At 36.7% G+C, this 118,568-nt stretch overlaps 1 protein-coding gene, 1 non-coding gene and 1 pseudogene across 2 annotated transcripts; 2 read left to right on the top strand and 1 right to left on the bottom strand.

Moving 5' to 3' along the window:
* Window positions 1-26,531: 26,531 nt before the first annotated feature.
* On the bottom strand, window positions 26,532-112,134 carry NPEPPS (aminopeptidase puromycin sensitive). Its single transcript, XM_063111404.1, has 23 exons — window positions 111,757-112,134; window positions 101,283-101,367; window positions 67,038-67,115; window positions 58,704-58,825; window positions 55,472-55,579; window positions 53,991-54,191; window positions 53,437-53,533; window positions 53,296-53,329; window positions 52,340-52,454; window positions 49,892-50,056; window positions 48,951-49,055; window positions 48,512-48,572; window positions 45,842-45,951; window positions 42,674-42,737; window positions 41,222-41,361; window positions 39,347-39,481; window positions 37,867-38,086; window positions 34,790-34,932; window positions 34,297-34,353; window positions 31,499-31,606; window positions 30,787-30,942; window positions 30,498-30,545; window positions 26,532-28,011 (listed from the first exon to the last, which is right to left on the bottom strand). The coding sequence occupies exons 1-23, from the start codon at window positions 112,012-112,014 to the stop codon at window positions 27,859-27,861; spliced, it is 2,763 nt and encodes a 920-aa protein (XP_062967474.1). The 5' UTR covers window positions 112,015-112,134; the 3' UTR covers window positions 26,532-27,858.
* Window positions 75,941-77,311, top strand: LOC134388238 (akirin-1-like; annotated as a pseudogene).
* On the top strand, window positions 104,106-104,179 carry TRNAI-GAU (transfer RNA isoleucine (anticodon GAU)). Its single transcript has one exon. It is a non-coding gene; the product is annotated as a tRNA-Ile (tRNA).
* Window positions 112,135-118,568: the final 6,434 nt, after the last annotated feature.

Genomic DNA, 118,568 nt, shown 5'->3' with positions numbered 1-118,568 from the left:
CTAACTTATTTAAGGGTGGGCTAAGGGATTCCTCTTAGACCCGCTTCCAAAGCTACCAGGTACTTGATAGAGTAGAAATGTTTCGCCCTCCAAGGGTGCTCATATAAAGGCGCAACCTCGAATGTGTTTACAGGCATAAAGGATCGTGGTTCTTGGCCGTTTTTAGTCCTGAGACCTGGAAGAAATTCATTAAAGCGTTTTCATTTTCACCTTATTGATCTAGGGTTGATTGGATGTAGCTGGCTTAGTGAGCTTAGGAAATAATTGCCCTACAATAGCCACACTGGGAAAACGCAGGAGGAAGTCTCTCCTTGCCGAAGTCACTGAAGAATTAAGAAAGTTTGGCCAGTTATCTTTGATTTTTAAGAGGAGGAAGCGGTCTTTCTGCTATAGTTCTGAAGTTAGAAGTGTAGGGATACCATTCCTCACACCATACTATGACTAGTTGACGGCTTAGCAGTCTCCTAACCCTTGTCTTTTGCTTCATCTATTAACTGTGGAAGAACTGCCCTGTGTGTGTAACTTTGTTAGAAATCAACGAAGGTTAAGTGAGATGACATTCGGGAAAATCCTTCAACTGTCCTTATGTGAATTACTCCCACTGCAAATGATCCACAATTTGTTTCACTCACTGCAAGCCAACTTTCTCCTGCTGTCCACCAGTTTGCTGGGCCACCTTCTCTGCCTCAACGTGAGTCACGATGACACCAGGGAGGGCAAATGAGTTTTTAAAGTAGCTGAGATAAAGTGCTGGGAAGATAAAAGCTTTGCAGCAAAGTTCCAGTCAAACATAAGATCCTTACCAAAACCAAGATGACATTTTTTAGTTGAACTAAGGTTACTGATGGTGCTGTTTACTCACTATCAAAAGTACTCACACTAGACTGCGTTCATCAGATGCTGGTGAGGCACCAGAGCTTGAGTTGAGCACAGACTCCAGAAACACCCTGCGTAAGCTCATATCCCAGCTCCCACTTCTTAGCTTGTGTGACTTTCTTTCCTCATATGTAAAATGGGGCTAATAATTGTACCTACCTCACAGGGCTTTTGGGAGGTCCTAAGTCAGTGCTGGGAACACTGCCTAGCATGTTATATATGCATATAGTCTAATAGTTTATTCAGCAGCCCCTTGGTATCTGCTGGGGATTGGTTACAGGCCCCACAGATACCAAAATCCACAGATGCTCAAGTCCCTGATATATAATAACGTAGTACTAGACTCTAGGACAATGGCAGAAAGAAAAAAAAAATGGCATAATATTTGCATATAACCTACACATATCCTCCTGTATACTTTAAATCATCTCTAGATTACCTATAATACCTAATACAATGTAAATGCTATGTATGTAAATAGTTGTTATACTGTGTTGTTTTTAAATCTATTTTATTGTTGTATTGATATTTTTTATTTTTTTATTTCATTTTTTAAAATATTTTCCATTCACAGTTGATTGAATTTGTGGATGCAGAACTCTTGAATACAGAGGGCCGACTGAAGTTTGTGCTAAGCAAGTGGTTCTTGGTCCTTGGCCTATTAGAGAAGAAATTCTTTAATTAGTTAATCTCATAAACAGATGTAAAGTTGTAAAGGTGATACATGCTGCTGTTAACACCAAGATCAAGTGTTCAGATCCTGATATGGGCCAGCTGCCCCAAAAAAAGGCAACAATGCCAAGGAATGACCCACAGGGAGCTCAGGGAAAGCTTACCTGAGAAAGGGAAAAGTTATTTAGGTGAAGGAGAAAGGAATAGCATGTGCAAAGGATCTGTAGTGGGAAGCAACCTGGGGATTACAAGGAACTGCAAGAAGGCCAGTGTCCTCAAAACACAACACCAGGCATTGAGATTGAGCTAGAATGTTGAGTAGGGGCATGACCATACATGACCTTGCATGCCATGCAAGCATTTTGTCTAATCGTAAGAGCAAGGGGACCCTATTGAAAGGTTCTAAGGATGGTAGTTGCAGCGTGGAGATTAGATGGAAAGGAGGAAGAGGAGATGCAGGGAGACTAGTTATGAGGTCATTGCAATAATCCAGGTAAGAGATGATACTTGTGAAAAGAGAAGGGTGGTTAGTAATGGTGGAAACAGAGAAATAGTAAAAATTGAACTTGGTGATTGGAAGGAGATGTCACTGGTGCCTACCAGATTTTTGGCTTGCACTGTGGAATGGATAGTGATGCCACTTTGTGGCATTTCCCTAGTGGAAGGAATTGGAGGCCACATGGTTTAGTAGAATGGAGAGGGTACACAGGGGGCTTCAAGTTGCATTTCTTGAGCTATGTATGGATTACGCAGTTTTGATATGTTATTCTCTATAACTTTTTGTATGTCAGAAATATTCATGACCAAAATATATTCATAATTTTAAAAGTGCACAAATTCTAAATTTAAGAGAAAAGAACAGGTTTCAGTCTTACTTGGCCACTTCTGCTGTTTGATCTCGAACAAGCTACTCAGCCTTTGGATCTGTGAAATGGGGAGAATCTCTGCCTTCATTGGAATGCCTGAGACTAAACGGGAGCCTCTGTGAAGGTGCTCAGTGCTCCCCAGTGTCTGTTAAGAGGGTGAATTCTTGAGTGGGTGAGATGGGTTATAGTTTCTCCACCCAGTCTCCCTCATTACCCACAGTGCACACGTGTCAGATGAGTGGCTGCCCAGGGAGGAGCAGTCAGGCTGGAACCCTGTGCTAGGCTGACTTGACCTGGTTAAACCTTGACCTCACTCGTGTTGAGAAAGAATGGAGGTGAATATGGTGTCCAGAAGACTAGGTGCCCACCTGCTTAGTAATGGGGCAAACCGCATTGCCATCTTCCTGCCTTTTTACACAACACTTCTTCAGCTCTCAGAAGCATAGAGACTACAACCTTAAAACACTTCTGTTGCCTCCCTCTCTTTCCTTTGCTCACCACGGTGTGGCCTTTCTGTTCCTTGAACATACCATGATTTGTGTGTCATAGGACCTTGGCATTTGCTTACTGCTCCTTCTGCCTGGAAACTATTCCCCTGATTGCCACCCAGCTAGTTCCTTCTCCTTATTCCTAACTCAGTCCAGATGTCATTTCTTCAGAGAGGTCGTTCCTGACCACCCATCTAAGGTAGTTCCCCCAGACACTCTTTGACAAGACTCTGTTTTGTTGGCTTCAGAACATCTCTCACTGCGTGAAATCTTTTTTTACTGTCTTTGCTCATGGAATGCGAGTTCCATGAGAGCAAGGGTCTTTTATATCTCATTTATTACTTAAAATGATGCCTGGCACATTGTAAGTGCTCAAATATTTGTTAAATGGATGAAGCACGCATAACTAAACACACAACATGTCCTTATGGCTGTGAGCAGTGGTTCTAGCTTTGTTAAAGAAGCTTTGTAACTTAGCTCCACTCTCCAGTGTTGTCCACATTAGCCCCCACGTGACTCCATCTCACTGTGTCCTACAGGAGAACTTGACGCTATCCTGGGCCTATCCCCTTCCTGGAATCCTCTCCTTACCCCTCTCTGTCTTCAAGCTTATTTATTTGCTCAACTAAATTAATTAGATGTGGCTGGCCAGTTAGCTCAGTTGGTTAGAGCATGGTGTTGATAACACCAAGGTCAGGTTTGAACACCCATACTGGCTAGCCATCAAAAAAATAAAAATTGGGTGTCTCCCCACTTCCCAGGGCATTTCAAATATAACATTGAAATGTGGTAAGAAAGGTACAAACCAACTGCTGTCATGGAGATAAAATGTCAAGAGGAGGGAGAGAGATTTTTTCCCCTTAGCTTACTTATGAGAAGACTTAGTAGACAAGGGAGGATTTGAGCTGTACCCTGAAGGATTGGAGAGCTTTGTAAATATAGATATTGCAGTGAAGCCTTCAACTAAGGCATGCACGTTGATATCTCCACTTACCAACTGTGTGATCTTGGGCATGCATATTTAATCCCTCTATCTCAGTTTCCTCATCTGCAAGATGGGGATAATGGTGTTAGCCTTTATGGCTTCATGGGTGTGAGACCTGCACAGTAACAGAGGTGCTTAGAACGGCCAGCCCCTTGCTTGGTTCAATGCTCTGCAGTCAGCATACTGAAATTCTTAATTTTTCAACAAGGGCTGCTGAGAATTATGTAAGTAGTCTTGATCTTGTCTGCAAGGTTATTGTGAAGTCTTTTCTTAGAACAATATGAGAGTTCACAGATCCCCATACTAGCCAGCCAACAAAACAAAACAAAACAAAAAATGATGCGGGTTCAATTAGTGCTAGCCTTTATTATCATTATTATTCTCTGAACTCATAACAGTATAATTAACACCACCTTATAGTTTAGTATTTAAACAACCAACAATTTTTTTGAGTTGCCTGCTCTGTAAAGATACCAGATGGGTTACAAAGATAATTTTGACAGTACTTCCTATCCTGGTTGAAGAAATAAAGCATGTTTAGTTGTTAAAATACTAATTGGTAAAAAGAAATAATGTATGTTAAATGAAGGCTATAGGAATTTTTTTTTTTAAAATATAAACTCTTGAGCCACCTTCCGAGAGTTTTAGTAACTCTGGTGTGAGGCGTCCAGATCAGTTCCCCAGGTGATTTTAATGAATGGTCAGGCTTTGGAAGCACTAGCATTAACTCTAGGCATGTCATGTGGAATAGAGGCACAAAGCTTGGCACTGGAGTCAGACCAGGTTCAAGTCCTAGTTTTGCCATTTACTAGCTCCGTTACTTTGCATAAGATATTTAGCCTCTCAGTCTGCTCATCTGTTGTCATAAAAACAATAACTTAAAGGACTGGGGAGATTAAATTTTAAGATGCTTGGAAAAATTGAGCACATAATGGACCCTTAATTATGGGTTACCTCCTTGAAGGGGAAGATGGTATCCAAGGATGGGGTAGTAACAGAGGCCTTCTTGGGGGAGAGGGTAATCCACCCCTATTATGAAATATTCAGTATGTTTTAAATAGAAGAAAGTCTTCTGATTACACAGTCTAGCAACAGTGAAGATGTTAGGTGATGATATTAGAGGAACATCAGATCACAAAAGAATTGATGGGATTTAGTGGCTGGTTAGATATAGAGGAGAGGGAAGAATGAAAGGTGAGTCCTAGGTCTCCAGATTGCATAGTTGGAAGAGTGGGTCATTTTAAAAGCAAGGTCAGGTATAGGACCTGAGATGATGCAGGAAAGTGGGGTAGAGTTTGGAGGAGGGGTGTTAAGTCCAGTTTTAGAAACATTTAGTATTTAAGGTCATAGGGGGGATGTATTAGTCCATTTCTGTTGCTTATAACAAAATATCTGAAACTGGGTAATTTGTAAAGAAATAGAATTTATTCCTTACAGTTTCAGAGGCTGAGAAGTATAAAGTCCAGAGAACACATCTGGTGAGGGCCTTTATTGGTGGATGGTGGCTCTTCACAGCAACACAGGGAGTCTCACTGTGAAATGGCAGAAGCAAGAGAGCTAAGCTTCTCAGCTGCTCTCCTTTTAAAGCCACCAGAACCACACCCATTATTCCATGAATGGATCAATCCATTCACAAGGGATAGTCCTCACAATCTAATCACCTCTTCAAAGCCCTGCCTTTCAATTACCATAATAGGATTTCCCAAGCTCTTAATACTGTGACAATGGGGGCTAAGTTTCAATATGAGCTTTGGGGGGACAAACATATCCAAACTATCAAGGGACATCCATTCAGGATTGGGATTTGGGAGAAAGGTTGGTGCTTAGGAAATAAAAATTTAAAAATAAATAGATCAGATGTGACCATTGAAATCCTAAGAATAAATTATAGACAGAATAAAGAGAGAAAAAAAGAATTATACAAAGAAAGATAAGCAAAAGATAAGGGAATGAAAATGATAATCCAAACTAGTGGGTAATAAGAGTAAGAGGGAGAAGAGAAGGAACAGCAAGAGGTAGAGAAAGAAACAGAGTGGACTGTTTATAGTTACGGTAGTCTGAATAATGGCTCCCCCCAAAGATGTCCGGGTGGCAATCTCTGGAACCTGAGAATAGGTTACCTTACATGACAAAAGGAGCGTTGAGGGTGTGATGAATTTAAGGATTTTGAGGTGGGGAGGTTATCCTGGATTATCAGATGAGTTTAATTTATTCACAAAGTTCCTTACAAGAGGGTGAAAGAGAAGGCCATGTGATGACAGATGTAAAAATCAGAATGATGGGCCATGAGTCAAGGAATGTGGGTGGTCTCTAGAAGCTGGAAAAGGTAAGGAACAGATTCTCCCCTAGCCCATCCAGAAGGAACACAGCCCTGCTGACCTATTTTAGACTTCTAACTTCCAGAACTGTAAGAGAATAAATGTGTGTTGCTTTAAGCCACTAAGGTTGTGGCAATTTGTTACAGTAGCAATAGGAAACTAATACAGTACTAAGAATTAGAAACCTAAATATCTAACAACGGTGAATTGGTTAAATAAGGCATATTTGTGTGATGGACTGTTATAATTCTACTTATCCGTTACAAATTATGCAGTCAAGCTGGCTGGTTTGGTTGGTTTCTGAAAACACCAAGGTCCAGGGTTCAATCCCTATACTGGCCAGATAAAAATTATTCTGTCCAAGATCATCTAGTCTTGTAGAAAATATTCACAATAAATTGATAAGTACAACAAAGCAAGTTATAATATTGTAGGAACATATATGAAAAATCCATCAAGTCTGGTCAGTTAGCTCAGTTGTAACACCAAGGTCAAAGGTTCAGATCCCTGTACCTGCCAGCTGCAAAAAAAAAAAGGAAAAAATCCATCAAGCTATACTATATGCTTAAGATTAGTGCATTTTATGCACTGGACTGTAGGTATGATATACCTTAATAAAAAAGTTTTGCAGGTTGCATGTATAGTGTCCTATTTTGTTCAAAGAAAAGAAGCGTGTTATATATGAGTATCTATGAATATGAAAAAGACTGGGAACGTCTAAAACAAATGTTAGTAATGACTATCTCTAGATGGTAGGATTACAGGTGATTTTTATTTTATTTTTTTGTTGGCTGGCCAGTATCTGGATCCAAACCTTTGACCTTGGTCTTATCAGCACCATGCTCTAACCAAGTCAGCTAACTAGCCAGCCCTACAGATGATTTATATATATATATATTTTTTTTTTAATTTATTCTATTGTATGTATTTCAACTTTTTTCAATGAACAGGTATTACTTTTTTGATCAGAAAAAATATTTTTAAATTTAGGGGTTTTTGTTGTGGTAGTTTTTTTTCTTTTGCAGCTGGCCAGTACTGGATAAAATTCATTTTTAAAAATCAAAGGAAAGGGGTAGGCAGAAAATCTGAAGAAGGATTTGTAAATTCAAGAGCGAGGACCCTGTAGCACCTAGCACAACCAATCTTCTATAGTCAGTTTTCTAAGAATAAGTGATATATATACATATTTTTTTTATTGTATCTACCCCCCACTGCCCAAAGCAGGAAGGGACTCAATCTTGGGGAGATAGAAACAAAACAAAAAGGTAAAAGGTTCCTGACTAGGAGGGCCTTTGAGAGATTCCCTCCTCTTCTCTGACCCTGACCCCTCCCTTTAAATTAGCAAAGTAATATATGCTCCTCACTAAAAATTTTGAAAAGTATCAAGAGTTAAGAAGCAGAAATCACCTGTAATCCAAAATTATATCCACCATTAAAATATTGCCATATTTTTCCCAAAATAATTCAGTTTTAAATGAAAACTAAAGAGTTCCTGTGTACTATTTCTTGTTACCTCCCAAAAATGTACTTTTAGGAATTTTAGGGCTGGCTGGTTAGCTGACTTGGTTAGAGCTCGATGCTGATAATACCAAGCACCAAGGTCAAGGGTTCAGATCCCTGTATCGGCCAGCCACTCCCCCGCCCAAAAAAAGGTTAAAAGTTTTAAATCAGCTAAACTCTTTATCAGGTTGTATTAAAATAATATGAATTAAACACATTTGAACTGGCTCCGGATGCATTTTCACACCGGTAGTACAATGCAGAAGTGAAGACTTTTAGCTTTGACTTAAGCCTTTTTAAAAGTACCAATAGAGTAAACCAGAGATTGAAAATCGTTGAAGTATGTCCTCTGGGTCACAAAACCAGAAACTCACTGAGGCCTCTCTTCTGGGCCAGGTGTTACAGGGAATCCTGTATTCTGGGCCAGGGCTCTTCTAATCTTTTTCTGTCCTTTTTTTTTTTTTTTAAATCGAGTGCCTCTTGAGTTTTGATTATCTATTTTGAACAGTGCCCAGTTAGACTATAACTCAGGGTTTTTCAACCTTAGCACTATTGATACTTTGAACCAGACAGTTCTTTATTATACTTAGGGGGAGAGCTGTCCTGTGCTTTACAGGATGTTTAACAGTATCCCAGCCTCTACCCACTAGGTGCCAGTAGCAGTCATCCCCCCGTCATGACAATAAAAAAAGTCTCCAGATGTTGCAAAATGTCCCCTGGGAGGGGAGTGAATTGCTCCCCCAACCTTCCCCAAGGTTGAGAACCACTGTTATAGTTCCTTGAGGTCATAGGTCTTTAAAATGCTTGTATTCCCTTTATAGCATATAGTAAGAATTTTTATTGCCCAAACAATATCATTGCCTTGCGAAAATAATAGATAATATTTATAAAGCACTTACATTTTGTATTGTTCTGAGCTCTACATATATTAACTCAATTTGATTCTCACAACTCCATGAGATAGGTACTATTATTCTGCCTTTTTTCAAGAAACTAAGTCCCAAAGAGATTGGTTGCTCAAGGTCACCAGCTGGGAAGTGGCACCTGCAATTTGAATTCTAACCCAAGCGGTCCAGCTGCAAATTCTGTGCTTGCAACCGTTTTGTTGTATACTGCTTCTAAATACAAAGAAAAAGATGAACTCATGACACTGCTTTGAAAAAAACCAGACATTATCCATCTGCCTACAAAATTTGCATAGGCAAACGTGTGGTAAAAATAAAATTTCCTATTCTGCGTTTTTCACAAAACATGAGGCTGGCCAGTTAGTTGGTTAGAGCACATGTTGGTATCACCAAAGTCAAGGGTTCAAATCCCCTTACCAGCCAGCCACCAAAAAAATAAAAAGGAAGTCTGACTTAAAAACCAAGGTCAAGGGTTCAGAACCCCATACTAGCCAGCTGACAAACAGAAACATGGTATAGCAAGGCATTTTGCCATGTTGCTAAATCTAAATTGTTGGGATGGCTGCATTATATTCTTTCATGAGGACAGAGAATATACTAACATAACCAGTCCCTTATTACTGGGCATTTTGGTTGTTGCTCATATTTCACTTTAGACAATCAACTTTTTTTAAAATATAATTTACATGCAACAAAGTACACCCATTTTAAGGGTGCAGTTTGGCAAGTTTTGACAAAGGTGTAAACCTATGCTACCACTAACACAATCAAGATATAGAACATTTTCATCACCTTTGTTCCTTTGTCCCTTTCTGTGGTGATGTGGTGGAGCTTACTAGGACCACTCAGGAGAGCCAAATACATACATCTCCTCCCATGACTAACTTAGCTCATTACGTTAGTAGCTCATTGTTCGCCATGGTGGGAGTATATACATCACAGAAATTGGTAAGTGCCACAAACCAGGGCTGCTTTTTTTTTTTTTTTTGAGAACCAGTTTACCAGCACCACAACTTACACTCCTTTGCAGTGAATCACCCTCCATCCTACAGCCACAGTCCACTTTTGACATTATTTTATGTTTTTTAGAATTTACATAAAATTAGGCATTGTGTACTCTTGTGTTTGACTTCTTTTGCTCAGTATATTTTGGGGATTCATCTCATTGTTGCATGTATCAATAATTTATTCCTTTTAATTGTATTCCATCGCACGGATTTTCCATCCATTTATTCATTCATCTGGTGATGGACACTTGGACTGTTTCCATTTTGGGACTTATGAATAAGGTTGTCATGAAGAGTCATATTCCAGTCTTTGAACGGGCAAAAGTTTAATTCTTGGATAAACAGTGAGGAGTAGAATTGCTCATATGGTGAGTTTAAAATTTTATATAAGGAGCTGTCACCTGTTTTCCAATGTGTTTGCACCATTATACATTCCCACCAGCAGTGGATGAGAATTCCAGTTGTTCTAATCCTCATCAACACTTAATATTGTCTTTTTTTTTTTTTTTTTTTTTGACCAGTAAGGGGATCGCAACTCTTGGCTTGGTGTCGTCTGCACCATGCTCAACCAGTGAGCGCACCGGCCATCCCTATATAGGATCCGAACCCGCGGCCTCGGCGCTACCAGTGCTGCACTCTCCCAAGTGAGCCACGGGGCTGGCCCTTAATATTGTCTTTTTAATTTTAGCTGTTCTAACAGATATGTATTCAGTGGTATTATGGGTTTTTTTTAATTACCTCATTGTGGTATAATTTATATTCAATAAAATGTACATTTTGTTGATTTTTATTGTAATAATTTATTTAACCTAATAGATCCGAACTATTATCGTTTTGATCTGTGATCAATATAAAATTATTAATGAAGTCTTTTTATTGGTACTAAATCTTTGAAACCCATTCTGTATTTTATGCTTCCAGTACATCTCAGTTTAGACCAGCCACATTCCAGTGCTAGTAGCCACACTTGGCCACATTGGCTGCTACATTGCAAGTGCACCTCTGAGGGCTCTGGCTACCCTGACATCAGGGAGGTGAAGGGCCTGAATCTTACTCTTCTGCCAGAAGCAAGGGAACATCCCTGCCAACGTCTCTCCTCAGTCCCAAGGGTGGGAGAGACAGTACCCAGAGAGAGAGCAGGGCACTGCAAACAAGAAATGTCCAAAGGTAGACCACTGCTTCCCACCTGCTGTTTCTCACCAGTCCAGAGATCAGACAATGAATGAACAAAGCACGATGGGACCCCAAGAGGAGAATACTTTTATGTCTTCAGATCCTTCCACAGCTTTGACCTCCAGAGTTATGATGTGAAGGGAATAGATTAAAGGCAAATTTATTTTGCAATTTAGCCTTTGCCTATGGCCGGGCTATAGTTGTCTGTTTCCTCCTGTGGTGTGGGGTACCGTGTGAGTTTAAGCACCCATCACATGCATACATGGTTATGTGCGTTTCTGTACATTATCTAACAAGAGCTCCAACTTTAAATAAGGGGAAAAGGAAATCACCTATAGGGTGTCTACTGTTTGCCAGGTAACTTGTAATCACCATGTCATTTAATACTGGCATCCTTTCTGCACTGGGCATGTGTACTAATTAGATATCACTGCATAATAAATCACCCCAAAACTTATTTGCTAATGATTGAGCTGGTCAGCAAATTAGACTGGTCTCAGTTGGGCTTCTTCAGGCATATGTGGTCAGCTGCTGGTTGACTAGGCAGCTCTACTTCCGGGGGTGAGCTGGCTGTCGAATGGAGGACGTTATTTCTTCTCTCTGTGGAATCTCATCCTCCGTCAGGCTAACATGGGCTTGTTCTCATGGAGTTGGCAGGGTTCATTTCCCAGTGGCCTGGGTGTTCCAGCATCCTCCTTACGGATCTCCCAGTACCTGCAGGTCACAAGGCGACAAAGGCCACAGCGGAGCCACTTGGGCCTCCAAGAGCAGAGGATATGGAGCTGTGCAGACAGGCCATTTTGATGATTTTTGACAAACATACACCAACCTAATCACCACCACAATCAAGATAGAGAACATGTTCATCACCCCAAGAATTCCTGTGTCTCCTCCCAATGATTCTCTTCCTCCACTTCCATCCTCAAGAAACCACCAGTCTGTCTTCTGTCATTATAGATGAGATTTGTTTTTTCTAGACTTTTGTATAAATAGAATCATACAGCATGTACTATTTTGTGTCTGTCACCTTTTTTTTTTTTTCTTGGCAGCTGGCTGGTAGAGGAATCTGAACCCTTGACCGAGCTCTAACCAACTGAGCTAACCAGCCAGCCTGTGTCTGTCATCTTTGTTTAATGTAATTTTCTTGAAATTCATCCATGTTGTTCCATATGTCAGTAGTTTGTTCCTTTCACTGCTGAGGAATATTCTGTATGAATGTGCCACAATTTGTTTGGCCATTCTTCTCTTTATAGACATTTGGACTGCATCCAGTTTGGGGCTAATATGAATTGAAGCTATTTTGAACATTTGTGTGGAAGTCTTTGTGTGGACATGTACTTTTATCTATCTTATTTCCACCTAGGGTTGGAAATGCTGGGTTATACAGTATGTATATGTTTACCTTTATAAAAAATCTGCCGAACTCTTTTCCAAAGTTTCTATATTATTTTACATTCTTGCCAGAAATGTTTGAGAGTTCTAGTTGATCTGTATCCTCACAAACACATGGTATTGTTAGTCTTTTTAATTTTAGCCATTCTAATCATGGTATCTTTTTTTTTTTTTTTTTTTTTTTTGTCCTGCTGGTACAGGGATCTGAGCGCTATCATTTTTTTAAAGATATGCACAATATGCAATTGTACTGATGTGCCTTAATTTATTTAATCAGTCCCCTACAGATGGATATTTAAGTTGTTTCCAGTCTGTTGCTATACCAATAGTACTGCACTGTATAACCTGGTCCAGACATCATTTTGCAATGATGTGCAGATATCTCTAGGAGGAGGTCTTAGAAGGGGAATTGCTGGGTCAAAGGGTATGTGCATTTGTAATTTTGATAGATACTGGAAATTCCATACAGATTATATTAGTTATTTATCGTTTAACAATGTACTGCCTCTGGCCAGTTAGCTTAGTTGGTTAGAGCAAGGTGTAATAAGTCAACGGTTCAGAACCCCGTATCTGCCAAAGAAAAAAAATTGTATCGCATAACTTAGTAGTTTAAACAACAAACATTTATTATCTCACAGGTTCTATGGGTCAGGAATTTGGGAGTTATTGTGTGGTTCTGGTGCAGGGTCTATCGTGGGGTTGTACTCAGAAGGCAAGGGCTGTGGTCATCTGAAGGGTTTATTTTTTATTCTATTTATTTATTTTGGAGGTGAGGAAATCCGAACCCTTGACCTTGGTGTTATCAGCAGCAGGCTCTACCAAGTAAGCTAAGCAGCCAGCTCTAGTTTTTATTTTTTATTTTTTTTTAAGACAGGGTCTGCTACGTTGCCCAGGCTGGAGTGCAGTGGCTATTCATAGGCGCGATCCTACTACTGACCAGCACAGGAGCTTTGACCCGCTACCTTTCTGACCTGGATCGGTTCACCCCTCCTTAGGCAACCTAGTGGCCCCTCACTCCTGGCAGGTCACCATATTGATGATGAACTTAGTGCTGACACCCGATCGGCAAAGCGCACTGCAGCGCGGAACTCCTGGGCTCAAGCTATCCTGCAGCCTTAGCCTCCAGGATAGCTGGGACTACAGGTTCGTGTCACCACTTGGGGCCAAAGGGTTTAGATGAGGCTGGAGGTTCTGCTCCCACTATGTGGGCCTGTCCATAGGCTGCTTGAGTCACCTGCCATGGCAGCTGGCTTAACCTAGTCTCCAAAGTGCATACCATCACTTCTGTTTTACCTTATTCATTAGGTGTGAGTCTCTAATTCAAGGTGAGGGAAGTTGGGTGCCTCCTCTTTAAAGGAGGAGTATCAGGAACTTACAGAAATATTTTGAAACTACCGCATGGATTTTTCCAAGTCCCCACTAGCAGCACAGTGCTCTGGCATAGGGAGTGCCAAGCACCTCTGAAAGAGAGGATACAAATAGCACAGAAACCAGAGGGGTTGGATGAAATTTAACAGTAGGACACAAAAAGTATGAAGCATAAAAGAAAAAATTACTAAATTGGACTTCATCAAAATGAAAAACATCTGTTATAAGACGTGGCTCAGTTGGCCTTCCAGACCCTCCTCTTCATTCTGGTACAGCCTGCGGGTTGTCCCTTTCCAATCTGGCAAAATTTCCTTTCTGTTTTTTGTTTTTTTTTTTTTTTTTTTGTCGTTTTTTCGTGACCGGCACTCAGCCAGTGAGTACACCGGTCAGTCCTATATAGGATCCGAACCCGCGGCGGGAGCGTCGCCGCGCTGCCAGCGCAGCACTCTACCAAGTGCACCACGGGCTCGGCCCTCCTTTCTGTTTTAAAACGTAGGTTTTTAAAATTATTAAGGTATGATGAGGCCAACAGATCGGGAGACAACTGCCATTGAAAAGGGAGGTTGTTACTCACAGTTCCCAAGAGAAGGGGACATGATGCCACACAGGGCCATACAGGTAAGTGCCAGGGTCAGTTAGAGGGTGGGGGTGAGGGGTGGGGGACATGGGCCAGAGCCTTCATTGTGGTTTCCACAAGAAGGAACAGGTGTGGCAGGGTAAGCAGGCTTAGGATCGGCCAGTCTGAATAATTTCAGTGAGCTCTGAGGCACAGGGGCTTTCCCTAGTTGTCTGGTACCTGACTGTGGCGTGATTAGGGCAGGGGAGTAGTGACCCAAATGTGAGAACTCTGTGAGAGCCTGATAAGGAGGTGCTTGGTGGTACTGGGAACATGAAGGTCATGGGTTCAGCTCCCCATACCAGCCAGCTGCCTGCCTGAAAAAACAAAATGAAAAGGAGGTGGTTTGGATATGGGGCTTTGGATTGGTTCGTTTGCATATAAACGGTGCACAGGTATATTGTATTCTTGAAAATTGCTAAGAGTAGATTTTGAGCATTTTCTCCACAAAAAATGATATGTATATAAGGTAATGCATATGTTAATTAGCTTAATTTAGCCATTCCACAATGTAAACATATTTCAAAACATCATGTTTTTGGTTTTTCTTGGCAGCTGGCCGGTACAGGGATCCAAACCCTTGACCTTAGTGTTATCAGCACTATGCTCTACCAAGTCAGCTAACTGGCCAGCCCCTTGTTTTTGTTTGCTTGAGTGTTCTTTGGTGGCTGGCTGGTACTGGTATATCAATCAAAACATCATATTTTACACGATAAATTTATACAATTTTTATTTGCCAATCTAAAAATTAATTAATTTTTTTAAAAAGATACACTGGAAAGAGAATAGTTTACTATCTTTAAGAATTGGCTAGCCATGGGAGGGGCAGGCTCTCCATGGTCAGCAAGACCCCAAGATGTCAAAGCATCAGGAAATATAGAGCATTTAAAAAACATGATTAATACACCTTCTTGATAGATCAATCCAGAAAATTTCTGATTTCTGGGACACAAAGTATAGCTGAGACAAGATACTGTACTCTATTGAAAAACAGGGAATTAGGTAAAAAGATGACATACCAATGGTGAGACCTCCTGGCCCCTTCTCACACTTACCCGTGTTTCCTCTGGAGGTTCTAGGGGGCATTCCTTTCATGGCCTCTTTCAGCTTTTAGTGACTATTAACAGTTTGTTGGCATGTAGCCAAATCACTCCAATCTGCCTCCATCTTCACATAATTTCCCCCTCTATGTGTTTTTTATAGGGACACGTTACTGTATTTAGGGCCCACCCAGATCACCCAGCCCAGTCTCATCTCAAGATCCTTAACTTAATTACATCTGCAAAGAGGCTTTTCCCAAATTGGGTCACTTTCATAGGTTATGGGGATTAGGATGTGGACATATCTTTTGAGGGGCTATCATTCAACGTACTACAGATACTAAGAGCTGAGAGGCCCCAGAGAGAGTCAACTCGCTACAGTAATGCCCAACTGAGAAAGCTTGTTTCATGAATACAAAGCTTCAAGACAATTTTTGTGCCCCAGTCTTAACCATGAATGAACAATCAAGGATCACCAGGTAGTTGAAGGATCACCAGTTAACATGAAGAACAGTGACCAAACAAACAAGAAAAAAACAAACTTTGAGAAAACAGAAATAGTGCAGAGAACAGAACAAAATAAAATCTAAACTTTATTGTACTTTTGATCATCCCTAATCTGAAACAAAATCTAAACTGTAAAAAAAGATAAGTGCCGGACAGTTAGTTCAGTTGGTTAGTGTGGTGTCGGTAACACTAAGCTCAAGGGTTTGGATCCCTGTACCGGCCAGCTGCCAAAAAAATAAAAATAAATAATAATTAAAAAGATAATAAATATTCTCAGATATGGAGATGTTGCATTCATGAAACAAGAACAGGAAGTTATAAAAAAGGAACATTAGGGGGAAAAGTTAATCTTAAAAATAAGATAACCGTGAACTTCAATCAAAGGGTTAAATAAGATAAAATTGAGGAAATATGCTTTAAAAAAACTAAAAACCTGGGAAGTAGGCATGAAAAGACTTTTAAATCTAGTGGTGGCCCACTAATACTAACATTCAATTAAAAAGAGTTACATGGTTAGAGTGTGGCCTCATAACACCAAGGTGAGGAGTTTGGTTCCCCATATAGGCCAGCCACCAAAACCCAAAAAGTTACAGAAAGATAAAACAGACAAAAATGGAGGGACAGCGACCATCAAGGGAATAATTGAAGAAATCATCTCAGAACCAAATGGCCTAGATTTCCAGAATGAAAGGCCCACTGAGTATACAACATAATGGATGAAAAAGATCCATACAAAGAAGCATCGTCATTAAATTTTGGATCAATCAGTAGATAGAGGATCCTAAAACCCTGTAGCAAGAAAAAGTAGATCACATTCAAAGGAACAAGCATCATAATGGCACCATGCTTCTCATCAGCCATGCTGAAAGACAGTGGAGGAATTTATGGCCTATAATTTTAAAAAATAGCTGAATTATGAATTCAGTATATAGGAAGCACATTTTCAGATGTGTAAAATCTTAAAATTTTGTACTTCCTATCCATGTACCTTCTCTCAGGAAATTACTGAAGGATGTGGGGCACCAAAACGAGAATAAACCAAGAAACAGGGAGACAAGAGGATATTGAGCATAGGTGAGAAATGAAGAAAATCTCCAAGATGATGATGAAGGGAAATCCCAGAGTGACAGCTTGCCTGGCAGCAGGCCTGGAGAGCAGTCAGTTGAGACTGGGGCAAGAGCACAGAAGCCTCCACCGGGGATGTACCAAGAAATAAGATGAAATGAATAGAGGAAAAATGTATACTTTTAGTGAACGGTGAAGAAGTTCATTATAGGGATATAGAAAACTAAGCAAATAAAACCCACTTTCATTTTTATTTATAATTAACTCCAGGAAAAAAAATATTTTTTTAACTAGAACAGAAGCAAAGCGTAATCATAGTAGACTAAATTGCATAGCTGTGCATATTTACAGAGGCATAATGGTGTACACAGGGTTTACCGATTTCCCCCAACCCTGGCATACATGGGCTTTCCCCCTGTAGTCCAAGATGGCTACTTTGCCTCCAACCATCCCAACTGCATTCCAGCCAGCAGGAGTTCTCTTTGTTCCAGCTATCCTAGGTTTCTTTTGGTTAGATAAGAATTGAATGAATAAAATTCAATTAGTAAATTAATACATTAAATAAATATATTAAATGAATTAAAATATTAATAAGAAAATCAGGCTAAGCAAATGGCTATGGACAAAAGCACACACACACACACACATATATATATTTAGAAAGACTAAACTCCTGGAAAGGATTGTCTGAAGTTTTAAACTTGTGTTCCTCTGAAATGATAGGTTTTTATTTGCCCACACAGCATATCATAGTCTATACCCAGATTTCGTACCATTATAGGGAAGTTTAGTTGTGTATATTTGAATCCAGCATATGTGAAACTGATCCTTAATACATTATATTGTTTGTTTGTTTTTCTAGTTCTGTTTATTCCCACCCCCAGGCTGTGAGCAATTTGTTCTTTCATCTGTAAGGTACTGAACACAGAGGTTGGCTTTTCTTTTCTTTTTTTATGCTTTTAGTCTAAGATTTATTGAGTCATCACAAAAACTAAAGTTTGAGATGATGAGCACACCTAATACCTGCATAACATCAATTGCCTGCATAGCACTGTCACATCCATCTGCCCTGCACTGAGATTGGTGTTTTTGTTATCATCCCTTCTAACCTCCCATTTTGCAGAAAAGGACCCAAGTTCCAGAGAGGACTTGCTCAAGGTCACACAAATCAGCATTGGAGCCCCTATCAGAACCCCAGTCTCCTTAACACATGATGATGCATTTTTTACTTTCATTTTTTGTTTGCTTTTTGGCAGCTGGATCCCAACCCTTGATCTTGGTGTTACAAGGCAGCACTCTAACCAACTGAGCTAACTGGTCAGCCCTACTTTCATTTTTAATTGTGGTAAAAAACACATAAAATTTACCATCTCAACCTTTTTTTTTTTGGCTGCTGGCCAGTATGGGGACATCTTAACTATTTTTAAGTGTAGAGTTCAGTAGTATTACGTGTATTCATTGTTGTGCAATAGATCTCCAGATCCTCTTTGTCTTGCAAAACTGAAACTCTATACCCATTGAACCACAGACTCCTCATTTCTCCCTCCCCAAACCCCTGGCAACCACCATTCTACTTTGTTTCTATGAGTCTGACTATTTTAGATACTTCATGTAAGTAGAATCGTACAATATTTGTCTTTTTTGTGACTGACTTATTTCACTTAGCATAATGTCCTCAAAGTCTATTCCTGTAGTATGTGACAGGATTTCTTTTATTTTTTTTAAGGCTGAATAATATTTCCTTGTATGTATATACCACATTTTATTTTTCAGGTCATCCATTGGTGGACATCTGGGTTTCTTCCACCTCTTGAATATTGTGAATAATGCTGAAATAAACATAAGTGTCTAAATACCTTCTCAAGATTTTGCTTTCAATTCTTTTGGATATAAGCCTTAAAGTGAGATTCCAGTGATGCGTGTTTTTAGTTCCTCATCTCATTCCAAAAATGATTTGAGGCCACTGTGCCAGCACCTTCCTAAGTATTTTGTAAAAATGTTCTGAACTATTGAATGAATGAATGAATGAATGAATGGGGCCAGGATGGGAAAAAATAAAGGGGCCAGGATGGAAAAGAGGAGACAACAGAAAGGAGTGACCTCACAGGAGTCTTTGATGGAATAAAGCTCTTCACCTTTACCCTCAGGAAGTAGCTGCAAATAATTAAGATCCATCAAAGATGGACTCAGTGGCCAAACCTTGCTTTCTCATCTACGCAAGGGTCTCCAAAACATTCCCAAAGTTACTTTTGAACAGAGTAAGTCCTATATATATTCAAAGGTCATAAAGGACTTGGTCTCTATGGGGAGGGGAGAGTAGATACAAACTCAGATATTCTGGGTCTGTTATGGACCCTCACTAAAGGCTCTAGGTAATATGGTACATATGCTGGTCATAAAACTACTCAGCTCTAGACATTAATGCCAGATCTTCTGATCTTTCAAGAAAAGCTGGAAATGAAATGACAACTTTTATGTGAACTATCTTGATTTTTAAAAGCTGGCATTTGAATTTTCACAAAGACATTAAAAGCATTTATAGGTCTAAGAAATATACAAGTTTGCAACCTCTGGTGTATGGTATTATGGAGCATTTATGGTAGTCAGTGACCTCTCTAAGGAAGAACTGTGTCTGCTTTGTTCTACCCAGAGCTAGGAAGAGGATTGTGGTAATGGGGGCTAAATCAAATGCCTACATCTGCAAAATCTCCACCCTGCCCTGTGCTTGGGTAATGTTTAATATTTTGCAGGTAGAGAGGAAATAGCCCAAGATGAACCCTTAAGTTCTCAATGGTAGCATGTCAAGCCAGTCAGATTGGAAAGGTAAAACCCCAGGTTACTCATTCATTTTGTGGGATTTGACTACCGGTTGTGCCTACTTCTCAGAACCATCGTAAGTATAAAACATCACTGATTTGGGAAACTGTTGAATTTTTTCTAAAATATAATGCAAGTGCTAATTGGGATAATTATTTTGCCACAAGCAACTCAGAGGAGAATAACATTTTTGGAATGATGATATCTACAAAAGCTGAACTAGGAGATGCTGGGCCCAAGCTCTGGTTGGAAGAAATCAAGAGGAAAGAAAGTTTTAGTGGTTCTGCCCTGGTGAGTCTGAGGAGGCACAATACTGATCTTTTCTGGAAGTGGTGTTGGGAAGTCAGTGTGGAGTTGAGAAATACACATCGCCATAAATGGTGTGATCCTGCTCCAAACAGCTGAGCTCACCCCTGGGCTTCTTGAGCCTCACACTGGAAGTTTCAACTGAAATAAACTTCTGACCTTTACATCAGTTCTCTGGAGTAGGTCAGGATTTTACAGAGTATTTCATATTCCATTAGGAGGAGATTTGAACTGTTGGGTTCTATTACTTAAGAAGGCAGCACAGCTCTTTATTTCTACTAATAATATAATATCAGTAGTATACCTATAATGCTTTATAATTTACAAAGACCTTTCACTTGTATTCTTCTCATTTTGTTCTGTGGTAACTCTATGAGATAACTATTATTATTCCCACTTTTTTTTTTTTTTTTTTTGTGACCGGCCACACCACGCGCACTGGCCATCCCTATATAGGATCCGAACCCGCGGCGGGAGTGCTGCAGCACTCCCAGCGCCGCACTCTCCCGAGTGCGCCACGGGGTCGGCCCTATTATTCCCACTTTACAGATGAGGTATTTGATGTTTTCCCATTGCCCCTTAATTAAAGTTCGAAATCTTTAACATGGCCTAAGTCCCTCCCTAGTCTGGCTCTTGCCTCTCTCTCAAGACCTCCCTTGCTCCATTTTCCCCAGAGCATTCTTTGTTCCAGCTGTCCTGTATTTCTTTTGCCTCCTTAAATAGGTCTGCTTCTTTCTAGCTACAGGCCCACTGCACACACTATTTCTTTTGCTTAGAACACTTTTCCCTCTCCTGTGCCTGGCTGGCAACTACTTATCTTTCAGGTCTCAGTTTAACATTAATTCTTCAAGGGAGCCTTTTCTAAGCATTCAGGCTACTTGTACTCCCTGGTAATACCCTCTCATAGCACCCTGCACTTCCCATTCCAGAGACTCATCACACTGAAAACTACTCATTCGATATCTCTTGTCTTTTCTAGATCATAAGCTCCATGAGGGCAGACACCAAGTCTGTCTTATTTGATACTGTAGCTTCAGTGCCTAGTACAATATCTTTTTGCCCTGAAAGCTGTTGTAACCACTGTCTGCTGTCTGGATCCCATAGCCGTGGAACTAATGTATCAGAACCTTGCCTTGAATAGTGCCCTCAGGTTCAATGCTGTGGGCTTTGACAAGATTCTTAGGGTATTTCAATAACCAAGACCCTTTGATCAGTGACCAAAATGCACACCTACCACATCAAATAGCAGGTTGTGAGGCTCGAGCACATTGCCACTATATTATCTGATAACGACCGGAGAAGACTGGTGCTCTCCTCACCAGCCTTTGTTTGTGTGATGTTCACATACCAATGAGAACCTTTGCCCAGCATCCTACTGGGGACGGTCAAGGGTGGACCGTAGATGACAAGGACATTTAAATCTACCCAGACTATTCCTATCTTAGGTCCTTCCTGAGTTTAGTGCCGACTTGGGTCATTTATAGATGGATGGCACATTTGTTTTATTTGTTGGAAGCAGTGAGATATAGTCACTAAATTAATGGGGCAAGCATAAGGGTGGAAGCAACACAGTTGCTCAGGCTGGCATGGCGGGCACTCAGCAGGTAAGCGAGCCCCAGGGGAAGGAACTCACGGCCTCATTTCGACAACTTCAGCAACTGAAGTCCCGGCAGGTTGGGAATCTATGAGAATGGCTTTTTTTCTTCTTTTTTTAAAGCCAGCTACGTCTCTGCTCACCAACGTCTTTGTGAAATTCATCATCACATGATTTCCTAAATCTAGTTAATGGTGATATTAATCAAAATTATTGCTGAACACCAAGGCAACTGTGTATAGGATTGCAAGTGTTAGTTCCAAATATAGCGTGGTTCACATCTCCAGTGAGGAAAGAACATTGAGTGAATTAATTACATGAGCCACTTAAACTAACTGAGCCAGGGGCTTTAAGTCACGTTCCCTAAATGTGTGCACACCACAAAAGTGGCATTTAACATCAGGAAGTCAGCCTGGAAAACATTCATGAACCAATGAATCTAAACAAGGAAGAAACACTTCTCAAGGTGTGCACTTGCCAACTGTTACTTCTAAGTGGTCTTTGATGAGTGTCTTCATGACGTAGAGCATGGCATCAGGGTGGCAGGTCTGAGCCCTGGCATACCTAGTTTCATAAGGCAAAGACTGAAAACGTATGTAGTGGTCACACAAAGCAAAAGGGGCACAGCCTATCTTCATTACTATAAATACTCAAAATGAATAAACTTGAGTATAAAAACATAGCTGGAAGAATATGCTCCAAACTTACGTGAATCATGAATGTCTCTGCGAAGTGGGTTTGTAAGAAGTGACAATCACTTTCTGTTTTTTTGTTTTCCTTCAAAATTTGGAAAATGAGTATGTATTATATTCGTGAACAGAAAATTTTCAATAATAGGCGTTAGTGATACAGTGTTCTTAGATGAATAGCAAATTGTTACACTGAGGTTGGTAAAGAAAACCACACATAATTTTTTTTTAATCATACACAAAAAATACACCTTGGTAAATTAGGTGTAGAACAGGAAGGTCCAGTAGAACTTTCTTAAGTGATGGATATGTTCTGTATCTGTGCTGTCCAATAGAGTAGCCACTAGCCATATCTGGCTACTGAGCACTTGAGATGTGGCAACTGAGCTTTTTATTTAATTTAATTAATTGAAATAGCTGCATATGGCTAGAAGCTACTATATTGGACACAGGTATAGAATCTTCCATTTACTGGGAATAAGAAATAAGAATGTTGGTCTGGCCGGTTAGCTCAGTTGGTTAGAGTGTGGTGCTGATAAGACTAAGGTCCAGGGTTCAAACCCTGCACCAGCCAGCTGCCAAAAACAAGAAGAAAAAAAAAAAAAAAGAGGGGGGGGGGGGGGACAGAGAGAGAAATAAGTGTCAGCAGGTGCAGAGAGGCCCAGATTTGGTACCCAAGAGACCTTATGTAAATCATGTACTGTTTTGTTGTCCATCCAAGAGATGCCAAGACATGGTCTATCTACTCAATCAGTGTTACAAGAGTGGAAACGAGATAAGGCACTTTTTTTACACTTGTAAAAGCCACAGCATCAACTTCATTCTACCACATCCCTTTACATTCTCCTTTCAATGCTCCTGATAGAACTGACCTATTAGAAAAGCAACAATCTCATCCATCCTTATTCATCTCAAATATTTTAAGTGTGTTGCACTTTTTCTCACAAATTGTTTCTGTCCATCTCTCCCCCATTATTTTGTATTCTGTTATCGCCTTGAGACTTTTCTCATTAACCTACTTGCCATTCAGTGTACCGATTTTTTCTTTTCCTTAACTTCTTCAGAAGTGCAAACTAACAAACACGGAGAAGAGAAAATCCAGAAGATTAATACATATAGTGCAATGTGATCAGTGCCCTAGCAGATTAAGAGTGGACTGAAGTTGTAGTGTAATGTAATACATCTGCACAATTTGTCAGATTGACAATAAAGGTTAAGGTGGGGTGAGCGGGTGTCTCAGAGGACCAAACTGATAACGGTTAGCCAAACCATGGCAAGATTTAATTATTTTTTTCTTCCTGGTCATCATCTTTATTGGTGTATAGAGTATCTGCTGTCAGCTGCTGGCAAACTCTCCCAGAAAGCACAGATTATGATAGTAAACGACGTTCCATCTCTGCTGCTATTTTCACCTCAGTGTTGGAAACGCAAGTTCACAGTGAAAGCTACAGCTGCTAGATACCAGCAACAGAATCACAGGAGCAATCAGGGTTTTCTGTAAACAGCAGTCATCGACTCTCCTTGGTCTGACATTGCCATCCGTCACATTTGCCATCAAACTCACTGCTAAAACTCCTCTGATTTGGTTTCCTAGGGAAAGCAGTTGTTTGGCCCAATGTTTGTTAATATCAGGATCTCCTGTCTCTTACTATTGCATTTGAAACCAAACACTTCAATCATTTTGCTTGCACTAGGATTGGTACAAGAAGACATGGTCCTTCTTGGGTGGGTATTATTTTTTATTATCATAAAAGATGAGAGACATATTTTTTAAAAAAACACTGAAATTCTAAAACTAGTATGTTGTAAAAGGAGATTCAGTTCTCATCAGGTAATTAATTATTCAGTCAAAAATGATACTGCTTTTAAGTGTAGATTCAGCACTATATATTACCAGCGCTTGCTTTTATTCTCTTGCTTAAAAAAAAAAAAATCACTAGCCCTCAAATATGGCTCCATCGAGACTTTCCAATAACATTCTAAAATCTTTTTGGATTATAGAATTTGAATATCTATTGAAACCTATAGCTCTCCTCTCATACTCCCAAACTACATACAACAGAGATACATTTTTTTTACAAGTAACTTCAAGAGGTTTCTTGCTCCCTGTGATTCACCCTTAGAAATTCCAAGTTAAGAATTCGCCCACCACCACCCACTGTTCCAAAAGGCTTTACTGCTTCTTATTAATCAAAAATAATGTTAGGGCCGAGCCCGTGGCACAGATTGGCGCTGGGAGCGCGGCGATGCTCCTGCCGCGGGTTCGGATCCTATATAGGAATGGCCGGTGCACTCACTGGCTGAGTACCGGTCACCAAAAGGACAAAAAATAATAATAATAATAATGTTAGCTGGCCGCTTAGCTCAGTTGGTTAGAGAATGGTGCTGACAATACCAAGATCTGCAGTTCAATTTCTGTACCAGCCAACAAAAAAAGTAAAGCTCCCTATAGGAAGCATTAACATTTTTATTCCAAACCTTCTGATTTCCACTAAAATGTTTAACCAAAAAGTATTAGGAAAAAAGAAAAATCATTAATTATCTTTAAAGCTAGGGCCGGCCGGTGGCTCACTCTGGAGAATGTGGTGCTGATAACACCAAGGCCACAGGTTTGGATCCTTATATAGGGATGGCTGTTAGCTCACTTGGGAGAGTATGGTGCTGACAACATCAAGCCAAGGGTTAAGATCCCCTTACTGGTCATCTTTAAAAAAAAAAACACAAAAAAAACTATTGCCTGGCCCACTCTGACCATATGGTCTTCTAATTGTGGAGATACAACAATTAGGTGGAAAAACACAGATTTTGTGGACTGGCAAGCCTGGGTTGATTGCTGGTTCTTAGAGTTATTTGCCATATAACTAAATAATCTTTTTAACTTTTCTGATCCTGCTTTCTTATCTGTAAAATGGGTATATTACTTATGACAGGGAGCTATCTGGAAGACAAACAATAACTTATCCAAACATCTGACACAGATAAGACTGGATTGACCTTTGGAGACCCAAAGCATTAGGGCTATCGTGCCCAGATCAGTCAAGGTGTTAGTAGAAAACAGAACACACTCAAATTGAGGAATGTTTAAAAAAGGGACTACTTACAAAGACACAGGCAGAGTTCAAGGAACCAGAAAGGAATAATGTAGTAATCCAGAGCTAGTAAAGGAGTAGTCCTTTCTATTCCTAGCTTTGAAGAGGCAAAGAGAAGGATCTAGAAGCTAGAGAGGGCTGCTTGATAGGAGCAGTCTTTGGTGGAGGGACACAGACAATCCATGTGATGTGGCAAAGAGAAAGCCAGGGGAATAAATCCTTTCCTCATGCCTTTTGATGTTCTTCGGATATTACCAAGTGGATAAACACAACCTGAAGTCAGAGGGCAAGGGAGCCTGTTAATCCAGTCCCTGTAGGTCAACACCACCTCGGGCCTAGAGCAGGATGGAGGGTGTTTCTGAAGGGAAATGGAAGATATCCAGGACAACCTTTTACCCACATGGTTCAAACTATAATACACAAAATTTCCATGCATGCTGAAACTAAAATAACTTCCTTCCAAAATTTTTTTTTTTTTTGGCGCTTATTGGTATAGGGAACCAAACCCTTAACCGTGGTGTTACAAGGCTGCCCTCTAACCAACTAAGCTAACTGGCCAGCCCCTTCCAGAATTTCTGATGGCAAAATTCTGTGAGTTCTTCAATTAAAGCTGCATTTTTCTTTCTTTTTGGTGCCCCTGCTTTGCCTTAACCACACGCCTAGACAGCCTACAGGACAGCCCTGAGCAGGGTGCCTGGACAAGGACACCGCAAAATATGGGAATAAGTAAGTCTCAAGTTAACTCCTGAATGCGGACTGTAAGGGTCTCTGAAAGAGTTTTGAGAATCTAGAACTTATTCAGAAGGAATGTCAGGAGTTTTCGGTTTAGGTTCTATTTATTAGGAGTTCAGGAACTGGCAACCTTGTAACGCTAAGGTCAAGGGTTCAGAGCCCTGTACCAGCCAGCCACCAAAAGAAAAAGGAATTCAGGAACTGGATTTTCATAAACTCAAAAAATCTTGTGATAGTTAAACTTCTTTAAAAAAAAAAAAAACAGTAAGGGGATCTTAACCCTTGACTTGGTGTTGTCAGCACCACGCTCTCCCAAGTGAGCGAACCGGCCATCCCTATATAGGGATCCGAACCCGTGGCCTTGGTGTTATCAGCACCGCACTCTCCCAAGTGAGCCATGGGCCGGCCCTTAGTTAAACTTCTTATAATCCTAGTGAATGATAAAAAAGTTTTTAAGTTTCTTATCAGAGAATAAAGAAATCAGGACATCAATTTCACATTGACATTTTTATTAACGCCAACTGTTTTTTAATTATTATTTTTTTAAAACAATAGCACAAAATGTTTCAAGGAAGCAATCTCACAATCTGATGACCTTCTGAAATACAGTTAAGCCACACCAAATATGAATTTCTGTTAATAACACAAAAAAAATTTTTAAAGGAAAAAGAAAAGAAAAAAAGGTAGGGAAAATGGAAGGGAATGAGATTTAGAGTTAAAACTCACTGGATTAGATAGGTGAGGCTTGTTAGTAGGATATACTGTTGAAGCAAAGAGTGGCACACGCAGGCTTACAGTTTTTGTTTTTTAAATCAGTTACCACTAACATATAGGCCCTGCAGCAGTTACCACTGACTTCTCATACGCACAAAATGAACCAGGAGAAGCCAGTGTTGATACTGTTATGAAGAGGTTCAATAGTTGGCTTGTCAGACAACTATGACCATTTTTATAGCAGAATAATTCTTTCAGAAAGGCCTGGTTGAAAATCTTTTTAATTCTATTGTCTCACCTATATGCATTTCAGGGTTCTTAAAAGTTATCTTTACAAAGAAAGAAAAAATAATGTTTCTCTTATTTAATGTGGCTATGAAAGATGTTTCCTTATTATTTTTTTTTTATCTCTACGAAGAACACCAAGGGGTGGGGGTTGGGGGTGAAACTAAAGGGAGGAAAAAACCCAGAACAGGGTAGGTTTTTTTGTGTTTTTGTGTTTTTTTATTTACTTTTTTTTTTGGCCAAGGGGTCACACAGAAGGGGGGCAAGGAGGAAAACTACAATCCTTGGTTCAGATTGAGTTATGCAGGAAAATATATCTTCCCGATCAGTCTCCATGCCAAAAAAAGAAAAAGAATAACCACTTGGAATTATGCACAGACTCCAACTATGTTATACCAGCTATCAGCCTTTCATGTTTAACCACTCCCATGAATGGACACTGCCCTTGGCTTGTAGGCTGCTTGCAGAACCCATTTCACAAAAATCATCTTCACCCAGAAGCCTCTAGTTTCCTTTTGGTAGGTTATAAAAACAGAAAATCTGTCATTAACAGGAGAGTGTTAAATACTTTTAACCACTGACAAGGCTTCAGGAAGTTTCACAGTTTCGTTATGCTCTATTTTATTACTATCATATTTACATTTTTATTTTTTTATTTTTTGCTGAATTGCTGATTTTCCTTTTTCAATAGAATTTAATTCTGGAGTGTGAGCAGGAACCAGTTAACTACATTCATTGTCCAACCCCCACTGGTTTGAAAGAAGACTCCACATTCTTGGCATATGAATCAGCTGTCCGGAAGCTCCACCTTATCTCTGCAGTGAAGCAGCAGAACCACAGAGGCGGCATAGCATTCACACTGTAGGTGGTGAGGCCTTTCGCTGAAGGAGGTACTGGTGGATGCTCTCAGCATCTCGCTTTAGCCACGCAGCATTCAGCAGGATATTTTCACAACACTGCTGGATGGTACGCTCAGCTGAAGGAGCTGGGTGACTCTCGAAGAAAGCCTGGTATAAAACAACCCAAATATACGACTTTACTAGCAATAGTAAGAAGCTAATATCACAGGTTATGAAAACATACCCACTGGTCTGTATATAGGACTCGTAAGACTCAGTTATGAGAATATACCACTCACTACCAACCTCAGGCTAAAAGAAAACAAGCAACTGCTTGGACCTGCATATAGGAATTCTCCCCCAAATATCACATGCCTAATCAAAAGTTAATAGTAAAGAGACAGAACCTATTGCCTTTCTTTTAAGCTAGTTGTCTAAGGGTTAATCTAGCCTTTGAACTCAGACTTGAGTCTTGAATCTAGGCTTAGTAATGTAATAGCCTGTGACTTTGAGTAAATGAAATTATCTGCTCTAACTCTTCAGTTTTCTCATCTATAAGAAACTGTTTACTCCAGAAGATTAAAGAGAAACCCCATATAAGCATTTAGCAAAATACCTGGCACAGAGTACTCAACACATTTTGGCTGCTCAAATAAAGATTAATTTGTAAAGGATGATAAAACTAAGGACTTTAAATTGCTGCTATACCCTTAATTTAATTAAACATTCCATAATCTCATATTTTTCACAGGATAAAACTATTTCTGAGTTTCTTATAATTTATCATGATGCTTATTGATTAAAAGTTAAATGAACAGGGCTAGCCAGTTAGCTCAGTTGGTTAGAGCAGAGCCGTTTAACACCAAGGTCACGGGTTTGGATCCCCATGCCAGCCAACTGCCAAAAAAAAAAGTTGAATACACTATTTTCTAATGAAGTACACCTGGTTTTATAGAAAACAAAGCAACTCTTAAATACCAACAAGCAGAATGATGGGGGCCTTTCCTTTGAAATAGTCATCACAGGTATAAAAGAGAATGAATAATTCATCAGATTAAGTTTAGAACTTTTAGAAATCAATAACCTTATTGACCTACATGACAATAGCTCCTGCTCCAAGGCTCCGAATCATGGTTGGGTTCTGAGGGCCTCAGCTATATAGAAGTCTTCCTCCAGTTCAATCTCAACAAATAGCACCAACATTTACATACCAAAAACCTGGGAATTATCCTTGACTTTTTTCTTCCTCTCCCAGATATGTTAACACAGAAAAGCCACTCAGCAAATATTGTTGAATTAAATATGAACAAAATCAAGCCCCTGAATTTCTTTTATTGCTCTCTCTCCTCCACTACCACCACTACCCTGCTCTAAGTTCCTGTATCATTCTTGCTTGGAGAGTTAGCTTCCCATTTTCTCTTCCTTATTCCAGACTATTCCCCAGATTGCAGCCAGATTGAAAATTTTACAACGCAAATCAGATGGACTCTCTTATTTATAAATCATTCAAGGACTTCCCATTCGTAGGAAATTCTCAGTATGCCTATATGGCCCTGCATGGTCTGGCTCCTACCTACTGCCTCAGCTTGGCCACTACCCTCCCCCCAAAACCCAATATGTGTTTCTCTTTCATAACAGTTATTACCTTTACCAGAAAATAATTGTTTATACAATACAATACACAGTATAAACTAAATGGAGGCAGAGACACTAAGTCTTTCACTGTTTGCTCAAGAAGATTTGAAATAAAACTTATTCCTAACAATGGTCCATAGAATGAACCATACTACATTGTAGCTCTCAGAACTTCCAAACTCATTCTCAATAACCTCCTTGCCCTCAAAAAGATGAAGGCAAAGTGACATTCTAAAAATACTTAGCAGTTAATGCAATGGAAGGCTTAAAGTTAAGGTTTTCCTAGTCCATGTAGATTTGTCCCCCAAATGCTGAACTTCACCAGGTCCAAGTCGATACTAAATTAACTATGTCTATCAACCTTTATAAGGGCTAAGAGGAGAGTCTCTACATAATCATCTAGTCTCATTGTGCATAAAACAGACCTATGAAGGTCATTAGAAAGGGAAAAAGAGCTAATATCAAGAACCTACTCTGTTCCAGTACTACCATGTTTATGTTGCCTATCTAAATAACAATCTTATCATCACCTCATTTTACAGATGGGGAAACAGATTCACGGGGGTTTAAAAACTTGCTCAGAGACACACAGCTAAAATGGGACAGAGCACAGATATCCACCCAGGTCAACCGACTCCAGGTTTCACATTTTTTCAACCATATTTCTATTTTTTTTTTTTTTTTTTGGTCTTTTTCGTGACCAGCACTCAGCCAGTGAGCGCACTGGCCATTCCTATATGGGATCCGAACCCGCGGCGGGAGAGTCGCCGCGCTCCCAGTGCAGCACTCTACCAAGTGCGCCACGGGCTCGGCCCCTCAACCATATTTCAATTCCCTCAAAGATGATCCCAACTCTAAATTCTTTCAAATATTAAAGATACAATCTAAGATGTCTTTCTCCAAGCAAAAACAAGGAGACACTAAAGTACATTATCCTAACACTCTGTGATTACAAGTGGATTATTTAGTGTTTTTACTTACTAGATTGAAAAGTGAAAAGTAAACAATACTTTCCTTACCTTAACCTCTCCAGCCATTTTATCAACTGCAAATCCCTCAACTGATAACTGAAAAAACAATGGTTTGAAATAGTAAGTGAAACTAATAGAGGCTGGGACAAACTTCCTTTAACCCCAAAGACAAATCATTCCATTCTTTCCCAACTTCAGGGAGAAGCCCTTAAACAAAGCCAATAACTATTTTTGGGAACTCTGAAAGAGCAAACACCATGATCTATGGGTCTAGTGAATCATGGATGTCACTCAATAACATCCATGATTAGCAAGCCACTCAAAAAGTTTCACATACCTTTATTAGTCTGGATATTAAGAATCCTCCCTGGTATCGATTATAAAGTTCTTCCCAGTTGTCCTTTATGAACTTCCAAGCAGCTTTTCTCCCATGCTTGCTGCCTCCAGCTACTCCACCAATTACCGAAACAGTGTCCTGTGGACGTACCTCTTCCTGAAGAGAAAGAGAACGAAAAGTCTAGATCCAAAACATCATCTGGTGCCAGAAAGTGCAACATACTATTGAGATACCCAAGTATCCACATTAAAGACACTCATTCCTTGGTTCAGGAATAACTGGCACTAGAAGCTTCCAGCAAAGAGGAGAATGTTTAACCTAAAGATCAGCCAAATTGAGAATGAGGCACTGGGACAGGTACAAACAAACAGGCTGCTCAACAGATACTTGCCTGAGATCCTATAGGATAAAAAAAAAGAAACAGACACAAAGCAGGTAAAGAGGCAAGTTAGCTTCCAAGTTAAGAGTCCCTGTCCTCACAGTTCCCATTCTGGAGAATTTGTTTCCTCTCTCTGCTATTCTGATTCTCACCACTAGTAGGAGATAACAGAAGTCAGTAAGTAACAAAAGCTCAGGCCAGTTTTCCCAGAAGAGGAAGCCTTCCTCTAGGGTTAAGGAAGATCAAGAGGATACTGAATCAAAGACACGAAGACACTTGCCACAGATCAATGGGCAACAATACCTTCTAAAAGCAGTTTTCACTGTAACTTACTGAAAGTGCAAACGTGAGGACTTTTTGAATCAGGTCAGGCAAAAGAGTAGCCCCAAGGACTCTTTCAATTCGGTTTTTCTCTTCTTGCATATCTGCTTGTTTGTGAAGCTATAGGGAAAAAATACAGGGAGAGTTAATTCTCCCTTGAAAGTTCTTCATATGCTTATATGAGTTTCTTCCCCAATAAGGTAAAACTTCTGTTCTACATTCTCACTGGGTAAGATTGGCAGGGTATTGAATTAACAAAAGACAATACTTTCCAAGATGCTTGGGCACTAAATTTGTCATATGCTATTACAGTAAGTTATTATTACAGTAAATATTATAACACTAGATGTAAGTGCTCATTAGATAAATAGCCTGTCATCAATTGTGTGCAGTTTAACAAGACTGAAGGGCTAAATCTGTCATGGCCAAATTCTTTACATTAATGATATCTGGCTAAGGCTCGTTAGTAATCTTATACCATTAAAGGTCATCAATTTATAATAATAAAAAATTAAAAATAATCTAAATATCCAACAGTTGAATACTGTAATTATTTACTTATTAAAAAAATGCATAATTGAAAGTTATATTTTAAGAATATTTCATGACATAAACATGTTCTTGATATTTAAGTGAAAAAATGAGACAAAACAAAATGATGTTAAATTTAAAAAAATCTATTGTGAAGGGGAAAAAACATCAAAATGTTTAATATTAACTAATGACAGTCTCTGATAAGTGGGATTATGCATCTTTACATTTTTTAACTGCAAAAGCAGCACATACTGAATGCAGAATATTAGAAAGATAGAGACGCATAAAGAAAAAATAAAATTGCTACTATATATACATTACCAAACCTGGATTGAGATATTACGCAAGCTATTTTTGTGATGTGTTTTTTTTTTTTAAATAACAGGTAAGTTTTATCTTCTTTTTTATACTTTTCTAGTCTCTAAAACTTCCATAGTGAATATACAAAATATTTTTCTTGTAATAACAAAATATTATATTTTAAAACATTAAAACTACAAATGTATGAGATACCTCTTCAAGACAACTTAATTTACAGACTCTCTTGACCTTTTCTCCTCAAGATTTAACACTGACCAGTGTCTGCAGACCCCATCACAGCTCCCAGTTTCCTCTTCCTTTCCTTTGGACTCTTTTGAGCGGCAGTGTGGTAAAATAGATAGGAAGTCGGGAGACCTGGGTTCTAGTCCCAGTTTTGCCTCTAACTAGCTGTGTGATCTTGACTAAGTCCTTAACCTCTCCGGGTCTCAGTTTCCCCATCTGTAAAATGAGGGGGGTGGAAAGATGATTTCTAAGGTCCTTTTCAGCTCCAATATTCAAGGTCTGAATTCTGACTTTCAAGCAGCATTTTTTCCCCCAAAGAGAATTTGTTATAGTAGTCCTCTAGATGGCACTCTAACACCACATTCCAAATATACTATGAACTACAGTTAAGAGCCCTTGTGTCAAATAAATTAAACATAAAGACTCGTGTAAATTCTTAAGTGTCATGACACAAAAATGTCAAGTTATCTGCCATAAAATTTTCAGAGTCACTATTGTTTCCCATGCCTTTATGGAATAGACTAAAAAAAATACAAAATATCCCATTTCATACACATTTCATACACACACGATTTATGGTACACGGGTTCACAGAACACTAAAACTGAGAAGAAACCTTAATATCAGGCTGAAAGGCAAACCCAAAACACAACTTTTATATTATTAGAAAGGCAACTCATGTACAACATGGGCAAAGAGGTACATTTTGAGGTAGAGTTTCTTAAACAAAGTTTGAATTTTTCGAGAGAGAGAGAGAGAGGTGTGTGTGTGTGTGTGTCTCTCTCTCTCTCTCTCTCTCTCCCCCTCCCCCCAGTACAGGGATGGAATCCCGGACCTTGGTGTTATCAGCACCACACTCTAACCAACTGAGCCAACCGGCCAGCCCCCATCCTAATCATTTTCAACACAATTTGTTTAAAACTAAAATACTAGAATTTAGATTTACAATCCACTTGGAATCAGAAAAGTGTTCTTAATCTATGAAAGGTAGAAGTAGTAAAGCACATTCCTCTCTTGTCCTAAGTGTGTATCTTTTAATGAATGGGTTTTATAGGTTTGATGGATGATTTGGATATTTAGGCACATTTTATGTGATGGTAACAAGTAGATTTGACTCCCTGCCCTTCTAATGCAACCAGTATAGTCAAGTCATTTCCTTATAGACTGGTAACAGCATGGATGGGGACTGGAGATTGCACTTGTTCCACAGGATTACTATTGATTCAAACTTGCAAACAGATTGCTGCCATTATAAGGACATGGAAAGTTTTGTCCACATTTTATCTCAGCCAGAGTTTAATTATATGCCAGTTACCCTGGGAAAACCAGAGAGGCTATGAAGGCAGGTGAGTTAATTTCCTATTCGTTCATAAGGGACCCTTACATAGCTTAAACCCTTGAGACACCTGATCATCTATCTATCCCTTTTCTAAACACAGAAAAAAAAAAACCTTTCGCTTAGAATGGGAAGAACATCAAGTAAATTTATATTGAAGATAAAAATTTAAAGAACTTGGCTTGTTAATCAAAATGAACACTGCAGTGTTAAGATTTAAGATGCATAAAGTAGTGAGCAAAAAAGCAATGGAAAAAAAAACAAGCTGACTTTTGGCATCATATTGTTAGTATACATGGATAGACATTATTTATTTCTCCCATAGTTTAATATTTGCATGTCTACAGTATGCATATATTTCTTTTGCTGGGACTTTTTTTTTTTCAAATATACTCACCTTTAGCATAATGTCTAAAGTAGTACCATCACCATGCTTCAAAACAGTCAGATAGACCTATAAGAGAATGTAAGAACAAAAAAGATGTCATTGGACTAAATATATCTTATTTCAAATATTCTACTGTTAAGACAGAAAGCAAGTCAAGAAAATTATAACGTCATGTGTAGATATTACATACAAAGTGTGGTAAGGAGTTAATAACTCCATGAACAACCACAAAGGTAGATGGCATGTCCTAACAGTAAAGCACACCAGCTATCTCAAAGGAATGTGCATGGCTAATCACCTTTCAGCACTGCAGTGCTGACTGAGAAACTAAACAAATGAGAATCTGGCTACAAACCATCTAAATGGTACATAATAAAACAGAGTCAGACATGGTTTGTGAAGTCAGTTCTTAGGTCAGTTCTGGTTATTAGTAAAGAAGTTTCATGCTTCACACAATGATGCAGTCACCCAAAAATCAAGGGAATTTATTATGAAAACCTACAGGACTCCTCAGATCAGCAGAGAGAATCTGTTTTCCTTCCACATGGTCTTTAAACCGACGACGAGCTTCTTCTAATGTTGCCTTATGTCCTGCTTTTCCTAGTTTGCCCAGAACCAAGCCCCTCAGGAGTGCATCTAGATGACCTGATTGAGAAGTAAAAGAGACAGGAATACTTAAAAAGCCTGTTTTTACAAGTTTGCCACCTGGATATCTTATAATTGTATTATACCAAGTCCATGGCCCTGAACAAACATAAACAATTACCATCATACTTGAGAGAAGACTTGACTTAAATTTACTAAATCCTAAGAGTGGTGATAAACAAACTAGATAAGCAAATAAATTTCCTAACTTTGTCTATAGTCACAAATGCCAACTATCTGAATTTACTAAGTGTTCACCTCATTCTAGTTAATCACACTGCTAAGGATTACGTATGAAAAGAACAGACTTTGATCATGCAGTTTTGACCCAAGGTTCAGAGAAAGATGACATATGGAACTAATATGCTCTGTGTACAATAAACCAAAATCTTAGATTTTTAAAATCAAAATCTGGTGGATCCATTCACCCAGATATATGGAAACAGCCAATAAGCACATAAAAACATGTTCAACATCACCAGTCATTAGGGAAATACAAATCAAAACCACAATGATATACCACTTCATACCCACTACAACAGCTATAATCAAAGATAGACAATAACAAGTATTGGCAAGGATGTGAAGAAATTGGAACCCTCAAACATTGCTGGTGGGAATGTAAAATGATACAGCCACTTAGAAAAATGTTTTAGCAATTCCTCAAAAGGTTAAACACAGAGTAATCATATAACCTAGCAATTTTACTCTTAGGTGTATATCCCAGAGAAATCAAAGCATATGCCTACACAAAAACTTGTACACAAATGTTCACAGCAGAATTAATTCATTATAGCCAAAAAGTGGAATCAACTGTCTATCAACTGATGAATAAACAAAACATGGTATATCCACACAATGGAATATTATTCAGCCATAAAAAAAGGAATAAAGTACTGATATATGCTACAACATTGATGAACCATGAAAACATTATGCTACCAGGCACAAAAGACCACATATTGTATAATTCCAGAAAAAGCAAACCATGAACTAGAAAGTAGATTAATGGTTGCCAGTGAATGGGAAGTGACTGCCAATGGGTACAGGGTTTATTTTTGGGATGAAGAAATTGTTCTGGAATTAGATGATCGCACAACCTTGTGAACATACTAAAAAAACAATGAATTGTATACTTTAAGAGGGTGAATTTTATGGAATGTGAATTATATCTCAAAAAAAAGTTAGCATTAGCACACAAACCTGATAGTTCACAACAGTACAATGCACAAATAAAAGTACATTTATACAATGAAATACTACTCAACAAAAAGGAATGAACAACCTGGATCTATCTCAAAAACACTGAGTGAGAGAAGCTAGCTACAAGAACAAAACACATATTATATTATTCTATTTATAAAATGTAGAAGAGAATATTAATTTAGGATGAAAGTCAAAATAGTATTTGTGTGGGGAAGGTAAGGGAGTCTCATGTGTCAGGGACTGATTGAAAAGGGGCCTGAGGCAACATTCTGGGTGATGGAAATCTTGTATGAATTTACCAAAAGTCATCAAACAGTAATATTTAAAATATTCCAATTAAATTAAAAATTTGCTATATTTAAATTACAACTCAATAAAAAATAAAGAAAACTATAGGAGATTAATAGATGACAAAACTACACACTGTCATGACAGTTCTAAGAAGCAATTTATAATTCTGGTTCTGGTACTGACTTGCTGTGTGATGCAAGGCAATGTTTTATTATTTTGCTATATTTGATTCTCCCATCTGTACAGGTAGGAAACTAAAGGCATCTCCCTACATATAATAAAGGTGTTTTTGATGTCCTCACAGCTCTCTCCTTCAGATCTCTGCTTATACTCAAATATCACCTTAGCAGTGATGGTTTCCCAAACCACTTTCTATAAAATAGAGATAGAGCCTGGCATAGGAAAAAATATAAATTAACCTAGTCTTCAAATAAAACAAAACAAAAAACATAAGCATGCATTTTTGGCCTAGTACTCCTTACCTATCTTACCAGACTTTATGTTTCCTAATGATACTTGCTGCCACCTAGAACATTATATATTTAATTGCTTGCTGTGTCTCCTGCTAGACATGTAAGCCGCAAAGGGCAATGTTTTGTTTACTGCTGTATCACCAGCTCCCATAATAGTAGTCAGCATTTACTAGCTGTATAAATACTTGTTGAATCAATGAAGAAAACACATAGAGTTCTACATATTGCTGCTATTGTTCTTATTTCAAAAGACTCCCAGATCAAGACTGGTCAGAAGGTCTTCTTCATTTGTATAGTGGAGAGTAAAAAAAAAAAAAGAAAGACTGGTCAAGAGGAAATACCATCGTTAGTTATTAGCAGATGGTAGAAAATAATTATATTTAAAGCCTTCAAATCACCATTTCCAACATTGATACATTCCCAACATTAACAATGAGTAAGCAATGACAGCAAAAAGAGTCAATATATGATTACAAAAATAATCATGAAGGAGAGAACCTACGTAGAAGACAAATAACTTACTTAATTCAAAAAGCTGACCCCATGTGTCTCAGCACCTTTGTAACTTGTACATAAGGTGTCTGGTATTTATGGTAATAATAAATAAAATAAACCAAAATTCCCTTTAGCTTTTCTTGACTGTAAAAGGGCTTTTGGAACTCTGTAGAAGATTTTTATTTCCATCACTGTGACTATAAATGGGCCTTTGGAACTGTGTAAAAGATTTTTATTTCCACCATTGTGCACACATCATATGTAGCAATGAATACATATAACCACTACTGTTTCTATGTTTGTGATCGATGTAACTTTACCAGTAGGCTTAAAAGATTTAAGTCTTAATTTCTGACCAGCTGAATATATAGTAACAACCAGTAGATACATATGATGCTAATAATATTAACCACAGGTGAATAAAAAAGTACCAATCTCTGATTCTTTCTCCATTCTGTACATCCATTACCTTCTCCAGGTTTGGGGTCCCAGCCTAGTCTCTCCCCTATAGGTGAAAAGACATCTTTCACAAACTCCTGGATTTCCTCATAGAAGTCTGTGTGGGACAAGAGAGTTGAGAGAATCCCCAGGTTACAGCTCAGGTCGCTCCATACAGTATAATTGGGCTCATTCACAAAAGCCTCCATGACTTTTAGAACCTCTACAGTGCTAATGATTCCAGCTCGAGCCTGGGATAGGAAAAAACACAAATTAACCTAGTCTTCAAATAAAACAAAACAAAAAAACAAAAGCATGCATTTTTGGCATTATCTACTGCTAATAATTTCTTGGGTTTAAGGAAATGAGTCTATATAAACTCAGAAGAACACTGTTAGAATAACAATCCTATTCTGACAACAGTCCTTATTTGTTATTTATAAAAGAACTATTAAAAAAAAATTACACTAAAATCCCACTAATTTTGGAATAACAACAACAAATCCAGTTAACTTCCTATTTCTACTCAGTTTCTGGGGCACTGGCTTTGTTTCTGTTTTGAAAACTCTCATATTTTCAGAAAAGTTTCAAAAATAGTTGGGACTTGGGTTTTTGACAGAGGTTCTTTCAAAGTTGTACCTACAAACTGTGTCAACTTAAGCCTCCTCTTTACTCATTTCTAAAAGAACACAAACTGGAAGGCACTGCAAATTCAGAGTCCTTTCAGAACTAACTAATAGAGTTAGGAAAAAGAACTTCTGTTACAGCAGCCAACTGCACAAACAGCCCACTCTCCTGGGACAGGTCTCTCAGCAATAAGATCAGCAGATGTGAGGTTTTGTACATCAATGCTAATCTGTGTTTATACAAAGAAGGAATCCAAACCAGTGACTGCAGAAGGGAGGAAAAATTTCAAATTCAATTTAAAGGAACACTAGGAGGAAAATGACAATTTTGTCATAGTCAAAGACATCTAAAATTACCTAACCTATGTTGAAGTCATAAAAAATAATAATACTAATTGCTGTTTTAAGTCCCTTCTGGAACAAAGCCAAATATAATTATTCTAAAGCTATAATTTCAGTAATAATGGAATGTTTAAAAATTCTACCTTTCCCAGTAAAGTACAACCACTATTTTAGAAAAACATAAAATCACTCTGAATTAATTATTAAAAAAAATGTATCAGTAGGGAAATTTCTTCAAGGCTCATAGAAATAGTTATTTCTACTGAAAAGAAAAGACTTTCTGCCTTAAAAAGGACAGTTTAACTAAAGATAGTTGCAAAAAACTGGTTTAGGAATAGTGAAATGGGATTTTCTTCTGGTAAATTATATAGGTTCAATCTTGTCATGTTAATTAACAATTGGTCATTTCCTCTAGTCCCAAAGAGTTCTAGTTTAACTTTCAGGAAGACACATTCTTCTAATTATGTTTCAGACACTTCATAAAAAACAAAATCCTTTAATCAACAAAATCCATCAATTACTTAAATAAGAGATGCTCCTCACCAAAGAGAAGAGGTCATTCTGTAATCCAAGTCGATCCACAGGGGGCAGAGAAAGGTCACGAATGCCTGGTAATAAACTTTCCAGCATGGCAGAGCTGTATTGGGTCCGATAAAATCCAACTGTTCCCAGGTTTAACTGAAAAGATATCCAGTAGGTACTATTAAACAGTTCCATTTATTTTTTATATCAACGTTTTGTATGTGTAAAAGGAGTTTTGATTTTAGATATATCTGAATAAATAACAACAAAGACCATATATGCTAACAGACAAGGATTAAACAAAACAACACATAAAGACAGAAATAGTTTGTCAAAAACTAATACAGAGGCAAAAAAGAAAACAGAAACTTGAAATAGTGGAAGCTAAAGTGAGGGACAATAAGAGCACGGCAGGGGTTGGAGAAAATAATGTGGATAAGTCTCTATTTCTAAACTCTGTGGATGGTTTTAGGTTTACAGAAAATATTTACTATATAGAAAACACTTGTACAGCGAAATCTCTGAGAAAGACTAAATCTTTAATAATATTGATCTATTAGGACCGGCCGTGGCTCACTTGGGAGAGAGTGGTGCTGACAACACCAAGGCCATGGGTTTGGATCCCTATATAGTGATGGCCAGTTAGCTCACTTGGGAGAGTGTGGTGCTGACAACACCAGTCAAGGGTTAAGATCCCCTTACCGGTCATGTTTTAGGAAAAAAAAAAAAATATATATATATATATATTGATCTATTAAGCCCACAGCATCAACAGAATAACAACTTTCAGATCTTGAATTTCAAGGAATTACAGTGCAATCTCATATGATTATAGTTTAATGGTAGAATAATAAGGTAAAAATATTTTACTCTTTACATATAAATATTTTTAAAATCACCCCACAATTCTAAGGCAACTATTATTTTATTGCTTCTCTTTATCTTTTACTGTAGAAATAACACCTGAATTTATCTAATTATAATTATAGTGTACATGTGAGTTTTCCCCGTCTATGACATTTTTCATATTGCTACATAATCTTTCATATTATAATTTCAAATGATAATATTCCACTAAGTATGTTTTATTTTATTATTTTTTAATTTAATTTATTTATTTATTTGTCTTTTTCGTGACCGGTACTCAGCCAGTGAGTGCACCGGCCATTCCTACATAGGATCCAAACCCGCGGCGGGAGCGTCACTGCGCTCCCAGAGCCGCACTCTCCCGAGTGCACCACGGGCTCGGCCCACTAAGTATGTTTTAAAAATTCAATCAGAGAGAAAAATTACTCTTTTTTAAAAAGCATAGTAGTCTGAGACAATTCCTATTAGGAATATACAATTATGAGAAGAGTCTGTAGTATATACTTCCATAATGAAAAGTACAGAGTACAGAATAATGAAAAATAATACTTACCCACTGGTATTTTTGTGAAATGATTTTAAAATGCCAGCTAAAGGAATTTCAAGCATTTCAGCAACACAAACTGATTATTATATGTCTGATCCCACTTGATTATAGCTGTACACACATAATGACAACACATCATTGAAGTTAACATGCCATTACAACGACAGGGCAGTATGAAGTTGAGACTACGAATGTTTTGGTTAATGTGACTTTATACACAGTCTACTGTTTTTTTTTTCCTCTTTAGTCCTATCCTTTTTCATCTGCTTATCTACCACTCCCTTACCTAACATAAGGGCAAATGTCTGAACAATACTGTTAGAAAACTGGCCTTCAATTTCACAAAGGAAAGTTTAGAAATGTTTTTTCTTTGAAAGTCCTTGTCAAAACTGAGTAGAATTTAGAGCCAGACATAAAATGCATAAAGAAAGAAAGAAATCAATTTAGGTAAGATAAAAATGCTATGCAATTTCTGAACTCACCTTCACCCACTGGTCTGGTCTGACATTTTTCAAAACCACATTCATCTCTGGCTTGTCCATTAGAATTTTGAGTTTGGCCTGGTTTGGATCTTCACTACTAGAGATTGTGATAGGAACCATCCACTGGGGACAGTCTTCTCCTAAGCAAGAGAAGGACAAATAGAAAACTTGAAAAATAATTTTGTACTGGAAGAAATGAAAGGTAAGGTGTTGTCCTAATGAAGGGCTTGAATCTGTTATGTCAGTAGCTTCATTCTTAGTGGCACAGGAACTCTTCCAGGTAACCTGAATAATATTAATGCAAAGGAAGAGATAACGTACTAACAAAATCACAATAGTCTAAAAAAAGAGAACAGTTAACTCATTTATAGAATCACAAATACAACGATTTTACTTAATTGTTTTTCCTTTACAAAGCAATAGAGACAACAATGATTTCATTGTTAAAATAAATTTTGAATAGGTAAAAGCTCTTGCATAGCACTTGAAAACAAATTCTAAGGTGTAGTCCTTAATGGGTACACACACTGCTGAAAGTGTTGATTTTTTTTGTTGTTTTTTTTGGCAGCTGGCTGGTATGGGAATCTGAAGCCTTGACCTTGGTGTTATAACACCGCACTCTAACCAACTGATAAAAGTATTGATTTTTATTGTTGTAATAGGATACATCCTGTGAGCTGTTGCATTCCATCACTGAGAAGTCATTATCTAAAAGTCAAAGCTTTTGTAAGGCAGAAACACTGTCTTAGATATCAGACAGCAAAACAGTCTGCATTAAAATGCCAAACAAAAGAAAGTCCTTGCCCAGTCCATTAATGAAGCTATTTTAATAAGTTACATGGCTTTATGCTATCAGGGTAAACCCACTAACACTGGGATATTTCAGGTTTTATTGTTGCCTATATTGGCCACAGAGCATTAGAAAAACCTAGAAAAGGTTGGTTGGTTAGCTCAGTTGGTTAGAACACAGTGTTATTACACCAAGGTCAAGGGTTTGGATCCCCATAGAAAAACCTGCAAAATCTGTCAGTACTACAATGCAGAATACAGGTATGAGGCAGAAAATGGCAACTGTGACACTTAGGGATTTACTTAGAGAATAATTCTGTCACCTGACTTGTCAAGCATTTATTAAAAGAGTAATTCTAAATGCTAAGGAAGGTTAATGGCAGAAGGCCACTTCTTAACCCTAATAGAACATATCAGATTTTGGTGGGTGGAACGTGACAAGGCATTGTGATTCTGAAATATATGTCCCCCTGTTGAGAACTACTGTTTTAAAGGAAGAAAGGTACAAAGAAACACTTTCCTAATTTCATTTTTATTCTATTACCATCTCCTTGTTTATATTTAATTCTATTAAAACTATGAAAATGGATAACTATTTCCTATTAGTTGGACTATTACTGGTATGGCATCCAAATTCACTGATCATCACAGCCATTTGCTTACCAACATATGGTCCACTGGCACAGAACTTCTTTTGGGACAACCTCAGTAATCTGTCATCTTCTACCTAAAGAAGCAAAACAAAGGCTATAATAGTATCAACACTTTCAGGGGAGGGGGAGTGATATCCTGTGACAAAGATGGAGGAACCAGTACAAACAAATGTCTCATGAGTACACAAAATGCAATGGTGATGAAGACGATGGTACTACAGAATGGGAACAAAAGTCACTATTCTTTATTTATGTCTCAAAATAACAATATTCTAATAAATAAAAGGCTGAGTTCCAATGTATATGGCCCCTCGGAAGAGATATATATACCCAGATAATAGGTTTCTAAAAGTTTTAAAGAATTAAAGTTTTCAATGGTATACAAACAACAGACACTTAAGCTAGGTATATTAATCTTTTAGAGAAAGGTTATGTCTTGGTCTTTCCCACTTCTAAGAAGTAGCAACATTATTTTATTTATTTATTTTTTTTGGTGGCTGGCAAGTATAGAATAGCAACATTAGATTAGCATGTGGATTCAATATTCAGAACTCAAATTTTAGGGTGCTTGATAAACATAAAAGAAGCACACACCTCATTTCAAAGGAAGAGTACTGCAATGAAACACAAAAGGAGGGGGAATGGCAAATAACTAAAAAGCCAGAAGCAACATATGTTTAAAAAATACTTCAACAATATGCAGTCATTTGTTCATTTATCATTAGTTACTACACCCTAGAAGATTTCAAATAACATAAGATATAACAGATTTAAGATCAGCTAAATCAAATGTAAAATTGGGCCAATGACCTTCATGGGTAAACTGACTGGAGAGTAGAACTGAAAAACTAAGAAAAAATTTGAGTGAGAAAGCAATGGCCACTTTGATGCCAAAAAGAAACTATTAATGAACTTCAACACTACAACACTGATTAGTTACATATCACATAGATTTCCTTGAAAAAGATGAAAGCTTGCTTTAAAATTAAATTTAACAGTTAATTAATTGATGAGGAATTAAAGCAAAAGTATTTAAATTTAAGGAATGCAAAGTGAGAAATATATCATAATCAAGATATTATATGTTTCAGAGCTCTCCTATTCTTAAAAGAATTAAGAGTCATAGACAGGCTTTTTACTGAAATGTAAAATGGAGGATAAATTTGGCTGTGCTTTGTAACACAGACCTAAGAGACTAAAATGATTCGAAGTGAGCTTGGGAGCAGAGCAGGTCTCTGGAGTCCCTATTCCATGCACCATCCATATAGATCACCTATGTAGGCATTACTTAAGTTATGAAAATACATCCAAAATTCAAAGTGTGACTTTAATATTGCAATTTGAAAAAAAAAAAAAAATACAGCTGTGCACAACTCTTGGAATAACTCACCAAAATAAATAGCATTTAAATATGAAAAAAAAAGAAAAAAAGTCTGTCTGTGACTGTAGACAAAAAATAACAAAACAAAGAAAGCAAGACTTTGAAAAAGTAGCTAGATGGAAAAGTTAACTGAGTTTCGATAACACCAAAAAGAAATGGGGTAAGGCCGAGCCGTGGCGCACTCGGGAGAGTGCGGTGCTGGGAGCGCAGCGACACTCCCGCCGCGGGTTCAGATCCTATATAGGAATGGCCGGTGCATTCACTGGCTGAGTGCCAGTCACGAAAAAGACCAAAAAAAAAAAAAAGAAATGGGGTATTAGTGTCCTTTGTTCTGATAAACTATTATGATCCTAAAAATGTGCACCACTTGAAGGAAAAAAATTATGGCCTAATTGTCCATTTTTATGTGTAATCATTAGTTGAATAGTTTTGAGGGTATGAAATCCCCAGAGGTGAAAAGAACAATCATCTTTGTATGTTAATATTCTTAGAAGAGTCGGGTAAAGAGAAAACTACTCGTCAGTCCATATGCAGTGTCAATGTCAAGTTCCACCAATCAGCTCCTATAATAGACTAGTCCAAAGTGGACACAGAAGACTAGAAAGAAAGAGAATGGTCACAATGTTAGGTCACTGAACTTACAGGTATTCATTTCCACCAAACATGATCAATGACATTCCCTAAATTACCTTTTCAAATTCTTGCAGCCAATCTAACCAAGAGATCCTTTTCCTCAGTGACTTTGCCCCCCACATCATTAAAATTATACATGCTTAAGGTAGAGAACACAATGTTGACTACTCATACTGTCCCCGGGGATATTATTATAAAATCCAATCATGTTTAAAGTTAAGATGTGGCTCTGGAAGGGTAACTTGCAAGCTTCAACATTAAAACATTCTGTGTAAATCTGGGTGCATTTTGAGAGTACGAGGGCTGGTTTAAATGTCACCTAGTACAGAAAAGCAAATTTACTAACTTAGATTGCCACACTGAGAAATTCTTTGCAAAACATACTTAGCTTTATGGACAATGCAGCACCACAAGAAAAAACTTGTACAAAAAAAGAACTTTGTATCCTGCTCCCTAAAAATGAATAGCAATTAATTCACTATACAGCTCACAAAATCATGGCAAAGAAATTTAAGAGAACAATTCCATAATTTCACATAATAAAACTGAGTTAGGATAAACTTTTTGGTAGGCATAAAGGTTGATGTGTAATTCTCACTCCTGTTGGAGAATAACTCATTCTGAAGTGCTTCTCTCTCAGTTCAGGTAACAGTTCAACTAATGAGTGCAACTCTAATCAAAATCATACTGCCATCCAATCAATATTAAAAACCAGTTTTAATGTTATAAATGGGTGCTGAATTTTACCAAGATTTATCTGCATCTAATCATCTAATGGGTTCTTCTACTTGATTCAGTTATGTAGTGCTTAAGAAACAATACACCGATTTTTAAAAAATGTTAAACCAACCTCACATTCCTAGAATAAACCTCACTCAGTGATTTTAAAATTATAGCAACAAACTGTTTTCCCTGGAGACATTACTTTGTTTTATACCTTAAGTGTGTATAACATTAATGACGTCGGGGGACAAAGTCACTGAGAAAAAGAGTATAAGGGCTGGTTTAAATGTCATTAGAAAGGCTGGCCAGTTAGCACACTTGGTTAGAGCTGGTGCTGATAACACCAAGGTCCAAGGTTTCGATGACTGTAACACTGAATTGAATTTTATTTAAAACAATATCACACAAATGGAAGGACTTTAAAAAAAAAAAAAAGTTTACCTGTTCAGCTTCTACATAGATCAGGGGAAATCCCATTTGTTTGGTCCAGGTATTCATGACAGCTGCTATAGGTTTACCACTAGCATTCTCTAAACTTTCCCAGAGGTCCTCTAGAAGATAAACACAAACAACGATAATCTAAAATGTTTACATTTTTATTTCCCTAAACAAACCAGAAATTTTTATTTAACTCGACACTACATCATTGACCAATATGCTGGTTCTTTCAGGTTCAGAAAACAAGCAGTGGGCCAAATTAGTGTTACCCTTGCCACCTCTCTTGCCCTGCTAAGTAAATTCTGTTATAAAAACTGGTCTTTTAGGGCCGAGCCCGTGGCGCAGTTGGTAGAGTGCTGCGCTGGCAGCGCGGCGACGCTCCCGCCGCGGGTTCGGATCCTATATAGGACTGACCGGTGCACTCACTGGCTGAGTGCCGGTCACGAAAAAACGACAAAAAAAAAAAAAAAAAAAAAAAAAAAAAAAAAAAAACTGGTCTTTTAGGGCTGAGCCCGTGGCGCACTCAGGAGAATGCGGCGCTGGGAGCGCAGCGATGCTCCTGCCACGGGTTCGGATCCTATATAGGAATGGCTGGTGCGCTCACTGGCTGAGTGCCAGTCACGAAAAAGACAAAAAAAACAAAAACAAAAAAAAATGGTCTTTTATTCTAAAATGTACCTAATTGTTCCAATTTATAAGAAAAATTGCAAATTATAATAAACAAAAGACAAACAGATGAGTTCAAACAAGAAGAAATACAAACATCGAAATAGAAACATGTTCAAGATCACTATTAAACACTCACAAACTGAAAACCAATATATCTATCCAATTAACTGAAGTTAAAAAAAACATTCAATGCTGATGAAACTGAAGTAAAATTTATACGGTCAAACATCACGGGTGGTAGGGAAAGCAAAATGGCAATACAATGTGATATGTACTATAATGGTGGCATGCGCAGAGGTAAGGCACTTAAAGAAAAATCCAAAGAAAACAAAGGCTTCACAATAGGTGATTTTTGGCCTACATCCTGAAGATGAGCTGTTCATCAAACAAGGTTAAAAAAGACATTCCAGGTAGACAGAATAAATGGTCTATGTACAAACAGGAAAGTATAAGACAAGACAGCAACAAGAGCTGTATGTTCAGCTAAAGAACAGAGGGTACATGAGTGGGAATAATAAGAGATGAGGCTAAAAAAGTAGGCAGGGGCTGAACTGATCAAGACTGTACAATTTACAAAGCAGTATAGACTTTATGGTGAAGGCAATGTAGTGTCTTAAATTGGGTGATACAATTAGGTATTCTCTTTAGAAAGGTAACTCTAGCCTTAGTGTAAAAGATGAAACTGAAGGGAATGGGGCACAGCAAGAAGCAGTTAGTCAGTAGGCAACTGCAGAATTCCAGTGGAGAGACCACAAAGGCATGAGTTAAGAGAAGGGCAGTGAAGACAGAGGGCACTAGAACTTCTACAAGAGGATGAAGACCATAGATGGTAACTGAAATACATTTGAACTGCCAACTGTCTTTCATAAATAACAAAAATGTTAAATGGTAGGCCCTGATATTCAAAGTGTGAATTATGAACTACTAGTACTAGATTCACCTGGGAGCTTGTTAGAAATGCAGAATCTCAGGTTCCACCCCAGACCTACCGAATTAGAAACATTTTAACAGACCACAGGTGACTGTATAAACATTACAGTTTAAGAAGCACAAGTTTCTTTCCTCAAATATATACATAATGTGTGTGTTTGTACATATATGCAAAAGAATCATAAAACTTGCAAGAATACATTTTTCACTAGGCCTGCTTTAAGGAACAGAGTGTCTTTCCATTTTACAAACTAAGACGGAAATTTACAAGGACTGGTGGTTGTAGTTAAGGTTAACATCATGGCCTGAACAGAGAGGCAGATACATATTTTGAATTCAAATGCTATAAACCTCAAGAACAGCCCACACCTCTCTGAACTTTTATCATTCTATTAGACACTAATGACATTACCATAAACCTTCTTGTGTTTTAAACTATTTTTCTTCACGAAAGAAATCAAAACTCCTACTCTGGCTCTTTTTCATATTCAAGCTACTCTTATACTTTTATTCTTCCTTTTGACTCCAACACCCAATAATTTATAGCCCATCAAACACTAAAAATCTTAAAACTCTACTTCATTCAAACTCTGCAGTTACACATGTTCACTCTAAAAACAGTTAATCTGAACCTATTTTAATGGCCAATTATCAATATAGAGCAGCAAAACCAACCAATCATTGAAAAGAATAAGCTCCGGAAAGGTAAACAGAACACTTTAGACTCTTTAGAGTAGCAAAACACTGAGCTACAAAAAGCAGAACACCAGAGGATGACCAAAGAGATATTGGGTCCTGATTCATGTCGATCCAATAACCTACCATGGCTTCAAATTAAGTCAACTTTACGTCCTATCTTTTACATGGCAAATTAAGCATTTAGAACAAAAATAATGGGATGGCAGGTTAGCTCATGTGGTTATAGTGTGGTGTTATAACACCAAGATCAAGGAAGGGTTCAGATCCCCAAACAGCCGCCAATAAATAAATAAATAAAACAAAAATAAAATGTCCTACCCTGGACAGAATGACAACACTTTCTCTCCATTTCTATCTCAAGCTATTAATGATTACCTGTGGCTGCATTCTTTTGTTGGAATTTGGTTAAATACATGTTCATTCCTTTCTTAAAGTCCTGAGAAAACACAATTTTTAAAATCCAGGAGAGTCAGATCTCAGAATTTATAGTATATTTGCATATTAGTATCAAAAAGCAAATTTACTCAAGTATCAGTTATAATAAAAAACATATATCCCTCTGATGCCTGTAATTTAAGAATGCATACTTTTTGCCTTCTACTCTTCCTTGTTTTATACCAGCCTCCCGCCCCCCCACTAAACATATTTGCATATAATTAATCTAAGAGACCACAATAGCCAATATAAAAAGAAATGAAAACAAGCCCAAAATTATCTAGGAACTTAATTCAAATAAAATCAGACACTTTTTCCATGCAAAACTTTTATGATTTTACCATAAAAGAATGAAAGATTTTAATAATTGCCTTTTTACCTTATCCCCAATGTAGTCATGTAGCATTCGGATCACAGATGCACCTTTGCTATATGATATAGCGTCAAATATCTCATCAACCTCAGATGGATGGCCCACACTGACCTGGCAGACAGTGTGATTCAGGGTTATGACAGGAAGCAGACAGCCTGTAATACTGAATTACATAAAAAGCTTTCTAGGAAAACCCTTCTAACTCATATTATTCTGCCTTTAAATCATTCATAATGTAGAATGACGATCTTCAAAAGAGTGTAACTAATCTTACTAAAGTGGGATATATAACGTGATCCCCATCATCTCTTACAGCCTGGGTTCCAGTCCTGACTCTCTACTATGAGGCAAATCACTATGACTCTGTTTATTCTTTGGGGATGGGGTAGGGAAGGAATGGAGAGATGAAAAACATTTGATTTCTTGCACTAATTGTAACGGTGTACAATTATATGGGACCCTAGTTAAATATGTCAAAGTAGGATTATAACTTTAGTTCTTTGGGTGAAAAATGTACACATATAAACTAATCAAAGTAAGGATAGGCTAAGTCAAGAGAATTAAAATATTCACAAAAACAGACAATGAGAATAATAAAATAACACGTCCAGAATTTTCCTCGAAAAAAGCAATGGAATTATACTGTTACTCAACAGGTATGGTTTCTTCCATACTATTCAATAAAAATGTATTTAGTGAATGCGTATAGGTACATAACACCTGCCTCTACAAAGACCAAATTTTTATACTGCCCACTTAAAAAGAAACATTAATTAGAACTTAGTCTTGTTAGATTTCCAAGACTGGAAATATGAACTATAAAAACAAGTGAAATTACCCATGCAATTTTCTCTTCTTTTCAGAGTCCTAAGTATCTCTATAACAAATTACTTATTTCCTTAAAAATGAGAGCAATCATAGGCCAAAGGTTAAAAAGTGTGACTCACTTCAATAGGATGGCTGTTATCTAAGGCATCAAGCTCCTGGGCACGGGTGTAATCAGCAGAAACAAATTGAGTCCAGATATCATACTCTGGGAAGCAGTGGTCTACACACAGATATTCAATCCAGGATGCAAAGCCTTCATTTAGCCAAAGATGAGTCCACCATTCCTTAAAAAAAAAAAAAGGAAACAGGTATTTAAAAAAAAAAAAAAAAAGACTGTCATTCCACTAATTTGAAAACTCTTATGTCCCTTCCACTATACTCCAAAACGTACAACTTAAGGAACTAAAATTCAATTAAAAACACTTAGCAAAGAACTCACATTGATGAAAAGAAGAGAAGCCTAAAAGAAATGCTAAGAAAGGCTAACTAGTGATATTAGAATTATGGCTGAGGGAGATTTTTAAAACATTGCTAAGCAACTTTTTACTACCGAAGCTAGAAAAGCAGGGCGGGTGGTGGTGGTGAGGAAACAAACCTATGTATTGGAAAAGGAAAAGAGAACAGATAAACGTAGGCAAGAGCAAGGATGAAAAATATCACTATATAAAATGCAATTTAGTAAAGGATTTCTCTTTAAATAAGTAGTACTACTTTTTCATTTATTTAGAAAGTTCAACTCATCAGTCAGTGGTTTTTCCTGGTCATTGTGGAAATAGTTTCCAGTTTTTCTTGTTTGGTGCAGATAGCTTTCTGGCTTTTTTATTTTGTTTCGTTTTAAAGAGAAGATTACGTGAAATTAACAGAAATGTTATGGAAGGAAGTAGTTCAGTAATGAATGGTGTTTAAGCATTTATGGAATATAAAATTCTCACCTATTAATAATGCAGAATGAGTGGAATGGACAAAGAACATAATGGGTGACAGATAATATCAATTTTTTAAAAAATCAACTTCAAAAAGAGATCTCAATCTAATTTTCATTAAAGTTGATTAAATCTCTTAGTAAAAGAAAATAATACAAGTGCAAGATAGAGGCCAAAGGACTCCAATGGTGAAAAACAAAAGAGGTTTTTGGAATCCCAAAAAGACCTAACTTTTTTTTTTTTTTTTAAGATGACTGGTAAGGGGGTCTTAACCTTTGACTTGGTGTTGTCAGCACCACACTCTCCCAAGTGAGCCATGGGCTGGCCCAAAGACTTAACATTTTTAATATTAACTGATAAGTGGCTATTTGTCTAAGTAATTTGTGCTATTTAACTAGTAGCCTGCGCTAAGCTAAGCTGGTACAAAGCTAAAATTATTCTCCAGTTTATCTCTAAGCCCTTAGAATTTCAGTTCATAAAATAATTAATATTTAATAATTAGAATGGTTACATAAATCCAGTAAAAAGTTGTTTAAAAACAATGAGAATAAACGCATTTCCTCTACTAAAATTTATTTGTGGTAGTTTCAAAATAAAATCATAAAAATAAAGCTCTCTCTATGATGAGCAAAAAAAATATGGTAGGAAGTGGCAAACCTACTGCATTAAAAGACTATTTCTGCACATATTTGAATACAGGCACTAACACACATAATTCCACATGAAATTACATTTCAAAAACATTTTTTTCACCCATATATAAAATTTTAAACATCCAAAGCAAAAATAAAGGGTTTATTTCAAGGACTGACTTTAGAAACTCTCTCACACATGTAATAGTCGCTAGATGTCTTACTTTCTTGCTTATTTCTGTGACATATTGACTCATCCAACATCCAAGTCAGGTTCTGCTCTTTGGCAGCCTAAAATGCTGACAGGGAATTCAACTGGCTCCAGGATCTCCAATTCTCTCATCACATAGGTACTTCTAGTTCACTTATTAAACCCTTTATTCCCAAGCTCTAACATGGTTGGCTTCCATCAGTAGTATTTATTTAGAGTGAGAATGAAAGGTCAGGACTAAAGGACAGACATCATTCACTGCAAACATTATAAATAAATGAGAATTTCAATGGAACACTTGGAATTTTAACACACATTATGCAGTTTCTTTACTTTTATTTCAACAAATTTCAGCTTAACACTTTAGGCAATGAACAAACTGACCTCTAAAAACATCAGTTTGTTATTATTTATTAGGTTACTTTTCAGCTAGTGAACTACACAACAAATGACTCAAGAAACTACAGTTAGCCTGAAATCTCCCTGCATGATTCACTCATCTTTACCGAAGGGGAATTTTTCTCTCTAACCCAAATTAGTATCTTGACTTTCCCATTTGCGGAGAAATTCTAGAACAGTTTAGGAAATGTTTTCTGTTGAATAAAGATTGTCCATATGCTCTTGATAATCACAGAGATTCTGATGAACGCTTTTCAAAGTGGATCTTTTAAAATAAAATTTTTCTATCACTCAATTATTTTTTGGTACAATGTTACAACCAAGCCTGAAACACTATGTAGCCAAAATAATGTGCAACAGGATGAAAATAAATATATTTGAGCACTTAAAAATATTAAATACCATAGTAACAAGATTTCCAAACCATTGATGGGCGAGTTCATGTCCCACAACCAGAGCAACCCACTGGCGTGATGAAGAACAGGAGTTTTTTGGATCAATAAGCAATGCAGTCTCCCTGTGTTTAAAAAAAAAAAAAAATTAAATAATAAAAGTACTGCAATAAAAGCAGGCATGCACAAGTGGGGGAAATTCAGATGGTAAATGAGATGGGTCAAGTTAGGCTTTAGAGATACTGAGAAAACATTTCCTCTGCATACACAGGAAAGAAAAAATTCAAGGAAGATTAAAGACTACTCCAACAGAATTCATACAATAGAAGATCAAAGATGCAACACAAATTTAATGATCAGTTTGTTGACAGGACAGCTGCCTGAAATTTTGGAAAAATTTTGTCTAAGGGATTAGGGATTACTGCGCTAGAGAGCGAGAGAACACAGTCCTTCCATTAAATGAGGGGAGTGGCAGGGGAGACACATTCCGCAATCCCAAGAAGAACACTGAGCTCATCTAAGAAGGCAATTGAAAAGAAAAAGCAAAAACTTGTTTACATACTCTGCTTTAAAATTATACAACCCACATGTTTGTGTTGTGGTGACAGACATGTAAAAACTTGGCTAGGAGATACGAAATCAGGGAAGGTTCTTCAAGCTGGATAAATAACTATGAAACTACTGGAAGGAAGGGAAGGTACTGAAATGAGAAACTCAGCCAAGAATATACCTAAAAATGCTACTAATGCCAGATGCTCTCTTTAAAATCTCACAACCTCCAAATAATAACACCAGGAGGGGAGGGGATGTCCATCTGCATTCTTGAAATGTACACGAAAGTAGGAGGCGTAGGAAAACTTATACCAGTTCCTAAAGCAGAAGTTACTCAACTGTGATTAGGAGTGAAGCCTTTATAAAACCAGTGATTGAAAAAGATAAGGCAGGGTAAATGCATCAACAACATACCTGTAAGTAACAAGGCCCCAGTTCTCCATGGCACCTTCATAAAATAAATATAAACATTTATTGATGTATATACATTCTTCTTCAAAACCACAAAATTCAAAAAGTTAATACAATTCAGCAATAAAATGAAATTTACTTTACCAGCTGCAAAGTCTGCAATAGCAATGAGATCAATTTTAGGTAGAGGATAAGGAACATTGAAGTAGTCCTTATAAAAAGGCAAGGTTTTAGCAGCAACCTATAAAAGTGCAAACAAAAGAACCACCTGATAAATATTTAATTATAGTTCACACAGAAATCCACAAAGGAATCCTGTTGCAAACCAAAGTATCTCAAGTAATTAGAAACCAATCCTGGGAAACCCTACCTCCAAAGACTGCCTTAGCCTTAAGCTTTGTATATGGTGGCCAAACTTTAATCCATTTATAACTTGGTATGAAAAATATAACTACATATTTTCCCATCCATTCCCTAGATAAATAAATTCCACTCTCATGTTCTCTTAATCATTATTTTATAAAATGTTAATGCAACACCACGGTTGTTATTTCCAAAATTCTACTAACAATAAAACCAAAGTAGCACGACAACTTTCAGATTGAATTATAAATAAATGTACTAATAATTATCAGAAATGTAAATTCCCCAACCTGGAGTTACGGACTGTTGGAACAATCCTCTTCAAGTACATTTACCTCTAACGCAAATTTTCCTTGCTCTGCTTTGCCAACAGGGGTGTAAACACGGACACATACACCATCTTTTGACCTTGTTTCTACAAAGTCATATTCACCCACAACAAATGCCACCAGATATGTAGACATAACAGGTGTGCGAGCAAACTTCACTTCCACTAAATTTTCATCATCAGGGTATGGTTTCCGGTCAATTACATTCTTTAAAAAAAAAAAAAAAAAAGGAAAATTTAAACAGATTTACATCAACACCTTAGAGCAAACACTAGCCAAAAACTGTAGGCTTTATTGCCTCTCCTTCCCCCTTTCAGCACAGCTTACTCATCCCAACTCATCCAGTGCTTTTATGATGTCAAAAACTCCTGAGATGGAAAATGTTCTGATAAAGCACTCATACTAAGAAATTGGGGGCCAGGGATGTTTTAAGACCACAATTCCTTTCAAGTGAAATAATGATAGGAGAAAATGATTATCAATAAAAATAAAATTTAATAGTAGAATCTCCCATTACAAAGGATACAGAATTCTAGATATAGAGCACTCTCTATACCACAGCTGGCTCTAAGCAAAAAAAAAAAAATTGTTTTTTTTAGGTGAGTCAAGTGAAGCAGTGGGAGTGGAGAAGATTCAACTAGTTGTAAACACCACTGCACTTAGACCCACCTCTGAACAAATTGGTGAAGAAATTTACACTTTTGCTTTGGAATCCCTAATTTCTCTTTGATGTTCTCCCTTTTTTTCCTATTCAGGCTCTCAGTTTCTTCGAGCTCTATCTATTCTTTCTTCCAAGGAAGACTTATTCAAGAATAGCCCTGATAAATTCATTCACACTAAAATGTAAATGAATATTTCGGTTTAATATATTAGCCTCCTGAGAATATTTGAGAAGAGAATGACATTCTATATACGAAATTTTCTCCACCAATAAGTACACAAAAGCCAGTTATTTCAAGGTACAGAAGGCTTTTCCAAGTTCCCCAGAGTCATACAGGCTACAGGCTGCTCTATGTCTTAAACAAGGCAGTCCTAGACAATACATTTCCAGTAGTGAATGCTTACTCTTATTTACTCATGAGATCACTGACATCAGTGAAGACAGCATATTCCAAGAATACAATCAGCCAAAAACTAAAATACACTTCATTATGCAGCTTTATCTTTTGGCATTTAATAAGAAAGTCAAGACCTTTTTCTTTAAGGTAATAGCTATTAAACTTGTCACTTATTTACACATACAAATTAAAAGAAGTATATAATCTTGTTAATGTATTTAACAAGGAATTTGTTCCATGAGGGGAAAAACCTTTCAAAAATAAGGCAATTTTTAAAAAGGGGGTCATTGGAAATAAAGAAAATTAATATTTGTGTTCCTATTATGAACCAAGCACTGAGCTAGGTGGTTTCATGTTATCCCATCTAATCAGACAACTAAATATGATAGACTACTAAAAGTGTAAATAGACTTATAAACACATACATACCATGTTTGATAAAGCTACTCTGTCTTTAGGAACAACCAATGAGATATCAAAAGTTGCTTTGATGGCAGGCTCATCCCAGCAAGGAAAAGCCCTCCGGGCATCAGTAGCCTTTAAAAAAAACATAAAATATAAATACCACTGAATTAACCTAATAGGGAATTTCATGAAGCAACTGCCATTTCTATATTCATTCATTCATCCGTTTAAGTATTTATTTTCTACTAGGTGCCAGGGAATGAGCAAAGTGTTGACCACAAAGACAACACAATGCTTGCTACCACTGCCATGCTACTAGCAATTATCCAAGAACTACGTCTGTTACAGATTTTAACAATATATTAGAATCATTTACAATTATACTATTGTTTTTAATAAAACATTTCAACCTTTGAAATTTAATGCAAATGGATTAATCAATAATGTTAACATAACACAGCACAGAACAGTCAACAGTATGCTGTTAAGGACTCTGAGTTGGGAAAATATAATAGGTTGCCTCTCTGACTTTCAATCTTTGATGTGCTTTGTTCTCTATCTGGAATGGCTGCAATGGGAATAAAGACAGATGTTCTATCAATTCAAAACACGTCATTTGTTTAATGACATTTCCATATACAACATATAAGACCATTGTCACTTGACCTACTTAAAGATATCTAATTCTTTCTTTAAAAATAAAAAATGAACAAACATTAAAGCAAAGTAAAATTTAGTAGTTCTGTAGGATATCAGTTACAAAAGAAAGAAACAGTACAAATGACAAGATTCTGTATCATGAAAAGAAATAAAATATGCAGAATTATAGGAAGTACATTACTTCTGAAAAAAGGTTTCTCTAAGGAAAAAATGTTAGATGGCTGATTGCATTCTCAGAGAAGTTAAATAAATCATGAATTCTATCAACGAATAAATAAGACATTTGAAAAGAAAATAGTGTAAGAAAAGAAATGGTAGCCCAGAGAATTTTAAATTAGAAGCACCAACAGTAGAGAAGTGAATTTATAACAAAGTAAATTAAATAATGACACGCACAACAAGATTTAAAAGTTTCTAAGATATCCAAAGGACAATGCAATGAAAGCAATCAACACATCTGAGGGCTAGATTCTAGAGCTAAACCTATTATTAACTGACGTTCCTGAAGAAGAGATCAGAGCAGATACCACAATGAAGACGTAACAGAGGAAAATTTTGCTACACTGAAAAAAGATATGAATCTGAAAATCAATAGGGTTCACCAAGAACTATGCAAAATTAATGAGAAGTGAACACATGGTAAAAAATTTTAATTTTCCTGATCAAGAAATAATTTAACAAGCAAATAAGAAGAAAATAAAGCAAAACAAACAACACATAACCCACAAAGGCAGAAGAAATATTCTAGTCTGTGACTCCTCTTGACAAAATGAGATGAGGAAGGCTTTGGTACAATATTTATAGACTTCTGAAAGGGAAAAATTGTAAACCAATTATGCTACTCTTATAGTTGAACAAGCTGGGCTTATTACTCATTGTTGAAAGGGAGAACTAACATCATAGAGAACCATGGGGTGTCTCAGTAAGAGTGTAAGAAAGAACCTATTATTACATGACTTGGGATTTTGTTGGGTGATATGGGGAAGGGTCTAAGGAAGCAGGGATTCACTCTAGATCAGATGCTGTCAGAAAGGGTGGACAATTCTATGAGTGGGTATCTCAGTAAATATTATCCATATGGAGGGCAGACTAGAGCAAGTCTAAAATGGTAATTGATAAAGAAGCACTAGTCACTCATTTTAAACAAGATGGAGATATCTGGTATTTTGTGGGTAGCACAGTGACCTTATTCTTCTCTGTGCTCAGATGAAATTACTAAGTGCCCTTGTTCTGTCTCACTTTATCATGGTCTCAGAGTAACCTTGTCTGAGGTTGGTATTCTGTGATATTATTTATGTCCAATAGGAGAACAACATGAGCTAGCTGTGAGTGCCAGGACAGCCTATGGATGTCAGGAGTTGCTCTTTTCCCACCAACAATTCTATATACTCAGTAAAACTGGTCAGGTATAAAAGCAAATGAAAGAGCTTCAGATACACAAAGGCTCAGGAATTATATTACCCACATACCCTCTCTTAAAAAAATTGTTTGGAGACATACTTAAGCCGAGCATTTCAGGATGAAGTGTTCAAAAGGGCTAGAGACAGGCAATGGAATCATTCAAACATAGAATTAAACCTGAATTATCTTTGGCAAATATTATTTTTAAATAAAAAGCAACATAAAGTTCTTAAAAGAGATTTATCAGACAAGACAAATAGTAATAAACCGGATCCGAAATTTCAGGTTATACAAAACAAAAACTATACCGGATTATGGGCGTAAACATAAGAATGACTATTATCAATTGTTTCATTATCCATAATAAAACGTACAGAAACAAACTTACTTAGATTTTACACTTAAACGTGCCACTAGCAGATTATTCGAAACAATTTACATAACTTGCAAATACTTGAGGAATAAAAATCAAAGAAAGCACAGATGCTACAGGTTGAGTATCCCTCATCTGAAATGCTTGGGACCATAACTCTTTTTGGATTTCGGATTTTTTCAGATTTTGGAATATCTGCAAAATACATAATGGTTGAGCATATCTACTTTGAAAATCAGACATCTAAAATGCTCCAATGAGCATTTCCTTTGAGCATCATGTCTGTACTCAAAAGTTGTGGATTTGGGAGCATTTTGGATTTCAGATTTTTGGATTAGTGATGTTCATCCCATATAGTAAGATAAAGAAAGGAAATGTCAAAAAAGCAAAGAAATGCTATAAAACAGCTAATAATGCTGTAGGAAAAGACAAAGGTATAAAATACTAAGAGGACGATTTTAATTAACAAGGGCACACAGTATAAAAGCAATTCAGGTATTGAAATTTTGTGTGTGTGTATGTGTGTTGTATATATGTATGTATATGTGTATGTGTATGCAGGAATGTTTTAATCATTCCCCACAAGCACCCTTAATTTCCTTCTTTCTATAGATAGAAACAATGGCTGAATATAAAATAAAAATTCTAAAATCGCAAATACAATTATAGCCAAAGGCACACAGCCTCAAATAATCAATCCAAATAATAGAATAGAGCTTTGTTAGAATGCCTAATTTAAAAATCATAATTTTTTTTTCCATGGCTGGTTCGTAAAGGGATCTAAGCTAGAATGATAATATTTTAGAAAAGAATAACCCATACCTCAAACTGTGTTACAGCAGCATAGCGCACCTCTCCAGAAGGGGTAGTATATTTACTCCTATAGAAACCTTTCATTTTATCATTCAGTTCTCCAACAAAATCTATCTTTAAGGTTCCTGTACCTGTGATCGAAGATAAATAAAAACCACTTTTATGAAGATGTTAAGTACATTTATCAAAAATATATCCTCAAGACATTATATTCAGTCAGCTATTTACAATGTTCAAATCATTCCTTGCTTTCTCAAATATTCCTTCTGGCACTGGAGAGAATACAGTATTTACTAAAGTAAATGGCAGATTAATCCTAAAATAACTCTTAAAGGCATGTTTAGGGTAAAAGTTACTTAGAAAGTTCTTTAACTTTGTTAACTCAGTCTCAAGTTACTAACACATGAAGATAAGAACAGGAAAGAAAATGAACATTTATTATTAAATGCCTGACACATGCTATTGTGCATGGTGCTTTTAAAATATTTATAACTATTTATAAACTTAGAAGTAGATATTGCCCCCATTTTTTTTAGTTGAGAAAACTGAGGCTGAAAAGTTAAATAACTTGCCCAAGATCATACAATTAGTAAGTAGCAGGAATAGAGGAATGGGATAAAATGTTTTAATCCAAAATTCATGCTCTCTGCCTATTACACCATGTGAATGGGTCCTCTTAGACAACTTCATGTACAGGAAAAGAAAGGTAGCCAATTAAGCTATCATTAAGACAAGACACTATCTGTTCAATCCAAATGGAATACTGATTGCACACCTTTGTAAAGAGCAAATCATTGGGAAGACCAATGATTTGATCAGCAAAAAGACATAAAACAAACTCTTACAGTAACCTCAATCATTTGAAATCTGATATTAAAGAAATATATTTAATCAATAAATTATTAAATACAAATAAAAGTACAACCTAAATATGAATTCTATTGTTGTATAAGAGCAAAACCAACCTAGCGAAAATGTGAGTTTTTGTGAGTATATATACTTTCTTTTATAACAGAAAGAAGATTATAATTATTATCTAATAGTCATCTGCTAAATTCAGATGCATGGCAAAATAATCCCATTGGACATTTTACAAATCAAGTCACCAAAAAACCAGGAAAATGTTAACTTTATAACTGATCCTTTCAAAGTGTCTATTTGTAACAAAATCTAGAGCATGGGAGTCTAACAAATCAAAGATATGGAATGACTATAAAGTAATTAGCCAATCATACCAAACTTATATCCTAATGTTTTAATCTGTCATTTTGGAATACTGTAGAGAAATGACATTTGGCACTGTTCAATATGTTCCTGACGCTCTCTCTTTCTCTCTCTGACATATTCTTTTGGATGATCTCAAAGTCAAATCTTCATCTTCTAAAACTGAATTTGCTTTCTGGAAAGGTCCAAAAGTGATGAGGAGTGCAAGTCTTTGAATAAATGAATGATAACTGCAAATGTTTCTAGATCAAACAAAATGGGTCTATAAGTAATAAAACTGATTTTCTTATGTTCCTCAAACTAGTCCTGAAAGTAATTTAAGTGGGAATTTCAGACCTCTGCAACAAAATCACCACTAAAGAAAGTACCACATTCTTAAATTATGCTGGGGGGGAGAAAAACCTCAATCGAAGCTCAACTGAACAAACGTTTGTGATGGTTATTTTTTAAAAGTCAGACATCTGTGAATATCTGAAGGGGACCATGAATACTTTTTTCTTAAAGAGAGTGACAGATTAATAGCACAGTAAATACAAATACATTAAAAGAATCTTAAGAATTCCAAATGATTGATACTAAAGAATTAAACTATAAGTAATAAAAAAATTTAGGGCTGGCCAGTTAGCTCAGTTGGTTAGAGCAACAGTGTCACAACACCAAGGTAAAGGGTTTGGATTCCCATACCAGCCAGCTGCCAAAAATAAATTTTTTTAAAAGGAACTTAGGAATTCCTAAATATTTGATTTTTTTTTTTAGGAGTCCACTTAAATTTTTTCTTAAAAACTGGATGCATTTACATTAATACAGTTTGCAAGGAAGATATAATAAATTATAATAACCCACTACCTTTAACGGGAGTTGTCTGATGGAATTTTGTTACAATTCCGTAAGTGGAATTGGCCAGTCTGTTTTCACTAAGTCAATTGTTAAGACGTTTTTAAATATAACTCATATTTCATGATAAATCTACTTTCAACTTTTCCTATTTGGAACAAAAGTGTATTTAAAACTTGTAACTAAATAAGAAAGGCTGCTTACACTTTTACTTGGTTTTAAATCTCCAAGGCCATCAAACCATAACAAGATATTGACAGTGACCACTTCCAAAAAGTGGCGTACTAAACAAAATACAAAGTATTGGAAAGTGTTATTACCTGAAATTCAAACAAAACACAAGTTAAAGTTTTTAAAAATCATTAATAAATTTAGTAAGTGTTACATTATACGAAACTAATTACAAAGTATTTACTAGTAATATAGCAGAATTTTAGGATGAGTAGGAGAAAAATAACCTTTTGATAAATTTCTCTTATCAAATTTACACCGTATTAATGAACTGATTGCTAGATTGTCTAATTTTATACCTATTCACATACACAATTTACATTGCTTCCTCAAATTAGATACTTTATTTCAATTCCAGTGTATGCAATATTTATCTGTTTGGAGTAGTAAAACTTTTAAAACATAAACTCATTTATAAATTAAACAACTAAAAAATTGGGACTTCCACCAAAAACTTTAAATGCAAAACCTTTTGTAGATCTTGAAATATGTTAATAATAAGAAATTATTCAGCCTACTAAATGCTTTAAAATTAACGACATTAATTCATATAAAAAGGAAGTAAAGGTCTTTGCCTTTCTGTTATCACTTATTAACCTGTTTGTCACTCTTCAAAATGCTAGGAACTACTAGTGTTTCTTGATATAAATACCACTCTACAGGACCCTTAACCACTGATTCTGAGGTTGTTAGATCTGACAATGATTATGGTAACTCAACCACTATGCTAGACTGGTGTCAACTTCAGAAAAGATGTTTTACTTAGCATATAATAGTTGGCAAGATTGTTAAGTTTGTTGAGGTTAAACACAAGGTTACTAATGTCCTCCTAAGATATGTTCAATATTTACTCCATTATTAGATAGACCACTTATGCAATTTGTTAAAATTTGAAAAGATAAGAAGCTCTTTTTTTATTTATTTTTTTACTGGTTAAGGGGATCGCAACCCTTGGCTCGGTGTTGTCTGTGAGCCAGTGAGCGCACCGGCCATCCCTATATAGGATCCAAACCCACGGCCTCGGCGCTATCAACACCGCACTCTCCCGAGTGAGCCACAGGGCCGGCTCAGAAGTTCATTCTTAAAGGAAAGAATGACTGGGTAACTTCAACCCAGAAAACCTCACGAAAATGTGAAAGCCAATGATTTTCAAACAGATATTAATAGATATTCAATAATTCAACATAATCACACTTGATAAATTTCTTATTTTAATACTTATATCAGTTATTTGTTGTATTAGCTAAAAATTGTTATATGCTAAAAATTTCAAAAACTATGTTGATTTACAGTATATCTTCTCAGACTTGTTCTATTATGGCTTCACTATTTAGCACATCCTGCTGTAAATAGGACATGGTGCAGCTCTTACATACTGATAATAAATGACCTCCAACGGATATACAATTAAGGGAAAAAGAAGAAAGGTGCAGAAAATTATGTATAGCATGATAACTTCTGTGTTTTTAAAGAGTATATACATATATGCTTACAAAAGCATGGTATAGTTTTAAAAGGATACACAGCAAACTGGTTGCTTCTGATGAGTAGTGCTGACAGGAAAACAGGATAGAAGGGCAAACAAAATTTCACTACAAAATGTTTGAATTTCAAACTATATACATTTGTTATGTTTTTGAAATATTTAATTTAAAAAGTAAAAGAACAGCATAATGTCATGTTTTAGAAGTGCAGACTTTTGAGTTAAACTGCTTGGCTTTAAATCACAACTTATTAGCTATGTGACCTTAGACAGTTATTTAATTAAACCATTTTTGTGCCTTAGTTTCTTTATCTATAATGTAGAGATAATAGAATCTATCTCATAAGACTTTTGAAAAGATTAAATAAATTAATATTTTTGATGCACCTAAAACGGAACCTGGCACAGATTAAGCATTCAATATGCATGTGTATGTATAACATATACGAGGTTACTTCAAAAAGTTTACGCAAGGGCCAACCCTGTGGCTCACTCAGGAGAGTGCGGTGCTGGGAGCGCAGCTATGCTGGGAGCGCCTGGGCCGCGGGTTCGGATCCTATATAGGGATGGCCGGTGCGCTGAGCGCGGTGCAGGGGACACCAAGCCAAGGGTTGCAATCCCCTTACCGGTCACAAAAAAAAAAAAAAAAAAAAAGAAAGGTCTACACAAAATAGAAGTAAAAGATAATATGGCAGAGATGGTTTGTCTCCACTGATACCCAGGAAGCTGGAATCAGTAATCCTAGGGACAAAGATATCAGAGCTCTCTTTTCACCCAATGAGCCACCCAACGTCACTGCCAGTGAAAGTGGTTTCACTGCTTTTAGTTCTGAACATAAGAACTAAAATACAAACCCAGTACTCTCACTTGACAAAAATAAAGATGGGGAAACGTTTAAAAAAAAAAAAAAGGTAGGCCATGCAGAGGCTACCATTTTATATCAGGGACTTGAGCATCTGAAAATTTTGTTATCCGCAGGGGGGTTCTGTAACCAATCTACCACAGACACCAAGGGACAACTATACTGTGCTTGAGCATTTACAGCTTGAAGAGCATTTGTTATTATAAATTAATTGCCTTCTAGTTCTTCTTCATATGACAGTGCGTACACTATACACAATACTGATTTTTCTTAAATAATGTTTGTGGGTTGGCTTACCAAAAAAAAGATAATACCAGTCTTTCCCTGAACGTTTTTTTTTTTTTTTGGTGGCTGGCTAGTACAGGGATCTGACCCCTTGACCTTGCTATAACACTGAGCTCTTATTTCCATGAACTTTTTGAAGATCACTCATCTCTTCTATTGTGTTAGGAGTTTTTGTCTACTCTTGCCTGGTGAACTTTATTTGTTTGTTTATTTATTCATTTATTTATTGTGGCCAGTATGGGGATCCATAATATGTCTTTCTTTGACTATATTTATTTATTGCAGCAGATATGGGGATCTGAACCCCTGACCTTGGTGTTATCACCACCGAACTCTTACCAACTTAGTTAACCAGCCAGCCCTTTCATTAACTATTCAGAAGTATAATTTTTGCAAATATATAAGAAGGGATTTTTTTTTTGTTTCTCTTTTGCTATTGACTTCTAATCTTTTCACAGTGTGAACACAGAATATAGCCTGTAATGATACAGATTTAAAACTTTTTAAGGGCTGGCCCATGGCTCACTTGGGAGAGTGTGGTGCTGACAACACCAAGTCAAAGGTTAAGATCCCCTTACCAGTCATCTTTTAAAAAAAACAAAACAAAACTTTTTAAACATTTTATTTCTATCAAGGTAACAGTTCAGTTTAAAAGTCACATAGCCCTGCCCAACACTACCCTACTCACCGTACCCTGCCTCTAGAAGCAACCATTTTCAACTATGATTTCTAAATACTTTGTTTATATAACTATTTCTTCATTTTTAATTTTAGACATATTTTCTCCTTACCATAGACAATGAAGATTTTTTTTTTTGTCTTTTTCGTGACCGGCACTCAGCCAGTGAGCGCACCAGCCATTCCTATATAGGATCCGAACCCGTGGCGGGAGCGTCGCTGCGCTCCCAGCACCGCACTCTCCCGAGTGCGCCACGGGATCGGCCCGACAGTGAAGTTTTAGCTAAACCATCCCTCATCCCATATCTTTTGTAAAGAATTAAATTTTCTCTGACCTTGCAAATCTGAAAATACCTTTATTTCACTCACACTTAAATTTATAGTTTGGCTAAGAATAGAGTTCTAGGTTGAAAATCAGATTCGTTTAGTATTTTGAAGAAATGATTTCATTAGAGTATAGTTTCCATTGTTCCTACAATAAGTCTACTGCTATTCTGATTCCTGAACTTTGAAGGTAATATGCTAGCTGCCTTCCCTCCTGAGATAGGAATTCTTTGAGAGCCATACTTTATCCCAAAAGTTGTAAAATTGGCTTTGGTGTGGGACTTCTTACATTTATTGAGTTAATCTTTCCCAATTGTGTACCTTTTCAAATTGGAGGCTTCCACCCCATCAGTTCAAAGAATTTTTCTTGTTTTATGTCTTTACTAAAGTCCTCTTCCTATTTTCTCTGTTGTCTCTTTCACTAGAGGAATGCTGGCTCTGCTGGATTTGTCCTCTAATATTCTTTTTTCTGTTTTCCATATCTTGTTTTTCCTACTGTTTGGAAGATTCCTCAATTTCATCTTCCAAAACTTCTATTGTTTTTTTTTTTTAATATCCAGAAGTTATCTTACTCTAATTCTTACTATTTGATCTGTCCTTGTTTAATGAATGCAATATCTTCCCTTAACTCTCTAAGGATATTGATTAGTTTTAAGATTTTTTGGAAACCTTCTTTTGAGTAGTTTTTGCCACTTCCAACTTCCTATATTTGTTGCTTTTCTCAAATATCTGGTAATTGCTATCCACACTTTGCCAAGTGTGGGAACAGCATGCTGCAGACAGTGACTGCTCACTATAGATCCTGAAATAAGACTTGTGAACTCAATAAAGTTGATAATATGACTGCAGATGCTCAGCAATCCTCATAGTCCATGTGTAAGCAAGAAATATTTGTTGTAAGCCACTGAGATGTGTGATCCTATTTGTGGGTTAAAATGTACACATTCATTTTATACATACATAGAATATTTCTGAAAGGATTGCCAGACAATGCAAGTGAAAAGGGGTCAAAGAGAGAGAATCTCAATTTTCACATTATATTCTTCCGCATGTTTTAAAACGTGTTCATGGCAAAAAACTTATTTTTATAATAATCATACATTAAAAAAGCGCTGAAATAAAAAACAAAATTTCTCCAGTTGAAATTTTTTCTAAAAATCCTTTTATATTACAGCAATAGATTCTCAGTATAAAAATTTTGGAAACCAGACAAAAGGTATAAATAAGAATAAAAATCACCAATTATGTCAACACCCAGACATAATCCAGACATCATTTTATTTGTACCATTTTAGAGATATGATTCCCTGAATATGTAATTATATACTCTGCTTTATAATTTTATATTATAATAAGAACCTTCCAGTGTTATTAAGAATTCACAAACCTCACTTTTAATTGCTAAGTATATTTCACTATATAGATGTCATAATTAACAATTCCCTTAGTGTTGGACAAATATATTAATTCTAATTTTTTACTACCATAAGTAATGTCTCAATTGACACTTCTGGACATAAGCATTTTCTGTATTTATGATTTTTTCCATAACATATATTTCTACTAGCAAAATTGCTGGGTCAAAAGACATGAACATATTTAGGCTCATGATACACACTGCCAGACTACATTTTTAAAAAATACATGGATTTATATTCCCACAGTAATATCAAAGGTAGACACATCATCAGGAATCCTTTTTTTTACTTCAGTTTATGTAAAAGGCAAAAACTGGTATATCAGTAGCTGTTGTTTTGATATCTCCCATTACTAGGAGGTCAAATATCTTTTCATGTGTTTATTAGTCATCTGCATTTTCATCCTTATGAATTAGTCTGTTCCTTTTCATTTGCTCATTTATTCTTAGTGCTCTACCAATTTATTTGTATATAATTTCTTCTACTATATTAAGGTCAGAAAGTCTTCTATTTTCTTTGTGTTTTTATACCTAACAATGCAACATATCAACAAATCTTTCCTTCTATGCCTTCACTAACATAATACCTATCTAATCTCTGGTTGTACATCAAAGTCATTTGTGGGGCACTCTCCCCAGGGATCTGATTCAATCTATAAAAGAAGATGGAGCTAGGTAAAATGCATTTTTAACAAGCTGAAACTGAAAAACAATGCATTGAATTCTAGAGTAGAATGTTCCTTAGTTTTTGGTCTGTTTTTTTTTGTTGTTGTTTGTTTAAATGAATACAGAGTGACAGGAGGTGGAAGTCTTTCTAAAGAAGCCCAGCTTCCTTAGAAGAAAATTCTGGTGGCCCAAAAGTTGCAATGAATCTCTCTTTCAAAAGCTCTTTCTTGATACTTAATCTGCTAACAACGATTTTAAAAATGGCACACAATAAATTTCTTTGGAAGAAGTAAGATATCACTATTTATCACAATATTTTACAAAAGCCTCAGCTCTTACCTGTTTGGAGAGTACTAGGAAAAGACAAGGTGACTTTTTCATCTTCATTCTGATAGTTAAATCCTGTAGCATGTATTTCTGGAAAGGGAAAAAAAATTACTTCACAAATCTGACTGGACCGATAAGAACAAATCCAGACTGCTGCAATTAACATTTTCAAAAGCAAAATCTGTATTAAAACTAAATATTCTTAATTTAGTAAATTAACTTCCTATTAAAAAGAGTTTTGCTTCAAATTAACCTACTTTAGGCTACCGACCTCAGTTAAATATGTTCCTTAAAAATAATTACACATTCTTTATAAATTCACAAAATTTTGGTGACGTAAGGGAAATAGGGCTATTATAAATGTGATAAGATTTTCTATCAGATTCCCAGACATGTTTCATTCTCATCCTTCTGTGACTATGATATTGCTTCTATGTTTCAGTCTTACTTGTGAACATTTGAAAGATTTAGCAAATTGCCAAGATTTCAGTGTTAAAGATAACAATGAAAATTCTGCTAACCAAAAGATAAGTAACAATTCAAACTAAGATATAAACCATACCCACTTCTGGTAAAATTCCTTGTTGTTAAATTTTACAGAAATAAAAAAGATGAAAACAGGTGTTTACAGATTAAATTAAGGCTTGTATTAACTCTCTACCAGGAGTAAGAGACTACTTGTTTGACTGATTCTTTATTAAGATGCTTATTTGACACACAGAACCAAATAAACCTACTTCCAACCACATCCCAACTCATCCCAAATGAAAAGCCTTAATAAGCACATGAAAAAATGCTCAGCATTATTAACCATCGGGGAAACACAAACCAAAACAAGATACTACTTCACACCCAGCAGGATGACTATAATCAAAATGACAAATAATAGCAGTGCTCTCATACATTGCTTATAGGAACGTAACCACACTGAACCACTGGTAGTTCCTCAGGTTAAATACAGAGTTAACCATATGACCCAGCAATCCCATTCCTAGGTATATACCCAAGAGAAATGAAAACAGATATCCACACAAAAACTTATACACAAAGTTCATAAGAGCATTATTTATAATTGTCCAGAAGTAGAAAAAATCCAAATGCCCATCAACTGATGAAAGGATAAAATGCAAGTATATCCATACAATTTAATATTATTCAATAATAAAAAGAAATGAAGTGCTGATACATGCTACAATGTGAATGAACTTTGAAAACATTACACTAAGTTAAAGAAACCAGACACTAATGGTCATATATATATGTGAAATGTCCGAAATAGGTAAATCTACAGAGACAGAAAGTAGATTAGTGGTTGCCTGGGGGGCTTGGAGGAAAATGGGCAGTGACAGCTAATGAGTACTTTCTTTTTGGAGTTATGAAAGTGTTCTAAAATTGATTCTGAGCATGGCTGGAAAATTTTGTGAATATACTAAAAACCACCGTACTGTATGCTTTATTTATTTTATTTTTTTCCTGATGGCTAGTCAGTACAAGGATCCAAACCTGTGACCTTGGTGTTATAAGGCTGCATTCTTACCAACTGAACTAACCGGCCAGCCCTGTATGCTTTAAATGCATGAATTATATTGTATGTGAAATATATCCTAATAAAGCTGTGGGGAGAGGGAGGGCAGAAAAAAAGAGAGAGAACCTTATTAGTCACAGGCTTAAGTCTGATATGGGTAGCAATGATTCAGATTAAATAACACTCTATAGGCCAGGCAAGATGCCCACATTCTTCCTTTCTTTTATGAATCACCCAAAGATAGGATTTCAAATGTTTCTAATATCACTGTGGTTCACATGTCTCCATAAAGTCAAAATCTTTACAAAACCAATAAGAAACTATAATTTCAGATTCAAAAAAAGAAATCTAATCAATCCTCTAATCAAAACTTCCTCATTTTATAGTTCAGGAAAATAAGGTGTGTAAGTTAATGATTTGCCTAAGGTTACATAGCTAGACTAGAACTCAGTTCCCTTCCTATTCCTATTGCCATAATATTTTCTACTATCAAAAGCCAGCCTCTAAATGTGAACAGAAATCCAAGATTTGGAAAAGATAGAATACTAATGAAATCTCTAGAACAATAATGGCTTTTACTGGCAAAAACTCAAGATATGCTCTAACCTGATTCTCAAGAACAGAATCATACTTAGCCTAAAGGGAAAGCAAGAATTACCTTAATGCTTAAGAATGTTCCTTACTAAGATATAAGATGGCATTGTGGCAGCTCTGAGGTACTATGATCGAAGACTGTCTCCAACAAAGCATAATAAAGCCAATTTGTTTTCATAAATTCACAAAAAAGCTTCAAACTGACAAGAAATGTAGAAAAATGCAAAAGAATAGCAGTTAAAATAGACACAATCAAGTGTTGTATTGCTAGATTCCATTCTATAGCATATGCTTCCAAATGTACATGTCAACCAACTATACTACATGTGTACAAAAAAGAACAAAATTTCCTCCAAAAGTCTCTCTCAGAAAAGAGGAAACAGCCATATAATTGAATTTTTAAAAAGTCTCTTGTATTATGGGAACTCTTCCAATTACTTTATATTGAACATAGCCTTTGAAACAACCTTGGTCAATCATAGTTTTGGATATTCTGCAAATGGTACCACCACTTATCCAGTTGCTCAAGCCAAAAATACAGAATCATCCCATCTCCCTCCATGTCTGTTTGTCTCTCATACCACACATCCAATAAACAAATTCCATGGCCTACAACCTTTAACCCCAGACCACTTTTCAATGCTTCCACCACTACAGCTCCAGTCTAATGTATCATTATCCTTCTCCTAGACCACTACAATATCCTCTTAACTGGTCTGTTTCTATCTTGCTGCCTTATAGTCCATTTATCACATAGCAGTGAGAGGTCAAAGCCTACAATAAAGTCCCAAGATATTCAGAATGAAAAGCTAAATATGCTTGGGGCAGGCAAATATATAGAGAGAACAACAAAAAAAGTAATAACCATAAAAGAAAAAATTTGATACATCAGGTATCATCAATAGTTAAATCCTTTTGATTATCAAAGATACTGTTAAAAAATGAACAGGCAAACCACAGACTGGAAGAAAATATATATACATATGAAACAAAGAACTTCTATCCAGAAAATACATAAAAATTTCTACAACTCAATAATAAAAAGACAACCCAATTTTAAAATGGGGAGAAGATCTCAACAGACAACTTCACAAAGGAAAGTAAATGGCCAATAAAGCAAATGGAAAGTGTTCAACGTCATTAGTCATCAGGAAAATGCAAATTAAAACCACAATGACAGATCACTATACATCCATTAGAATGGCCAACTTTTAAAAATTCTGACAATGAAAACGTTGTCAAGTACACAGTGCAATAACTAGAACTCATATGTTGCTGGTGGTGTCTCTTTGGTGTTCCTCAAAGACTGCAAGCCTTCTCTAACCCCAGGGTATATGCGTTTGCTTGGAAAGTTCTTTCTTCAGAAGCTAAACACTTTGTTATTCACGTCTCTGCTCACATCACTTTTTTAGAGCTCTGTTCCATCACCTTAAAGAACAATCCTCATTCTACATCCTCTTGTGATTTTTCCACACTTATCACTACTTTACATTACATATTTGCTTGTTGCCTACCTTCTCAAATAGGATATCATGTATCAGGAATGTTGAGACTTGATTTTGTTCACCACTCTACCTCCAATGCTAGCACAGTTTCTGGCACATAGTGGGTGTTCAATAAAGATTTTTAGAATGAATGAATCACTTTAAGAAGCAATAGACTAAGTGATTATGTTATGGAGATCTTATCAATGCTACCCATACATGATGTATTAAGGATAAACCATATTTATTAATATTGTATGAATGGGGACTTATGGGACTTAGGGATAAAATTTCCAGTTACAACATAATATACTACTCTGGAACTGTAAAATGATGCAAAGAATGGAAAGCCATTAAGACTAAAGATGCATAGGAAAAGTCTAAATAAATATGCTTCATTGAAGCAGAGAAGACAAAGCAGTATTTCTAAATTTAATGTTTATATTAATACTAATATAGTAACATAATAAATTAACATTATACTAATAGCTAACATAGTTTATATTAATATATTCATATCTTTAAATGTCTATATGTAAATCAAGCATGTAAGCAGATACTTTACTTCATATCATGTATAAATACATCTTTAAAATGACCAAAAACATTAGGGGGTCGGGGAGCAGCTGGCCAGGTGCAAGATCGAATACTGGACCTTGGTGTTATCAGCACCACACTCTAACCAACTGAGTTAATCGGCAAACCTTGATCAAAAACTTAAAAAAATATATTTAAAGGGAGGAAAAGGATAATCAGGCATACATGATTATTCAACTCTCTGAGCCTCTGTATTTCCACATCTATAAAATTAAAATTATATCATTATTTACTTAGTTATTTGAAAATATAATATTCTCTATGCAAAATGCTTAGCAGGGTACCTAGCTATGATCATTAAGAAATACTCTTTTCTAGATCATAACATATCTAACACAGTTCTTTATTAATTCAACTATATCTAATCTACTATATATGTTTAAATAATGGCTCTTGCTAAAACTACTTATCATGGAGTGCTACATTTAAGAAAAAGATTCTTTTAAATATAACTGGTATTTAAAAATCTATGGATATAAATATATATATTTGGGCAGAAGCATGCACGAGTGAGCGTGTATATTAGTAGTCTATTAGATAGAGGTAAAATTTGATTATAATTATAGCCTGTATAAAACCATGACAACAGAAATCTTATACTCAAAATGATTACAATAGATTCACTTTTGACTAAAAGTTTACTCACAACAGCATAGACCTGCAGCTTTCATATAACAAGACACACCTATAAATTGATTTTTAAATATCTCACTTAAAAAAGTAATAAAGATATAATTTGACTATAAGTAAAAAACAATGTTCAGAAACATGTACACAATATGCTATCATTCATGAGCACAAACTATATATACATATGCTTTCATATATATGTTGGTAAATGCACAGAAACTCAGAAAGGATATGTAACAAAATGATAGCTCAATCACCACAGAGTTGGGAGGTGGGGGAAGGGAAAGGCAGACTTACTTTGTAATGTATATAATTTTTACCTTTTGAATTTGGTATCATGTGTATATTAACTATAAAATGTTTTTAAGGGCCAGCCTGTGGCTCACTTGGGAGAGTGTGGTGCTGATAACAACAAGGCCATGGATTTGGATCCCTATGTAGGGATGGCCAGTTAGCTCACTTGAGAGAGCATGGTGCTGACAACACCAAATCAAGGGTTAGGATCTCCTTACCAGTCATCTTTTTTTCTTTCTTTTTTTTTTTTTCCTCTTACCGGTCATCTTTAAACAAACAAACAAACAAACAAACAAATAAATAAAATGTTTTTAAATGTTTAAAAATCTTTTTAAAGATGATCCTTGATCCTGGCCAAAATTCCACAGCTGGCCCATTTAACAAATAAATTTAGATAATATGTGTTCCTATTCTGGGTTTCCAAGTATGGTTTATTGATAAAGGGGCTCTCCTCCCTAAGTCTTTAGGATTTAGGCCAACCATAATTTAAAAACTATACTCATCCTTAGAGAACACAGAAGGTGAAGTGGCTCATCTTGTTTGTACAATCAGCCAGTCTTTCCAGAAAAATAACAGCCCTTGACATTGAAAGATATTCTAACTAAGAATGCAAGCACTCTTAGTTATTGTTCTACTTAGCTTCTGCCAAAATTTCAGAACCTCTCTCATGTGAGTTCTTCCAGAATACAGTTAGTTTTCTGTTCAACATCTGTGCAAACATGCTATTTGGTCCAGTATGCTTCCTTTAAATATTCCTGCTCACTTCCGCAAGGAATATCAGGAGAATTATGAAATAAATGCTTTAGCTTCCTTAGTCTTTTCCATAAATTTACCCTACTTTATTCATTGTAATTATCATCCTCTCTGCTGGCCTTTCCTGCTCTGTCACTTAATTGTCAATTCTTTTTTTTTTTTTTTTTGCCTTTTTCGTGACCGGCACTCAGCCAGTGAGTGCACCGGCCATTCCTATATAGGATCTGAACCCGCGGCGGGAGCGTCGCTGCGCTGCTAGCGCAGCACGCTACCGAGTGCGCCACGGGCTCGGCCCTTAATTGTCAATTCTGATCTCCCCTTCTGACACAACAGGCCTCAAGAGGGATAAAATGCCTTTTCTTTGGCAAGCACACAGTCATGAGGGACCCCACAGTTATTGTTAAAGCCAATTTGTATGATCAATAAATAACACAATCAGTAATTATAAGACAACTCCTGCTTTCTTATTAAATAAAATCTAGATCACTGTTTTTCCTAAATAAAAATTTTCCAAGTATGTCAATGTACCCTTATGATCTTATATTTCAATCTGACATTTTATTCAATCATTACTATGCTACATAAAGCAATGAATATAAGGAAGAAAGAATAAATAAACAACAGTTTCCTTCTTGTAGGTCTCAAAAATTCTCCAATCTTTTGCATTAACAATGCAAGCAAAGAAACATTATCTAGACACTGAAGGTCACACTTTTCTCAAAATTTAAATACTACTGGTATTCATAAAAATCAAAGCTATTTTCTTTTTCTCTCCCTTCTTCTTCACACTGCTCCAAATCTATTTTAAAGTACTACTAAACTCATAATAAGTTGACTAAAAACCATAATTTTCTTAATCAACAGATATTAAAAGTATCATTACTACTATGCGAAATACCAAAGGGAGTACTGTAGGTCAGTGGGGAAAGATAATGTTTTTAATAAATGCTACAGGGAACAACAGAATTCCCACTGAGGGGGAGAAAAAGCTGGGCTTGGACCTACCATATCTAAGAAGTAGGTAATGAAAGTCAAAACAATAAAGCTTTTAGAAGATAATACAGGAAGACATTTTCATGATGTTGGGGTAGAGAAAAAAAAAAAATCTAAGACATAAAAAGCAAAAAACATGAAGGATAAAAATGATAAATCTGACCCCATGAAAATTAAGAACTTCTATAGGAGGCACTATTAGGAGAGTAAGGCTGCAGAAGATATTTGTAACATATACATGGCAGAGTTTATATCCAGAAGATAAATTTCTAAAATTCCTTTAAATCATAGGAAAAAGACTTAGAAACCAGTAGAAAACTGGATAAAAAACATCACGTTATAGCAAACACATACATCCTACATTAGTATATATACACATACAGTAAACATATATACATCTAAAAGTAATGTACCTCATTAAAATCAGGAAATAAAAAAATTAAAACCTCAACAATATATCACTACATACCCACGAGATTAGCTAACAGCAAAAAGTCTGAAGATACCAAGTGGTTCTAGCTGGAACTCACACCCCTGGTGGTAAGGCAATTGGTATAATCTGAAGATACATCTATTAACTCAGCAACTCAACTTCTAGATATACGCTTTATGGAAATGTGTGCTTATATGCACCAGGTTGTACAGCAAGAGAACACACAGCAGCACTGTTCATAATGGCCACAAACTGAAACAACCCAGATGTCCGTCCATCAATATCTATCAATGGGAGAAAGAAAAATACATTTTTGGTATATTCCAATAACAGAATGAAGGAAAGTGACAAAAAAAAAGAATAAACTCCAACTTCACAAACATCATGGATGAATCTTAAAAACTTAATACTGAGTGAAAGAAATCACACCATGTTTACTATGTGAATATATATAGTACAAAAACAGGCAAATTAAGCTATATTGTTCACGGATACACACTTACATTGTCACACTATAAAGCAAAGCAAGAAAAGTATTACTTCAAAAGTCATAGTAAGGTTACCTCTGGGGAGGGAAAGGGGCATTTGAGAGGTCTTTAGGGTTGCATTGCAGTACTTATTAAGCTGTACAACTGCTATATGCACTTTTTTTATATACATGATATTTTTCAAAATAAGAAGGTTAAAAAATTTTAAGGAGAGGGGAGCACACTAAAAACAGATGGATACTGGGCCGAGCCCGTGGCGCACTTGGGAGAGTGCAGCGCTGGGAGCGCGGAGTCGCTCCCGCCGCGGGTTCGGATCCTATATAGGAATGGCTGGTGCACTCACTGGCTGAGTGCTGGTCATGAAAAAGACAAAAAAAAAAAAAAAAAAAAAAAAAGATGGATACTAACACGAAAAGATTTTTTTATAGTTGTTTTAAAAACAATTAAGCTGGCTGGCCGATTAGCTCAATTGGTTATAAGGCAGCATTACAGCCCCAAGGTCATGCGTTCAGATCCCGGACTGGCCGGCCACCAAAAAAAAAACAAAAAACAAAAAACAATTAAGCTAATTCAGCATAACAGATTAAAGTTCAGTGCTTGCAAGTTATAAGACTATTTGCCAGGAAAATTCAAGAAAATCAATTGAAAAACTATTACAAATGATAAAAAAAATTCAGTAAGGTAGCAGGACACAAAATTAATACAGAGAAATTAAGTTCCATACATCCTCATAACTAGAAGATAAGACTCCATTCAATTCAAACTACCGACACAAAGTATAAAACACCTTGGAATATATTTAATAAGAATTGTGTAAAATGAAGAAAATCTTAAAACACAAAAGACAAACAATGAGAAGGTAAACATTATTATTAATTAGGAATACAACTTAGAGTTGTTAGTTCTCTAAGTTAAATATCTTATGATCCGAATAAAAATACCAACAAGATTTTTAAAAAATATAATTGGACAGTCTGACTATAATATTCAAATAGGAAAACTAAATAAAATAAATAAGGAGAATTCTAAAGAAGACATGTAATGAGAGAGCTTGCTCCATCAGATTTTAAATCATTAGACTACAAAGTTACAATAATCATAAAAATGGAACTAAACTCAGGAATATGACGCCGTTCAATAGAATAGATTCAAAAAGTAAGAAGCAGAATCAAATACATGTATAATTTTGGGTATGATAAAAGTGACATTTTGGATGTGGGAAAAAAATGGATTATTCCACAAATGGAGCAAAAATTTAAATTGGATCCAAACCTTATACCTAATATCAAAACAAATTCTCGAAGGAACAAAGATGCATATGTAAAAAATAGAACTGTAACGATATTGCTTCTTAAAAATAATCTCTGTCTGGGAAACCCTTCTTAAACATGTGTTAAGACCCAGAAGTCATAAAAAATACAAATAGATTTAATGCAAAAAAACCCCACAGCATTATAAGATGACCATAAACAAAATCAAAAGACGATTGACAAACTGTGGGAAAACCACTGCAATTCTTATGATGGAAAAAAGGTTAATTTCCCTTACATATAAAGACTTCATTAAAAAAAAAAAAATCTGTTAAAAAAAGGCAACAATAGGATTCGGCTTGTGAGCCCCGCTAAGGAGCCGGAGGTTGAGCCGGAGGTTAAGCCGCAGTTACCGCCACGTCCGCTCCTGGTCCCTGGCCCCTCGGCGGCTTGGCGTGCGGGGAGACTCTGAAGTGGCCCGTGGGTTTTGAGGCAGTGCTGCTGAGCCCGGGTTCCCCAAGTGGCGGCGCAGTGCGCCTTTTGCCCAGCCCCATTCCGGGCCTCAGGCCCGCCAAGCCGCTACGCCGCTGTCACTTCAGACGCAGACCCTATACAAGCAGCCCACTCTGCCTGGAAGCAAGCAGTGCCTTCCAACTCCGGAGCAAAACTTCCAAAACAAAAAACAGGAATACAGTCCTTATCAGAGGCGTAGACATTTAGAAGTTGGTCTTAATTAGAGTGAAGCTTGTGCTTCAGAAAGTCAGCGTCATTCCTCAGCACTCACAGCATCTAGTTCTCCAGGTTCCTCCTGGACCTTCCAAGAAGGACCAGCCCACCTTTACCCTCGGACAAGTTGGAATAGGGGAGCATCTTTTAAAAGACTATGAAGATAAAATTCGGGAGAAGTATAAGCAAATCCTCAATGAGAAACTAGCAGAACAATATGAATCCTTTGTAAAATTCACATATGATCAGATTATACAATCAGGGCTGGCCAATTAGAGGTGTTGATAACACCAAGGGCAAGGGTTCTGATCCCCCTGCTGGCCAGCCACACAACAACAACAACAAAAAGATTATGGGACGATATGACGATATGGGACAAGGCCAACAAACATGTATCCTGAAGCTTTTCTTCATATATGGGTACCTGGTTTGACCTTAACAGATAGCTGCTGCACACTTTTTGCAACTAGTCTAATATCACACATTTCAGCTCCAACTTTGCATCCTGAGAACACTTAAAGGTGTCTGTAGGCCCTTTTATATAACTTGAAAGACCTTACAACTTTCTGGTTGCCACAAGCATCTTTCTTTTCTGCTCTTCCAGTAAACAGCTGTGATAGATTTTCTAGATAAAAACCTAAAGCAGTTTAGCAAACTATGCTTTCAGCGGCACTCAGCAAATGGAGTTTTGCCCAAGAACAGTTCTGTTAAGATATGTGTGAGTGTATGTGTATATGCATGCACGTGTATTTTAAGTTATTATCTGTACTGTGCAATTTTTTCTGATCTTGGAGATTCTGGCTGTGAATGTGATATATGACAATTATGGTTAAAAACATCTGCTTGGTCTACAGAAGATCACTAATGTTTTGTGACCATATAAGTTTTAACAGTGAATTTTTTTTTATATGTATGTATTATTGTTAAGTACAGAGTCTGTTTCCTGGCACAGAACATGAATCATAAGTTAGGATGGACATTAAATATGATTTAAGATGGTATCACAAAGGTCTGCAGTCCTAGATCTACAAATGTGTGGTGAGAAAGTAGAACAAAATGGAAATGGACCACTGACACAAAAAATACTTTGACTCCAAGCCTTAAAATATCCACATGGAGTTGGTGCTCACCTGTTTCATACAATCAAAGAGATGCCTGGACACCTCTAAAGGGAAAAGGTCTTCTCTGGAGCAGGAGAATCAGGGTTTGCTTGGGAGCATAACATAAGTGAGAACACGGCTGGGCCAGACCCTGGCAGCACTGCTACCTGGAAGGAGCCACTTCACCTTTGTATCAGTTATTAAAAATAGAATTTGGATCCCTGGGTCAGGTTCCCCAAATTCTTTTGAGGTGTCCATGTTCAACTGCTTGAGCTTTGTTCTAGCAATCCCCTGCCTGAAGTTGCTTATAGGCTGTTCTTCATCTTATTTTCAATTCCAAGGCTAAGGAACAGAAAGTAGCCTCTGTTTTGAGGAGGTGAAAGTTAAGTATACATTCATTTTTTAATGTGACTTACGCAGAACCACATTTATAACATGCCTTGTTTCCTTTATTATTGTTTCTGGAAAAAACGTTCTAATAATATTGATTCAGTTTGAATATAGAATAGTTTTTTTAATAAGGGCTTATTTTGGAAAATTCTGAGTTTAACTCAAATATATGCCAATAACTTCTCAAGTCAGGTAATATTCAGAGACAGTTTGGATCAGATGGCTTAGAGAAATTTTTGGAATATTCACATTCAAAGATCCTTATTAAGAATGTCTTTGAATTTAATCTAACCAAAAACTGCAACATAATTCTGTTACATTTTCAGTATATAGTTTTAACAAGCTTAGTTGCAAACAAAATATGTAAGCTATTAAAAAAAAGAGCAACAATCCAATTTAAAAATAGACAAATAATACAAATAGACATTATAGAAAGGAAAATACAGTTTTGAAAATAAACGAGAATATTCTTAATCTTGTGATTTGAAGAAGTAAAGGTACTACAATAACTATTTTTTACCTATCAGATTAACAAAAATAAAAAAATCTGAGAAGATATGGTGCTGACTACGGTGTTTGGTTAAAAAGCGGGTGGATACTGGTATGATCTCTATGAAGTGCAATTTGACGATATCAATCAAAATTACAAATATACATACTCTCTGACCCAGCATTTCCATTTCCTGGAATTTATCTTTCAGATACCTTCACATATGTACAAAATGATGTGAGGTATGTACAAGGTTGTTCATTGCAGCATGGAATTCCATTTAAATATCCACCATCAGTAGAGGACTGACAATATGATAACTTTATTCCATGAAATATTATTTAACTACAAAAAATGAGAAAGCCCTTTATGAACTGATTTATAACAGGTTGCAATATAAAGTACAGAACAGTTTCTCATGGGCCAAACCCGTGGCTCACTCGCGAGAGTGCGGCGCGCTAGGAGCGCAGTAGCGCTGGGAGCGTCTAGGCCACGGGTTCGGATCCTATCGGTGCGGGTTCGGATCCTATATAGGGATGGCTGGTGCGCTCACTGGCTGAGCGCGGTGCAGGCGACCCCAAGCCAAGGGTTACGATCCCCTTCCCGGTCACACACACACAAAAAAGAACAGTTTCTCATAAGATTCCCATTCCCATTTATATTAAAAAGGAAGTTTACAATTAACTAAAGTTGGTATTTCACCAGGATAAAGCAGATGAAATAGGTTTTAAATTTAGAACAGCAATCCTTCTTCCTCACTTTAACTTTTTAATGTTAGCCTTCTACACACACACACACACACACACACACACACACACACGCACGCACGCACGCACGCACGCGCGCGCGCACTCTCCACATTAGAAAAGTCTTCCACACCAAGATCAAGGGTTCAGATCCCCACGCTGGCCAGCGACCAAAAAAAAAAAAGTCTTCCTATATTAAAATTTGAGCATGATAACCTTGTATTGAAAGATAAATCATTAGCTAAGTCATGAAACACTTTTTCCCCCCTTATAAATGACCAAATTTCATCACAGATAAGGAATAGGGAAAGTACAAGATTGTATACCCAAGGAGACCACATTTAAAAAATGTTGGGGCTAGCCGATTAGCTCAGTTGGTTAGAGCGCAGTGTTATAACACCAAGGTCAAGGGTTCAGATCCCCTAACCAGCCAGATGTAAAAAAGAAAAAAAAAAAACGTCTGCTTAAGCCGGCCCGTGGCTCACTCGGTAGAGTGCGGTGCTGATAACACCAAGGCCACGGGTTCGGATCCTATATAGGGATGGCCGGTTTGCTCACTGGCTGAGCGTGGTGCTGACAACACCAAGCCAAGGGTTGAGATCCCCTTACCGGTCATCTTTAAAAAACAAACAAACAAACAAACAAAAAAAACGTCTGCCGAAATTGTTACTGCTTATGCCACCTATACAAACCTCTAATAGACTCTGCCCTGGCATTATACTGGGATACAGATATAAAACCTTCTAAAAATTCCAATATCTGAAGTACCAATTCAACCATACTTCCTTTTTAATATAAAAGTAGTATCTTATGAGAAACTATTCTGTACTTTATCTTGCAACCTGTTATAAATCAGTTCATAAAAGGCTTTCTCATTTTTTATGGTTAAATAATATTCCATGGAATAAAGTTATCATATCACCAGTCCTCTACTGATGGACATTTAAATGGAATTCCATGCTGCAATGAACAACCCTGTATATATATCTCACATCGTTTTGTACCTATGTGAAGGAATCTGAAAGATAAATTCCAGGAAATGGAAATGCTGGGCCAGAGAGTATGTATATTTGTAATTTTTACTGATATTGTCAAATTGCACTTCATAGAGATCTCAGTTTCTTCATCTGTAGAACAATTATGAACTCTACTTCAGGTAATGATGGAGTATATAATCCAAACAAATTCCCCCTCTCACTTACCCCAAAAGGGCAACAAGATAAGGAGGTCAAGATGAAGAACAGAATAGAATCCCAGAAAGAGGAAGCTTTGCATTCTAGGCCACTTTTGCTCTGGGGTCAATTGCTGATCTACCAGAGATGTCTTAGAGGCTGAGTCTGCTAGGCCCCAGGAACAAAAGCTGCAATACAGGGCCTATAAAAACTAAAGGCTTTAATAAACCACTTCCTGCTTTGGGCTTAAAACCAAAAAATGATATCCTCATGGTAAAGGTCAACAAGAAGAAAAGTAGTCCACACATGGAATGCAATTAAGTTTCAGAAAATGTGAAGCCATGGGGCTGGCCTGTGGCTCACTCGGGAGAGTGTGGTGCTGATAACACCAAGGCCATGGGTTCGGATCCCATATAGGGATGGCCGGTTAGCTCACTGGGTGAGCATGGTGCTGACAACACCAAGTCAAGGGTTAAGATCCCCTTACCAGTCTTTTTAAAAAAAAAAAAAGAAAGAAAGAAAAAGAAAAGAAAAGAAAATGTGAAGCCATAATACAGGGAAAATATGATCCCTGAGTACTAGTGAACATAAGATGAAGCAAACAAAAATCTTCTCCAGATAAAGATAATGCCTTCCTATTTTGACCACATAATTTTCCTAATCCAACATCCAGCATTCAATTAAACAAAACCTGGCACATCAGCGGAAAACACAAATTGAGTAAAAGAGCTAAAACAATAAGGAAAAAAAATAAAACAGGACCTCCTAGACTTTAGTAAACTATTTATACACCTGTTTACTACATTCAAGAAGATAAAACCCCAAGCTTAAAAAATGTGGCAGGGAATGTAATGCTACTTTTTATTAAAAAAAAAAAAAAAAAAAAAAAAAACCCAAACAAAAACAAACAAAACTGTAGCAAATTTGGAAAAATAAATTCTAGAACTAAATATGTAATAACAAAAAAATGAAACAATCAGAAACATACCTTCATAGACAATCTTAAAAGTAAATCAGATACAGGTGGAGAGAGAATTAGTGTGTTGTAAAATATACAAGAATATAAGATCCAAAACAAAGCACATAGTAACAAAAAAAATTTTTTAATTACAGAGGAGGAAAAGAAAAATGGAAGACATTGTAAGAAAGCCAAATATACATTTAATTGTCATCCTAGGAGGGGAGATGAGAGGGCAGAATAGGGCAGAAGCAATTTCAGAAGAGAAAATGACTGTGACCTTTCTAAAACCAAGAACGATGTTAAGCCATAGATTCACCAACCCCTTTAAATCCTATGCAGGCTACATAAAGAGAAATCCAACTATATACAGTATAGTTAAACTGCAGAAAGTCAAAGACAGAGAGAACATAAAAAAAGCAGCTGAGGTAGGGAAGGTTGGGGAAGACAGCTGACTTCTCAAGGGCGACAATGGAGGGAGAAAGACAGTGGATAAAATAGTCCATGTGTTGAAAGAAAATAACTGCCAATCTAGAATTTTATAGTCACAAAAATAATTGTTAAAAATGAACTAACATCGGGCCGGCCCATGGCTCACTCAGGAGAGTGCAGTGCTGATAACACCAAGGCCCGAGTTCGGATCCCATATATGGATGGCCGGTTTGCTCACTGGCTGAGCGTGGTGCTGACAACACCAAGTCAAGGGTTAAGATCCCCTTACCGGTCATCTTTAAAAAAAAAAAAAAAAAAAAAATGAACTAACATTGGTGCAAATATCTGTCAGAACTCATTGAACTGGAAAATGGACACTAACACAATACATTTTATTGTATGTAAATTATACTTCAATAAAGTTGGAATTTAAAGTGAATGTTAAAAAATAAGGTAAAGCAAAGATATGCTTGCTCAAAGATACAAAAATAGATTCTGCCATAAACAGACCCATACTAAACAACATTACAAACAATGGTCTTGAAGCAAAAAAGAGAGTGATTCTAGAAGGAATGCTGGAATAACGAACAATAAAAACAGTAAATATTTGGGTAAATATAAATGAATATTATACTGTGTAAAACAATAGTATGTTACAGCTTTAAAAAAAACAAAAATGCACTTATAAGAGAATTAAGCTACATCACAACAATATAGTATGTAAGTCAGAAGGGACATTAGTGAAATTAAATATTCTAAGATTCTTGTATTGTCTAGGAGATGGGTAAAATAATCAGTTAATACCCTCAAATTTCAAATTAATAGAATATGAGAAAGCACATAATAAAATGGTAGATTTAAAGCCAAATTAACAGTAATTATATTAAATGTGAATGGATTGACTGATTTATTTAAAAGACAAAAATTTTCACATTGGATCTAAGGCGGGGGAACTACCATTTGCATGAGGTATATCTAAAACATAAGGGGGCTGGCTGGTTAGCTCAGATGGTTAGAGCATGGTGTTATAACACCAAGATCAAGGATTCAGATTCCTGTACTAGCCAACCACCCCTCTCCCAAAAAAGAAATAAAAATTGGGAATAAATATTTTTTAAAAATTGACAAACTTGACTTAATAGGACATATGTAAAACATTACACTCAGCAATTACAGAACCACTGTAACACAAGCATTTTAAAACTGACCATATCTTGGGCCATAAGGCAAGTCTTAAAGTCCAAAGGAATGTTTACTGACCATAACACAATTAAATAAGAAATCAAAAAGAAAAAGAAAACTACTAGATGCCAGTAGTATTAAAAAAAAAGAAAAAGAAAATTAGAAAATCACCAGGTACTTCTAAACATTCCATGGGCCGGAAAACAAAAAAATATTTAGAATTGAAAGATAAAAATACTATAATCAAAAAATGTGGAAGCAGATCAGTGGTTGCTTGTGGATGGGGTTGGGGGGAAGGGGAAGAATGAGAAAGGGGCATGAGAAAATGGGGTGATGGATATGTCCATTATCCTGGTTGTATTTATGTTGAAACTTATCAAATTATACATTTTAATATGTGCATTTATTGTATGTCAACATTGCATGGAGGAGGGGGAGGGAGGAGGAGAAGGAAGAACAGGAAAAGGAGCAGAAGCAGCAGCAAGCAGCAATAGCCATAGCCAATGCCTGGAGAATTCCCCCCCCCCCAAAAAAAACACAAAAAAGTGTGGGATGAAACTGAAAGCACTACATTTTTAAGATGAAAATTTATAGATTTAAATGAAGAGACTAGAAAGAAGTATGACAATTAAGAAGCCAAACATCCATCTCAAGAAGTTTTAAAACTTGCAATATAAACCCAAAGAGTGGCAGTCCGGTTAGTTCAGTTGATTAGAGTGTGGTGCTGGTAACACCAAGGTCCAGGATTTGATCCCTATACCGACCAGCCGCCTAAATAAATAAATAAATAAATAAATAACCTAAAGAAAGTAGAAGGAAGTAAAAAAGGTAAGAGCAGAAGTTAAGGAAATAGAATTAAACATTCAATTGTGTTCTTTAAAGCAAAAGTAGTTCTTTGAAAAAAGTAATAAAATTTACAAAGACCTGGAGATCAAGACAACAGTAAAAGATACACCAAGGTCCAAGGTTCGATCCCTGTACTGGCCAGCCACACAAAAAATAAATAAATAAATAATTTTTTTAAAAAGGTAAAAGAAAAGGCACAAATATGTAAAATAAGCACTGACTGGTAGCTAAGCTTCCTTATAATTCTATTAACTTGAATCTATTTACAGAAGAGCTCTCCAGTGTTCTGTGGCAGTTCCAAATATGGACTACAAGTCTGCCAAAATACTGATTCCCCTCGCCCTTGGGTCAACTATGTAGGGCCTTGAGCAGTGAGAGACCTCGGATACTCTCCTATTGTGGGCCTCTTCTTCCCAGTGTACCAGGAAAACATTATCATTTTCTACTAATGCGTTAAAAAAAAAAAAAGTTAGGAAGCACTGATTTGGAGAACTAACTCTTCCAGCTTAGCATTTAAAAACAGCATACACCACAATATTATATAACATTATGAAATCAGTTTTTCCTTTCCATTTAATCCAAAATGGGAAATATGGACATGGAGGGGGGGGAACGACTTACTCTCCAAAGTTGTCATTAAATTATTTATAGATCTCAAAGCACTTTGAGGTACTGGCCTGTTAGCTCAGCTGGTTAGAGCGCAATGTTATAATACCAAGGTCAAGGGTTCAGATCCCCGCACTGACCAGGAGCCAAAAAGAAAAAAAAAAGAAAAAACAGGCATCCTAAGACAAGACCTATAAAAACAGTACACTTATAACAAGAAACTGACGCAGACTTCTGTAATAAAACCCAATAGCCTCCTGATGTGTAGTTGGCATAATTCCAGAAATCTAAACTACTAGCAAGTTTGCTTATACCTAGTATGGATCAATATTATTATATATAATATATATATAAACTAAAGCGATGAGAAAGAAACCCTTAATTTCTCATTGAAATGATCTGTCTCATCTTTCCAAAGAAGACAAATAATATTCAAGACATGGTTAGTATAAAATCTATTAAGGATTACTTTATAGCAAGTTCTACTATTTTTGGAATAAGTCCCAAGATCACTCAGCAACCAAACTGTCACAGAATGTTAATTAGAAACTCTAATTTGTAGACCTCTAGCACTAAACACTGAATCAAGAACAGAAACTCTTAAAAATCAAGGAAGACACCACAAAAGAGAACTCAAACTCAAGATGCAAAACATCCTTTCAGTAAGTCAAAGACTAACCATGAAAGTAGAAAGCTAATTTAAAATTCCATCAGCTGGGGTTGGCTGGTTACCTCAGTTGGTTACAACACAGTGTTATAAAACCAAGGCCAAAGGTTCAGATCCCTGTATTGGTCAACCACACACACCCAAAAATAATAAATAAATAATAACAATAAATTTTTTTCTTAAATTCACTCAACTGTCAGATTTGAATAGTATGGCAAAAGATGCCATAAACAAAGTTAAAAGACAAAATCTGATGAAATATTTGCAATATATATAACAAAGGGTTGCCTACAAGATATAAAATGTATGTTCAAAGCTATACAAATATAGGCAAAAAGATTACAAATGCACAACTGATAGAAAATAATTAGAAGTCCAATACATATATGAAAAGATATTCAATTCATTTATAAAAGGTTCAATTAAAAACAATTCATTTTTCATTTCTTAGATTAGCAAAGAATAAGATTGATAATACATCCAGGGTAATGGAAGTATAAAGGAATGAACGTTCTTACACTGTTGATCGGAGTGTAAGCTGACACAACTTTTAAAAAAGATATTAGGTAATATCTGTTGAAAATTTAATATAGTACACTCTTACTTTTGATGCAATTTGTAGGTATACTCTTCAATGGTGCACAAAAGATGTCCTTTGCACTAATGTTTACAGTATTGTTTATGTAACATTAAGAAACAGTTTTATAAAATGATTCTATATAACAGAATACCAGGTCTTTGTGATGTAGATCTATGCATACTGCCTTAAAAGATATCCACCACATTAAGTTAAAAAAGCAAGTTGCAAAACAATATGTACATCATAATCTCACTTTTATAATTAAAGGGGGAAAAACCTCGTATGTTTGAAAGAACTCATACCAGATTATTAGCAGAGGGTTAAGTACTACAATGAAGGGAGGAGAGAAAAGGATTTTAATATCTTTATTTTATCTACTTCTATATTGTTTGATTTTATTACAAGCATGTATTCCTTTTATAATTTTAAGATAAGCAAAACAATATATTAAATAATACCATGTGATAAAGATAACTTGCAATTGGTCACATTTTTAAAATTATTCCTGAGCAATGCCTATAAAAGTATTTAAACTTTAATAACAATCTTCCTATTATTAAACCATCATCTTAATACTTGTTAATGATATTTTGTATCTGTATTAGGACCAGTAATCTTCTCACCTACAAATAGATAATGAACTATCTTTTACTGCTACAGAAGCAGAACAATTTTGGCTACAGATCTCATAAATGAAGTATGTTTCACATTTTTAAATGATGCTTCTAGCTAGTGATGCTTCTGGCTAGTACAGCTTAGCTGGTGTCAAAACTAGTATAAAAATGGAATAAAAAACTTTTTTAAGTGTTTGAAAGGGAATCAGACAAATATCAGCTCTATATTCAAAGGATTAATCCCCTTGTTGCATTTGCTGACTTCTAAGCAGAACATGAAGGTCAAAGAAGAAAGCAGAGTCATATAAAGTTTGCAACAACCTCACTGAGCTAGGGGAGACAAAAATTGGAATTCAGGGTTCCTAAAGCAGCCAGGATCCAAATGGCAAACATCCCAGAAAAAATAGAATAACAAAGTCTAAGATTCTTCTATTTCCCCTCAAGACATCTGCAGACTCTTAGATAGATTTCAGCAGTTTTATGATGGTAAAGAGCTAAATATTGGATTTCATTGCATAGAAAGGAAGGGAAAACCTTGGAAAAGACTCCTGACAGCCTCCAAACCAGGATTAAGAACAAACTGAAAAAAGAACAGGTTCAACTGAATCAAGATGATCTGGCTTAGTAAAAGAATGAAAGCTTATCCCCTAAGATTAAGAACAAGACAAGGATGCCCGCTTTCACCATCTCTATTTGACATAATACTGGAGTCTGGTCAGAGCAATTAGGCAAGAAAAATAAATAAAAGGAATCCAAGTGGGAAAAGAAGAAGTAAAATTATCTCTGTTCACAGATGACATGGTCATATATGTAGAAAACCCTAAAGAGTCCACAGAAAAATTGTTAGAACTAATAAATAAATTCAGCAAAGTTGCAGGATACAAAATCAACAAACAGGGTGGCTGGTTAGCTATGTCGGTTACAGTGCAGTGTTATAACACCAAGGTCAAGGGTTCAGACCATTGAGCAGCCAGCTGCCACAAAAGAAAAAAATATCAGTCGCATTTCTATATACTAACAATGAACAATCCCCAAAGTAACTAAACAATTTCATTTACAATAACATCAAAAAGAATAAAATACTTAAGAACAAACTTAACCAAGGAGGTAAAAGACTTATACTCTGAAAACTATAAAATGTTGCTGAAAGAAATTTAAAAAGACACAGTGGAAAGGCATCCCATGTTCATGGATTGGAAGACTTAATATTGTTGTCAATACTACCAGAGGCAATCTATAGATTCAATGCAATCCCTATCAAAATCCCAATGGCATTTATTACAGTAATAAAAAAAGCAATTCTGAAATTCATATGGAATTTCAAGGAAACCCAAGTAGCCAAAACAATCTTGAAAAAGAACAAAGTTGGAGATCTTACACTTCCTGAGTTTAAAACTTATTACAAAGCTACAGTAATCAAAACAGTGTGGTACAAGCATAAGTACAGATGTTATAGACCAATGGAATAAACTGGGCAGCCTAAAAATAAACCTTCATATATACTGTCAATTGATTTTTGACAAGGCTACCAACAATTCAACAGATAAAATGTTTACAAAAAATGGTGCTGGGAATACTAGATATTCACATACAAAAGAATGAAGTCAGAACCTTTCTTGACAGCATATACAAAAATTAACTCAAAATGGATCAATGTGAGAACACTGGATTTGGTATGATTTCTTGAATATGACATCAAAAGCATAGGCAACAAGAGAAAAAATAGGAGCTGGCTGGTTAATTCAGTTGGTTAGAGCGTGGTGTTATAACATCAGGGTCAAGGGTTCAGATCCCCAGACCAGCCAGCTGCCAAAAAAAAATAAAACTTAAATAAATAAATAGAAAAGACAGACAAATTGTACTACATCAAACTTAAAACTTCTGTGCAAAGGACACAATGAACAGAAAAGCTAACCCACAGAATGGAAAAAAATATCTGCAAATCACATATCTGAAGGGGGTTAATATCCAGGATATATGAAGAATTCCTACACTCAATAAGAAAAAAACAAATAACCCGATTAAGAAATGAGCAAAGGACTTGAATAGACATTTCTCCAAAGAAGACATACAAATGACCGATACGCACATGAAAAGATGCTCAAGATCACTAATCGTTAGAGAAATGTTAATCAAAGCCAAAATGATTCACACCCATTGAGATAACTATCAAAAAAAAAAGAGAAAATAAGTGTTGGCAAGGATATGGAGAAATTGGAACCTTCTGCACTGTTGGTAGGAATGTAAAATGATGTAGGAACTATAGAAAACAGTACAGCAGTGTCTCAAAAAATTAAAAATAGAATTACCATATGACCTAGAAATTCCAGTTGGGTATACACCCAAAAGAACTGACAGCAGGGTCTTGAAGAGATATTTGTACACCAATGTTCACAGCTGTATTATTAACTATAGCCAAAAAGTAGAAGCAACCCAAGGGCCTACAGATGAATGGATAAACAAAACATGGTATATACATACAATGGAATATTATTCAGTCTTATGAAGGAAGAAAATTCTGAAACATTCTACAACATAGATGAACCTTGATAACATTATGCTAAGTGAAATAAGCCAGTCACAAAAAGACAAATACTGTATGATTCCACCTATATGAGGTACGTAGAACAAATTCATACAGACAAAAAAGAGAACGGTGGTTGCACATGTTTTCCTCCCACTGCCTCTATCTTCTAATCAATCCTGGTGCTTCCTCATGTGGCCCTGCAGGTGTAGTGTGCCTTCTATTCTTGAGAACTGAGAGTAACCAATTATCTTTTCAATGGCAACTGTTGCCTGATCTGTTGGCCTTGCCATATTCGAATAATAATAAAACCAACATTTTAAAACACTGACACACACAATTGTCAAAATGAATATTGTGCTGAGTGAAGCCAAGCCAAAAAACAAGGAGTACATACAGTATGATTCTACTTACATAAAATTCAAACTAGTTTACAATGACAGAAAGCATATCAGTGGTTGCCTGGGGAAAAGGAAATGAACTTGCTATTTTACAGCACGAAGAAACTTTTTTGGGGGTGGAGGGACTGATAACGTTCATCATCTTAATTGTGATGACAGTCTCACAGATGTATACATATATGTCAAAATTCATCAAACTGCACATTTTAAATATGTGCAGTTTATTGTACATTGAGTATACCTTCAAGCTGGGGGGAATGGGAGGCAGCCAGAGAAAAAGACCTCATACTTTCAAAGAAGTAATAATAAGAATACAGCTAAGTCCTCAATAGAAATGATGGCAGCCAGAAGACAACGGAATGACATTAATGGGCTGAAAGAAAATAACTGAAAATTTAAAAAGCCATAGTCAGCAAAAATACTCCTCAAAAATGAAGACAAAATAAACACATTTTCAGACCAAAAATAAAAACAGAGGGATGGTTGGTTAGCTCAGTTAGAGATGGTGCTGATAACACAAGGTCCAGGGTTGGATCCCTGTACTGGCCAGCTGAAATAAATAAACAGAGAGAGAGAGAATATGAATGTGAATGTGTTGCCAGCATACCAACACTAAAAGAATTACTTAGAATTACTATCTAAGTTCTTTAGATAGAAGAAACTTATCTTAAATGGAAGTGTGGTAATGAAAAAAGAATAAAAACCACTGGAAAGGGCAAATGTAAGTATAAATCTAAGTAAATATTCGCAGTTTAAAACAACAATAATATCTGTTGGGATTTAAGATATGCATAGATTTAAAATTCATAACAACAATAGCATAAAATCCAGGAGTTCCAAAAAAAAAAAAAAAAGCAACTATCTAATGTGCATCATATGAATGGATGAATGAAGAAAGAAAGAAACCAAGGCTCATTAACATGACATTTTGAAACACTAAAGGATAAAGTAGCTTAGGAATTAGAAAAGGATTGGATTTCTCAACACCACCATTGGAAGGGTAGAAGATAGTGGAGCAAGAACTTCAAAATTCTGAAGGAAAATTATTTCCAAACAATAAGTACCAAACTACTAATCAAGTGTTAGGACAGAATAAAGATATTTTCAGATATGCAAAATCTCAAAAGTTTTCTTCCTACAAATCTTGTCTCAGAAAGATACTGGAGGTAACCACAAGGTCAAGGGTTTGGTTCCCCACACTGGCCAATGGCAAAAAAAAAAAAAAAAAAAAAAGATTCTGGAGGAAGTACTTCACAATAAAGGATTAGACTAAGAGTAAAACACAGAATCCAGGAAACAAAAATATCCACTACAGGAGAGAGGCAAAGGAAATTCCCACAATGATAGTGTAGAAAAATCCTAGCACAACTACTGTGGGAACAGACCTGGAAAGCAACCACTCCAGGCTGGAGAACAAAGAGAGCTCTAGCAGAAAGATCTCAAGGAAGAAAAATGGGATTGACAGATTCCCTGATCGGTTTAACTGCATCTAAATTATTGGGATTTTTGGAAGATGTGAAAAGACTGGCAATAAGTACAAAGGAAACTAAACAAATGAAAAATCATGGCACTTAATCATTTCAGGGGGAATTATACAGGGACAGAAACAACCATTCTATACATATAAATAATCCAATAATAAACTAAATTTACATACATATAAATACAAAGGACTGATTTAACCCAAATTTGTAAAAGGATTAAAAAAAAAAAAAAAGAAAAGGTATCCATGACTGCCACTGAAAAGGGGCACTAGGTGGCAAGAAGACAGGGGTGGAAAATTACATACTCTTGCAGTTTTTGAAGTTTGTACCACATACATGCATTCCCAATTAAAAATAAAACATAAAAACTATGCTATAACTATATTAGGAGAATAGGAAGAGAAGGGGGTAGAAGTAAGCTAAATCCCCACTGACCCTAAGAGCTAAGATTGAAACTGGTTACTTCTAGGAAATAGAATAGGGATAGAGTAGGTGGGCGGTACTAGTATTAAAGATATGCAACTTTTTTATAGGCCTTTTAGCACCAATTGAAACACACACACAGTAACAGTATAAAAATTAAAATTAATTTTTAAAAAATGCTAAACACACATATAAAAAAAGTGAGAAAGACCTGTTGGTTAGAGCATGGTACTGATAACACCAAGGTCAAGGGTTTAAATCCTCCCACTGGCCATTGCCAAAAAATAAAAATTAAAAAACACAACGAAAAGCAAGACTGACTGCCTATTCCCAAGATTAATCACATTATGTTGAAACAATTTAAACTACATATATATACACATATATGATAACATTTAAAAATAATAGTTACCTACTATATGCCAGCCCTGTACTTCCTGTTTTTATATACTGTTATCTCATTAATCCTCTCAACCACTCAATGAGGCAGATATTATTCCTATTTTAAAAAGAGGGCAGTTAGGGCGCCTCTTCATAACAGTATGGTCAAAGGTTTCGATCCCCCTACCAGCCAGCCGCCAAAACAAACAAAAAACAAAAATAAAATGAGTAAACTAGCCTGAAAAGGGATAACTGAAAACAAAATTTATAGTATTATTAAATGGTGAAGCAGGAAAGTCAATAGGACTATGTATGAGTGCAAAACCCAATATAATCTCTTAAGGAGAATTTTGCACCTTTAAATGTGTCAAGGCAAGTAATCACCATTAAGCTAAAAGCACACTCAACTTTTCCCCTTTTTAATTTAACTTGAAAGATATCTGAACCATCAAAGTACTAAACCTGATCTTATTTCTTTTAAACTTGTATAGTTAGCTTATGCATATACAAAGAGGTCAAAGAGAATGTGTCTCAGAAGCAGTCTACAAATTAAAACAATACATACTCCAATACAATACAACCTCCAATTTAAAAAATCCTCAAATTAACATCTGCCTCATACAAAGAGACTCTGAAGACCCCAATCCACTCCCACCTCAGAGCCACTCATGCACCTCTGCCAAATGCCTAAAATCAGGCCCCTAATACTCATCCCTTTACCTGCTTAGGAAACCTCCACCCTCTTCACTCTCTGCTTTCGCCAAGAAAGAGCTCCCCTGAAGTACTATGGGAGTATAGAATTCACATGTTGAAGTGGAGAAGAGGGAGCTACTCAAGGTTTTAGCGTCAAGGTCTTTGGCAAATATCTTCTATTTAATAATTTTTTTTTTTTTTTTGGCAGCTGACCAGTACTGGGATCTGAACCTATCCGTGACCTTGGTGTTGTAAGGCTTTACTCTAACCAACTGAGCTAACCAGCCAGCCCTGCTTTTCTATTTAATGACATATTGAGCTTCAAACTTTTGAAAGTTAAAACTGAATGCAAGGATGGTCTTATTTCTCTCTGAATCTGTGAACTAGCACCATATCTGACATATAACAGATGTTCAATAAGTGCTTTTCGAATTAACTAATTCATTTATATGTTAGGGACTCTCTATCCAGCACTATCCAAAAGTCATATAATGCAAGCCACAAAAGTAAGCCATACCTAATTTTTAAGTTTTCTAGTACCCACATTAAAAAGGTAATATAACACCAAGGTCAAGGGTTTGGATCCCCATACCAGCCAGCTGCCAAAAAAACTTTTTTTTTAAAGTTTAAAAAATAAGTAAATAAATACATAAAAAGAAACGTGAAAAAATAAGTTTAATAGATCCACTATATTTAAAATAAAAATTAGTACAAAAAAAGAATGTAAAATCTTGTTAGTAAGTCTTTGAAATCTGGTGTGTCTTTTATTCTTATAGCATATCTCAATTCAGAATACAAATCCTCAATATCCATATGTGGCTAGCAGCTGCTGTGTTCAACAGTGTAGCCCTATACAACAAACCGTTTAAGAAATGCTAGGTACTACTATAAAATTCTATTATACAATCAAGTAACACTGAGGGACTAAATTTAGGAACAGTTAAAAGTACTAGCTTTCCAAGGTCAAGGGTTCAGATCCCTGTACCAGCCAGCCATCCAAAAAAAAAAAAAAAAAAAGTACCAGCTAAAAAGAAAGCACTTGAAAGTATTAGCTAACAAATCTTTAGCTAATAAAATTTTTAGAGATCTGTTTCAAGGAACAGATGAAACTAAGATGTTAGAAACACAATTTGAAGAAAATTAGTGTTTACTGAAGACTTTAAATGTTTGGTCTTTAAGTGAGGTAAACATATTTCCCATCCACATTCTATTGATTTCCTTTGAAAACCAAACACAGGTGTGTGTATGCTTACCATATGTAATTCAATCTAAAATACCAACAATTGTAATGCATATCATTATTTTATGTACCTCTAACAAAGAAAAAAAATGCTGCCAATTTAACAATGTTATGCCAAATTGTATAATGTATTCCAATTAATAACATTTTAAAAAGTAAGAAAATGTACCACTTAGAATTAATAAAATGACAAAATACAGCACATGTGCATGCAAAGGATTCTTAAATATAGAAGCATACATAAATTAAAACATGTATAATTTCTGGACAATTTGGTAGGCATTAAGAATATATTTAATCTTCCAAATCTAAAAAGGCACTACATCATATCAACAGAACAAATTTTAGGAACTATGGTATAGTTAAAAAGACTTCCACTCCTATATATTAGAAAAATTCATCAGTCCTATTTAAGGGTATACCTTCAAATTTTTAAAATTTAAGGATATAGGCAATTTTTCTTTCTCATGAAAAACAGGAAAAAATATAATAAAATATGACCCAAATATGAAACTGATAACTTTGAGCCTTTTGAAATCCATAACACCAGTATTGAATGTACAAAGGTCTTCAAAAAGGAAATCTTGGAAATATTTGCATTATCTTTTAATTCTATTTTTCCACAAATTTTTTGAAGTACCCTAGTATTCTTTTAATACTAAGTAATTCAGAAATCATCTATTTAAAACAATTTTTGGAGGGGTGGGTGGCCAGTACAAGGATAAAACCCTGGACCTTGATGTTATCAGCACCATGCTCTACCCAACTGAGCTAACCTTAAAATTTTTTACTAATGATTTCATGTTCTCACAGATCAGATGATATCTTATATTCTTCTTAATATGCAACCTTTGGTATTATGCATTATATGCATTAATATTCATATTTGGTAGTAATAACTGCTCTTAGGAACTTATAAAGAAATCAGAGGTTCACAAGATTTATTTATAAGAATGTTTAATGGAAGGTTTTTATAATAGTGAAAAGATTTTTATAATAGTAAAACAGTAGAAACTGCCTAAATGTCCAACAGTATAGAACTGGTTTTAAAAAAAAGCTAGTCAATATGATGGGATACTAATGCACATATTTTAAAATCATATTTTCAAAAGACATAGGAAAATGCTCACAAATTAAAATGTTAAATGAAAAAGGGAGGATGCAAATAATATATAGAATATAATCCTAATTTGGGGGCCGACCCCGTGGCGCACTCGGGAGAGTGCGGCGCTGGGGGCGCAGCGACGCTCCCGCCGCGGGTTCAGATCCTATATAGGACTGGCCGGTGCGCTCACTGGCTGAGTACTGGTCACGAAAAAGACAAAAAAAAAAGAATATAATCCTAATTTTGCTCATAAAATTCTACTAATACATATATACAACCTATATCTACATAGCTGTAGAATCTTCAGATATACATCTCAGTGTTAGAAAAAAGACTGGAAATAAATACACAAAATATTAACACATATATATGGGAAGTAGAACTAAGAAAAATTTTCTTTTTATTTTTCTTGATTTTCTAACTTCTCTACAATAAGCACACATTGCCTTTGCATTTTAAAAACGTAACCTTTTATATCAGAAATGAAAATAAAATCCCCAGGAGGATTTATGGTTCTGCCAGAAGGTCTGCCATGTAAGGTGCTTAGAAGTTGCAACTTCATCCTACTAACAAGAACAAACTGAAAAATCAACAATTCTTCTTAGATCCCTCAGAGAAGTGAGGTCACAGGGCAAATCACTGCCCCCAAAATTGAAGAGACAGACGTGAATACAGAGAATCACAGAGAGCAAAAACCCACAAGCAGAAACCACCTCTCGGAACCAGCACCAAGATAAGAAAACCTGAACTGTAACTGACAAATTGCTGGATGGATACAGCAGACAAAATCAGAATATAAAACATACAATGTCTGCTTTCAGATTACAATGAAATTAAACTAGAAATCAACAGCAGAAAGAGCTGAAAAATCCCAAAATACTTGCAGATTAAACAACATACTTTTTTTTTTTTTTTTAAGATGACTGTTAGGGGATCTTAACTCTTGACCTGGTGTCAGCACCACACTCTCCCAAGTGAGCCACGGGCCAGCCCTTAAACAACACACTTCTAAAGAACACACGGGTCAAAGAAGAAATCTCAAGAGAAATTTTAATATATTTTTACCTAAATGAAAATGAAAATATAACTTATAAAAATCTGTGGTCCAAGCACAGTTGCACTGAAAAAGAAAAAAAAAAGTGGCTGGCTGGTTAGTTCAGTTGGTTAGAGCACAGTGTTACAACACCCAGGTCAAGGGTTTGTATCCCGTACCAACCAGCCACAAAAAAAAAAAAAAAAAAAACTGTGTAAAGAATGATAAAAGAAAAAGAAGATCTAAATCAATAATCTAAGCTTCCACCTTAGGGAACCAGAAAAACAACAAACTAAACCCAAGGAAAGCAGAAAAAAAGAAATAAAAATCAGAGCAGAATCCACTGAAACTGAAAACGGGAAATCAAGAGACAAAAACCAACAAAACCAAAAGATGGTTCTTTGAAAGGATCAATAAAATCAATAAGTCCCTGGCTGGGCTACCTAAGAAAAAAAAGAGAGAAGCCACAATTACTAATTACTAATATCAGAAATGAAAGAGGAGATATCACTACAGATCCCATAGACACAAACAGGATAATGATATAATATTATTAACAACTCTATGCCCACAAATTTGATAGCTAGATGAAATGGACCAATTCAATAAATGACACATCTGTGAAAGCTCACACAAGAAGAATCTATATCAAAGAAACTGGATCAATAATTAGTAACCTTCCCAAACAGAAAGCACCAGGCCCAGATGGGTTCACTGGTAAATTCTACCAAATACTTGTGGAAGAAATTACAGGCATGCATTCTTAATAACAGGGCTATCTTCTGAGAAATACATTAAGTGATTTCATTATTGTGCAAACATCAGAATGTACTTACACAAACTTAGATGGTATAGCCTGCTACACACCTAGGCTATATGGTATAGCCTATTGCTCCAACCACCACCATATATGTGGTCATTGACAGAAATGTCATTATGGAACACATGACTGTATAACAATTTTTTTTCTTTTTTTGGGGGGGGGAAGAGGGCTGGCCAGTACTGGGATCCAAACCCTTGACCTTAGTATTATCAACACCACATTGTAACCAACTGGGCTAACCAGCCAGTCCCTGTATACCAATTTTCTACAACGTTTTCCAGAAGATAGAAGCAGACAGAATATTTCCTAACTCATTCTATGAAGCCAGCATTACTCTAATACCAAAACCAGACAAAGACACCACAAGAAAACTACAGGCCAATATCTCTCATCAACATAGATCTAAAAATCCTCAACAAAATATTAGCAAGTTGAATCTAACAATGTATAAAATTATTATGTACCACAACTAAGTGGGACTTATCCCAGTTATGCAAGGCTGATCCAACATTAGAAAATTAACTGATATAATCTATCACATCAACAGGCTAAAGAAGAAAAATCATATGATTATATCAACAGATGCAGAAAAAGCACTTGATAAAATCCAATATCCATTCATGATAAAAACTCTCAGTAAACTAGAAATATAGGGGAACTTCCTCAACTTGATAAAGAACATCTACAAAAAACCTGCAGTGAACATCATACTTAATGGTGAGGAACTCAAAGCTTTCCCTCTAAGATCTGGAATAGGACAAGGGCTTCTCATCTTAAAACTCCCTTTCAACTCAGTACCAGAAGTCTGAGCTAATGCAATAAGACAAGAAAATAAATAAAAGGCATACATATTGGACAAGACAAGATCACAGAAATCAGGTCATTTTAGTGCTCAAAACACTCTGAAAGCTACCAAAAAAAGACATATTATGCTAGATTCTAAATCTTTTAAAAGTATACATCAAACTAAAACAATTTTGGCACATTACACATTAATTATATCAGTTTCAATTAAGAACATGTAATAATCTCAAAAGGCTTTTTCCTCCTTTTAATGAGACAGCTATGCTCCTCCACTCTTCTCTTCAGGTCCAAGTAATAAAGAATATGCACAATACACTCAGCTCTCTGGAATCCCTCTTCAGAAGTTACAAACTCAACAGAACTCAATATGACCCACAGAAATGTTTTAATTGGCCAGAAAAGTTTTTTAAAATTTGAATGTATTTACAGGACCCATGCAGTCTTTGGTTTGGCCTCTGTCCCCTCACTCTAATTTTCCTAACACCCAGCCCAACTCACTCATTTTTGTTATTTGTTTAACACCACAGGAACTATGGTTTGGAACCCCTACCCTATATATCGTTGTTTTTTTTTAACTGAAGTTATACTCAGATTCCTTTAATTTTAAAATTTCCTTATGAAATTCTAATCTAATACATTTGTATTAGAAATGGATATTTTTCCCTCTCTTTCAATCTTCCCGATTTGAGGATGGCATATATTTTCAGAATGATGACATAAACAAACCTATTGCAAAGAGAGAGTGATATATTATTGTTAGTTATCCAAACATAATTATATGACAGGATATATATTACTAGTAGCTGGATAAAGGCTTATGATCAAGCATGAAGAACCATTCCTTTTTGTCATTAATAGTTTTGCTCTGAAATTATTAATACTTAGCAATAATTCTAAGCTGTTTTATCCTTCCATCAAACACGTGCACACCCATATGCACACATTCAAATATATAATCGTACACTAAGAATAAATGTGTTAAAATTAATGTGTGATGCTGGCAGATCTGAAACTACATACTACAACTCTGTATAAAATGTGTCACCAATGGAAACATTTTTTCTTGCACAGCGAATTCTACATATACCTGACAGAGTATACTAAGGAAAAAGTTGGTACAAACCTTTCAAGGGATCATTTTCTATGTGGTTTTATCCAAGCCATCTATTAATGATAAATTAAAAGACTCTTTACCTGTCAGGACCTGAGCTCAGGCACTCAAGAGTTTCGTATTTCTCTTGCAGAAGCTGATGACAATACTAATCCCTGCACTGTGTAGGGAGGTGCTTCCTTGCACTGGCTTAAGAACTAGTGATTTCACCAACCCTTGAAGTGCAGAACAGTAAAAAAAAAAAAAGTTTTCAGCCAGTTTTCTTACTGATTTCTCAGTTTTTAAATATTACAAAGTAAGATCTCAAATAGGTTTTAAAGTAAATTATGTTTAACAGTGCCTTGGTTTAAAGAGACGCATGCCAATAGGTCTTTCAGGATTACTGCACATATCACAAGATGGCCTTTTTCATCAAATAAATATGTACACAAAGAAGCAACAATTCATGTCTTCAGATAATTTTCTGATTTTACCTTAAAGCACCAGAGTTTAGTGGCTACTCATATCTAAATCAGTCTTGCAAAAGGCAATCATAAGTATTAACAGGTACTAGATGAGATTAGCTGAGTTAAAAAATAGCATCACTCCTATTGACTCACTTATTCTCCTGCCATCAGCACACAGCCCTGTAAACAGCTGGCAGTCAAATTCATAACTACTACTTTCTAAAGAAAAGACACATTATACTCTCCAATAAGGTAAAAATCAGGAAATGCTACTATGTCCACAGATGAAATTGTATAGGTGGAAGGCCAAATCTATCCCCGTTTCTGACACAAACCTTAAAATACCAAGTTAATACAACTTCACATTCTCTTTTTTTTTCTTAATTTTATTTTGTCTTTTTTTTTTAATTTTTAATTTTTCTTAATTTTATTTTGTCAATATACAATGTGGTTGATTATTGTGGCCCTTTACCGAAACCCCCCTCCCTCCTCCCTCTCCCCCCTCCCACCCAAAAATGTCCTTTCTGTTTGCTTGTCGTATCAACTTCAAGGAACTGTAGTTGTTATGTCTTCTCCCCGCCCCGCCCCGGTTTTTTTGTGTGTGTGTGAATTTATTTATTTATTTTTAGCTCCCACCAATAAGTGAGAACATGTACTTCACATTCTCTTATACCCTCAAATTAAATGGGCTTACACATGCCTCCAGGTTTTTCCTGTTGCTATAGGAGAAAAGGGTTGAGAAATGTACCTTAGCTAGTTCTAAAGGAAAATCATTATGTATCTAAAAAAATGTAAAGTTTTATCTGAATCTCTCTACAAATCCTCTTCACTTCCGGTAAGTTTTCATTTCCCTCCTGACTCTATTAGTGAAAATATTAACTTGCACTCCTTGAGATATGGATCATTATAAGCTTAGCACCATTCAGTTATGCATATTCAAAACTTTTATGCCCTCTGAATTCTTCCCTGGCATTTTTAGTAGAGGAAGTTAAAAAACAAACCTGAGCTGAAACCATGACAGGTGGAGGGTGCATATTTATTTTGTTAATCAACCTATCTATATACCAGATACCACTTTAAAATTCTAGACTGAATTTAAATGTTCTCTACCTACAGCAAGGAAAGTTTGCCCTGATATACTGGACTAAAGTGCTTCTATTTTTCTTCACAGATAAAGAAATTAAATAATCACTCTTTCATTTACCAGACAATTTTTTTAAAGTTGGCACTCATTCAAGTCCATGTAAAGGATGTGTTCCTCTAAACTTAAAACTGTAGCAGCCTGATCTCATTTACAATCAATTGAACATAAACACTTCTTGGCAACAGTATGCTCCACTGCTACTACTTTGTCTTTCTAAACCAAAAAAATTCATGAAATAAATGTTGCCACACCTTAAAATGAAACTTGTATGCTTCTTTTCGGTATAGTGTAAGGGAGAGGGGAAATCGCAATACAAAATGCAAATTAAAAGATCAAATTTCTAAATTATTTTATATCAAATTAGGAAACTTTCTAAGAAGTCTCAGAGTAACCAAAAAACCATTTTGACAAGGAATGCCAAGGTGATGTCAAAAGTAAAAAGCAATTCAACTGCAATATTAATGTACTTGTACGATTTTATGCCAAACTTGGTATCTTTTAAAAATACAGCTTATATGGGAATAAGATTTCAGGACAAAACTAATTGCATTCTTATTCAAATTACAAAATAGTTCTTATTTATTAATTGGGGGGGGAGACAAGGCTGGTACAGGGATCAAACCATGGAACTTGGTGTTATCAGCACCAAGGTCTATCCAACTGAGCCAACCTTTAGCCCATCAATTTAAATCTATAGTTCAAGAGGGAAAAATAACAAAAACACATATAAACTAAGCTCCTTTGATAAATCTTTCATGTTGAAAGTACTTATTTTTTAAAATAACTAGCTAGCTTTATTATGCATGTTATTATATTCATTTTACACTTATGAAGATGTTATTTGCCTAGGGTCACAAAATAAGTTAATGTCTGAAGTAGAATTTAAACTGTGACATTTTCTTTATTTCATAATACAGTATAATACATTATACCATTTAAATATTTCCCATAAACATCTAAAGAATTTTCCTATTTCCAAAGTAACAAACATTGACATCTTAACCTGGAAGTGTATATATTACACACACACATCACACACACGTGTATCACATACACACACACAGAAAGCAAATTAAAATGGAAAACAGCTCTTACCTTCATCTCCATCTGGTGCATATGAAGCTGTAATAATGTCAATATCAGCACAATTCATCACAATCTGATTGGTAGCCTGCCTCACCTAAGGAGAAAAGAAAACCCGGCAGTGTCAGAAATAGCCTAGGTTAATACACACATCATCTTCATCTTGGACTAATGTCACAGGCAATTTTTTAAAACCCAGACTTCGCAAAAACTTGGTGAAATCTATTTATGCATCGATAGTAGAAATAAATGAGTAGTTTTAATAATCCAAAGCAATTCACATTTTCCAAAGTATATTAAAAGCAGTAATAAATCTGTAAGTATCTCACATCAACAAGATTAAGTCACCTTTTCTTTTCCTTTTTTTTTTTTTTTTTAGCAGCTGGCCTGTATAGGAATCAAATCCTGGACCTTGGTGTATCAGCAACAGGCTCTAATCAACTGAGCTAACCAACCAGCCTCTTAAAACGAATTTTAAGACTTTGTCTTATTTGCTTCAGATCCAAAAAATAATATAGATATAAGAAATGCTCCTTCCTTTCTCCATCATTCCCTAGAGATAACCACTATCCTAAGGCTAATGTATATCTCTCCCACGTAAATTTTAGCACTTTCGCTACATATATAAGCACCTGCAACTTTTTTTTAATCTTACACAAATGGTATCAAAATGTGCATAACCTTTTCGAGTTCTGGTCAAGATGGCGGAATAGACAGTCCCCAGCATCACTCTCTCCCACAAATCAACCAATTTACAACTATAAAAATGTAACAACAGCCAAGCTGGGGCTGCTGGAGCTCAGGGGAGGAGGAGGAGAGATCTACAGAGTGCATGAAGGGGGAGAAGCCTCGATGAGAGAAAGAAAAAACTGCTTGGAGCGTTTCAGGCCATGGCTGCTTTAAGGCTAGAACTGCTGAGCACACCCAACAGGAGCCGGCAGAAGCCACAGCTATGCCCTTTGGATGGAGTTGGTTGGAGGCAGCAGGGGAGAAGAGGGCCTTGGTGGCCGCCAGGACATGAAGACCACTAATAGGGTTCCAGTGGACCCACACAGGTGCGAGGAGCCAGAACAGCTGAAAAAGGGGAGTCATTCAGAGGCCGGTGAGTCATCACAAGGGACCGGTGCAGGGTCCATCCCATGGGAATTGTTTGGAGCATGGGCGGTGGGGGAGACGGGCCCACTGGGAGAACACTGGGACACAGCAAGGACAGCCAATCTGCCACCCAATCAACATAGGACCACTCAGAGGAGACTGGCCAGGAATGCAGAATTGCATGGGGTACAGTTTGATGAAAAGATTCAGGCCTAAATCAGTTTCTACACAACCCAGGTGCAGCCAGTTCCTGGAGAGCCAGAAGTACCTATAAGGTCAACCATTAAACTTAAACCCTGAGCTACACAAAAAGTCTTCCCTACAGAAACAGCAGCAAAGCAGCAATTTAGCTCAACCACACAGCTCAAGTATTGGTTACCACAGGAAGTTCCCCCATTTTAGAAGTAAGCAAAGGACAAAAAATTAGTTCTGGCCCAGACATACCACCAGTGCCTCGGGGCCCTCCGGAGGACCTCAGGTATGGAGCCGGGACCAGACCCCCGCCCACACCCAGGCACACCACCAGTGCCTCGGGCCAGCCCAGGGGCCCAGGGCTTGTAGCCGGGTATCAGACCCCCTCCACCCCCGCCCACACCCAGGCACACCGCCAGCAGCTCAGCACCCCGCCCCAGGGGCCCAGGGCATCAAGCGGGGACCAGACCCCCCCCCCAACCAGGCACACCGCCAGCACCAAAGAACATGCGAAAAATATCACCTCCATGTGGGTGGCCCACCACAGCCACCACAGTAACCACAGCTGCTGCTAAAGTGGCTAGATGTCACAACCACCACACAGATGTTCCATCAGCCACTGGAGTGCATTAACACAAGGACAGTCACCAGCAGAGACCAAAGTAAAGAACAGGATGTCTCTCTCCACAAAGCCCATTCCAGTGTGACAGAAGAAGCTTCTGCTCTGTGATAATATTGGAGGACCTGAACACACCTTTCAGCATTGGATAGATCATCTAGGCAACAAATCAACAGAGTAACCATTACTCTTTCAGAGGGAGAGAAGAAATTTAAGGTAATCAGTGGTGGAAGAGGGAAGGGAAAGGGGGATAGGGAGAGATTGGACAAGGGGCATAAAGAATAAGTATGATTTGTAACAATACACACACTAGTAACATTGATTTGATCAACATATGCCAACACTGAATCCCAAAAGTATGTATAATCAATTATGATTCAATAAAAAAATTAATTAATTTTTTAAAATGTGTATAACCTTTTGCAATGTGCTTTTTACATTTAGCACATTTTTGAGATAGGTTAATGATGGATACAGATCTAATTCATTAATTTAAACTCCTACATAGGAGTATTCCATTCATGAATAAATCAGTTATTTATCCATTCTCTTCCTGAAGGAGATATAGTTATTTCTATTTTTTTCTTTGAGTTACTGTTTTTTTTTGTTGTTGTTTAAATAAAATAGTACTACAGTAAACACCTTGGCCAAGTTTTTTTGTATACACATGAATTTTTCCAGGGAAAGAAACCTAATAGTGGGCTTTCTGGATTACAGGACATATATCTTCAACTTTCAGTTATCTTCAACTTTTCAAGTTATCCAATTGCCAAATTATCCCCCAGAGTGGTATCAACGGACACTCTGATGAACAAAGAATAAAGAAATCCCACTTTCAGCATCTTCCAAAACACTTAAAATTTTTTTTGATAATCTGATGGGTATTAAATGGTATTCCATTGTTGTTTTAATTAGAATTTCTCTGGGCTGGCTGGTTAGCTCAGTTGGTTAGAGCCTGGTGCTGATAACATCAAGGTCCAGGGTTCAATCCCCTTACCAGCCAGCTGCAAAAAAACCAAAAACAAACAAAAACTTTGTGCCCATTCTTCAACTTGGTTGTAACTTTGTTTATATGTATTTATTTTGTTGCTTTAAACAAAATCTCAAATTTATTTTCAGACAATTGAAATCTAAAATAACAAAAATACAGATGCCCTAAACCACAAACAAATGCCTACAAGGCCTAGCCAGGCAGGTGAGTGAAGAAAGCCACATGGAGGCTATGCATAACTCCCTAAAGGAAGGAAGAAGTAGCCATTTCTTTGAACTAACCAATTATTACTATAGTGAAAAGCAGACTTAGTGTTGACAGATCTTCCAATAAGGAAGGGAAAAAAAGCCACAAATTCAAATTTCGTATGCAATCTCCCCATTTTTAATTGATTGCAACTAATTCAAAATGTTCAAAAACACTCTGTAGACGAAGCAAAACCTGTGTGCAGGTCGAGTGCTCTTACACCACTGAACAGACCACAGAACTAGATAAGGACATCAGAGTAAGGTGATATCTGTACAAAAAAGCCATACCTGAGAGTAATCTTTGGAATAATAACCAATACAAATTTAAACATGATTAACTGTAAACTAAAATTACTTGATCTAAATTACTGATAATGTTATTAAGCCTTTAACAGTCAAAATCTAACAAACTGAGACTACTCTTGTTCATTTAAAAAAATCTTTCTCATAAATCTTCCTGTTTCAAAACAAAAATGTCATTTAATGAAGAGCTTTTCTATTTTTTAAGTGGCAATATTTCTTCACATTGTTTATTTCACCAGAATGTACCTAAACAGCACCTAAGCCTTTATGCCTAACTAGCCACTTGCAGCACTACATTTGAACAAAAAAAACTCTTTGCCTATTCATAAACTGACTTAAAAAAAAAAAAATACAATGCAGAAACACAGAGAAATGAAGCACTTACTGGGATATGCTCTAAAGAGTAAAATGAATAAAAATCAGAGTTTGAAGTTTATGCCAACAGAATAGCAACAGTGGTTTAGTGGTCGTCCTTATTTAGGCAACCACATTTTCATCCATCAATATCTATAATGAATTTAATGGTAGCCAAGCAGTTAATCTACCAATGTCAAGATACCTACCTGTACAACATTACATATGCCAAATCACACTTAGTATACCACTACTGTAACGACAATGAAAAGTGTTTGTGTACTGGAAAGGCGCAGTGTACAACATCCAATTACAAGTACATTCCAATTCCTCCTGTGTTCAGGGAAAACCCACCTGTTGACACTAATGAATTAAGCTGCTTGTTGAATAACTACTAATTTTTTTTTTTTTTCTTTCAGAATACTGCTATTTTTGGAAGGGTGGGAGGGAAGGATCAAAGTAACATAGATACTTACCTTAAAAATAGAACTCCTCGGGGATGGAATGTATTTATATGTGAAAAGGACGTTGACTTTGGGGTGTCAGGGGCAGAGTGCCTTGCATTGAGTGTCCCCTGAAAACTTGTCACTGTGACAGTGTTAATGGGGTGAGAAATCCTATTATGGCCATTCAATGGTGGGGCCTTGAAGAGGTGATTAGATTGTAGGACCATGCCTTACTGAATAGATTAAAAATGGTGGTCATGGGTGTGGTTCAGAGGGCTTTAAAAGGAGAGTGAATGAGGAGGTTAGTCTCTCTCTGCTCCACCATTTCTGCCATGTGAGACCCCTGGGTCACTGTTGCCACCACCAAGACCCTCACCAGATGCATTCCCTGGACACTGGACTTCCCAGCCTCCAAATGTGTAAGCAACCAATTTCATTTTCTTATTTAAAAAAAAAAAAAAAAACTCCATTCAAATTTTTAAAATCAGACAGTATATTCTGTTCCACATTAGAGATGCATTGATTTAAAAAGCTGACCAAAAATTGGGTAATCTATGGAAAGTGCTCATTTTACATTCAGTGCTTAACACACAGTAATCACTAATAGATTTTATTCACAAAAGCAAAGATTAAATGTGCTCTCATATCAACTAACATCATTCACCTAACAGTTTATAAAGTACCTGATCAGAATGATATGAAATTTGAGAACTACGTGCTGTATTATATGGCACTTTGGATAGCAGCAGATATGTACTACACAAGAAAGGTAATTTAAAATATTCATGTGCATATAAGCATATATGCTGACTACAACACTATTCTTCTTAATAATTTCCCAACAATAGCATTGATCTGATGATGCAATGTGATTTCTCACATATTAACACCATCATTTTTAGTAAATATTACCTGTGCTCCATTATCAAGAAAAGATAGTAATTCAAACGAATTTCATCATTAAAATCTTCAGTTTCCAAGTTTAAAATAGAAGTGAAATGTTAAATTTAGTGTATAAATTGTGTTCATAACAAGGTCATTTTCAATTTTTCCATTTGATGGTATTAAAGGATAAAATGTTAGTGTATCCTTTCTTTGTTTCAAACCCAGCAGTAAGTCTTTTTGGACTCCTATACTGATTGCACTTCAACTGAACCAAATACTAAGTAATGGCTACACTAAAGAGGCAGCTTGATGCTTGGTACCAATTTTACACTGGAAATTTCCTATGAGGTAGGAAGGCAGCAGTCTGAGACAATTTTTTCCTGAATGAGTCTTTACTACAATCACTCAGGAATACATCTCACATTTACTATAAGATTCAGGAGGGTTTTTTCTGATTGCCAAAAGTCCTGAGATTTTAGTACAAGAAAATCTCCATTGTGACAATTCCAAATATCATTCAGTCTGAAGCCTGAGTCACTTTGCTTAATAAGTGATTTCACTGTTAAAAATTTGTAATAATTGTTGCCTTGGCAGAATAGTGCTATAATTCCTAAAGACAATAAGAGGCAAATAATTAGTTAACTCATATTAAGCGAAGTTTTTTAACAAGAGATATCGAAAAACGCAAGTTGCAGCAGATTAAATAAAAGTACCATTAACGTAAAAATTTTAAACACAGAACATTTGTATTATTGTTTGGGGCTACTTACACATACAATAAAAGTTTAAAACTACATATAGGAATAATATGCCCTACCTTAAGACAGAATTTACCCCTGAGGGTAGGGGTGGGAAGAGAGAAATGGGCTTTAGTGGTATCTGTACGGTATCTGTGACATTTTATTTCCCCAAAACAGCATGTATAGTCTGAAGCAAATGGGGCAAAATGTTAATATTTGTTAAATCTGGGTCATGGGTTACATTTTTGTATTTCTAAAATATTTCCTAACTTAAAATAAAAATTTAAAGAGATTACAAATGACCAAATAAACCAAGAACCACATATTTGTGTGGTGTTCAAAATGAAATCTCTAAAATGTGGAGAACTAATCTCAGTTAACAACAAAACAACTATCAGAAGGCTCAGTTCTCTGCATCTGACTAACATACAGATCTAAGAATAAGACTTACTTTACACAATAAGAATAGGCTCATTTACGTGGCAAAGTTCAGAGAAGCTTCATAGATTATTTACTACTCAAGACTACATTTATTCAGGTTGTATTAGACAGTATCAGTTATCCAGAACCAGGAAGTGAAAAAAAAAAAATGTCCAGATGAAAAGCAATAATAGACGATACAAAGTCCATACAATAAAGCTTATACCCTTTAGTCAGAAGAGAATCCATCAAGTTCTCACTTAGAAATTTATTTTTAAGCTCAAGCAAGCTCATTCATCTGCCTATTTTGACCTCTTCTGATTAAGTTCAGTAAAACAGAAGAGGGAAGAAACTGCACAACAGGCAGCAACAAGGCACAATAAGCAGCAAGAAGCATTAACCTGAGAGTAAAGAAAACAAACAACTATAAAGAACAGATTTGAAGCTAACAAATTATAGTACATGGAAACATTCATTCTATTTTATAGAACGAGGTGTTGCCCAATTCTAGAATCACAAACAAATCACAATTGAAATTTTTAAACTAAAAAATAAGTAACTAAACTACAGTACACAGTTTAGGGTAACATCTATGGTTGTAAGGACTCTGGCATCAATGACAGATGTTCAGAAAGATATCCAGTATTAAAAAAAATGGCTGGTGAGTTAGCTCAGTTGGTTAGGGCATGGTGTTGTAACACCAAGGTCAAGGGTTCACATCCCTGTACTGGCCAGCCACAAAAAAGAAAAGAAAAAGAAAAAAAGAAACAAATGTAGATTATAAAGCTAAGATAATATATTTTAGGAACATTTCCATCTAAGTCAGTAAATTTTTTTAAAAGTCTAAGTCATTACCAGATGATATTAGACATAGCTTAACATACAAAACAATTTCTTATATTTCATTCCTAATAGACACATTTCAAAAAACAGAAGAAAAAATGTGAACGAATTCAATTCCTTATCACCAATCTTTCTAATTTAATTTAAGAACATTTAGTGATCTAGCACAATGCTGACGAATTAATTTTACCATTTTTTAAAGTAATAAAAGACTGTCAAAATAATTGCTAAGAAAATATGCAACATTTGAGCAGAAAATTCCATAACACAGGGTTGACAACAACATCCATTTAGGTGCCAAGTTTTTAGTCTGCCAAACAAACTACAGTATCTATAGATCTGTTCTCAACGCTAATTTAGTCATCTCCAACATGAATATTTAGTTGGTGGAGGCCAGAGATTGGCTAGTATATCCTGATTTCTGGCCCTGAACGATAAAGTTAACTTCTTTGGCACTTCTTTTAAATATTTCAAATATTTCCCTAAGAGAAAGCCCAACTACTGTACCAACCACTATATACTCATAACCAGAAACTATAGCCACATTCATGTAAACCTATAATCTATTTCAATTATCTACAAAGAAAGAGGGTCAGAATTTTAAATATCTACAAAAGTTCATTGCTCTAAAGTATCTAATGTAAAGGGAGGGGAGAGGGACTGAAGTGAAATGAATGTTGGGCCTGAAGAAATTTCTCTAGGCCCATAATAACACACTTTTCAAAACCTGCTGAATTAAATCCCACTCACTTATGTGAAAGACAACTAATTAAATCTTTAAATTGCCTAATTTCTTGCCTTCCCCAAGAGTCCACATCCCAGGCCAGGTTAAAAATCCACTAAATTCTAATATGTAACCTGTACAATACTCTGGGCTTATAAAATTTTGCTACTAAAGCAACCAGGCGACCTGCATACTTGGTGTAATGTGATTTCAAGTGATAGAAACAACCCAATACCAGTTATAAATCTAGGTTTCTAGAGATACAGATTTTGTCAACATTTTTAAATTTCCACAATATGATACCACCTAACGCTAAAATTTAAATGTATTGTTCCAATTATGAATTTTAAAAACAGTAATATATTTTTACCTTTTACTAACATTAATTCCTCTTCTACACTTCCAAAGGTGTTAATGGGTACAATAAAAAGCCCAATAAAAAAAAAAGTAAAAAGTCCAATCATCTAACAAAACCTGTTAGAATTCACTATCATGCCATCTTCAATTTGTGTTGCCACCTAGCCTGAAAAGAATTTCTGAAAAAAATGCTTTGAAAAGTTCACATTACTAAAAGGATACATTTATTTTCATGTATCAAATTAACAAGTCCCTGCTAATATCTAATACATTATTATGTGCTCCCTCAATGACACAAACCAGTCTTCCGCATGTTTCTCACCTATTTGGAAAAGCAGAAAAGGGGTAAGGAGAAGTATGTGACTGATTGTTGTTCTAACCAACATTCAAATAAAACTCACTTCTTAATAAACAGTCATTTAAAAATATGTACTTTTTAAAAAAATTTTTTCCCTAAATATGTATGCCTCCCAAAATTATGAACCCATTGTGCCAACTAATGTAAACAAGTGTTTTTTGTTTTTTGGGTTTTTTTTGACCGGTAAGGGGATCGCAACCCTTGGCTCGGTGTCGTCCGCACCACGCTCAACCAGTGAGTGAACCGGCCATTCCTATTATAGGATCCGAACCCACGGCCTCGGCGCTATCAGCACCACACTCTCCCGAGTGAGCCACGGGGCCAGCCCAACAAGTGATTTTTTTTAATGTTAGTCTTTTTACATAAAGCGAACTTATTCATCACTAGGTCCTTCTTCCCAAAAGTGTGCCATGTCACAAGACACACTACTATTTACAATTTCTTGCATCTGCCCCCTGCCAATATATACCAAACACTCTAATCACTTGACTTAAACCGCAGTTTTGCAAACAACCCTCTCAAATCCTAATTTAGACCCAAGATGCACTCTTTCTGATTCATACCCTTAACGAAAAAAATTTTAATGACCTGACTTTCACAGGTATAAGTTCTGCTTTTTGATGCAGCCAGACCTTAGAACCCTCATGCTTTCACACCAGCGCCCAAAATCTTACAGCATCCTTTTAAATTCTGTACCTTGAGACATATTTTCGATCTTGAGTATCGAACCCTCTTGACTTTCAAAGACAACTGCCAACTTTCAATTCATTGGAGTACCAGTCTACATTTATTTCATTTTGTTGCTACATACAACCTATTCTTTAAGATCGTGGCCTTATGATTTTCCCCTCGTCCCTGGCTGCAATAGGAGAAAAAAATGAAACAAAATATATTTACCACCATTCTTTTTACAGGTAATTACTAAACAGCTCCCCTTTTGCAATACTGACTTCATATAACACATCATATAACATGGTATCATAAATGTCTATTGTTCAGGATCTTTGTAGGGCATCTATACTAATGGTTCAAAATCAAACAATACTTAAGATAATGCTGCGGGATAAGAGAGCGGAGTATGATTCACCAAAAACTGCAATGAAGAGTAATGGAATATTTTCACCAGTGGTATGCTAAAACTAATAGCTTCTTTCAGAAGAAGGTACTGCTAAGCAACCATTACTGTAGCAATAGAATCACCAGCTTCAAAGGCTGCAAAGCTAGGAAGATAGGAGGAAAATCGGAGATGGGGTCTTCTCGCATCTCTAAAGGTTAGGAGAGAACAAAGTCACTGCTGCACTGTCACTTGAAGGGAAGGGGGAGGGGGCGGATCATCTTGGAAACCAAGCTCCCGGGCTGGAGCAGGCGAGGAGAACTCAGCAAGGCTGCCTGGGATTAACATTCTCCTCCTCACTCTCTCCCCGCTTCTAGAAGCTCCCTAACTCGCTCTAGCGAGCCGGCCAGAGTTCCAGATGACTGTCCATTCCAATCTATCCCCCGTGGGGTGTAGAGAGAACCAGAAAAAAGAACTGAGTCAGGAAGCTGAGACAGAGCAGGGACTTCCATAACCCCTCTGGCTTCCCCAACCCTCTCCAGCCTCTCCAAGAACACTACCTAGCCCGGAAGGGCCGGGGGTGGAGGAAAGCCCCACACAGGTGTGCTCGCCCAAGAGGGGCGCACCGGCCCGCCCCGCCGGCTCCCGCAGCGCGGCCCCGAGGCCCCAGCCCAGCAGGGCAGAGCACGTCGGCCCCGGCGCCCCCGCCCAGAGGGGCGCGTCCGTCCCCTGAGCCGGCCTCCCAGCCCCAGCCCCGCAGCACCGAGGCCCACCCGCCCTCCTGGCCGGGCCCCCCAGCCCAGCCCAGCCCGGGGAAGCGGCCTGCTCGCCCGGTAGCTCGCCCCCGGCGCCTGTACCTGGGCTGCGGCCTCCAGCTTGCCCTCGAAGGTGAAGTCCAGCAAGTCGGGCTTGAGGCAAAGGCTGTAGTTGATGGGGGAGACATCGGCAGGCAGCCGCTCGAAGGGCCTCTTCTCCGGCATCGCGGCGAGGCCCAGGCTGTGGAGGCGGCGGCGGCGAGAGGAGCGGCTGAGGAGGAGAAGGAGGAGGGAAGGAGGCGGAGGGCCGAGGAAGAGCAGGCGGCGAGCGAGGGAGGGGGCGGTGGCTGCCAGCCACATCCACCGAGCGCGGGCGACCGCCTAAGGAGAGCGACCGGGGGTGCCTGGGGGGCGGGGGAGAGAGACAGCCGGAGCGCTAGGGGCCGGGCGGGAGGCTGTGCGGGCGGGCGGGCAGGCGGCTGCCTACGGGGAAGGGGGTGGAGGGGAGGGGAGGGGAGGACGGCCGGCAAGGAGGGAGGGAGGCGGCGGCAGCTGCGTGCGCGGCCCCGCCGGCCGGGCGCGGCCCCGCGGAGTGCGCGCGCGCGCCGTAGTAGGGGGCGGAGCGGCAAGGGCGCGGCCTGCGGGGCGGGAGGGCACGGGGTCGAGGCGCGTGGCAGAGGCGGGGGGCGGCTCCTGGGGCTGCACCTGTCGGCGCAGCTCGGGAGAAGGGGCCGCCTGGGAGCCGGAAGGAACCCGGAAAGGCTTGAGAAGCGGCGGGAAATGCGTGAGGGGACCCTGAGACTCCTTGGCAAGGTGAAGCCTACGCAGTTGGTCAATTCAGTCCGGGTAACATGTTAAAATATCCATTCAAAGCAAAATCGCAGACCGGATTCCACCTCCAGATTGGCGGAAAGCCCGGACTTGAGGCTCTTTGGCTCTAATTCCTGTTATGTTAAGTAGTAAATTCAAGGGATGACTTGAAAATTTTTCTGTCAGAAAACCTTTAATAATCCAGGTTACTTTAACCAATGAGATTTGGACCTTTGAAGGAGTGATTTCAAAAATTAGGAAAAATTTTATTGCCATGATTTAATGTTTAAAATGAGATATTTCATCTTTTCCCCGTTTTCATCTTTGTTTCTGCCTTTTTAAACTAAAAGACCCCTCACCAATTGTGGCCTCTTTAATGCTAAACTAGATGAGGTTCCCTCAGTTCTGAAGATATCTCGCAAATTGAGATATATGTATTAAAGTGTCAAGGGCCAAGAAATTTATCCACAGTCCCCATATTCCTTTATGGAAAGTTCACAGGTAGAACCCCTTAATTTCCGAAACTCAATACACAAAATGTTGTATTGGACCAGCGTTGTCCAATACGTATAAAAAATATACTGTGAGCCACTAGGTAGTATTAAGTTTTCTAGTATAGAAAAATAAGTATATTTTCTAGTAGCCACAGCGCAAAAAAGTGAAAAGGAAACAGGTGAAATCCATACATCTTATTTCAGCCAACATATCCAAAATAGTATCCTTTCAACAAGTAATCAATATAAAAATATGAATGTTTGACTTATTTTTTTCATACTGACTTTGAAATCTAGTGTTTTTTAACTTTACAGCACATCTCAGTTCTGATTAGCCATATTTCAGCTGCTTAACAGCAACATGTGGCCGGTGGCTATTGTATTGAGCAGCAGATTTGGACACTGGGCTTGCCCTGTTATCCTCTGAATCCACATACTTCTTAGAAACACAGACTGAAAAGCTGCAATCTTTTCAAACTAAGATGTGAAATGGGGCCTTTTGTTACATGGATACATTTCTGTGACCACTTCTTGGTCATAGAAATAATAATTTAAAAAACATAACAATTTAACTATAATGGAATATTTACTGAGTGTTTACAAAACACTCTTTGTGTATTAATTCATTTAATCTTCTCAACAGCTCTGTGAGGTGGACACCATTATCCCCATTTTACAGATGAGAAAACAGGCACACAGAAATTTAATGACTTGGCCAAGGTCATATAGCTAATAACTGGCAGAGCTGCAGTTGGACCCAGGCATTTTTTTCTCTCCTGGAGAATTTCCCAGCAGCTTCCCTATTTTTCTTTTTTTTCTTTCTTTATTATTATTATTTTTTTTTTTTTTTTTTTTGCACATGGCTGGTATGGGCATCCAGGGATCAGAACCCGTGACCTTGGTTTATCAACACTGTGCTCTAACCAACTGCTCTAACTGGCCAGCCCCCAATTTTTCTAACTCTCCAATTTTTTTATTCTAATCCATCCGTATGTCAGCTTCTCAAAATGTTACTTTTATTATACAAAAACCCATAAGGCTCCCTCTTGTCTGTTAAAATAAATTTGATTCATAACATTTAAGGCTCTCCATGAACTTTCCTTACCATTTTCTCAGACTTGTTTCTTCAACATAAATTCTCCAGTCTTAACAAGCTAACCTGTTTACCATTTGGCCCTTACAGCTTGCTCATTCTCTCTTTTCTACCATTGCTCATGCATTTTTGTTGGAATGACCTCTTCATACTTTTCTGCAAACCCATGCCCCTCCCTTCTTTCAAAACTCACCTTTTCCGGAAAGTCCTCATTGACTAACTCCACCCAACTCTAACCCCTTTCCCATCAGCTCACATGTACTGGCTTTTGCTGATTTATTTCTACTTGCTCTGTTGTTTTGCAATTGTGTTTTTAATTTGTTTTATATTTATATCTTTGCAAGATGTACTGCTAGCAAGAGCTTCCTTTCTATTCTTTTATTACTGTCCATACTGGGCCCTGCCCAAAGTACGTCTTAATTGTTATCTAGCTGACTGACCAATTGACCAAAAGAGAATATTTAACCCAGTCTATAGCCTTTCCTTTCTATACAAGATATGTGTCCCACAGAGAAACTATGTGAACCTAAGACGAGAGGCAACCTTTTTTATAAAATCACAGAAAAGATTAAAAATAAAAACACCAGGGCCACAGATTTCATGTCAGCAATGATTGTGATCCACTAGAGGAGAAAGGGAAGAGCTTACTTGGCCCCATCGCTGATCCCATGACCCAAGAGATTGCAGTGGAGCAAGTCAAGAGTGAACCCAGACCTACTACCTACAACTTGGGGTAGAGGAGCTCACTAGTTAGCTCAGCTGGTTAGAGCCTTGTAACAACAAGGTCAAGGGTTCAGATCCCAGTACTAGCCAGCCGTCCCCCCTACTCCCCCTCCTCAAAAAAAAAGAGAAGGTAACATACAGTTCCCATAAGCATAATTGAATGACAACCTAGCATATGTTCTATGCAGGCTTCTCTGAAATAAATGAAGATGGCTGGCTGGTTAGCTCAGTTGGCTAGAGCACAGCCTTACAACACCAAGGTCACAGGTTCAGATTCCTACACCGAAGGAATATGAAAAAAAAAAAAATGAAATAAATGAAGAACACAAGGACCCTTGGAAATTTATTTCCCTCCACAGTGCCCCAGCAGGAATAGGGAAATCAGTAATGTCTCAAGATTATTAGCCCTATTTCTAACACATTTCTAGGATTCTCTGTTTACCACACCCTTGAAAATCTGCAAATGGAAAGCCTATGCAAGTCCATATAATTCAATAAAAAGTTTAAAAAGAAAGGAAAAAACTAATCAAAGTCATTCTAATCAGAGGCACTTTTGTCTTCAGTTTTTAAGCACTAGTCTGAGAGTCTGAGGACACAAGGAAATAGTTTCAATATTATCACTGACTTCATGACCTAGAGCAAGTCTTATAATTTCCTTGCCTCTATTTCCCCATCTGTAAAGCAGATATGTATAACATATACTTATCTCCAAGAAAATTATTATTTCACCTGTAGTTTGAGAATTTTTTTAAAAAGTCTATCATTTTCTCTGTCAGAAGGGTCTTTGTAGCAGGTAAAGGGTTGGAGTAAATGATGTACAGTATAGACCAAACATAAGTCATTGAAAAAGATGTTTAAAACCTAAGAGAATATAAAGAAGTTAGATTAGGGAGCCAGAATATTCAAGCAGGAGGGAAAGAAAACCTAGCTGCAGAACATTGAAAGGGGAAGAGAAAGATGTGAAGAGTTTGGGAGACCATTACAAAACCCACCACATTAGGCTGGTCAGTTAGCTCAGCTGGTTAGAGCGTGGTACTGATAACACCAAGGTCTGGGGTTCAATCCTTGTACCAGCCAGCCCAAAAAAAGGAAAAATACGATTACTATTTAACCTCTCTGACTTAGAAATTATGGAATTCGGTGTCAATTTCAAGCACAGAAATTATAACTATAATGCCACATATTAGTCTTACCTGCAGAATACAGAGAAGGGGTTCCAAATGAAAGGGACACAAAAAACTGGAGAGCAATCCATAGGAAGTTGATGCCATGAGGTCCCAAGCCTTGACTGTTTTCTGTAACTTAAAATGGCTGTTTGAATGACAGTTGGAAATGTCAGTAGATGGAATGTTGACTCCCTATCCTGTGTTCTTCAAGAAAGGGAAGTAGGTTAATTCCATATGCTTTAAAATGTATACTGGATAACTATATATGATATAATTTGTGAGAGGTATATATAGATATAGATGGATGGATAGTTAGATAAATAGATTTATTTATTTGAGGGTGGCAATATGACATTATTTACATTCAAATGTAGTCAAAGAAAGGTCCTATCTGGTTAAAAAGATTTTTATTTCTCTTGGTATCTTTCCATCAGGAAGTTGGAAAAGTCATACGTTTCCACCTGTCTTACTTCCTTTCTAGCCCCTCCTTTTTGTTTTTCTAATCCAGTACTTCTGCTTCCCTTTTCACAACCGCTACTGCAGGTTTATTTACCAATCCTGAGTGACTGGCAGCTACATGACCAAACCCAGCCCCTTTGCTGGTAATCTTCAAATTGAGATGAGTCTGTTTAGCTATGCCTTTTTTTTTTTTTTTTTTTTTTTGCGACTGGCAGGAAGCTATGCCCTCTTATGAAGGGTTAGCCAGGAGGGCTTTGCAGAAAGAGTTAGGGAGTGAAGCCACACTCTTTGCTACAGGCAAGAATGCATGTGTCTATTTCCCAAGTGTGGGTTTCTGGAATGCTGCAACAACATTTCTCATGGAATCCCAAATCTTTAAAGATTACAGTGATCTGGAGCTGGCATATTGGAATTAAGTTTGTAATGATGTTTGCCTTGATTTCAAATCCAAAAAACCAGTGTTTCCTTAGGTTGAACCAGACTGGTGGAGTAGCAAAGAGGAATTAGAAGTCTCAGCAGCTTGTCAACAATCAGAGTGCCTTAGTTTCTGTACCCATGGCTCTATGTCTGTTAGCTTCTTAAATCCCTGACAAGAAGAATTAACATCAGATTTAGTCCTCATTCAATATCTGATCCCATGCCTAGCAAAGAGAATAAGTTCAACTTTAGTCCAATCCTAAATAAAGATGGAGTGAAGAGAAGGGACCCAAAATATTAAGGCCTGCCAACCTGGTGGAATCACATCTCATGGGGTGTGATTTTATGAGAGCAATTCACCTTGGAGTCTTAGCCACATATATGACTTAGGATGAGAATCTTCTGTTGCCAACCTCCCTACAGAGTTTGCACAGGAGTGAAGATTAATAAATACTTAAGTATAGGGAGAGCTAGAAATTGCTTGTGACCTGCTTATTCACAGGACTGAACTGAAAGTCATCTTGTCCCCAATAGATGAATAATGCTACAGCTAAAGAGACACTGTAAAAGTAAGCATCTGGGACCCTTTCGTTTTCGGATGTTATGCATTTTCTAGGAAAAAGGAGGCAGGCCTTTGAGATCTGATGCCTTTTAAAATAATAATAGTAGTAGTAATAATAATAATAATAATAAAAAGATGGTAACATCTCTTTATTGTGAGTTGACTCAGAAGCCAAAAAGACAAAAAGCAATTCAAACTGCTTAAATTTTTTAGCCCTGGGAAGCCTGCACTAGCAGGTTTCTGGAGGTGGTCTATTTTAGTTCAAAGTGGGATCACACTGTATAAAATATACATTCGCTGAGAATGAGGCATAGCACAGATACCCTAGGGACCTGACAACAGGAATTAGGGCAGGTCAGGAAAAAAGAAAAGACAAAACTCTTTAGGCAAAAAGGCACAATTTAAACCATTCAAAAGAGATTATGTTCTTCATGCCCCCACACTTGCATTAGCTATGAAGAGGGGGCCACGGTTTTAGCAATTCTGCATCAGGAAATCTCGAACTCTTGCTGTGCCCTATCCTGATGTGTCTCAGTGCCAAGAGATGCCAAAGTATGTTATCTTTGCTTTGTCCTATGTACTTTTGCTAAAGTGATTCATTACTGTCTTATCTCAATGCAAAAGGATATCAATAGATGCAAGGGAGGGTGACAGGATCAAAGGAATGGAGGAGGTGGAGGGGAGAAAAAGGAGTCACTATTTTACGGAAAGTGCTTTTATTACTGTCTGACAGGGTAAGTTACTTTCTTTAGGTTAAAGCCTCCTTTTATTTTTTTCCAGGGATTAGAACACTGTAGTTCTATCCAAGTGGGCTTCAGACTAGAATTTTACAAGATACAGTCCTGAAAGCAGATACATGTTTAGATACATCTTTTCCTGAACAAGGAATTAAAATGGTAAAATCTTTAAGGCCTTTGTTTTTCATAACTTTTCTCCCTTTTCATGGTAAAGGGACAGAGAAGCCCAGTATGCCATGTTACAAACAACAGGATTAATAAATTCCGTTTTAAGGATAGCCAAAGTAAATTGGAAGTTAATTCCTTTTGCTTTATTCTTTTTTATTATTGTTATGGGGGCTTCGAATAAAAGGGCATCCGAAACTGACACAGGACAGAGATAAATGCTGTAATTTGCCCAACGTTAACTGAAAAGCAATGACTAAAGCCATGACGACAAGAATTTCTGACTCC

The sequence above is a fragment of the Cynocephalus volans genome, chromosome 10, assembly GCF_027409185.1.
Source record: "Cynocephalus volans isolate mCynVol1 chromosome 10, mCynVol1.pri, whole genome shotgun sequence".
Lineage (NCBI taxonomy): Eukaryota > Metazoa > Chordata > Mammalia > Dermoptera > Cynocephalidae > Cynocephalus > Cynocephalus volans.
This window is presented reverse-complemented; position numbering and strand designations above follow the sequence as displayed.

Bases quoted from the DNA above. Each gene is read 5' to 3' on its own strand.
- NPEPPS (XM_063111404.1), bottom strand. From the start codon at position 112,014: ATGTGGCTGGCAGCCACCGCCCCCTCCCTCGCTCGCCGCCTGCTCTTC. The intron at 101,368-111,756 runs GTACAGGCGCCG...TTTTCTCCTTAG, and splicing joins AGCTGGAGGCCGCAGCCCAG to GTGAGGCAGGCTACCAATCA. The intron at 53,330-53,436 runs GTAAAGTAAATT...TATTTTATGAAG, and splicing joins TATTGCAGACTTTGCAGCTG to GTGCCATGGAGAACTGGGGC.